General features: G+C 37.1%; 5 protein-coding genes across 13 annotated transcripts; 4 read left to right on the plus strand and 1 right to left on the minus strand.

The window, feature by feature from the left end:
- The first annotated feature begins 13,492 nt into the window (after positions 1–13,492).
- On the plus strand, positions 13,493–18,629 carry tmem106c (transmembrane protein 106C). The gene is made up of 8 exons (XM_056733170.1): positions 13,493–14,002; positions 14,488–14,732; positions 14,929–14,992; positions 15,906–16,065; positions 16,430–16,570; positions 16,646–16,695; positions 17,383–17,436; positions 17,625–18,629. The coding sequence occupies exons 2-8, from the start codon at positions 14,522–14,524 to the stop codon at positions 17,779–17,781; spliced, it is 837 nt and encodes a 278-aa protein (XP_056589148.1). The 5' UTR covers positions 13,493–14,002; positions 14,488–14,521; the 3' UTR covers positions 17,782–18,629.
- A 494-nt stretch (positions 18,630–19,123) lies between these two features.
- On the plus strand, positions 19,124–22,194 carry LOC130409611 (myoD family inhibitor domain-containing protein 2-like). Its single transcript, XM_056733658.1, has 2 exons — positions 19,124–19,445; positions 21,213–22,194. Exons 1-2 carry the CDS (start codon positions 19,250–19,252, stop codon positions 21,470–21,472), a joined length of 456 nt encoding a protein of 151 aa, XP_056589636.1. The 5' UTR covers positions 19,124–19,249; the 3' UTR covers positions 21,473–22,194.
- A 1,183-nt stretch (positions 22,195–23,377) lies between these two features.
- Positions 23,378–32,060, plus strand: LOC130409181 (2-epi-5-epi-valiolone synthase). Of its 5 annotated transcripts, none has more exons than XM_056732939.1 (6): positions 23,428–23,544; positions 23,735–23,795; positions 26,498–27,131; positions 28,935–29,174; positions 29,392–29,644; positions 31,866–32,060. In XM_056732939.1, exons 2-6 carry the CDS (start codon positions 23,776–23,778, stop codon positions 31,943–31,945), a joined length of 1,227 nt encoding a protein of 408 aa, XP_056588917.1. In that variant the 5' UTR covers positions 23,428–23,544; positions 23,735–23,775; the 3' UTR covers positions 31,946–32,060. The 5 variants fall into 5 exon arrangements, with proteins under 5 accessions (XP_056588916.1, XP_056588919.1, XP_056588917.1 ...); XM_056732942.1 differs by having other exon boundaries at positions 23,735–23,777; XM_056732940.1 differs by having other exon boundaries at positions 23,440–23,548.
- Positions 32,061–32,064: 4 nt separating this feature from the next.
- Positions 32,065–62,962, minus strand: mitfb (melanocyte inducing transcription factor b). 3 transcript variants are annotated; one of them, XM_056732934.1, is made up of 10 exons: positions 62,749–62,962; positions 48,078–48,321; positions 41,172–41,405; positions 40,184–40,282; positions 38,137–38,248; positions 37,841–37,933; positions 37,564–37,620; positions 37,408–37,483; positions 37,132–37,279; positions 32,065–35,847 (listed from the first exon to the last, which is right to left on the minus strand). In XM_056732934.1, exons 1-10 carry the CDS (start codon positions 62,850–62,852, stop codon positions 35,434–35,436), a joined length of 1,581 nt encoding a protein of 526 aa, XP_056588912.1. In that variant the 5' UTR covers positions 62,853–62,962; the 3' UTR covers positions 32,065–35,433. The 3 variants fall into 3 exon arrangements, with proteins under 3 accessions (XP_056588912.1, XP_056588914.1, XP_056588915.1); XM_056732936.1 differs by lacking the exon at positions 62,749–62,962 and adding an exon at positions 53,337–53,437; XM_056732937.1 differs by lacking the exon at positions 37,841–37,933.
- A 162-nt stretch (positions 62,963–63,124) lies between these two features.
- On the plus strand, positions 63,125–110,009 carry frmd4bb (FERM domain containing 4Bb). 3 transcript variants are annotated; one of them, XM_056733961.1, is made up of 25 exons: positions 63,125–63,185; positions 66,140–66,299; positions 87,174–87,239; positions 87,352–87,446; positions 88,407–88,499; positions 88,741–88,825; positions 90,161–90,217; positions 90,300–90,322; positions 91,799–91,882; positions 93,602–93,667; positions 93,832–93,889; positions 95,250–95,336; positions 97,133–97,209; positions 99,414–99,552; positions 100,743–100,881; positions 101,164–101,297; positions 102,259–102,375; positions 103,392–103,620; positions 103,888–103,944; positions 104,341–104,482; positions 105,060–105,224; positions 105,304–106,079; positions 107,146–107,278; positions 107,645–107,743; positions 108,929–110,009. In XM_056733961.1, exons 3-24 carry the CDS (start codon positions 87,174–87,176, stop codon positions 107,724–107,726), a joined length of 2,904 nt encoding a protein of 967 aa, XP_056589939.1. In that variant the 5' UTR covers positions 63,125–63,185; positions 66,140–66,299; the 3' UTR covers positions 107,727–107,743; positions 108,929–110,009. The 3 variants fall into 3 exon arrangements, with proteins under 3 accessions (XP_056589939.1, XP_056589938.1, XP_056589937.1); XM_056733960.1 differs by lacking the exons at positions 63,125–63,185; positions 66,140–66,299 and adding an exon at positions 85,210–85,417 and having other exon boundaries at positions 107,648–107,743; XM_056733959.1 differs by lacking the exons at positions 63,125–63,185; positions 66,140–66,299 and adding an exon at positions 85,213–85,417.
- The last annotated feature ends 591 nt before the right edge of the window (positions 110,010–110,600 follow it).

The following is a 110,600-nucleotide window of genomic DNA, read 5'->3' on the forward strand; positions in this document are numbered from 1 at the left end:
AGGTTTTAAGGAACATACAGAGAAGGAACAAAGAACAGGTTTAATACTGCTTTCCAATTTACCAATGTGATCAAATTCATAATACACAACATAATTTTGGTAAAATACCATGGTAAACCCGTTAAAATAAGTTACAAACAAATCAACAGTTTATGTAACAAAGATAGCCATGTTGAGTATATATTTGAAATATTCTAGTTTAAAAATACTGAATATATTTAATTAAATCATTCATTTATACCGTTTATAGTTTTATTGTTTTACCCTAACCTTAATTGACAAAGTAAAAATATTATTTAATTTCTAAATTATTTAGAATTTACCATAACACAGTACAAAGTATTTTTTTTTTTAACTAAAAAAATGGCAATTTTATCTTATCTCAAGGCTCTAATTCAGTGGTTCTCTTGCCCGCGAGATCCATTTTCCTGCCGAGTTTAGCCCAAGCTCTGATATCAAACACCTGAACAAGCTAATCAGCATCTTTAGGACTAGATGCGTTCAACTTAATGCGGTGCTGCAAATCTATGACATTTAAGTACCGTGATAGCGACTCAAGTGCAGATTTCTCGGTACACATTTAAATCGCTCTCGTGATAATATAATGCGATATGCCAAACTATCTGCACAGCTCAACATTAAGTTAAATGTGTCTGTTCCTGAAGTCACTGATTAGCCTCTTCAGGTGTTTTATCAGAGTTGGGGCTAAACTCGGCAGGAAAGTGTATCTTGCGAGCCAGAACTGAGAACCATTGCTCTAATTCTACACTTTTTTCTAATTCAAACACCATTTGTAATTTACATTTAATTAAATAATTTTGCATAATTGACATGCGTTTACTTTCTTGTGGGGGGCACTTTCATGAAGTTTAAAATCATTGGTGTACCCCTAAGCAAACACATAACGTTTGTTTATGACGTATGTTACGCGCCGGCTCAGTTGCCTCGAACTTCCGCTGTACACACAGGAATACGGCGAAAGCAAAACCATAGAGCGAAAAAAACGGAATACATATTCGCACCCAACTGTCAAAGTTAGGATTAGTTCTGTCAAACACAGCTCTTCGTTCATTTCGATTCTGTCGGAAATGCTGCAATTTAATTGCAGGATTACAGCATGACATGGCAATATTCAAGGACAAGAAAGGAGACAATGACCTGTCAAAACGATGCCAGTTTGAGCTCGATAAATAAAAGAGACCCATATACACCCTCTAAAACGCCAAGGAACATAAAAAAGCAGAGGAAATCTCCTCTATTCAAAATGTGAACTTCTTGTTGGGTCTTCAGTTGGCAAATGCCAGGAATATTCTCCACAACAGAGCAAAAAGCATCCTGTGTCTCCATGTCCTCTGTCGTTTGTGATTTCCCTTACCTAAACTACAATCTTAAATTCACTGCTTGGCATCTACGTCACAGCTCTCAGCCCGCCATCCGTTCGTTGGTTGGATGGCTGGTGCGGAGCCTGAGATAATTTGGGAGCTGGTTTGCTATATCAGACTGAGTACAGAAGCGAACAGAATATAGGACTGGGTGGTGCTGGCAACATGATCCGTGAAATTAAGCTGATCATCGATCACCACTCCAAGGTTTTTGGCCATTCTGGAAGTAGCAGCCTTAAGCCTCTAATGCTAACTTTCAAAGCCATCACACATACTGCCTTACCGGAACCCTGACAGAAGCAAATGAGCACCTAGTATGGCACAAGATCAATCTCTTGCTCGTTCTCATTCACTATTCTGCGCAAATAGTTGATCGATCTTCACAATTCAATCCGATCAGCTACATCCCTTGTTTCCTTCAAGAAACAACTAAACAAAACCTCTTAATTGTAATGGCAGTTCTTCTATTGTTACCTCTACAATTTACTGCTTAGTTTTTTCCTTGCCTCTTGAATTTAGGTGCCTGTAAGTTATTTCATATTACTAGTTTTTTTTTGTACAGTGATAAGTTGTACCGTCTGGAGCACCAGGAGTTATCCCCGGTCGACTGCTTATTCGAGCTGCATCCGGACCGCAATCACAAAACATACAAGGGATAATCAAACGTTCAGACAATATGCCCATTATAAACAATGTAAATCTTGCTTCACTACTTACTAGTTGTTGTCCGTAATGTTTGCTAGTGTCCTTGTGAAGTGATCTTGCTCTTAGTACTCCTGGCAGAGCTCTCGTTCTTTAAAGGGTTGATATTACACAGCTGAAACGAATATAGTGGTTTGTTTTAAATTTAATTCAATGTGTATACACGATTTATGGTTAAAAAACGCTGTATTTTCCACATACCGTGCATGTTTCTATCTCCTCTTTGCCTGCCTCTCTGAAACGCGCAGATTTTTTACAAAGCTAATCGCTCCCAATCAAGTCCCCCGTGGCTTCGCGCCCCCGAGCGTCACCCAGGACCAAGTCTGTTCCCCCCTGCCCCAACCCCTATGGACTTCCTCCCGGGAACTTTGTTTTCTTGGTCTTGGGGCAGATTCATGATGACGTTGTTCTATGTGAGAGAGAGATTTTGACCCCTCCGGTCTTCCATATACTCTTTCTCTGGGTCCTGTCTCTGTTCCCGCCATCTCGTAGCCTTGTTAGCTTTCCTTGAGTGTTTGATTCCCCATATCTGTCCCTTTTTAATTATTCTTTGTTAGTCACCCTTTAAAATGCCCTTGTGTCTATTGTCTTGTGCGCGTTCGTTTTGCTTTGTATGGTGTCAATGTTTTTCGTGTTCGCCTTACTTGATCTTGTGGATACCCTTGCCTCAGATTACCTTGCCTTGTGTTGACATGCCTAGTGTCATCCGTATCATGTCTCATCCTGCCCTGCCTTTGTTTTTGACATTGTCTTGTTCCTTGTATTTGTCCTGCGGTTTTTTACCCCCACGTGGGAAGTATTTGGTTTCTGTTTTGAGTTATATATTTAGGTCTGTCTGTTTTTGTTTCTTAATTTATTAAAGTCTTTTTGTTACCCGTTCACTGCTGCCTGCATTTAGGCGTAGGATGGCGGCGCGTGAACATCGCGAGGCTCAGCGTCTCTCCAGTTTTAGCAATTATATAGTGTTTTTCTTGCTCATCTCGGGCCTGTTCGTTCAGAACAGTTGTGCATTCACATCGTACACCCGGCATGAACTTTTGGATATCGGTTTGCGCATTCCCGGAAGTTATATCACACACATTCAACTCGTTCCTGAGATCGCCAAAACACCCGATGCTACGCACCCCACACGGCCGGGCGGAAGTTGTCGCCGGCGGCGTCGAGATCGTAAACAAAGGCGGGGAAAACGCGAAGGGCTAAGAGCTAGGCTAAAGCTAACACCACACCGGCTCTCTTTACCCAGCATTTTCCTTGCTAATGTACCATCATTAGTGAACAAAATGGATGAGATTCGACTTTGTATCATCAACAATAAAAGACTTTTGAACTGCAATGTCATAATCTTCACGGAATCATGGCTACACAGCGGCATACCGGACAACGCTATTGAGTTAGCGGGCTACAACACACACCGGGCAGATAGAACGGCAGAGGAATCCGGTAAGACAAGAGGAGGTGGATTGTGCATTTATGTCAATAAAGCTTGGGGCACGAACTCTGTTATTGTCGGGAGACACTGCTCGGCTAACCTTGAGTTTCTCGCGGTTAAATGTAGACCGTTTTATCTGCCACTGGAATTCACTTCCACCATTATAACGGGAGCTTATATTCCAACGGATGCTGATGCCAAGCTTGCTATGAAAGAACTTCATGCGGCCATCAGTAAACCACAGACTGCTCACCCGGAGGCTGCATTTATTGTTGCAGGAGATTTTAATCACTCTAACTTAAAGACAGTGCTCCCTAAATTTCACCAGCATGTTTCCTGCCACACAAGAGGAAACAAAACTTTGGATCATGTCTATACAAACATGGCTGAAGCTTACACCGCGACCCCCCTCCCCCATCTGGGTCAATCTGATCACCTTTCTTTGTTCCTCACCCCAAAGTATTCACCTCTCATTAATCGTGTGAAGCCATCAGTGAAGACCATCAAGGTGTGGCCTGCGGGGGCAGACTTAACACTCCAGGAAAGGTTTCTACACACAGACTGGAGTATGTTTGCAGGATCAAAAGCAGATCGCCATATACCCGAATCAGAAGCCATGGATGAACAAGGAAGTGCGCCTCCTGTTGAAAGCACGCAACACCGCCTTCAGATCAGGTGATGCACAGGCCTATAGTACTTCCAGGGCAAATCTGAAGAGGGGCAAGCACTGCTACAAGTTGAAGTTAGAGGAGCATTTTACCAATTCTGACCCTCGACGCATATGGCAGGGCATCCAGGCCATTAGTGACTACAAACCCAACCACTCCATCCCCATAGCCACAGATGCTGCCTTTCTGAACGAGCTTAATGACTTTTATGCACGCTTTGAGAGAGACAATAAGGAACCCGCCACCAGGCTCACACCTTCTATCGACCACCCAATCATCACACTAAACTCCACGGATGTTTACACTGCACTAAGCCGGATAAACGCACGCAAGGCTGCTGGTCCTGATGGCATCCCTGGTCGCGTACTCCGGGCATGTGCGGAGCAGCTCGTGGGGGTCTTCACGGATATCTTCAACCTGTCCCTCGCCCAAGCAGTGGTTCCAGCATGTTTCAAATCCACCTCCATTGTGCCCATTCCAAAACATTCCAGCCCGACATGCCTGAATGACTACCGCCTGTAGCACTCACACCCATTGTTATGAAGTGCTTTGAGCGGCTGGTCCTGTCACAACTAAAAGACTCTTTACCATCCACACTGGACCCATACCAATTTGCCTACCGTAGCAACAGGAGCACAGATGATGCGGTGTCCATGACGCTGCACTCGGTGCTCACACATCTGGATAATAAGGACACTTATGCACGCATGCTGTTTGTAGACTTCAGCTCTGCATTCAATACCGTCATCCCTTCCAAGCTAATCATCAAACTTGGAAACCTAGGCATTAACAATTCAACCTGCAACTGGTTTATGGACTTCCTGACGAACAGGCCTCAGCTTGTTAGGTTAGGCCACATCTGCTCCACCACCATCACCCTCAACACTGGTGTACCACAGGGCTGCGTACTGAGCCCCTTTCTCTACTCCCGTTTCACACTCGACTGCAGACCTGTGAATGGACCTAACTCCTTCATCAAGTTCACAGACGATACAACAGTGATTGGTCTCATCAGCAACAACGATGAGACTGCTTACAGGGAGGAAGTACGGCACCTGGCCACATGGTGCTCAAACAACAACCTGCTCCTTAACACCTCCAAGACAAAGGAGATCATTGTGGACTTCAGGAAGGCGAAAGGAGGCACACACGACCCTATCCACATTAACGGGACGGCTGTTGAACGTGTTTCCAGTTTTAAGTTCCTGGGGACCCATATTTCAGAGGACCTGTCCTAGATCACCAACACCTCATGCCTGGTCAAGAAGGCTCGCCAGCGTCTCTTCTTTCTGAGGACACTGAAGAAGAACCAACTGTCTTCAACTATCCTGGTGAACTTCTATCGCTGCACGATAGAGAGCATCCTGACCAACTGTGTCACAGTCTGGTACGGGAACTGTTCTGTTGCTGAGCGCAAGGCACTGCAGCAGGTGGTGAAAACAGCCCAGCGCATCATAGGGACTACACTCCCTTCCATTGAGAACATCCAAAAGAAACGCTGTCTGCGTCGAGCTCGCAGCATTCTCAAGGACTCCTCTCACCCCGCTCATAGACTATTTACTCTCCTGCTTTCCGGTAGGCGCTTCAGGTGCCTCCGGACAAGAACCAGCATACTAGGAAACAGCTTTTTTCCCAGAGCTGTTTCATTATTGAACGCTGTCCCCCACTGATTCCACTACCCCTCATAACTTTAACTGTAATGCTGCTATTACATTGCTTACATTGCACTACAGGGCTGCCATGCATGACTGAACTGTACACACCAGTACTTCATGTATCTGCTCTATCGGACTGTTTACACACACATAGCATCATTTGTACTGTATACTGCTCACTTGCACACCAGGAATATTACACTGAATGCTCATTTGCACTAATGGACTACTCTTATAACTGCATTACCTCATCTACTGCACTGTAACTTTCATAACTGCATTACCTCATCTACTGCACTGTAACTTCAATAACTGCATTAACTCATCTACTGCACTGTAACTTCAATAACTGCACTAACTCATCTACTGCACTGTAAATGTATAACTGCATCTACTCATGTAATGCACTATAACTTCAATAACTAATGTCTGTAACTAATGCACACTCAAGTCACTTGCACTATTGTATAGTCTATTGTTATCTGTTCATAACCACCTGTACATTAATGTTCACAGTATATAGCCTTCTGTTTATATTGTTCATTGTACATACCCATTGTATAGTATTTTCCTAATATTGTATTCTGTATTTATTCACACTGTATATCCTGCACTTGCTAATTGCACTTCTGGTTAGACCTAAACTACATTTCGTTACACTATACTTGTATATGTGTAATGAGAATAAAGTTGAATCTAATCTAATCTAATTTGGGTTCTTCTCCCCTGCATTTCGTGAGACATATGGTATCTGTAATACGGTAAAAACTTTAATAGGTACATTTTCAGAATGTGTTAGGTTTTCACAGATCGCATCGCATATGGTACAAACAACTTTATGATCATGTTATTATTGTTTTATAATAAAACATTTTTTAAATTGTAGATAGTGTTGTTATAACATGCATTTCTGTAAAGCTGTGAATTAAAATGAGAAGTGTAAGATTAATTTAGTCATATAAATTCGTATATTGAGTTCCTGTGACATTCTCTTCATTGTGAGTTGTTTAATCTGATTCGTTTTATTATCTTGAACTGTTTGCAGATTAAGCAAGCACAATTTAAAAATATAATTTAACAGAATTTATTGCTGTTTGTTTCAACATAAATTGCTGATAAATTGCAACACACTATTTACATTTTGGTTAATACTCAGATGTTTATGAATTTGAATGTTTATGAAAAACAATTATAACAGTATGAAATAATAACTGAATTGCGATAAAGCAGTCCCAGTGAATGTAATCAAAATACCTGCGACAACAAACACACAAACTGATATTGTTCATCAAATAATGATTCCCTTAATTACTAATGGAAACTATATTGAACAAACCTGTCTAAAAAGAAATCTGTCTATCTGCGAAACAAAATCTTGAGTGTTTATTGTACCTACTTTCTACTGATAAGTCACTGGCATGATTATTTGGAACACAGTGTATAAATAGTTGAATTGCCAATTAGGACATTTCCACGCCTTATGCAGGGGGAAGTAGTCAAGAATATGAATAGAGGAAAGGAGGTCTGAGGTTTCACTGGTTCGTCGGGTAGGCATCCTCTGTGTTTGGGCATAAATTATTATAGAATTACATAGCATACTTACCTTTCCTTTCACTTATCAGAGAGACATCTCAGGAGTTGTGTGTCCCAATTTCATCACATTATCCTGAGTGAAAGATGCCTTTTGGTGAGGTGCTGCTGTTAACGCCTTTTGTATGGTTCCCATCAATGCGACACATCATCAGTTGTGCACCTCAGCCTCATTATGTGTTTCAGCCCTTTATCACAAGACACCCTCAGCCAAGGGAGACCCACCGCAGGTTAATCAGACCTGGGTGTGTGTCGCATTGTTATAATGTCATCTGGTAGAAGCAGTGGGCAGCTATCACTACAGCTCAAAGGCAGCAAAGTAGTTACCCGCCAGCCCTGAGAATCGAACGGGCATCCTTCTGGTCACGAGTCCGACTCTCTAACCATTAGGCCACGCCTACCCACACCGTTAATGCATGCTCAGTGCCCCCGGATCCGTATAGCATAGCATTACAACACATTACCAAAGTCAACACAACCATACGCGACAACCAGTTGGCTTTGGCTGTTATGGCCCAACTGGCTCCTTCAATGCAAGCTCAGTGCCCCCGGTCCCGAATGGCATAACAATACAACACACAACACCATTTTATTACGTGGTCCCTTGGCAGCCCATATTGCGTGATTTTCACCACCCATTTTTCAAACGCTTTCCTCCAGCCACCCAACGCGATGCCCAGATGATTATTTCCATTGTGAAAAGCCAGTGGTGAAATTGTGCAACCTGCCATTATGCCAACCTCCAGCTGTTGCCACGCGGTGGTACTATTCTGTGTGGCAATACTCAATTGAAGATCGTGAAAATATGCCTCAATCAGCTTTGTTACATGTCAACAACAGCTCATGTGGCACTGATCAAAAAGCATTGCAAAGATCTAGAAAAAACACATGCAGGTTTTTTTTCTCCTTTTTTGCCATTTGCAACTGGTCCCAGATGATGTTAGCATGTTCCAAACCTCAGAGAAACCCCCTTTGCCTGCCTTCTGCACTGACGTGTCGATGAAGTTGTTTCTCTTCAGAAATCCTGAGAGTCTTTTGGCCACAATGCTGAAGAAAATCATACCTTCCACATTCAATTGGCAAATTTGGCGAAACTGGTCAATAATTTAGGAGTTTTTCTCCTAAATAAGTATACCTCCTGCCCTTATCCAGACCTTTGGTATCGCCTGCTTTTTCCATGCCACAGCCTGTCATGGCAGACAAGGGGAGACTCAAGTGTGGGGCAAAAACAAGGCTTTATTGACAGGTAAATAACACACCACAGACGACCCCCTGCGGGCCACTGGGAAGAATCTGTAGAGAACTGGGTCCGGGGAGGCAGGTCGACCCGGAGCTCGCTCGGCCAGAGAATCTGTAGAGAACTGGGTCCGGGTAGGAAGCTCGACACGGAGCTCGCTTGGTGAGAGAATCTGTAGAGAACTGGGTCCGGGGAGGAAGCTCGACCCGGAGCTCGCTTGGCGAGAGAATCTGTAGTGCCTGGTAACAGGTGGAATCCAGGAGCAATGGTGGAGCCTGGTGAAGCAGGAAATCGCAGTCCGGAACGCCAACGGGATCTGTTGTAGGTGCAGCGGGAAAGGTTACAAGGCAGGGCAGCAGGAAAAAACAGAGCAGTAGGGTTGTTGTCTCAACGGGGCTAAGGCTAGGACTAGACAAGGCTAAGGCAAAGGCTAAAGCTAAGGCTAAGGACGTGTAGTACATGCTAGAACGTAGGCAGTCTGAGCTAGCAAAAACACGCAACGGTCAGACAAGGAACGAGGGAAAACAGAGGGGTTATAAAGGTAATTCAAAGGGGAGGTAATTGAAGGCAGGTGAATGCGATAATAACAATAACAATAAAAAGTCACCGGTGAGGGGAAAGCCCTGACGGGGAAAACACGAGGGCACGGTAAATGACGTAGACACCGAGCGCGTGCTAGCCGCTAAACACGGATCGCACGTGCTCGACAAAACAAACATAACACCTCCCAAGCCAGACAACACAAAGACAAGAACGGGATCATGACACAGCCATTTATCTCCAAAGGTACCTCAACACTCAAGGGGCTTTCTTGTAGAGCCTGTATGGTATAATGTTGGGTCCAGAAGCTGAAGCTGATCTTGCCAGTTTTACTGTACACTCAATTTCGCTCCATTTAGGGGGCCTTGTGTCCATCTGGTGTTCTGGTAGCTGAATCGGTGGCATGTCCTCTGGAATGGAGATTGGCTCATGCCTATGATTTTTGGAATACATTTTCCGCCGGTCTTCCTCAATATCTGTTATAGGTACTTTAAGGGTCCCAGTCTTCTTGCTAAAGATGTTACTGATAAACTTGTAAGGATCTTTGTAGAAAGCTGTCCTAGTTTGGTCCTTCTTCTTATGTTGCTCTGACCAAAACCAAGCAAATCACTCCAATCCTCAGGTCCTTACACTGGTTACCAGTTACTTTTAGAATAAACTTCAAAGTATTATTAACTGTCTATAAATCACTCAATGGTCTAGGACCTAAATACATTTCAGAAATGCTTATTGAATATAAACCAAACAGACTTCTCAGATCATCAGGATCAAGTCTGTTAGAGATAACAAGGGTTCAATCAAAACAGGGTGAGTCAGCGTTTAGCCATTACGCCACCTGTAGCTGGAATCTGCTTCCAGAAGACATCAGACGTTCACCAACAGCAGCTACTTTTAAATCCATATTAAAAACACACTCGTTTAGCCGTGCATTCACAACCTGAACACTGTGCTGGTTTACATCAACTGCACTTCTATTTCTAATTTATATTTTTTATTCTTTTTATATATACACTCACATTTTGAATCAATTTTATTGTTGTTTTATTGTTTCTTAAAATCGAAAGTATTTGTGATCTTAAATCATTTGCATTTTAAAGATACGTCTTATTTCTCTGTCAATCATTTTATGTAAAGCACCTTGAATTGCCCTTGTGTATGAAATGTGCTATAGAAATAAACTTGCCTTGCTTTCTCAAGCTCTCTGCTCTTCGCCAACGAAGCCAGGCGACTTTTTAAAATCGCCTTTTAGTGCCTCTAGGCCCTTCTTTTCCTTTCTTCTTCTGTGGCTCTTTATTTTGTGACAGATCACATAAATGACAGAATTAGTCTTTTCAAATTACTCAAATATAAGGGTTGAACATAAAAAAGGCACTCTTGGAAGTTAAAATGCTTTTATTGCAGCTTGATAGTTTGTCCTCATGAGGAGAAAGAATAACAGAGCTTCATTCAACACAATACTGTAAGTTCACTTTGTGGTATTCACAGATATATCTTTGATCTTTCACTTTGTAATGAAGGAAAAGTATGGAACTAAAATTGTGACAAATGTGCTTGAAGCAAAGAGAAACTGAAAAAAAATGCATTGCATCAACAGTGCTTGCATTTTAAGGTTCTGCAATTCAATATGGTTGTACATTAAAGCTGTGAATATTTCAAATTGAAACATTTTACACTCTAAACACTAAAAATTAAATAATCAAAATTCACCTTTTAAATTTCATTAAAAAAATTAAACTTGTTTTAAATAAAACCTTAAATATTCGACGGATAGTTTTCAGTCTATATTATTTCGATTTAAAAATTCGCTTCAACAAATTCAGGGGTTCAAATTCGGCTTGAAATTCAAAGTTTCAAATCCGGGAATCCCAGGAAAAGCAATAGAGTGCCGATTCTACAAATGCATGATCTCTTCCTGCTGCCTGGCTGCTTCACTTGCTTGGTGGTGCAAGTCGGTTCAGACGAAGATCAAAGCAAAAATGCAGGTGATCCTTATATGTTTGCCACACAGTTCACTATCTGCTCGATCAAGTGAATTTAGTTGTCCTCATAGATAGCTTCATACGCATCATCAAGAAAAAAATGTATTGACATTACGTTTGTACGGGAGCTTAGCTCACCACTATAAGTCCTGGAACGGACATGGAGCACGGGGACAATTCCAGAAAAAAAATGGATATAAACAGTGCTTTACTGAACCATACTATGTATTGAGTTTTAAAATAAAATAAGTTAATTTCATGAAACTATTTGAATGACACATGCGATGGTATATGATTAAATGTGCCAGAAAACAATACAGCAAGATTTTAAAGCATTACATTAGGTTCATAACACGATCACAATAACTTAACGATTAAAATGCAACATTTTATTTTGGTATAAAACTAAATAGGAAAAAAGCAATAAATATCCACTTAAAACTGACTACAGTATAAAATGAAAAAGTAGTGCAAACAGATATAAGAACAATCCATGAACTATTTTTATCAGAACGTAAATTAATCTACAACATAAATAAAATAAGTATTTTCTTAAAAACGTAATTGAAAAATATTTTGTGATTTAGGATATAAATGCTTAAACTTAAACAAACCAATTACCGCTTAAAAGAGAAATATCAATGGAAATAATTATGCCTAATTTTCATCTGAAATCTCTCAGGTCAGAACTAAAAATGAAGCCAATTATAGCCTATAAGGTTAAATGAACGAATGAATAAAAAACAATGAAATACCGTAATAATAAAGACACCTAACAAACTCGCGTCATTGTTTTTCCTCTGGACATCCTAAAATTCTTATTGTGTCTTTTTGTGCTTTTTGTGTTCATATTCAGGGCTCTTTCGCAGTTCTGTATAGCCTACGCTTTATTAAAAAGGTGTAGGCTATACTAATTTTGGTCCTCTGGTCTGAAGATAAAGCAACATTAAGCATTTTAGCAAGGTACACCGGTAGTGATGGCGTATAGTCCGTGCACGCTAAACGAATAGAGTAGGCTACAAGCACTTAGCAGACCTTACAAGCTTATAACGTTTTTGTTCCACCATGCCACCATGCATGTTGCGGATATTCAGCGAAATGTTCGCATCTCATTCAGTCAGCATAAGTTTAAAGAGGGTAAATTTGATAATTTAACTGAACTGTACACATACATTTTAGACACCTTGCGTTGAGGTGTACAGGTATGTATGTTAGAGGTCCTTATGGGTCCCAGCGGCTGCGGGTCTAAAACGTCGAAAAAAGATCTTGTCCGATCGGGTCTCTGGTCATTTAAAATGAATTTGCTTTTACCGAATCGACTCGAAAGACACAAATTAAGTCAGTTTAATTGTTATGTTATATAAACAACAAATATTTGTTACACCAAACTTTGCGAAACATAATTAGGTTAATACCGTGAGTGATTGACATTTTTGCATTTCATTGACAGACAGCAACTGAAGCAGTTTGTGGCACATTTTGGCAAACGAACGCAGAATGCAACAAAAGTTTGTATCTTTGCGCTCAAAAACCATCTTTCAGCTGTTAGATCCATATCGCCGTGAGGTATCTTGCTTGTATTGACTGCACAATACATTTCGGGTCTAGTCTGGCTCTAAAGAAATTGCTGCCTATTTGTATCTGGTCAGTTTTATCTGGCCTGCTAAAAAAGTTCGCTTGGCTAATAGATCAGTTTTTCTATTTTGTATTATCAAAATAAAAACGACGAACATTTCCACAATTCCACAACATCCAACATTTTCGCAAATTAAAACAAGATCATGTAAGGAAAATAAAAAGAAAGTCTGTAGAGATTGCTGCTATGTCTTATAAACACAAGCACATACTGGGAGAGTTGCTTACGTGTTAAAATCGGAGCGGTTATCAATAAGATGCTGGTTGAGATCTCAGTATTTGACCGCTATAAACACAATAAATGTCCTGTAAATGCTGATGATGCATAATATTTACGTGAACATGATGTGTTGAAGTCAAGAAAAATCTAATTCCTTCAAGCCAGAGCAGGAGGGCTGTCAAAGTCTGAGCATATAGGCCTGAGTGTGTCTGTGCAGACTACTGGCAGTGCAAGCATCAGTTAAATTTCAGAAAATGTCGATGATGCATAAGAAGCTATCTATGAGGGCAACTAAATTCACTTAATCGAGCAGATAGTGGACTGCATGTTTTGCTTTGATCTTTGTCAGAACCGACTTGCACCACCTGCTGGTGAAGCGGTCAGGCAGCAGGAAGAGATCATGCATTTGTCGAATCGGCGCTCTATTGCTTTTCCTGGGATTCCCGGATGTGAAACCTTGAATTTCAAGCCGAATTTGAACCCCTGAATTTGTGGAAGCGAATTTTTAAAACGAGATAATATAGACTGAAAATGACCTGTCAAATTTTAAAGGTTGTATTTAAAAACAAGTTTTTTTAATGAAATTTAAAAGGTGATTTATTTTTATTTTTAGTCGGTGAAACTCAGTGTGAAATGTTTCAATTGGAAATATTCACAGCTTAAATGTACAACCATATTGAATCGCAGAACCTTAAAATGCAAGCACTGTCAATACAATGCATTTTTTTTCAGTTAGTGCTATTCAGCACGTCTCTTTGCTTCCAGCACATTTGATTTTACTTCCATATATCTGACTGGTAAGCGGTCGTGTCAGAACGCAGGACACTTCCACAACTGCAGGTGGCAGTATAAAAACAAAAGAACGATCACGTGAACACAATCCACAGCGGCGAGAGAGAGCAGAGACATTCACAACATACAGGCGAACAGCAGCTTTTGTATATCTCTGTGTTTTCAGTTTAAACGTAAGTGTCAAACTTAAAGTATAAACGAGTCGAAGTTTCTCCCGATTAAATTCACCCTTTCATATCTAGACGCGTGTATGCCGGAAGTCATTTTAACTGCAGTTTTGCTTTCAAATTCGTCAGTGACATTCTAAAAGGTGGAAAACGCTTAACGTACCTTAAGAGCGATCAGTGAAACCCATATTTCTGTCAAACCTTCGTTGTAATGAAACTAGCTGCTGTCAAAAGAACGATCCCTTATTTTACAGATAAAGTGAATAATTGCACGTTAAGCGTTTTCTTCCCCATGGAAGACCATTATAAGCAAACAGCTTGACGTGACTGAATGCATCAAGAAGTGATGTTAATGGAAAACATTTTCTACACAACTTATAAATAAGGCATCCTATGATCAGGCCAACATTTGAGCCAATGAAAATGAACCATGGCTTTATTATAGTAAACAGTGTAGTAAACATTTTGCCTATTTATGTATGTGTTGATAGTTGTGTCTCAGGCTGGAGTTTGTGTGGGTCGCTCATGGGTGCGTCTGTTTGCGGGCATGGGCGCTCGCTCCTGTCTGCCCTGAATAATGGCAGGACCGGACAGAAGGACACTCTGTTGGGTGGCGATGACTCTCTGGACGGGCTGGACAGACAGGAGGACATTGCCCAGTTCCCATATGTGGAGTTCACAGGTCGTGACAGCATCACCTGCCCTACCTGCCAGGGCTCTGGACGCATTCCATCAGGTAGAATCAATCATCTACAATATAGCATAAGACTGGATATCTTCATATGTTGAACGTGAGGCTTCTCTAGATTCGCACGCAAATTCTGACAACATCTAGCATGGTTGTGTAATAATGTTATCAGTCACTAGGCATTCTTTGCTATCAGTTGAGATTGGGGTCATAGAGGATATCGGCCTTTCTTGTTTTCTTTCAGGGCAAGTGAATGAGCTGGTTGCTCTCATCCCCTACAGCGATCAAAGGTTACAGCCGAGGAGAACGTGAGTGTTAATGCTGATGTAATCATCTTGTTTTAAGATACAGTTGGCAATGTGTCATAACATGTGAATTTTGATTAGGCTGTTGTTAAGAAAGGAGCATGCCTACAAGTTTTGTGTGTTTTTTTCAAAACATCAAAACAGCATAGTGAGCGCTTTTCCATCATCGTGCTTAAGAGTTCTCGTTGTTTTATCGTTCCGTGCCGATCCAGGCCAACCGGTACATAAATGGTTCATTTTCCACCGGATGGCTGTCTTAAGGATGTAAACACTAACGCGTCACACGTTGCCTTCGTAACACAAGAGACTGACCTATAACGTCTCTGCACGCATTCTTTTAGCATGATTAAAAATTACGAGCCGAGAACAGTTTGTTATCATGCCATGCCGAGCCAGGCTTACGTGGAAACATAACTGTAACCGTTCACGACTGTGCTTAGAACGGATCAGCGCTCAATGTTAAAGAGATGGTTCACCCAAAAATACAGATTTCTGTATTCGAGTTCTTCTAAACCTGTATACATTTCTTTGTGTGGTTGAACACAAAGATATTTGGATGAATTTTACCTACTGAGATTTCTGGGGCACCATTAACTACTATAGTATTCTGTTGAAAACAAAATAAGATATTTTGAGGAATTTAGGACAACAAACAATTTTGGGGCACCTTTGACTAGCACTTTTTGACTACCCTAGAAATCTCAGCTGCTAACATTCTTCTAAATGTTGTGTTCACCAAAACGGAGACATTTTTACAGAATTTAGAACATCCTGAGGGTGAGTAAATGACGACAGAGTTCATTGCTGGGTAGACTTTCCCTTTAATAAAATGTAATTTTATTTGATTAATTGTGTGTATTTTTATCATACTTTACCATACATCAGAATGTTAATAAAGGTTCAATGCTGTTTGCAGGAAGTCGTATGTGGTACTGTCAGTGATTCTGTGCCTCCTGGCATCTTCACTGGTGGCCTTCTTCATGTTTCCTCGTCCTGTGCTGGTCGTCGACGATGGCATTCGCTCCGTGACCGTGCACTTTGACCGAAACAACAGCAAAGTGATCATCAACATGACGGTGATCTGCTTTGTCACTTATATGAGTTCTTTTAAAACCTTGTTGTTCATAGTCTTTCATACGAATACATTACATTCTCAGCTTCTATAAAAACATTTCTCTAATCACGTATCCGAGGCTGTTTGGGTGGAGAAAAATATGATATAAAACTTTATATAAATATAATATTGTTCTATTAAAAAGTCCTGAAACATAACTTGATATATAAAAATGAGTAACCTATAATTTACTTCAGACATAGCGATAGTGATGCAGGCCAAAGTGATGCGGCTTTGATAACACAAAATGAATCCTAATTGCTTTTGCCTTGATTTTATAAAATCTCAGATGCTTAATATGGTCTGTCCTTACTGTGATTTAACAGAGCTCTCTAAACTTCACCAACTCAAACTTCTTCACGATGTGGGTGGACAGCGTCACCTGTCAGGTGCTTTATATGAAGACCGTCATTGGATCTCATCAGCTTGACAATGTCATCCACATTCAGCCTCTCAGCCAGAGACGGGTATGATCGCTCACCATCCAGTGTAGATTCCATCCTTTGGTATACGTCAGTTTTGTAACGTGTTTTTAAACGCAGGTCAACTTCACTGTTAGCATGGAAATTGGTGGAAGCCTGTCGTATGTTTAGTGAGTATCACTTTGTTCAGAATGTGCTCTTGTTTTGAAAGCAATGACACTGTTTTTGCTGTTTAAAGGGGTCATATGGCTGAATACGTGTTTTTTCTGTGTCTTTGGTGAGTTATAAGTTGCCCATGCATGTACAGTATAAAACACGTAAAATTGCAAAAATGAAAGTGTCGGAACAAAAGATCTATAAGCTAATGCTCACCCAGACCTGCCTGAGACGCCTCATGTAACCACACCCCTACAAATCTACATCAGTTTGTGGTATGATTTGATCAAGACCATCCAAATGTAAACGGAAGAAAGGTGGGTGTACCTGTCAGAAAATACAGCGTTTTTTAACCTGAAATCAAGTATACACATTGCATTACATCCAATACAAACGAGAATATTCGCTGTAGCTGTGTCATATTACCCCTTTAAGCATGAATTTCTAGTGCATTCAATGAATCATATTTCACCATTTGGACACTTAAAACACTTGAAATGTATTATTATATAATTCGCATTAGACAGTAAATGAAAGAAAAAGTTGATATCTTAAATACATCAGATCAAAGATATCACAAGCACACTTTTAATAAAACCAAGATGGCACTTTGGCTTATATTTACTGTCTAATGTCTTGCAGTAAAATAAATTTAAGGGCATCTGTGTTTCATCCATTTACACTTTTGTTTGTTTTTCCAGTGCCTTCTGCACAATGGCCAGCATCAAGGTCCACAACATTGTGGTTTTCATGCAGTAAGTTTGACCTTTTAGTCCCCTTCCATTACTACCCTTTCACTTCCTTTGTGTTCTGTTGTAATCCGAAACCGTAAAGTATTGAAAAGACCTGAAACCTTAGGACAGTATGAGCAGTGGTTGTGAAACAGTACATTCAGCGAAATGGCTTTAAACTTCTCTCTGACTGTCCTTCTCATCTACCACAGGACCTCAGTGAAAACCTCGTACATGGTGCGGAGCGCGCAGAACACACTGGAAGCTTACCGCTACATTGACTGCGGAGCCAACACCACCGTCCACCAGCCCTCAGGAATAACGTGGTCTAAACCTCAACTCCCTCACAATGAAAAACTGATCCGCTGAAACGTCAGCCCACGGATGCTTGGGTTGTTCACGATGGCACTACTTAGCATCACTTTTGAGAGATCTGCTGTGGTAGTTATCTATTAAGGGAATTATTAAATGTTGCAGTTTCAGCGTGAAAGTAATGTAGGTTTTTTTAATGCCAGGTGTACTTTTCTAGACATCTGAATATGTATCGGGTGTAAGAAATCAGTTTTGAAGAAAGCTACTTAAAAATGTTAATTGGGTCCTATGCAAATTCACCCAATTGTGTTTTGTTTGTGGATTTGTTTACTTTAATGGCAAAGATGTCTTATTTTTATAAGTGCATTCTGTGATAGTGTTTCATTCAGCTCAGTCAATACTTGAATCTATCATTGAAAAAAGTACATAAAATAAGTGTATTTATTTATAATATCGAGGTTGAAAAACGTAGACCTGTTCTGAGTGTTTCTGCTTAAAAAAGTACAAAAGATTTCAGTCAGACGGTTAACACTGTGCATAAGGTGACTGTTGCAATCGAGCAAATATTATTTTGGCTCTGTGATGCCATGAGAACTAAAACAAGGGCATTAAATTAATAACTGATTATGTGCAATATGTGTTCAGAGTTGAATTAGGACCATAATGTACCAAGTTCAAGCTCTTTTAATGTAATGAAAATGACACATTTGAATCCTTCGCAAACATAAGCATTTTGTATCATGTGGGCTTTGGTGTTTTAAAAAGGACTTTTGTTCCAAACATGATTTGCACATTTGGTTAAAAGATTATTTTTATATTAAAGAAAACTGAGAGAAATAAGTTAAGTTTTACGCATGACGTTTGTAGAGATCATTAAAATAAAAACATTTTTGTCATTAAAATTAGTCATTTTGTAATGTCTTTTTTCAATTGCTTATCCATCTCTTGTAATGCAGAAAAGTGCCCAAGCTCCACCCATTGTACAAGATGCAGACATGGCAAGAATTTCAGCACGCAAATGCATCTTTAGGAAAATCTGCAACTACCACCAAACAATGTATCTGCAATGTCATGACTGTACATATAAAGATGTAAATCACTTCAAAATTTGACCCCGTTCACAGAAATTGTGACTCCTACATGGAAAGACAATGGGAGCAAATTTTGAAGTGAACTACTCCTTTAATGTAAACATATTTGACCTATGAATTCATCCCCCTCTCACTCAAAAGCTGAAGCAACGGAAGATCTCTAGGGTCTCATTATTTCCTCGTATTGCATATGCCTAGTGTTCTTAATAATTTACTCCATACACAGGTTATTTACGCCTGAAGATACTTTGTGCTGAATGCTGTTGGAATCAGTATCGTTTCAGGAGGCAGGGCTTCTGAACCAGTCGCAGAATAGTTTCCCTTTTTTCGCCCCAAATGGTACGCAGTGTCTTTTTCTCCACATGATTTAGCTCAGGAGTGAATAATAGTTCTTTCATGTTTGGGGGTGAATTTTGCCTGTTGCTGGATGCAAAATGAGTGAAGTTGTGGTGAGTGGGGTGAGAAGGTTGAGCACTATCTCAGAGAAGGATGTGGACCCTGGAGATGAGCTCCAGTTTTCAGGAGAGAGTGAATGGAGAGGATCGCTCGCTTCGCTCTGCTCGCGTGGAAAGCCCAGTGTGGACAGCAGCACGCTCGCATCATTTGAGTCCTATCAGCCTGATGGTGCAGGTACTGCACTTTATTCATATAGTCATATAGTATACTTTTGTTGCAGTATTAGTAGTTGTGGCTGCTAAAGATATCTCATGCTATATGTGTTTTATTTGGGGGTTGGTAAAACATTAAGAAATTAAGAAAACTTCTCATTCATTAACAGTTTTTGCCAACATAGACTAACAATGAACAACAGATGTTAACAGTGTTTATTTATCTTTGTTAATGTTAGTTCACATTAATACAGCTGTTCATTGTTTGTTCATGTTAGTTGACTGTGCTTTAGCAAATACAGCAAGATATTATTAGTTAATATTTGAGATTAATCGATATTCAGTTACTTGACAGTTATTCAGAGTGATATCTGTAGGATACCGATTCTGGAGATTAAATTATTGTTGCTTTTCTTTCTGAATGTTATTCATTCATATAATGACTGTATCAATATTGAACATCAAACTGGTGATGTTTCTTAACATTTTCCAATCGGCCCATAGCTGATATTGTTAAGCAGTATAGCAGTGCTTATCGATAGATACCGATTATCGGCCGATGTATCGGTACATCTTTAGTAAATATGAATAATATCATAGATCAAAAGGCTATTTTTCAGTGCGGTTGAATATTCTTAATTCTTAGTTCATCTTATGGTTGTTACCTGTTAAAATGTAAACTTATCGGAAAGTGTTACTACAAAAATAAAATCATGAAGTAAAAAGCCATCTTTTCAGAAGTGGGAGGACAGAGGTGTCAAGTGCGCTATAAAGTACATGCCCCCTCGCATGTTCTACAACTTCCCTATAATATTGTACAATGAAGTAAAAATTATTTCAGAAGGTACAGCTACACTGTAATAACCAAAAATCGGTTGCTGTTTAAAAGTTTATTACATTTAATTTCTGTTGTCCAGGCGCAGATATCATTGTAAACGCATTTTGTGTGCTTTTAAGAGCACTTACTGTACATCAACACTTTATGCTAAGACGCATTCCCTGAGTGACCGAACGGCTAACAGATCACCATGTTTTTCTGGCGATATACTGAAGACTTGTGCTCATTCCACACTGAAGCTATATTTGGTCAGCTGTTTCTATGCATATTGAATTAGTTCACCGGGGGAATACAAATATTGAGTTAATGTCTGCAGGTCCCCTTTTATTTCTGCCCATATCTCGAACACAGCCCTACAAAAAAACACTAATGTCATTACACGCCTAGAGAGATTTCCTGGCCATATGTGACATTAGTTCTGTAATGCTCTGCTAAGTGGCGAGATGGCCTCGTGTGTGTTTTGCCAAACTCGATATTATAATTCTAGGGAATTGTGTGGCAATTAAAGGCTGAGATGTTTGTCGCTTTGGAACGTTTGGATGATTTGGGCCATTTTCACTGGGATTAGAGCAGCCAAGAACATCATAAGGTTGCCTGCACTTAAACGGGTGCACGGAAGTCTGCAAAACTAAATAATGTATGTGAGAAACGTTCAGATGAGTGATGTTCTGATGGCAGTAACACTTCACTCGCACTTTCACGCATTAATTCACATCGATCGACCACTAGAATGGGATTTTCCGCTACTCTGTTTGATGTGTTATGAGTGCAATTACATTTAAGTTCTTGAATTTCACAGAACATAGTGGTTACTGTTCTATCACAAATAGGTAACACCCAGAGATTACCCTGCTATAAAATATTTCTGTGACATCACGTTTATTGCATCATTGAAGTCGGAATATTGCACTGTGTCTGAACTGGCTGTTTTTTGTTTTTTTACTCATGCAGATGATTGTGCAACCCTGCTCCTGGCGTGTCTCTACTGCCGCTTCTGTGACATCATGACCCTGCTGCCGGATGCCTGTGAGAGGGGCTTTAACCGTTGCTTCCCTTCTTACAAGTATTTCAACACCGCCAACGAGCAGAATAAAGCCAAAGACTGCTGCAGCTGTAATGTGGATTTTGACTGCGGTCTGATGAACTCCTGCCACGAGACCAGCGAGTTACTCGAGCTGGCTATGGAGATATCAGAAGTCTGTTACCGCTAACAGTCTGAACTCTCTGAGATTGTCCAGTGTTTGATTCCTAAACAGTTTAAGCCTTATCTGAGCTTAAAGTGCAGGTGCAGGAGGCCAAGAAATGTACTTAAAGATCAGATTTAGTAAAAGGTGAACTGTCATCTGAGTGTTTTTAAACAACAAACGCATGCAACGTCAAACGTGATTTGCTTGTTGTCATATGTTTAGAAGCAGATGAATGCAGCCAAATACACTCTTAAAAATAATTTTTGTCTACACTCTTAATAAAAGGTGCTTCAAAAGGTTCTTTGATGCCATAAAATAACCTTTAACATCTGAAGAACCTTTCTGTTTCAAAATAGGTTTTTAGGATTATAAAAGAGATGGTTCTCTAAAGAAGTTTGTCTGAACCAAAAAAAAAATATTTTAGGACATCACTGTGAAGAACCTTTTGAGCACCTTTACGTTTAAGAGTGTAAATGGTTTCATTAAGAACCTTTAACATCCGAAGAACCTTTTTGTCTAACAAAAGGTGCTTTGTGGCAAAAAAGGTTCTTCAGATTATTAAATGTGAGAAAGAGATGGTTCTTTAAAGAACCTTTGACTGAATAGTTCTTTAGGAAACCAAAAATGGTTCTTCTTTGGCATTGCTGTGAAGAACCTTTTGAGCACCTTTATTTTTAAGAGTGTAATATTTGTTGATATGTCTTACAACATCAAGTTTGGAAAACAATAAAGTCATATTCAAGCTATTTCAGAATGGAATGGACTTGTTTGTACTACAGGTTTTTATCACCCCCATCTGGAGGAAAATCATGGTATGGATAAAACCGGCACAGTGCCAAAGCTTGACAGACTCATTACATCAAACTTTAAGTTGTGCTTGATATTAATGTATTGTTTTATAATAATATGTTTCCCACAGTGGTCTTTTATGTAAAACCATAAGGGATAATATCTCTAGCCAGTTGTAACTGTAGAAGAAACTTAGACAGGGTGATCAAGACTGGATGTGGAACAGAGGGGTCTTGGATCACTCCGAAAGGTTATATTTTGCTGTATTATCACATGAATTATGCAGTTATAATTGCCATACGAGATAATAATTGGACAGGAAAATGTATTTGATCTTATTTGTAACAAATACAATCCTCACAAGATATAGAATAATCATTCGTAAATATAAACTGAAGTTGGCATTTCCAGAACCAAAGGTTATGACCATACTTATTGGTCAGATATTAATATTTGGTGTTTTAAATTCCATGTTATTTATTTTTACGTTTTTAAAGCATTATTTATGTTTTTCAAGCATAGTCTTCCATAGTCAGGTAAGTGAATTGTCACATTCATAACATTATATTTCTTATAAAAGATTTTTTTTTTTGTGCCATCCATATTATTGGTTCATACATTTTGTACACAGAAATCATACAAAGTACGTTGTCTCTCAAAAACAGCCATGTTTTTTTTGTCACATCCCTGACACATATATATATCCCTCTATTAAAATAGGATTCCCGTGCATGGATTAATATTTATCTGATGTCTGGACTCCATGATCGAGGGCTAAGTTAAATATAAACAGAAGATTCAATATATTATTAATAAAAACTTTCTCTGGGTGTTCATATTTCAAGTTTCAAGAACCTGGATGAGTGCTGTGTTACCTTTTCTGGATGTTATCATGGGATTACGTTGGAATGTCACGACTGACCAATCAGCATCAAGTATTCCTACATTAATATGTTTTATGTCAACTTTACATGTTAAACAATCCCATGGTCTAGTAGGCTTGCCTCATATTTTTCTATTCTTTACTCATAGCACTCCATTAATATGTACCCGACCTATTTATAGTTTGCCTAAAGTTCCCTCCTCCTCTGACACTTCAATAGTGTCTTTAGTTACTTTTATAGGACACAAATACAGTAGGCAAGTGGCCAACTTTCCTGGTTGAACTTTATCATGTCCCACGCTGAAGGAATCAGTCATGTCTCCGATCATGAAACAGAATTTAGATTAATACATGCAGATGACACATGGAGCAGACAGACTACAGACTGTGAAGATGTGAAAGGACAACTCTCAGACGCCAAACTGTGAGTACGTACATGAATTACAGCAAACACTGATATCACTTCAAACTCACTGTTAGACTTTATTTATTTATTACATAAAGAAGAAAAAACACATTCGAAATATGCTCCGCGAGGTTGTCGATGTTTGATCTTTTTGAAGTTGTGATTACAGTATTTGTGAGGTGTTTGCTGAAATGCTTTTCTATTTTAGGAGTCGACCTTACAGCATGAAAGCACGGACAAGCGTACAGCATGTGTGTACCATGGGGCGGGTGGGTGCTTTTTTCTTAAGCTTCTGTCATGGCATATGTAACGGCATATGTACCCTTAATATTGTATGAAAATACCAAATGACTAAAGAGAGACTGGGGCTTGTTGTAACACTGTTTACTTGACTTATTTAAACAATATAATATTTTAACAATACTTTTTATAGTTTTCTACACTGTTCTTCACTGTGGTCACTCTCTTTGCTACACGGTCAATTGCTGTCTACAGCAAGATCAGTTTCCTTAGAAATACATCAGAATATACAACTAGCCACTCAGTATTACTGTAACGGCATCTACAGTCTGGATAAAAACTACTTTTATACGTATATATTTATTAAAACTACTATGTATGACCCAGTGCTTATTAGACCTCTATAACAGTGCAACCTTATTATAACTTTAATATAATGCACAACAGATAACATAATCATGTTCTATACAGGTACATCTCAAAAAAAAATATTGTGAAGAAGGTCAATATGTATTGTCACTCATTTCAGAAAGTGAAACCCATATATTATATACATTCATTACACATAGAGTGAAATATTTCAAACCTTTACCAGGAAATTCTGGAGCACTTCATGCTTCCTTCTGCTGACAAGCTTTTTGGAGATGCTGATTTCATTTTCCAGCAAGACTTGGCACCTGCCCATCGTGCCAAAGGTACCAAAAGCTCGGTCAATGACCATGGTGGTACTGTGTTTGATTGGCCAGCAAACCTGCCTAACCTGAACACCATAGAGAATCTATGGGGTATTGTCGAGAGGAAGATGAGAGACACCAGACCCAACAATGCAGATGACCTGAAGGTCGCTATCAAAGTAACCTGGGCTTCCATTACACCTGAGCAGTGCCACAGGCTGATTGCCTCCATGCCACGCCGCATTGATGCAGTAATTCATGCAAAATGAAGCCCAACCAAATATTGAGTGCATTGAAATGAACTTACTTTCAGAAGCCTGACATTTTTGTTCAAAATATCGTTTTTTTTATCTTATGTAATATTCTAATTTTCTGAGACACTGATTTTTGGGTTTTCATTATCTGTAAGCCATGATCATCAAAATTTCAAGAAATAAAGGTCTGAAATATTTCACTCTATGTGTAATGAATCTATATAATATACAGGTTTCACTTTCTGAAATTAACTTTTTTTTCCCTTTTCACAATATTGTAATTTTTTGAGATGCATCTGCAAGCCTCATCACCTGTGACCCTACTCTGTCTCTCCCCCTGGGCTACAGCTTGGCTACACCTGTTCTGCCATCTAATAAATGACACAAGTGGTGGTGCATGGCATCTGAACAATTCAAAAGCTCTCATTTAAATCGCACACTAAGAAACTATACTGTAGATCAGTGTTTCCCAACCCAGTCCTACGGGGCACCCCTGACAGAATGTTTATAACTCATGATATACTGTAACTCATCAGCTACCCTCAGAATGTTTGAAATGTCTCTCTAATGAACACACTAACAGGCTGATGAGTTAAATCAGGTGTTTCATATTGGGAGAGATCGAAAACATTCTGTCAGGGGTGCCACGTAGGATTGGGTTGGGAAACAATGCTGTAGATTGTCAACCTAACATTTGTCACAATACTGATTTTCATAACTAACATACTACTATGTCATTGTTTGACATCATCTGCGCCTCTCCACAACACGAGAGGCCAGCTTTTGTTACCTGACCTGACAAAATAATGTATTAATGCATTCCTTATTTAAGCATTAATGCATTAGACATTGATTGCTTACTATAATTATAAAAAATCCCATAAACAAAAGCAATCCACTTAAAGTATAAGTGGCTTACTTTGGTTTGTTCTACATTTATATCTTGGTAATGATATATATTTTATATAGCCTAAAATCCCTCACACAGCTGAACTAATCACTAACAGTTAGACGGATACATCATTTGTTTTGTAACTTGGAAGAAAAATGCTTATTAAAGCGAAACATTTTTAGCTAATAAAGGGATATAAAAGAGTCGATGGTCATGATATTCAACTATTTGTAGTTATCATCATAGCTGTAACCCTCAAGTTTGCAACTCATCCGGTTAATAGGGGATTTTAGTGCATTGCAAAAACACGGTTCCTACATTAATATGTTACGCAACTTGTCCAATATTTATGGTCAATAAACTCTTGGTAAAAATGTTTTCTTACCAGTAGCCTGCATGCTCATGGCATCTTGTTGTCGACACAGACACAGCTTTGCTTTTGCACTTACTTTGTACAACCGAATCAGCTGCAGCCTTACGTTGGCGAGAGAAGGCAAAGCTAATCATAAGGTGACGTGAGCCATGGGGGCAGAAAACGTAACCATTTGTGCACCACAGTCTGCGCTATTTTTACAGAACGCGGGATTGAATATTTTTTATTTTCAATTAAATGATTTCTGGATAAATAAATGTAGATTAAAATAAGTATTAAGTGAAAACACACAAGACGCAGACGGACATCACAGTTTATACTTTATATGTGTAGATTAATTGGTCGAAGTTATTGGTAGGGACAATTTTATGCTCTCTTGATTTTGCGACGCCCTTGCACACCACTTACTATTTTGAATTTTTACTTTTAAAAGTCGTTCCCTGTCCAATAAATAATCCACTTTAAATTTGTAAATTAAATTTAATTGGCAACTTTATTCTACAATTGTAAATTACCTATATATGCTTTGGCCCCACAGCTATGAGTCAACTACAGAACATGGAGTTACCTGGATGGTGGTCAGTCCCATCATCTTCACCTATCGAGTCATGCAATGTGAAAGATTACTGGATGCAAGCAATGATACCTTACTTTTTGGCCACATCTTTAATCCTACAGAGCTTCAAGCTCTTAAAACCAACATCAATGGAATAAAACGGTTCATCGTTATCGATGATACAGTTAACCAACTTTACGGCTCCCAGGTTGCAGCATACTTTGAAGCAAGAAATGTGATTTACAAGATCCTGCCTTTGCCAACAACTGAAGAAAACAAATCTATGCTACTTGTGACCAAAATCTTGGAGGAGGTCCATAAATTCGGTATTGATCGTCGTACAGAGCCAATCATCGCTATTGGGGGCGGGGTGTGTCTTGATATTGTGGGTCTGGCGGCTTCTCTATATCGGAGACGTACTCCATATATTCGTGTTCCTACTACTCTTTTGGCGTATGTTGATGCCAGTGTGGGGGCCAAAAATGGAGTCAACTTTGCCAACTGTAAAAACAAGCTGGGGTCATACGTGCCCCCTGTGGCAACGTTCCTGGACAGGACTTTTCTGCGCACTCTACCACACCGCCATATTTCTAATGGGATGGCCGAGATGTTGAAGGTACATTTACTGCACAAATGAGAGTTTCAATTAGGGTCAGTTTCACAAAAGATATGTACTGTATTCAAAACTTATCATAAACTTATTATACCACAGTACATGTTAAATCGCAGCATAAAATTACTATGCATTTCTTGTCGTTTATTTATCTGAAATCTTAAGTATACACTACTTGAAATTTCAAGTATTCTATACTTGATTTGTAGTTGTGTTCACTCTGTTGATTGAGTAACCTATTGAATACTTTTTCACAGTTTAACTCACAGTCTCAGACAAATGTTGGAAAATCCTAAATGGTTTCTAGAATCCTAGGCCAAAATCTCTAGTCTTTGATCACTAGTTTGACAGGTTTGGCAACAAAACCGATTAATTATCACTGTGATCAAATTTGTCCTCCGATAAAATTCTGGCAGAATCTCCTAGCAGGAGAGATAGCGCTGGAAATACCAGTGCCAGGTAAACAGCTACTTTGTCCTAAAATACGAGATTTTAGTGATATAGTTTATACACTCCGGACGAATCCTGCCATGTCCGTTTTTCGGTCTCTACTGTCAGACAATCTGTCATTAATGATAAGTGAGATCTGACTTTGCGACATGGCTTATATCTGGGATAATGTTTGTACAGTGTGACAAGCAACGATTATTACGGATTATTTGAAATCGCACAGTGTGCATCTGCCTTAAGAGTAGTATTGCATACTTCGTTTATTCGAATAGTATTTAGTTTGATCAAATTTATAAAAGACAGATACAGCTGTCTGATTATTTCCGAAAACAGGCGAGCCTCTGTTGCCTTGCCGGGGGGCGGAACTACAGTCCAAGCACACAATACGTCATTGCATAATCCCTGCATAAATGTTTCAATCACAGCCATACTATGTGATACGTCCTCTCTATTTTTAACAAGTTGACCATGTTAAGCATATAAAGCTTTAACATTGTAAAGAAGTGAGAATATATAAAACATTGTTGCACCACCCCTTTAAATTTGGACGTATTACAACATATAAAACGTAAAAATTGTTACGTAGTTTTAGCTACAAAACTAAAAATATTTTCAAAGCTTTTATATCATTAAGACATTTGTATCAGTGTGTTTTTATTATTGTATTGATAAGCGATTTATATTTTTAGACCAGTTCACCTACTCCCAAACCTACCTAACCATTTTATAGAGAATATATCTGGGATAATGTTTGTACAGTGTGTCAAGCAACAGTTGTTACGTATTATTTGAAATTGCACGGTGAACACTAAACTACCTACAAGTATACTTGCAAACTACTTAAGTGCAAATACTAACTAGAGTAGTATAAGTGAATGCTTCAAAGTGTACTACAAGTGTGCTACAAATATTGAACGAATAAACTAACAGTGTACATGAAACTTCACTGGTAGTTTAGTTTCTCTACATACAAAAAAATGCAGATGTAAACTTGTTGTATGCAAAGTTTGCTTATAAGTGTTTGTTTATAGCAGTATACTTAAAAGTATAAATAAAAAGTGTGTCAATTTAGTCCCGTGCAGTATTGAAATACACACTTATAATAGTACTTATATTATTACAAGTAAACTACTACTACAATGTTAGAATACTTACTGCATCAAGTTTACTTAGAATTATACTTGAACTTGAGTATCCTTCATAGGAAGCAAATCTTTAAGTATACTTATTTAATTATACTTAATTATTTTTAATTAAGGAATTAAGGAAACTTAATTTTTAATAACCGAAATGAAATGTATGTTGTTAAATGAGTATTTTCATCTATGTGTCACCAATGCCAGTGATCTTTCACAGATGGCACTGATGAAACACAAAGGACTGTTTGAGCTTTTGGAGAACGATGGCAAACATTTGTTGGACACCAGTTTCCAAGAATCAGAAGAACGTACAGAAAACATGAATAAAGATGCAGCGAGAGTATCAACTAGACTGGCCATAGAGACCATGATGGAGGAACTCGCCCCAAACCTGTGGGAGGATGACCTCGACAGACTTGTGGACTTTGGGCACATCATCAGTCCAGAACTTGAAATGGTTTGATTTATTAGGCCTCGTTAAAACTGTTCTTCACCAGTTAACTTTTTAAAAGTACAAAGAAGTACTTTTCGTGATACAGAGATACTGCCCATAGATTTAAACTTCAATCATGCAATGACCCTTTTAACCCCAGAGACACACATAATTTCTTGTATATCATGTCAAAGGCCTGAATAAGTTCAAAACTGTTTGTAAAATTCTTTCTTGAATACAGAAAACACTTCCAGCGCTGCTTCATGGAGAAGCTGTGAACATAGATATGGCTTTCATGATTTATTTAGCTCATGAAACGGGCTTGCTGACGGCAGAGGAAAAAAGTCATATCTTAGTGTGTATGAGGGGTCTAGAGCTCCCTCTGTGGCATGTGGATTGCACCATGGACCTCATTCAGAAATCACTTGCTGAACGACTCAAACACTCTGCTGGACGTCTGAGGATGCCTCTACCTACAGGACTTGGCCAAGCAAGTATGTGGGAAATAAAAAAAAAATGGCACAGGAATTAATACTGGTAAATGAATAAGAGTGATAAAGAGAGCTTTGAGGTTATAGTAGTACACCTGAGTGCTGTATTTCAGCCTTGTCTCAATGTTTATACGTATGTATTTGTAGGTAAAGTTTACAAGCACAAAACATAATTTTTTGTAAATTTTTACTGATACTGAAACGTTAAAGCGGAGGTGACACACACAGTTTCTGCCAATCCCATATTCATTTGAGCAACTATAGAGTAGTTTTGCATACTTCGTATCTTCAAAGAGTATTTAGTTTGATCAAATTTATAAAAGATGGATACAGCTGTTTCATTTTTTCCGAAAACAGGCGAGCATCAGAAGGCTTGCGGGGGTGGGCCGAACTGCAACAAGAGCACACAATACGTCATCTCATAATCCCCGCATAACTGTTGATTCATAATAAATTTGTTTTGTTTACCTCATGCACGTACGTGCTGATTGCCAACAAAACACAGACATTTGATGCAGTTTCACTTACCCGGCATCTTTTAGCGCTGGGCCCAGCTATCTATCAGTTCCAATGATATCCAAATCCAGTGTTATATCCAACGTTTATATAACATTTCTCACCAAAATGCAGTGGACAAACAAACACAGCTTCAACAAATGAAGTGCATTGATGGGCCTGCTCTTTGACCCGATCTCGCTGGTTGACGCGTGGGCGTGTTTTTCCAGGAGAATTGTCCAATAAAGGACTAAGAAAAGTTGTTACGTAAAGGCATTTCATGTTTGAAAAAAACTTTCTTTTTCTAAAATTTTTTTTGACCCAGTTACCCTACCCCCAAACCTACCTAACCATTTTATAGAGAATATAAAGAAGATATAAAATGTAAAAGTCCATAATATGCTGAAAAATTACCATTTTAGTAACAATGTAGCATTAAAAACTGTGAAAGCGCGCATTTCTCCTTCAAACACACCTCACCAGAAACAATGCATAACGCAATCTGTGATGAAGCAGCCGAGAGCCAATGAGCTTTTTTTTCCTGCTGTAAAACCCGTCATAAAGCTTAATGGTCAACAACTGCAGAAATCTTATTCATTTTAAGAGCTTAAAGTTTTATTTCTTCTAAACGATTTGGCAGCAGATATCACACAGAATGAAATGTCATTTCATAAACAAGTAAACTTTAATAAATGCAATTGAAAACATAATGCCGCAATATGAAAAATAATTACAATGTAATAAAATGTCAATGCCACAATTCGGATATTCATAAAGATTTATTTGTAAGTATGTAAAGTTATTCATCTATGTAAATAATTTGTTTTATGTGTCGTCAATACTTTAGTATTGTGCGTTTAGATGCTGTAAATACATCAGTATTTTGCGTATTTGTGTTTGTGCAAATATAAATAAATGTACATTTTGTAGAACCACATTTGATGCAAAATACACACGAAGTCTCATAGTATAAAACAGTACAATTTGTTTCCTTTGCATTATAAAGTTCTATCTGCATTCTGAGCAGTTATGAGATAATAAGCTTAAAATGTTTTGGATTCCATTTGACTTTGAAGATGAAACATTTTTGCTTTTTAAAAATGTAGAGAAAAAAAATCACAATGTAAATAAGCTGTCACATTATAAAAATATGTGAATCAGTTTTGACAAAAAATGTCAGATAGAAGATACAAGAAGAATCTGCTTAATACACAGATACAATATAGATATGGTGGAGTTGGGGATGGAGGGGGAGTTAAATTCAGAGTGCTGCTTAAGGCTTTACTGAAGTGGCCTGCCTTAACTAACTCCATGATTGATAATTACAAGGTGACGCATTCTCATTGTATACAAAAATGAATATGGATAGAATATCTCTGACCATTTAAATGTTTGAGTCCATATTGAAATCTTAAGCTTTTGATGCAAATTTAGTTGTAAGAAATCTAAACAAAGTTGGAGACATGGGTAAAACAGACACTGAGTAGATTACTGGGATAATTTGAGTTGTCTCCATGGCATATCTCATTACTAAGCCTCTTTTGTTCTTTTTACGGGGGAATAGCTTTAATTAAAACTTGAGTCTTGATGTTCATTATGGATTTGAGATATTGCTTCTTGGGCATTATAACATGCAGCAAGTTAAATGGTGTCTGTTGAACATGTTTTGTCGTGACATACTGTAATTTACGAATACAGTTTTACAGTTTCTGTCTTTTACACCCCACAGGAATCTTCAATGACATAGAAGACAGCATCTTATGCCGTGCATTCAAGAAATGGTGTGATGAACAAAGAGTGGACCAATAAACATCAAGTAACAGTATTACAGCACCTGAAATGTTGAATCTTAACATATTGTTATAAAAATAAGAAATATTTAAGGGAATACACGAATAACTGTGAATAAAAACAAAGGAAACTGTAAAAACCATTGAATATTATTTTAATGGACACTTCCATTCGCAATACAACTGTCACGTTTAACCCCAACACTGACACGGCCACATCTGTGACCATCAACCTTCATCATGAAGCTTCCAGTTGAAGTTTTATAAAAATCTTTTGACTGAAAGGAGTGATTTCCCCAATAGGTGAAAAGTGGGCTGACTTCCGTTATAAATTCGCAAGCAATTAATAAGGAAATTGAACAACAACAAAAAACATTAAACACTATTTTAAGTCTCTTAATAACATTCTCTTAAATAACATTTGGTTAAGCTTCAAAAACATAATACAAAAGTATAACAAAACAAAAATCCGAAAAACTTTCATAAAAGACAAACCAATATGTATTTTCTTTAAAAAAACGTTTGGTTGAAGTTTGAATGGAAGCCATGCAGAGTTTTAAAGGCACCTCACCTCTCTTGTGCTTTACCTGTTACCTGATTGTCTGAATTATTGCTCAGAAAAAATTGCAGCCATTTTGCTACAAATCCACAATACAATACGTAACAGCTTCCTATTCATAACTGCATATATAGACACTTTCACATGGAATTTGGCAACGTTTAGTAGTCAACACTGTATAGTATTACATTCAAAGACAAGTCAACTTTCAGTAGTTTCTTTCAAGCAAGCATAGACATAATACACACTAGTCTTGAAAGTGCTTCAAGACAACCCCTCACTGTAAAAACTGTAATTTTACAGAATTTTACTTTTTACAGAAATTTGACAAATTTTTGAAATATGGTAAAAATATCTAATTACAGAAATAGACTGCATATTTACACAATGGGTTTAAAAATGTGATTTTTCAGGCGCCCCAGCTGCCTGAATATTCCTGCTTTTTTACAGGTATTTTTTACAGTGTACTTTACGCAGGAATATACGTTTAGTCAGGCCAAGTTTTGAGTCACACCCTGTTTCTGTGTTCTCGTTGAAGATCACTATGCAAGATTCTTTTAATTCCCTTGAGGATCGAACCCTTAAGCCAGTTGCAGTACGTACCACAGTCTAAGACTAAAGTCTAAAATCACATAAATAGTAAAAACAACATTTATAGAGACAGTTCACCGTCCGAAATTCAAAATCTTTCATCGCTCATTCACTCTCATATAATTTCAGACTAATATGACTTCATCCCGCAGAAAAGAAGATATTTTGAGAAATGTCTCAGTGGTTTTGTGTCCATACAAGAAGCCAACGAGGTCCCAGTGTTGTTTGGTTACCAACATTCTTTGAAATATATTCTTTTGTGTTCTGCAGAAGAAAAAAGTCATACAAGTTTGACATGACACAAGGGCAAGTAAGTGACGAAATCATTTTCATTTTTGGGTGAACTGTCAGAAGGAACAGTTCTGACTGTCGTCATATACTCACCTTCATATGCTGTAATAAATATGCAGATATCTTAATATTTGAGGTTGAATACTTTCAACAAATAACAACAGTTATATCAAGACAAATTTCAATTGGGTTTCCAAAGATTTGGAATATAGCGCATGGATATATTTAGGAACTTGACAGCTCTAGTCCCCGTCCACTTTCATTTAAAATTTTTGCCATTGTGCTCTGTGAAACTCACAATTTGGGACACATGGGGGTGAGTATATGACAACTAAATATTCATTTTTGGCTGACCTGTTTCTTTAAGTACAAGGTTTGTAATGTAAGGCACTTTACAATGTTCTGTTTCGGCCTTCACTACGTACATTACATCTTCAATCTTTCAATGAAACACATGTTGATTTCTAAACTCAAAGTAACCTTTGCATAGTTCTATAAAACAACAGATACAGTAATAGTTGCACTTATATGATCATTACAGTGGCACACACGGATGCTTCTCAAAAGGCAAATAGCAGTACCTTCACTACAGCAGAAATATACAGTAACAATACAGCTTATTATTATACACATACACAGGCAGTCATTTTACATTATTCAAGCATAGAAAAAAAACAAGTGTTAGAATATATAAACATTGTTATGCCATTCTTTTCTTCCAATTTTTATCATTTTAAGGTATGAGCATTTTTTTCTCAATTTTAAATGATTAAAAATTCTTTGTTCTGTAAGAACAATGATTTGAAATGAAGTTTGCTACAGGTATATTATTGTTATTCTTTCAGTGTTCATGAATTCACATTCCTGTGGATGTTTTCAGTGCTATATTCTGTGAGAAGCACTGAATTCACAGGTTTCCTCTAGATACGTAATATTCAAAAAATATATTAAATAGAAAACCGAAGAACTTTTGCGTAAGAACCAAGGCACTGCGCATAATCACGGCCTGACCATGAGAGTTTTTAAAAATATGCTTCAATGACACAAATAGCAACTAACAATAACAGACCATAAAACCCACAATATGCTGTCCAGTGGTTTTCTTCTAAAATGATTCACTGCTGGTATAAAGCTGAGTATTGCTAAAGGATTTTGGCACAGGACGATGAATATTGCTCATGCATTAGTGAAACCATCGAATGTGCATTTCTTGCATGTGCATTACGGACATGTAGCTTTAGGGAATACATGTTATTATTGCAGCAGAATAACCAGTGACATGAAATGATCCTCATCAGACCAAATAAAATAAAATAAAAAATAACACTGAATACTGAATATAGAAAAAATATTGGCCTCTATATTTGACAAATGATTTAGGTTCAACTGTTGAACCTAAGACTTTTACATTAGATAAAGTCAAAATTATTTGTGATTCCTTATTTATGGATGTTTATGATTTATGTTAAAGATGCAATCCGTAACATTTTGGTACATAGTAACAAGTACACTATCCGTGTTTCAAATTTTACCACGATTTTTGAGCTGTCTGCTACAATTTTATGGGAAATGTCGGTTTGACGACTTTATTTAAGGTTGAGTAAATAACCATTTTTAAATGCTCCATTTTAACAGCGTAATGCTAATGTTTAGTGAAGTTGTCACTTGAAATCTTCATAAGTTAAATTGCGACTATTATCCTTCATTCCGTTCCAAGTATATACATGAGATTTTTTTTTTAAGCTCTGCGCAAATTTGCTACTATACAACCAGAAAAAAACACCATTCAAGTGCACTTTTATACAATCCCAAATTTGACTAAATGATATTCTAAACAGAGATGCAAATTTAATCAATCTACAGTATGAAACTGATCATGATTTGATATTATGCACAGATAACGTATTACAACAACATAAAAACGTCAGGAGGGATAAGGTTGAAACACAGTAACATGAGTGTAAACAAAAATAATATAACTTTGCGCTTGACAAAGGCAGTTCTTCTTCTTCCCCGTTCAAAGTGTCAATCTCAACAGAACCGCCAAAACAAAAGTTTTTATTGCGCTAACAAACATGTTCGTTTTCTTCCATGCTCATGCTGTTCTTACGGCTGCTTTCTGTCGAGACGGAGGGGAGGAGCGGGTCGCTCGTTGCTACGGGTGACAATGTGTCGTCCATCAGGATGTCGTCGAGTTTAGCTCCGCGTGCTTTCGGGACGAGACCATATGCCCGCGCATCAGCGGACAGGTTAGGGCCTGAACGGTGGCCGTCGTTAAAGGTGATTGTACCGTCATTAAGGTCTAGGGTGCTCGTTCGGCCCATGTCCGGGCAGGAAGACGGGTGTGCGTGGGGGTACATATCCTGGGTGCAGTCTCCGAGGGCTGCCTCTCGTTTTATAGCCCGGGCCGCCAGCTCGGACGGACAGAGCGCAGAAGAGGCGATGGCAAGTCCATGTGCTCGAGCTTGCATTTCTAACTCCTGGATCAGTGAAGAGTATTACATAAAGAAAGATGGCTCATGTCAATGGCTGGCGAGAGTAAAGCAGTAACTATTTTGGTTAAGTCCAGTGATTTTAATGATCAGTGGTACAGTTGTGGCCAAAAGTGATGTCCTTGAGCCAATAAGATGCAGAGAAACAATTTAACAGTAATTTTACACTCCAAAGTGTTAGATCGATGCAATACACAGTAATATTCTTGAAAGTGAGAGCTTTCATTTGATACATGTCTTATCCATGTTTTGTAAGTTTGTGTATTATAAATTTGAAATCGAACATTATTCTTATGATTTTCGCAAGGGGAGAGGGTTGGAAAGACAAATTCAGACGTTATCATGTTCTTTTATGTAACATAAATGCAAAATTGGTGCAACTGAGGTGTCTCACAACCTATAGATTTGATGATGCAATATATTGGACCCAATATATATGGGGGCGGAGCTTATCGTACTTAAAAGCAATCTTTGTGTTTTTTGCCAAGCCTTCTAAATTCTTCCCAACGCTAAGATTCAGTTTACGAGGACAACCATGCAATATGAATACATCGTTTTCAATTTTCAATTGAATAAAGGCTAAATGTGTCAATTTCCCAAAATTAAACATCACTTTTAGTTACCAATGAATGTATGATATCATACAATGATATTTACTGATATCATATAAAATGCCTCAATATTAAGAATTATTTTATATTTGATGAGTTCAATTTAATGATTTAACATTTATTTCATTATTAAAATATTATGTAAAATTATTTGAGTGGAACCTGAAAATAGATAATGTTCATACTGTCATCTGTTTATCAGATTGTGAAGCAGTTCTCAGCCATTATTATAATGTTATGATTAATAATATAATGCTGTCAAAAATAAAGGAAGCTGGTGCTGTATCTTAATCCGCAAACTGACAACAACCTTGTTCCTGGAACGACGTCTGTTTATGTTTAACGTGTTATGAACATGACATAAACTACACAAAATCCTATCCGAGCAGTCAGACCGAAGCAGACTTCCAGATATGTCCTTTGAATATGATTTCATATCAAATATGAACGTCGTTAGAAAGAGTTTGTGTTTTTTTCATCACACTTGCTAAATTCCAATCAGATTTGATCAAATTTGGATTTGGGCAGATTTTGAAGTGTGAACATACAGTAACTCTCAATCCTTCACATTACTGTATTTCTCATTGTCTTCTATACTATTTGATGACAACACAAGGGTATTCCTTTCCTTAAATGAAGAGAGTTCACAGTCCTGACTCACCTGTATCCTGAGCATCAGATGACGGTTGGCATGTTCGAGCTTCTTCTGACGGTTCTCCAGTTCTTTGGCACGTTGCTGCTCTCTCTGAAGTTTTCTGATATAGTCCACAGAAGCTTTAAGAATGGTGCCCTTGTTCCAGCGCATGTCCCTGAAGAACACACACAAACCACAAGCAAACCCTCAGCTGACGTTAGCACATATAACAAGTATTACAGTCCGGTGTGATAAAATCGTCTGTTCATTTAGTTCAATTCAGTTGAACACTTTGATCCTTACGGGTCGTTTGATTTCGGGATCATAGTCCCCAGTTCTTTGATTCGATCGTTGATGTTGAACCTTCGTCTTCTCTCAACTAGAAAAGATGCAGAAAAACAAATGACACACCACAAAAACGACTGACTCAAGACACTATTCAACATAACCTCAACTCACTCAGATTATGGTTGTTCTTTTTTTGCCTTTCCTTTGCGAGAGCGCGAACTTCTGCCTCTATAAAAAGATAAAAAAATGTGAAAGGAGAAACTGAAGGCAGGACAGAGGGTTTTACTGTCACATTTTGCAAAAGTAGTAGAGTCCTGCTTCAGTTTATTTATATGTATTTTTTTCATCACCTACCACTAGTTCCTATAAAACATAATTGGTTTTAACAAATCATTTTCTTTTAGAGAAACACAGACATGCAGACGATGGAGAAGATCATATGACGTACCCACAGGAAACCCTTCAGGCCTTTGATAGTTTTCAAACTTGCCGCAGGAGCTGGGCTTCTCCATCATGTGCATCATGGCTGGAGATGGAATAACTATGCAGCACATGATGACATTTTTACATTTCTTTAGGCGTACTGTTATCTTCTGTATTAAATGGCTTGAGGTAAAACACATTACAATACAAACACACATTTGTTTTAAAGGCCTGAAGGGTCTTTGCCGTATAAACTTCGCTGTCTGAAAAAGCAGCTTTAATGATTTTTATTTAGAGTCAGTGTGGATAAATGTGACTTACCAGAGTATTCCCTTTTAATATTGGATAGGTTAGCAGGGCAGGAGTTACTGATAGAAATTACAGGAGGATGAATGCTGGGGTACATGTCCATGAGATTGGCCGTCACAGGAATCTACAACATAATAAAATGTTTAAAACTCAACTGACTGTACTCAAAGTCCGTTAAGGGAAGTCGTGCCACTCGGCGGCCATGTTTGCAATGCGCCTCCACGCAGTTAGGGCAGGTATTACACATTTCAAACAGGACGTGAATGGGAAATAGTGATATTTCTACATTTGCCGGCTAAAATCCCAATTAAATGACCTATTTAAAAACAACATTTAAAAATAACGTAAACTGTACCATAACATTTGTTTCCTATGATCCAATTGTGCTTAAAAAACATAATTTTTAATGTTGCCTTAGATACTACGCAAGCGAAAAGCTTCGCTAGGACGGCCGTATTGAGCATTGTGTTCCGCTCCATTAATTTCAATGGCAGTGACGCATCTTGTTAATATTAATATCTTTGCTGTACTCAGCTCCACCTTGATTCCACAGAAGAAAGACATAAAAAGGTCAAAAACAATAGACAGTAAAAGATTGACTTTTGGTAAACCGTTCCTTACACCGCAGCTGAGAAAACGGCAGTTGCTGAGAGACAGATCAGGTAAAGAAAGCTCTGGCTTCTTTTGAGACCGAATAATGAGTTTATTGTCACCAATAACTCAACACAAATATATCAAAATATAAAGGTATGCAGCTTCACACAATCCTGATAATAGTTGGATATAATAGTTTGGTTACCATATTTGCACTTACAGGGCTGTGCGTTAAGCCTTTTTGCACATAGCACTGATGCTAGAGGTGTAATATTTACTATAATAAACTGCAGTAAAACTCCTAGACACTATAGGGTTTTGAACCTTCCTATAGTATACTACAGTTTTGACTACAGTTCATCAATTTACAACAAGGGTACTACAATTTTCTATAGAAAATACTTTAGTACACTACAGATTTTTTTTCATCCGAGTGTTCAGGTTAACGGGACTTTTATTTTAACGGGTTGTTGCCAAGAGGCTTAAGTTACAGCAAGTTTGACTCAATCAGTGAAATGCTTTGTGAAATAAGATTTCAGAGCAACTCTGGAGATAAAGTTCATGTGTTCATATCCTCATACAGTGCAGATGCAGACAAATCTACGAGTGTCATGTGAGGAATAAGTTAAACTGTGCAGCTCATTCACGCAGAACAGCCAGATAATATATCTATATGACATGATTCCATGTCCGCGAGTCTGAATCTACTTATTTGGACTCAATGCAGCTGGAAAACGAGTTTCAATCGCAAAATGGACTAAAACTAAGTAAAATAGCAGTGTGCCATTATTTAACATCACATACAAACACTGAGAATTTTTTTCGTAGCATACAGTATGCGACATATATGATGCACTGTACAGCCCTGATTTGTATGATTCAATGAATTTGGAAAACTTTATGTATCTCATTTCCCATGCGATTTTACTAATTCACATATTTGTATGGACAGTTTCATAGAATGCACGCGCTTGGTCCTAAGTTATCAGTCTGGTTTGTGCCCAGTAATATAACAATTTGTTTTATATTTAATTTGTATGAATATTAATTTATATTCATATTTTATTGTGTATTAATTGTATTATATTAAATGAAAACAACTGAACGTTTATTCGTTCTTTACATAGGTCTACAGGAAGTTGACAGTGCTGTCTCCACTATTATTGGTAACCTTGTAATATGGAATTTCGTCGATTTTTTTGATAATAGATCAAAATGAGAAACAATGCAAATTATTTTTACAGCCTTCTTTGCTCATATTTACCATGTGTGCCAATAATAGTGGAGGGCACTGTAAGTTTGGGCCACATAACATTTATTTTTTTCCAATGAAACCGTCATGGAACACACTTTAAAACCCATTTTGCCTTTGCGATTTCAGATCAAATAAACAGCCGAACCAGTTGAAAATGATGTTGTCTCATTGGTCCCCACAGTTAAAGTAGAGGGAAAAAGTAAGATGTACCGTGTTGACCATCTGAAGCGCAGGGTCCAAGGAGAGTCCCATTATATCATCATTGTAGCTTGATTCCAAACTAATTATGTCATCAATGACATCATCCATCTGAGAAAATTAAAAAGAAAGCTGTCAGAGGATAATAAATCAAGTGTAATCTCCATGCTGGAATACTGCAACAGCTCAAATCAATAATTTCCTTTGTCAAAAAGTTGTTTTATTCCTTCAACTCTGTAATCTATTAACACTCATTTTAGCACTGAACTCTCTATATCACACTGTTAGTGATGACGCGATACACAGCAGCTGTTCACAGACATGTTAACAGTAGGGCGGATCGCTCTGCTACTTCACTGCTTGAGGCAGATCTTTAGTTTGCTTTGCATCAGCATGTGAAGTCATCTTATTTGACATCAAAAAATGTGAAACATTTGTCATTGAATTTGTCAATTTGTCTTGTTTTAGTGTAAATTATTGTATTAATGTAAGGGTCTTTAAAGTGTGACTATTGATTTCTTTTTTTATTGATTTTATTTTTATTTATTGAGTATTTCCTATATTGTCGATTGTAATACAGCAATAAGAAATTGTTGTCTAGATATTGTGTTTTATTATCAGTAGGTTAATTCAATACAACAAATAAATAATCAAGTAATTTTTTACATTATGATAATAATCTGGGGAAATTATTTGTTTAATTGTTACAAAAAAAAACACAATGCAAAAAATATTGCTGGTACAAATACAGACTTCGTCTACTTTATAAAAAATAGAATTTATATATGCTTTGTAGATATTTTGATTCTTTTAACATTGAATTTGTGCTTAAGAGTAGTCTAAATCTCATTTGTATTGTACACATTATAACATCAAAACAGTAAAGATTTGATATAAAATCTGGAGTTGTTATTCTGGTGTAGAAACAATGCCTGCATACTATTACATGAATATAGTTGAAATATTCAGATTTTTTTCACAGTTTTCACAGGTTCAGTACCTCTTTCTCGCAGTTGGAGTTCAGTGTCAGTAAGGCCATGGGACTGTTTGGGGCGCTGTTGCCCGGCCCCGGAGGCATTCCCCCGTGATCTGTGGCCTGGCTGGGGCACGGCAAACTCAACGCCTGCGATCCAAGCTTTCCTCCCAGAGTAGTGGTAGACAGATAAGCTTTCACCTGCTGCCTCTGAGCCTGCTGGATGTGATACTTGGTGGGATTTTCAAGATGGGTTTGAACCTACAGAGAAAGAGAGAGACAAAGAGAGGAGAAATTTCAAGTCACAAGCCGTATGATAGCTGATGGATGATCACAGGATGATCTATAGCTAATACAATGAAAAAGATTGTCAAATTAAGTCATTTTTTTCATGTAAAGTAATGTTTTAATTTTATATAAATGTTTTTTTTTTCTATGACTCTCGAGCATCTCCCCTTGCTCTTACAAACATTCTGTTACATTAAGGCATTTGGTATACTTACATAGCATTGTTCTACACACTTGTTTCTGACTATGTGCTATTCCCTGGCATTGAACCCATGACCTTGGCGTTGCTAGCGCTATTCTCTAACTACTGAGATCTGAGATACATCAACCTGAATAGAGTAAAAATTCCAAAACAACCTCACCTAAAAATAAAAAACAAATATCAAACCAGCAAAGGCTTCACAAACACTGTGATTTTACAACATCTGTAACTTTCAGTTTCTTTTTAGGAACTTTCCAGTCTTTTAACAATAAAATCTTTCTCAAACCACAAGCTATTAAACACCAGGTCACATTTCTAATAGCATATTATTTGTAAAATTAGTAATATTAACAGTAATTTTCCAAACTTTACTCCCATCCGAATCATAGCACTTTTATTCATCCCTTAACTGCCTTTACTGTATGTTCCTCCTCCCTGTGAGGCATTTAAATAAAATGACCTTTATACTCATACTTTCTGACCTGTCATGACTCAAAGCACATTTTAAAACATGACGCACATGACCACAGAGATAGTAGTTTCGTAATTGTTATTTTATCATTACACCATAAAAAGTATGTGAATAAAATAAAATAAAATGTTATAAATATATAATAAATAGTTTTACCCAATTTTTTAAATGGCATGAAGATGTATAAATGATGACAGAATTTTGTATTTTTAGATGAATGATCCCTTTAAAAAAACAGAATGACCTTTATATTGTTAAAAATACACATACTAAGATCCTCCAAACTTGATCCTCCAAACTTGTAAACTCATAACGATGACATTCAAGCATATTTAAACGCTTGTAAATAAACCACTGACACAAACCATTTGACCTACTAAAAACTACTTTCCATGAAATTGACTTGACCGCATAGGAAGGCAGCTGGTTGTGCCTAAAACACTGTGAAACTGATCAGTTTTGTCTTTTAACCAATAAGGCCAAGACACAACAAACACTATTGATGTTGTGCTGTTTTCTGTCAAATATGACTGTGAGCATTTGCGGAGCAATGTTTGACGTCAGCCTAATGTTAAAACAATGAAGTCTCTCACTCCAGCAACTCAAAATTCTCCCACCTCCATCCTATTTACAGAAGAGAGTTTCTGCCCCCGAACACAGTTTTCAGCACATGAGAAAGACTGATGTGTGATCGCAGACTGCAAGATCGTCACTGAACCCCTCAACAGTTCTTGGAGGAAAGCAAAAAAAAAGATGAACCAGTTAAAGCAGAAAATAAATAAGGTTATAATTTTTGAATGTATTTATTTCTAAGAGGAAAATGTAGGGCTGATACACGATTAATCGCATCCAGAATAAAAGTGTTTACATGATATATGTCTAATGTATGTCTATAAAACCTGACTTTCCCTGCTATGGGCCAAGTGTGGATCTAAGTTTGGATTGAGGAGAAGCACCTGCCTGGAGTGGTCGTGTATGAAGGAATTGTCTTGGATCTCTTGTGAGATGTTCACAAAACTCATACTTTAAAAAGCTGTTATCTTGACCAAAAGAAGGTTGCAAAAAGTATAGAATAAAGGGGTAAGATTAATTATGAGACATGTGTATTAGAGAAAAACATTTATTTTATGATGAGATTCTCTAAAATCTTTATTCTCTGAATAATGTAAGGAATTGAAGCTCAGAAAGTATGTATCAAAATTTTGTAGATGTGGTGCTTCATTAACACGTTACACGTTTACAGTTCTCTCAATGCTTCTGATTATAACACAACATTACTTTATAACATAATTGATTTTAGCATAAAATGAAACTGTTATGATCTCAAACTAGGTAAATGTGCTACTGCCTCTAAATAAATGGTGTTAAACATATTTAATGAATGTCAACCGTGAATTCCATATCTTGCAGCTTTAGGCTGTAGATGATCTCAACATTGAAAAAGTATATATCAGCATTCATGCAATCGTGTGAAAAAAATGGGAAAGTTATGATGTATAATGACAATATGGGAAGACTTTACAAGTTTTGATTTTGTTACAATGGCGGCAGTGAAAAGTTGTGTATTAACTGCGTCAACCCCGTCTCAAAGACTAGAACAAGCTCCACATTAAGCATCTTTCTTTTAGCGGGAATGCCAAAAGTCAATTCCATAAGCCGTTGTGCCGCCGAACTTTGTTTGTCTGTTTTGTTTGTTTTCGTTTGTAATATTTTGCGTGAACAGCCAATAGGGAAACTGATCCTCTAAATACATTCCTACATCAGTGTTTTCATCCTATTTTCCTTCTTCCCAATGTTAAATATGCCGCGGAATGAAACGGGCGCTGCTAATTAAAGGCATTCTTGCGTGAATTAGCCTTCGGTGAGTGCTAAGACTGTTCTTGCCTTTGTCTCCCTCCTTAACCTGATCCTGTACTTAATTTCTAAAAAGATCAAGGGTCACTTGGTTAATGAGGGGGGGATCGGTCTTTAGACAAACTCATCTGAGCTTGAATGTTTTCACTTTAAGCTCCACAGGTTCAGCCTGGTACACCTAAGCTAATTTCGTGTAGATTTGGGAAGGGGGCTGCTAAGCTAGTCAGTGACGGACAGCCTCAAACATTTTTGTTCTTTCTTTCTTTTGATCGTTTGGTCATTTTAATTCTGTTAAAAAAAAGGAAAAAGCGTTCGCCCTCTCATGTATAATGGTAATGTGATGTTTAAGATCAGATCGGTCATTTGTAGACTTAAAGGGATAGTTCTCCCAAAAATGTACTTATCATTAAATGGTTCAAAACCTGTATGAATGTCATTGTTCTGTTGAACATAAAGATGGATATTGGGAAGAATGTAAGCAACTGACATTTCTGGGACACCATTGACTACCAAAAAATGATTTTATAATTTTTTGGGGGTCTTTTGAACACAAAAGAGGATATTTTGAAGAATTAAGGAAAGCAAAGAGTTCTAATATTTTAATTTTTCCTACTAAGGATAATGGTGTCCCAGAAATCTCAGTTGCTAACATTCATCCCAATATCCAAAGACATTTATACAGGTTTGGAACAATTGGGCGGGTTATTAATTCATGACAGAATTTTCATATTTGTGTGAACCATCCTTTTAAGCGAGTAATGTTTCTAAAGCTTAAATTATAACAAAACCAAAGAAAAATTCTCTGTTCAAGGTAGTTTCAACCACTTTTCATTATTTTTCAAATACGCTACCAATAACACATTTGTGGAGAACACTTGCTTGTCATTGGTATTTTAACTGTAAAATAGCACAAATTCATGTATGAAGTTATGGTGTGACTAATAATTCTTAATATAATTAATTATTTGTACCAGACTTTAGCTCTGGCCACCTGTTCAGGGTGTTTCCCTGTCTGTGGCCGGAGATATTGGGACAGATTCCAGCCCTCCCAATGACCCTACATAAGATAACCGATAATGAAAAAAAGGTTATGGGTCACATTTATTTAACTGAACATAAATAAGAACTAGGGACAATGAAATGTTAGTCTTTATTTCCCAATCTATATCTATAATGTATCAATTTTGCAATTAAATACTTCAATAAGTAGAGAAAACTCAAATGAACATTTACTCTATAACTGTACTGTAGTTTTTTGCTCATTAATCTATTTCTCTGCATGTTCTGCACTTGTTTGTTTTATAAATATTGTTGCTAAACCCACATCGCGTGTGTTTGTTTTACAATAAAACCTGCATGTGTTACAATAGAAGGCAGTGTGTGTTAACAGTCGACCGGCGTTTGGTGGGTTGAAGGACCGGCATATCATCAGCTTAGCATAAGTAACGACTGACTGAACATCAATACTACGGTAGATTATGTAGTACATGCCCTTTTACTCATTTCATATAAGAAATCTGGACCAGACATCGAAGGATCATCTTTTGTCCAACAGATATTCCGTTGCATCGTTTAAAGGGCTAGTTCACCCGAAAATTAAAATTCTGTCATCATTTATCATTTTTAAACCTTTAAGACTTTCTTTTTCCTTCAGAACATAAAAGAAGATATCTTAAAGAATGTTGGTAATCCAAAAACTCATAGAGTACGTACAAAACCAGTGGAAGTCAATGGGGACCAACAATTTTCTTTTACCTACATTTTTTCTAACTCTATATCTCCTATATTTTTTCCATCTGTTTTTGTTCATTTTACAATCAATGTAAACTGAGCTTCGGACATCAGTTTTATTTTTGCAATATTAGCAAGAGATAAATTATAGAAGGCCTACAGCCTAAAATTCTCTTTTGTTTTGCATTCATTCAATAGGATTTGGTTAAAACTGACTCTGGCGTGTTGGGTGGTCTTGTAATGTGTGATCAGCTTCTGTTAACAAGGGGCACAACATTTAAATAAAGTATAATTCACACATATACTGAAAACTGTTGTTTGACAAGAACATAAACGCCTTCATAAAATCCCCTGAGGTGTTTCAGCAAAAGTGTGCAAAAGCAACTTGGAAAAAAATATATACAAATATATTCACAACAAACTTTAAATTGCTTTAAATGTAATAAAAAATACTAATGATTAGACATGTTAAAAAGTTAATAGTTTATAAAACAATGAATAACTAATATTTATAAAATTAACCTGACAATATTGAATGAAACAATAAATAAAATAAAAAACTGAGCGCTTAGAAAATAAGAGGGGAAAAAACGTTTATAAACTGCACTTGAAAATAATATTTTTTAACAGTTTCAAGTTAACAAGCCAAGATTATAACATAGCAAGAAACATAACACTTACTGTAAACTAAGTACGACAAATTAAAACAGAGACATTATATCATCATTCGCAAAACATTGTCACAGAATTAAACTTTTCTCAATGCAAACAGCTGTTTCTAATGCCACCATAACTCATCACAGTGACAGTGCGGCGATCACTTTTTACAGAATAGAAGAAACTCAACATAGCAGCTCTTACCATCTCCGTTGGGACGACTCAGATTTCTACGCAATTATCACAGTCTGTTCGCAAAAGCACGGAGAATCAGTAACAGTCCACAGTTCTGCGGACTAACAAGGAATCAAAGCTATGAAAAGATTTTGAACGTAGCTGAGCAAATAGGATTAAAGATGGCTAATTCCAAGAGGCTGGAAACACAGCATGCATTAAAGAGGAATTCTCTAGGGAAAGATAATCCCCGTATGCGTTTTAACACACTTCACTGTCCCCTGCCCACCCCGTCCTCGCCCCTCCTGTGCGGACAGTATCATAATCAGACACGCTTGAGCTGATAAAGACTCCAGTTCAACTTTTAGTGAGCGGTCAACGCTGAAGAACAAATGCATTATGTGGTAATGTCATCTCCAAAAAGACTGTTTGAAATGCTTCGATAGAAAATAAGAAATATGACCTACAAATTATGATGTAGCGATCACTCATTTCTGATACGAAACTTCAAAATGTGCATAAAACCAGGGTAGAAACCTGGCTACATCCTTTTCTGGGCCGCTTTAAAAATGGGGGCATAAACTAACAGTACACCCACTTCTCCAGGCACCACTACACCACTGGTTGAAATGTTTACTGTTAGCATTAGCAATGAGAAAAATGAAGAGAAAATGAAAACTTTTGGCGAAATCTCACAAATGTCTCCATTAGAGTTTCAGAACAGTAATCAAAAGTCAATCAAAGATTTATCATCAAACAATCCCAAATCCAGATTATTTTACCTCTATAATCTACCTTGGCGCCAGAAATATACCGTCAAACAAATTATCTTCCTGTAAAATTACATGTTTTCTTGTAAATTGTGATCTTTTTTTTGTAATTTTAAATAGTTTACCGTATTTCAAAAATGAACAAAAATCCTGTAAAAAAATAACATTTCCTACAGCTGGGCTGCCACAAATATACCATAATTGTTTCCCCATAAAAGAACATGTTGTTCCATGTTTTTCTTGTAAATGTGTAGTCTTTTTTGATATTTGACCTTTTTTTAACTTAAAACAAAAAGAGACTGTATAAAAAAAACCTGTAACAATTTTTTTACAGCAGCTGGGGCACCAGAATTATACCATGAAAATAATTAAATTCCCGATAAAATTATGTGTTTCCTTGTAAATTTGCAATTTATTTTTTAATTTGACGTTTTTGACCGTATTTAAAAAATCATTAAAAAGTTTTGTAAAATTACTGTTTTTGGACATTAAATGTGAAGATTTTGTAAAATTATGGGTTTTTGAACCTCCATACTTTGTTTGTATTTGAACAATTGTCTCATTTGTTTCTGATTTTATATCTTCTAATTTCTTGGGAGAAACATCAGACTAGGCTGATACCTAAAACACACCTGAGAGCTCATCAAATCCCCTCAACTATGAAACAGCAACTTCAGAACAATACATTTTTTAATATGATTAAAATTAAAAAATACAGTACGACTTCCTACAAGCAAAGCCATTCAATCTTAGAGATTTAGATCCAGCTGATGTTCTGTGGTTACCTTCAAGACTTCCATGGGCACCTGGGTGGCACTGGACAGAGCGGAGGGTGCGGTGACGTTGATGGCAGGGGTCTGGGTGACGGAGTGCTGACCGTAAGATGCGCTCTGGCGTCTCTGCTGCTCGCGGCGCTCTTGCTCTTGGAGCTGCTCGCGCATCAGCTGCTGGCGGAGCAGGATACGAGAGGTCATGGCCGAGGAACCCAGCGGGGGCTTCGAGGAGCCATGCTGCTGCTCAGATGGATTACTGCAGACAGACAGACAGGGAGAAAAGAGAGACAGTCGACTAAGGTAAAAAACAGAGGCGGTGTCAATGGAAAGTGGTGCATGATATCCTGGATAACTGAACAAATTTAAAACATCTGAGATTAATGAAGAGTCTAAAGATTTAACAAGAATACAGATGGATTGAAAATGTAGAAGCTATTACGACAAGATAGGTGGAGAAAGGACATCGGTAATCAAACAACACCCCATTGGATTCTATTGTATGGACACAAAACCACTGAGACATTTCTCAAAATATCTTATTATGTGTTTCACAGAAGAAAGAGTCGGATACAGATTTTGACTGACATGAGGGTGAATAAATCATGAAACTTTTTCGGGGGGGTGAACAATCCCTTTAAGTTTTTTAAGGTTTATCTTTTTATGTAAACTTAAGTCTAAGTTTAACATGTCTCAAATTCACCGTCATTGTTGATAAGCAGTGTGTAGTTGATGTGTGTTGTTCATAAAACAGGCCAAATACCTTTTGATACTGATTCAATGTGACAAATCGTAACGCAGATTCTCAGCTGGCTTTTCACAAAAGAATCTGAAGGTGAAGACCCAAACTATGAGTTTACTGACACTATTCTCAATTAAATGCTAGACTTTACTTCCTCCACATCAGCTGATGTTTTGATCACTGCGGCTGTTTACAATGTCTTTCTCACACAGCTTTAGAAAAACGTTGCTCCCCATATTTCGACATCCGTTTCCGTCCGGAGTGCCGCAAAGACCCGTATCCCTTGTTCTACTTCCAGCTGACGAAGGCAGAGGAAGTTACACAACACTCCCTCATCCACTTTCAGTTCTCTTCATCAATCAATCAAAGCGGAACTGCTGTTACCAAACAGTGACCAATAACTCCGGGGATGTGCCGGTGCAGAAGCTGTGGAGATGAAGTTTTTAGAGCCCTTGATCCTCCACAGAGCAGCCGGCCCAAACCAGCTGTGCAGTAATCGCTCTAATTAGCCTGTCTGGCCCTGTCAAACACAAACCTTACGGTTTAAACACGTGTAATCTCCACTGCTTTCCATTTCTTTGTCCGTCTGAAATATTAAGACTCCATTGCTCATCCATTTTTAGTGTTTGTATTTTAATCAAGTCAAGAGGCTAAAACAATGTAAAAAAATACCCATACAAAATGGTAACATAACATTTTTTGTAAAGTAATAGTAGTACATGTTTCGTGATAATTTAGACCGTGCTTGTAAATTTGCAGTCTACTTCTGTAATTTCACATTTTTATTGAGTTTCAAATATATGTGAAAATTCTGTAAAAGAAAACAGTAAAATTCAGCGAAATTACGTTTTGCAGTGTAGGAAATAAGGAAATAGCGTTTCTCTTTTCTTAAAGCTGTAAACTATAACTTTTTTAAAGTAAAAAGCTTAATGAGTTATTGAGTAAGCACATTAAAATAATCTGTATTCAAATGTCAGTTTATTGTCATTTGACTTCAACACTTGTATAAGACAAGTATGTAATGTAAGCTGCAATTTCCAGTTTTAAACAGGGATGGCGATAGAGAGTCAAATGTTACAGATTGTAGCTATAAGCCGTGTTTCCACCGAGGCGTTTACGCCTGCGGCCGGCGTGTTTTTTCAATTGTTTTCAACGGTAACGCCGCGCTTTTAAAAAAAGCCATCAGTTGTCAGGTTTTTTCCGCTCAGCGCTAGTGCTATGTGTTTTCCCACGATCGGCACCAGTGTTCGACCGAGCGCCCAGAGTTGAGAAATGCTCAACTTTGAGCAGAACGCTGCGCCTGCAGAGGCGTTTTCAGCCGAGCTCCTACCATTTTCAGATGTGTAAATGCCCCTTGGTGGACACAGCCCCTCTACTTATTAACTATAGACAGTTTTAGCGGCAACAACATAAACAAACGTTATGTCGCCTAAATTTAACTTCTGGTAGACCTCAGCAAGAAATTTTTATGCAATTTAATAAATTTTCCTGTGGCTCAGTGGTTAGAGCATGGCACTAGCGATGCCAAGGTAATGGGTTCGATCCCAGGCGATTGCACGTAGAAATAAAAATAATGTATAATGCAATGCAATGTAAGTCACTTTGGATAAAAGCGTCTGCCAAATGTAAATGTAATAAAATAATAATTTAAATTGATATCAAATTAATTAAATACAAAATATATAGTTATTATAACAAAACACAGACCAAACTTAACAGGCCATGTGTGTGTGCCTTAATGAAACCGTCTATACGGCTGGGTGGTAAGAAAAGCAAGTATAACGTATTGATTATAAATGACTAAAGTATTGACTCAGTTATAAAAAATTACAATCGACGCATAATTATTTAACATAACAATAAGTTGAATTGGCTGATATCACAATATTGTTGCTATTCATATTGTGTATACTGTGATAAATAACTTTTCCATTATATAAACAAATTCATTCAGATAAGATTTTGGTCATATCCGCCCCCATTGTTTACAAATGGCAATATGAAACTTTCTGTGCTGTGACTACAATTGTTTTAATGACAATTTTGCTGTTCTATTCGGTGTACCAATGTCTGTATTGCATGCAAATATTAGGGAAGAAAAAGAAGTCAAGAGAGCAGAGATAGAAGAAATGCAGACGCATTGATTCTGGGTCAGCAGTGGCCAGCTTGCACGTCTTTGATGCATCATGCTTCCTCTTTTTATAAACTGATCATGATGCATCTGGCACTACTGAATCATAACTTTGACAGTCCTTGAATAACCAAAACAGGACAAAATGTAATGTCCTTCATTACTTATTGTCCTTCAATAGCTGTGTTGATTTATTTGCATAACGTACAACTGACAATCTGTAAAGATCATGTTCCATGAAGATATTTTGTACATTTTATAAAAACTTTATTTTTTGTCGTGGATGCACAGCAAATATGGCGGGAAACATGGCTACAAACTTCACTCACTGCTGCCCGCTGTTTGAGAATTACCCACTCAAGTTTGGTGTCCCTGCGTCCGAAATTGCCTACTTCCATACTACATAGTAGGCATTTATAGTATCCGAAACCTCAGTTTGCAATAAACAGTAGACGAGAAATAGGCGGATGGTCTACTACTTCCGCCAAAATTTGTGAGAATGGAACACATTCTCAATCCCATGATGCAACGGGAGCTGAGCAACGGTCAAATTACAAAAGTAAATCAAATAAATATAGTGGAAAACTTTAAACTTTTTAAACTTAAACTTTGGTCTGTTTTTAATGTAAGTGCCAATAAATTAATTTCTTGTGACTAAATTTTGTTTTTATAATACGCTCACGTTTAGGTTGTTGTTAATACATCATAGGTCACATGACCATAAAACATGGCGGACCGAAATGTATTCATATTACTCCCACTCATACTATATAGAACGTACTGTTTTAATGGTTGATAGGTATGTACTTATTCAAATTCTGTCATACTGTCACAGTATGTGATTTCGGACGCAGCATAGGTTAAGCTTAGAATCTCTGCTTTCGGGTTCATCTACTCTTCACAACGTCATTACAGTGGTAAACCTATAGAGGGCATTAAAACAAAACCATTTCTAGTTACAGCTTGCTTAAGCGCCCCTGATGGACAACTTTAAACCATAATTTAAACCTAACAAACCATACATCAAAGCTTATTTATTCAGTTTACAGATGATGTATAAATCTCAATTTTGAAAAAATTGACCCATCGGTTTTGTTGTGCAGGGTCACATATTGGTATAATGTCCGGACACTGAATTTTTCAGTTCCTAAAGACATTTAATCACCAAAAAAGCAATGCTTCGACCATTAGTTATTTTTCAGACATTAGGCTTGAGCACAAATAGGGTTTTGGAAATGCATTATCATCCTTCGGTTTGCATCCATCAAGAAAATAATAAAAGTACCTGATTTCTAGTATATAGTTCACAACTTAATGCATACATTTAATATGACATGAAATTACAAACTACTTCTACAGAAGTTACAATATTAGACAAACTGTACAACATGGTGTATGCTCTATCATCAATAAACAATTCTTAACAAAAAGTAGTTTATTCAGGTATATTAATATATTAGTTTTTATTGTAGTCTTCTTTTAAAAGTATGCTTTAGTCAAATATACTAAGTCTACTTTATGTTTACTCAGAAATACATAACTGTAGACTACTTGTGTACTTTAAGTGTACTTTTACTACGATTGAACTATGCTTAAAAGAACAGTTCTATATAGAAAAAAAGTGGGCTGTTTTTTACGAGTGCAGTACAATTACATGTAAATTATTTTTAAGTATAAAATATTTTCTTGTAAGGGAAGGCCATTTAACAAAGTAAATTTACAAACAAAACCAAATCCAATAGCAGTTCTACAAAAAATCCTTTCCATGAAGTAAATCTTTTCTGTTGAATTACCCACTCCAAGCACATTTTCTACTGTCATTATAGAAACAATGTGTGTATGTGTAATGCTCGGGGTAATTTTCCATTTTCGTGTGTGTGGTATGCATAGGCCATCTCTGCTGCGACGTGTGTATGTGTGTCAGGAAAAAACAATGAGTACACAGTCCTGCGTGGCCACGCCCCTAACCCGTACAGAGGCCTGACCAATCAGAGCGCTGTGTCAGACCTCCTTCACTCACCTCAGAGCAGTGCTGTATATCCTATGTGTACTGCAGACTTCAGATCAGTTGTTTTAAGACAGTGTAAACTTACATTTAATAGCAATGAAAAAAGACAAGTTTTACACCAATGCATTCTTGTTGAGTAAATGAAACAAAAGAATTGTAATAACAAAAACAACACAAACCTAATATCGATACATTAAAATGCCATCGAGGACACTTCGACACTCACCTCACACTGATTCTACTAATAGCCTAAAGTTACCAGACACAGTGATATGAATAGTCACGGCAGGTTTTGTTATTTATAGCTCACCCAAATAAACATTTCATACCTCCCTCACTCCGTCACACAAACACAAACTCAACACACACAATCACTCCTTCACAGGTACTCACAAGCGGCTGAAATGAAATAAGCCGGGTCTGTGGACAATCAGAGGCTCCATCTTTATTTCCCGTGCTGAAGGTGCACTGTGCGCCCTTGGATGGCTGCGGGAGTCACGCTGGTCCGGCAGCATTGGGTGTGTGTCAAAAAGGGAGGCACCACAGGCAGAGGGCAGACAGGAGAGACGCACACGAGCTCACCGGGGTAAACACACAACACCGCTGCACGTGTCAGTCGTGCGCATAACTAAAACTACAGCGGGTATAATGCTGGAGGAGTTAAAGTGTGTCTCTCACTAAACCTCTTAAGTAAAGGTCCTGTCATGTTTTACCTCTCTCTCTCGATCTCTCTCTCTAAAGTAGATGTTGAGTACCCTCATGAGGATAAACTCATGTCCAGCTTCATTAGAAGCAATAAGTACACAACACTTCCTTGATAAAAAAAAGTTAGTTTGGTTTTTAAGACAGTTTTTGGGCATTCTCTAGGTTTTATAGATTCTATAGATTTTTTACTACTATGGTAGTCAATAGTGCCCCAGAAGTGTGTTTCCTACGTTTCTTTTTAATTTTGTGTTTAAAAGAGCAGACATTTTGAAACAGGTTTGAAACAACTCCAGGGTGAGTAAATGATGACAGAATTTTTATTTTTTGAGTGAACTGTCGCATTAATGCAATTCTTCTACTTGAATAAGTAGAAAAGGCATTTCTTGGGATATAACAATTCACCGATTATTATTCACGATTATAATATGTGACGATTCAAGCGATAAAAAGGTACTCTGCTTTAAGAGTAAATATTCCTTGATTTTTAAGGTCCTACTTTGGTTAATTTAGTGTCCAACAACAAGTTTACATCCATCCAAGGTATAAAAACACTATTATTTTGTTATATTTTTCTTACCATACTTCTCGCCACCCTCCTCTGCTCAGATTGGTCAGATGGTCTAGTGTGCTGTGATTGGTTAACCGCAAATGAGGCTCAAGAGCTACAGTGTTTGGGGGAGAATTAAGTTTGCCGGCAGTTCCGGCAGAACATAGTCAGGGACTATAGTGACATAAAATCCGTGGCGGTTTCGACTCCCTTTTTTGAAGTCAACACCTTCGTCTTTATAACTTGGCAGACTGCTTACATTCACACACGGGAACATAACACATGGCATAAAATGTTATTTACTTGATCTCATAATATCTACTCTTCAAATGTAAAAAAAAAGCAGGGACAAAGTCTTAGTTTATTTTAAAGAACCTTTTGTATTATTCATATTATTATATTTGATGTAGAATTTGTTTTAGATTTTGATTTAGTTGTGTTAAAAACGTTGATTTAGTTGTGTTATTTGACAAAAAAGCATTTGAAAAATAATCAAAGGGCAGTTGTTCATTTCTAATTTGTCTCAACTAATTTTGTATAATTGTGAATGAATCGTATCCTGAGATCAGTATCGTGAATCGCATCAGGAGCTGGGTGAATCGTTACATCCCTAGCAATTTCTGTAGTTCATGTTAACTACGCTATATTTGTACTAGTTTTAGTACAATGCTGCATTAATCTGAATTGTTAAATAATATATAATAAAACCATAATATGAGTATTTTTTGTTTGTTAAGTAAAATAAAATAAATTAATTTAAGAGAACGGAAGATTGATTCGATTTTTTTCTCAATATACTGCACAGCTTTTCCGTTGTCAGTACAATGGATTGATTTTAATAACATTAATGTACTTGAAGTGTGCACCCCTCAAGTGAGCACTATTAAAATACATTGACTAGGTAGCTAATCAATATAAAATGGACTCTGATCATGGCACATCTCTATATTTGACTATATACTAGAGGGCGCTCTTTTCTGTGGCTTAATGTCTCACCTTCACAGTCACCCTCTCTTATACAGGAAGGTCATTACAGGTGGTTTGGGAGAGAAACAGGTGCAGTCGCTGATTTCCTGCAAACTTTCTCTCTCTCTCACCCTCCTGCTCACTTTCCTTTCATCCAGCATTGTGTTAATTATAACAAAGCATGCTTGATAGCACACTTTCCTTTCACAGCTCGACAGGCCTGCCGCTCCGCACATACACAGAGTGAGGAGCACAAACAATTAGAGCGCTTGACTGCGTCCATACTAGTGTGCTGCCTACTGAACACCACACAGTTATTAATGCCAACAATTTTATTTATACTTTAGATTTACGCTTATTTATATTTTTAGCAGTACGCAAGACTGAAAAGCAAACAGCTGAAACTGCCACAAAACCTCACAACATTAAATGTTTAAAGGGGTCAGTGTCGCTTATTTCCTTTAGGAAAACTGCATTTTTATTCCAATTTTGTTTAAAACTGTGTAATTGAATCAGGAAATATATCTGTGTAGATATTAACTGTAGGTGTATCACTAGTATTCGTTTATCACACAAAAAATAAAAAGTTGAGTGGGGAGCATTGCATTGTGGTATTATGAGGTATTATGAAAAATGTATGTCTACAATATAAAAAATCTGAAAATTATGCACAGTATATATACTATACACTTCAGAAATAGTAAGCATAATGTGTTATTACGCTATTGCAAACAAAAAACGTTGACTCAAAACCACAGTGACAAGTAATCTGTCCTAGACAAAAAATGCCAAAAGGTGATATTGAACGAGGAAGATTATTTCATGTTTACAGTCATCAATGACTGTGTGTTCTAGTATTTACAGTATGTGTGGAAATAACTTCAATTTTACCTTGCCTCCTTTTTCCGTAATCAACTTTTTTTCATTATCTCTTTGTTTAGGTAACTGAGCTCTAACTGAACATCACACAAGCTGAGAAGTCCCATTTCAACTGTGTAAAGTGTGAGGAGACATCACAGAGACAACCTTTAGCCTATTGTTTGTTTATCCTTCATAACCTTGTTTTTGTTTACGACAAATTCAATATGCCAAATGGTGTATACCATACTCAGATTAAAATCTAGGGCACATATTTCAGAAACTGTATCTAAAGCAGTGGTTATTAAAATGGGGCTCCAAGATGGATCCAGGGGAGCAACAGATTTTGTGGCATTATATGAAATATAGAAGTTTAGGATACATTTTATTCAAATTAAACATCAGAAAAAATGGACAACCAACCAGAAGTATTGATGTTCCAGCATTGTGTAACAGAATTGGTGACTTAAGGCGGGAAACATCAGAGGCTCAATATGGCTTGGTGTATGGGTGGGATTTAGAGACAGAGATACTCATATAGCAGCTATCTCCCATCATTCATCATACATTATGGAAATTCACACAGGGCTTGAAATGAAGCAGAATGCAGAAAGACAGATTATCACCTCAAAATTCGGAGGATTTTTATCTTTTATCCATCAAATGGCCTCCAAAGGCTATAAATATAGTGCCTTTTTCTGCATCTACGGCTTACAAATGTAAAATATGTCCTCAACTAGAGTTTTCCAGCACTGAATTCAGTTTGATTAGATGTTGATTTCAACAATTACACCAAACTAAAAAATCCCAAATTTACAAGGAAGAAGTCAAATTACAAGGAAGAAGTAACATAACATTAAATTAACAATTCCCACGAAACCGTACCTGGCAGCTCAACTTATAAATTACTATAATAAACGTACTTTCATAAATGTACTATTTTTTTACTATTATGTATTATTGTTAACCAAAAAAGGTTATGGAATGCAGTTTTCCTCAACCGAATGTCATAGCATTTTCTATAACATCTTTGCAATTTTTTTCTTCTATTTTAAAGGTTTGCAAAGAGCATTGAATTCAAATCTAAGTTACATCACCATAACAAATGTTACTGTTAAGCATTGAAACAGCGATGATATTTGCTCTGATTTTAAAATCTTCAATATATAAAAAGATGAAACTCCTACCTCTTGACTTGTGTCATTGACTTTAGATCTTTATTCCAGTAATTGACTGTTGTAATGTTCACACTGAGCACATTTAACACTGCATTTATGCTAGACTGATGAGTCAATCATTTAATTTGCATTTTTTCTCTTCTTTTCTTCACTTGTTTGAAACTCAACTTTATTCATCCCTCCTGGAAACACTGACGCACTCACAGTTCACAGAAAGAGGTGTTAAGGCGGAAACATTTCGGGAGAGTGAATGAAACTGCAGGGTTTAAAACGTTGCTCCGCACTTATTCATCGTCTCTTTCACATTCTTGCTATTGAGTATAAATTACTTATTTATATAATAACCGCTTTATAAATAAAGTCACTAGCAAAACAAGTCTTTAGACCATTAAATGGCTGATGTACCTGATCACATTTTATGACTTGTTACAAGTACCACTTAAAATGTTTGTTTTCGGTCTGAATTTGTAATCGTGATTGGTTTGGGATTTACGGTCTACCAGCAGGATTGAATGTGTTCTGATTTTACATGAATTAAATGAATAATGATTAATATATATTGTAATAATAACAGCTAACAATCAGATAAAAGCAACAATTCTCGTAGACAAACTGGCAACTAGGCCTATTTCTAATGTGCATAAAAGGATTTTGTTTTCGTTATGTTAGAGGATCTAGCTCAAGTTTCCCAACATTGGCAAAAGGTCACAGATGTTCTCTATGTCTCATAATCCACATGATACAACACTGATTTCACAACTGTTCTTTTAAGAACTGTTGTGTTTTTAGTGGGGATGCACGATACATGATCGGCTATATCGGTACCGGGCAATAAATGGTCATTTTCAATATTATCGGTATTGGCCCATGACTAAATGTAATGTAAATGTAAATTTTAGGCCGATATATTTTAGCTGATAAATTATGAATCATTTCCTCTGGTTGAACCACTTCAGCTGCATGCTGCTCACAGTTACAACCCACCACAGTGCAGTTTTTCTGCCATGATCATTCACTTACTGCTATTAGCAAAACATTGTTGATGTAGTATGTAGATATTTATGAATGTGTAAATTATAGGAACAAAAGCATATTGTTTGATACCGGCTGCTGTCTGAATGCTTCCTGTCTTGAGACCTGATAGATTTGTGGGTATTGAGAACACCTTTCTGAGTTGCTCTGGAAGAACATATTCAATTTGTTTATTAAAGGTCCGGTGTGTAATTTTTGGGATGATCTATTGATAGAAATGCAATATAACATACATAGCTATGCCTTCAGGTGTATAAAGAGTTTATACAGAGAAGCGTATGTTTTATTACCTTAGAATGAGTTATTTCTATCACATAGTACCCCTTGCATGTAATACTCCATATTCTGTCAGCCATAGTTTTTCGAACGGGAGGGGTGGAGTGAACAGTTGGTTGCAATTCGCAACCTTGCCGCTAAATTTCACTGACTGGACCTGTAAATAAACATTATACCAGTTTAAAAGAAGAATTGAAGAATCTTAAATTGGTTTAACGTAGGCTTGGAACATGATTTTCAGTCTCAGAAAATGTTATATTATTTAGAGAGTATATTGGTCAATATATCGGTTATCGGATTCAAATGCTCAAGAAATAACAGTTAATCGTTATTGACCGAAAGTTACATATCGGTGCATACCTACAATAAATCCTGACAGCGTTGGTAAAATATAATATAGCTGCAAGCTGCAATTATGGGGTCAAGCCCTAAAAGGGGACAAAGGGAAGCATATTTGTTCCTTTCTGATTGCTACTGCACTAAAATAAACTAATATTAAAGTGTTATTATCTTTGATTTGCTTTTAAGGAAACTGCCTCAGAAATAATACAAATTGCACCACAGAGGTTGAGAACGCCCGTTTGAAGAGTCACGTCTGAATCTAATTTGGGGAATTTTGGAAGGAGCAACAGAAAAAAGACAGGAACTTTTGAAGTCTGACTCAGGAGTTATGCCGATGACCACCTAAAAATACACTCCACAATTCCTGTGTCTTGCGTCAAATACCCAACCACAATGGCCTTGAAATTGACAAAGCAATGAAAAATCAAACCACATCTCTTTTCAGTTGTGAATCAACCACAAGCACAGTCACCACCCCAGAGTTACAAACACCTTAACCATCTTCAAATAAAACAGTTCATGAATTAAAACAATGGTTTTAAGGAAAAAGAGAAGCAAGAAGTGTTGGACATGGTCTAGTGAATGTGTCTAAGATGTGATGATGTTCCTTTTGCCAGCCACTGTGTTACTAGACTGCAACATCTGCCAGGTGCGATTTTCATATCAGACACACTAAACTGTCAAGTCGACTGGCAATGGCAGTGTCACCGTTGACAGTCTTTAACTCTTTCCCTGCTATTGACAAGATATCTTGTCATCAATCAACCATTTCCTGCCAATGACTAGTTATTACGGCAATCAGTTTTTGTACTGTTGTACAGCAGGTTACACACCTTTGGATAAAGTACAGGGTCTCTGAACCCATAACATATATATTTGAGCTGTTTTTGTTCCTTGTGTGATCTGGGCCGAGTCTTTCACAATTTTTTTATGTCAGCTGTTTAATCAAAGTGATGCATTTTGTGAAGAAACCTACCCACATCTAAGGGGGGGTAAAAAAAGAACATATAAGAAAGAGGAATACGGTTTCTTTTCTTTAAAAGCAGAGTCTTTCATTTGATATATTGTTTGTCCATAAATTAGTTTTAGAAAATGTACCATCAAAGTTGAGTGAAATTGCTAAAAAAAGCTGGCGGTGGCTGGCAACTTTTCTTTTAAAGGCTGATGGGGAAAGAGTAAAGAGTTAATGATTTTTTTGTCATCATTTACTCACCCTCAGGTTGTTTCAAACATGAATAAATGTCTGTGGTGAGGAAGGCGTGACGAGAGCCGTGAGGCGGGGCCGGTGGTGTGAGTGATCTCATGGAGAAAATCGGGATACCCCCAGGCGGACATGAGGCGGGGCCGGTGTTGGAAATATAGTAGGAATCAGCTGTGCCCACACCGGTCCCGCATATCTCACGGAGGAAATCGGGAGCATAAGAGGACTAGCGACGGGACTGCTGACGAGAGAGGAACGGGCCCGGACATATTTTTTAAGTTTGTATGTATGTTCTTTTGGCTTTTTACCTCCATGTTTTTGTTGGTTTATTTTATTAAAACTTTATTTCAATGTTCGCCGGTTCCCGCCTCTTTCCTTCCCTACTTTGAACTGTGTAACAATGTCTTTGTTCTGATAAACACTAAGAAAGATATGTAGAAGAATGGTAGCAGTTCTGGGACATCATTCACTACCATAGTCGACAAACAGTATTGTACATTTTTTGGTTCTGTTGAACACAAAATTAGATATTTTGTAGAATTTAGGCAAACAAACAGTTCTGGGGCCCTTTTTACTACCATTTTAATTGTTCCTACTATGGTAGTCAATGATGTCCCAGAACTGAAAATTCCCAACATTCTTCCAAATATCTCTCTCTGTGTTCATTAAAACAAGTCATTTACAAGGGTTTGAAATTATCTAAGGATGAGTAAATGATGACAGAATTTGTATTTAGACTACATCTACTTAGACTAAGTGCAGCATAAAAGCATAAAACACATCAATTGTACATCACGATGCTGCTAAATTTTCAGAATAAGCAGGCAACAATTTGTTATGCGACCCTGCAGACAACACTGTTGAATGTTTGTACCATGGATCTTCTCTCATAACATGTATTTTATTTGCCAGAAAAAACTGGATCATATAAAACTGGGTTGCATAAACTGCTAGACTCGTATTTGGGGATTTTCAGCACAGGTCAATCTGTGACGTAATGGAATTTCAATGGGTGTCTCAGGCCAAAGTTCGCGGCACCTTTAAAACAAAAACTATGAACAGAACAACATTAGTGGAAACAGTAATATTGTTTGGAGGGCATCATAAGGTTTTTTGCAAGGATGCAAGAAATATGAAATAAAGATGAACAACCATAAAGCAGTATCGGATAGATTTATATTTTTGAATGTAGCCTCTTCTATTAATATAAGTCAGTACTCAGTAAGAACGTTTTTATATTTATAAAAACTATATTCGATAGCACATTTAAGGAGTCCAATTCTTAAAAAATAGAGAGTCAAAAGAATAAACAGTTCGACCTGAATTAATTGCAGAAGTGTGTAAACATATATTCTTAACATAAAGATTTTATACAGTAGATTAAATGTTCGAAATGAATAGAGTGCTTGTCAGGGACAGAAAATAATCATAAACTCAGAAAAGGCGAATTACAGTATGGACCGGTATCTGTGACAACTTTCACCTATGCATGGCATGTCAAAATCTTTAGTCATTATGTTAAAAACATCAACCAAACGTTAAACCTCCACACAAAAGCGTAAAAAACCGAAAAATCATATTCTAAATTAACTTCATTTGGAATCCTGCTGTGCTTCAACACCTCTATTTATTTACACTCATATCTCAGACACGACCTAAAATAGCCCCCAAAATTTACCCACAGCATCTGAGGTATTAGCCCGCGCTTCTAAATTTATGTTGTTAATTTTCACCTCATGGCGGCCAGAGCTGTCTGTCTCATCTAAATTAGGATCTCTCCATCTGCCAATGCAGCTTAACAGAAGGAAAATTAATTTAGTGCTGATGGAAACTGTTTCAAATCATTTGGTTTGGCATAAAATGTACATTCTGCCAGAAAGTCTGAGATAAAGAGAGAGATAAACTCAATGGATCCATATATTAAATACATTTTATGCATTTAGACATCAAACCATACTCTTATGTGCTCATATATATGACAAAGCTTGTCAACCTAAGACAACCAATAATAAAAGTGTATGGCCTGTAATGTCTAGTACAGTTTTAGAGACAAATATGTATTTAATATATCATTTCCTCCCTAAATTATGATACAAGATCCTCTATTTACTTATTTCTGTGGATTTTGTTCACCTGGTACAGTAACATGGCTGCACCTATATCTGATATACCCCATTCAATGTAATTATTAATATTATAATTAATATAATTATATTTTCATATGAACAATCTGTTCAGCAATGTCCAATTGCATTTAATTAGTATTCATGAAAGTTATAAAGTCTCGCCAAAGTTTATTAAACTTCTTAAACAGTTTTCATTATGAGTTTGATAATTTAACAGACATATACATGAGTGAGTAAATATTTGAGGATGATGTTGTATCCCAAGGCGTTGTCTAACTCTAACACCCATCTAGGCTGCAAGCAACGCGACGCGACCAACTTGAGCGCGTTTAGTATAATGAACGAGCAATCTACACTGCAAGCGGCCGCTACCCGCTGGTTCAAATAAAAGCTGTGTTCGCGTCGCAAAAAAAGAACAAACCAGTAGAATAACAAATACAAATCAAAGAAATATGATAAAAATCACAAGTTCTGATCTTTATCAACTTTATAGCGCATGCAATATAGAAAAGGCAGTTCACATCACAGCTGTCAAAAGCAGAAATAAGAGACGCGCTCCGCGTAATTCACCGACCTGTTTTTCAGCGGCTGACTCTTCAACTCGTAATACGTTTTAGGCTCTTCGTGAAATTCCTCGCCGACTTCAAAGTCGGGCACGATCCCCGATTCTGACTGCATTTTCCAAGTTGTCAACTTTCGTCAGCTCCCAGGTGGAAAAGATGATACGTCAGTCCAAAGCTGTACTTTCAGACGCACGAAGTGCCAGCCACCGTGATGTCAAGCTTTCAGTTCTCGTGCCCTCCAGTAGTGTGCTGCTGTCGTTTTGTAGTCCGTTAAGGGGCATTTTAAGTTAATGCCAGTTGAGATAAATGACTTATGAAACTACAAACCCCAGAGCCACTATAGTCATGCGTCAGCAACATTTCATTGGCCGTCACTGAAAGAGGGCTTCAGGATTCAGGCTTTATCCGTCGCAAACTTTATCGGCTGTTAAAATAACGTGAAGTAGAGGTAAGATTTTTATTTGTTTAATGATTAAAAAAGCGTGTATATGTCTTTCACCGAGGATAAATATTCACTTGTTTTGGAGTACACGAAAGAATTATGTAATTAAATTATCGATACAATTTTGTAAACAGTGCAATTAGTGGCCACGCGGTGGCAGTGTAATCAAATCAATAAAATATCCCGCGTCAGTTTTTAATCTAATGCCTCATAAATGGTCAAATATTGTATTGGATTGTAACGTATGGTTTTGCTGGTTTATTAATTATAATATACACTGAGCAGAGCTATTCATAATTTACTAGTAAATAAGGTTTCAGTTTTTCCTGGTGAAAGTAAATGAGAGGTACTCAATGAATAGTTCTCAATGAAAGTTCTCAATTTTTTTGTTCAATTAAAATTTATAAAGTATTCTAGAGCTTTACATTACTAGAAAGATGTATACTGGTGTATACTGATTTCTAGGAAGATGTCAAATATAACCAAACATGAAAAAATTTCTTGATTTTTAGGTGCAAAAGGATACTTGTAAAATGAAAATTCTGTCATCATTTCCTCACCTTCGAGCTGTTCCAAATCTGTATACATTTCTTTTTTTCTGATGAACACAGAGACAGATATTTGGAAGAACAAATATTTTCTCCACCATTGACTCCTATAGTTGGAAAAAATAAACAAAAGAAGACATTTTGAAGAATGTAGGACAGTTCTGGGGCACTTTTGAATGCCATTGTATTTTTCCTACTATAGTAGTCAATGGGGGAGCAAAATATGTTTGGTTATAAGCATCCTTCCAATTATCTTTCTCTGTGTTCATCAGAACAAAGAAATGCATACATATTTGGAACAACTTGAAGGTTAGTAATTTATGACCTAATTTAATTTTGTTGGTTGAAGTATCCCTTTAAATGCTTCACATACTGTCAACACACTTTTAGTACTTAATGTTTAATATTTGAATACTGGCATGTTTGTGTTCTCCTTTAGATCAAACCTGAATTACTTTGTCCATTTTTTTAAATGATTTTATGTTTATTTATTTATTTATTTTGCCTAGTGCACTTACAAAATCATTCAAGTGTGCATCGTAAGAGTCTAGACAATCAGGAAGGAAACGAAGACATAGGAAGTTTAGCTTCAATATTAGGTAATGGAAAGTAAGCAATAAATTACTGCAATGACTCTAATCGTGAAACAGTTATCGTGTTCATATTGTACATCATTATTGTAAGAGTCTGTAAGAGTCTATATGGTTTGACTAGTGATTTTAGTCCTACGGCATCCTCGATGATGCAAAACAACAAAACTGTATGTAAGATAAGCAACAACTTTGAACTGTGTAATTAAAAGATAGCAGAGTCATTTAAAAGAGCTTTGAAAGGCTAAAACATTCAGATTTATTGATAGTCATTTATCAAGAGCATCTCCACTAATCCTCAATAACACATCCAGCCAAGTGATTTGCTTGCCCATGCAGAGTAGATTCTTCACAATCTTTAATTAAACTTTAACAGGGCTTTGATTGGCTAACTCCCAGCTGGACATTGAGCCGCTCATTCACTGCAGATGGTGTGCGTGTGTTGGGGAGAAAGGAGGGTCCCATGGGCATTTGCAGTGGGCAGGGAGAAGATGGTACTAAAGGAGACCCGTTGTTGATAAATATTTATTTTTATTTTAACAAACTCAAAAATATCAGCTCAGTTTGATCCGGTTTTGCGGTACATGTAAGCCTTTAAAGACAAAACCCTTTTAGCACTCTGCACTGTCTAATCTATATAAAGAGTAATGACTTTAAAGGACAGAAGACATCAGATCTGTATGGAGGCGCCTCAGCCCTGGCTACAGGTTCAATAATGTTAATGTATTCTCACACAGTGCATTGCCTGAGCCCTGGGCTTTATTTAATTATCCCACAAGAAACAAGACTTTGTAATTTACCACTCACGCTCACTCATTTTGTCAAGTTACTAAACTGATCAATCGAGAAGTTTTTGAAAGATATTATTTTTACAATTTATTTGTGTTCATGGTACTGATTATTGTAATAAATCATTACAGTGCATATAGACAATTTTGTAAACGAAAAGCACTTCCTTTTTTAGTTTTTCAAAGCTACGCAAGAGATACAACCAATGCTTAAAATGAAATAAAAAATGCTAAACAAATATATTTAAGACTTAATTATGTAATCCTACTGTATGATTCAGTTCAATTGTATATCTATAGTGCTTTCTCCTATTTTGCATTGTTGCAAAGGGGGTTTGCAGAAAAAAAACATTTTAGAAGAAACACAACCCTGCTGCAAAAACAATCGAAACCATCATAGAAATGTTATTGGTTCTGTTTAAATCCCTTTATGAACCATTCGCTTTTTTCATTAAAAACATACCAAAATTCCTTTTTATTGTGTGTTTAGGGCATTATTCCAATAGGATTATTCTGTCAGAGAACACCCCACCATCAAACCAGTCAACACCATTTTAGTTTCCTTTAAAACCAATACGATTCCTATTATAACCATTAAATCCATTACATTATTGTGTTTTGGGTATGGTTCTATTGTTTTTTCAACAATGAAAGGAATTATTAAGAATAATGACATCATAGACAACACGAAAATGGTGATAGACTGTAGAATATGTTATTATTGCTTTTTCATGTGTAGTACTGTACCGTAATAATAGTTTTCAGTTAGATTAAAATGAACCTTTAATCGTGTTCTTTTACGTTCAAGTAAAAATGTATAAATATTATTTTATCAATTTTGTATAGACTTGATATGCGTGTAAAGTATTATAAGTTATTTATCCCCACCTCACATCATCTGCTCTTTCTATATTTTAATCAAACAATCATTAATCGAACGTATATGGGACATCGAGACATATTTCCCAGCTTCGCCGGTGGATGGGCAGTAACAGCGGTGTGTGTTGAGTTGTGTGTGTGTGTTGTGTGTGTAGATAACGGCATGGCCCCAGTCTCTTTGTAGCCGGTAAAGGGAAGGCGTGGTGAGTGACTGTAGAGCTCGGAATGAAATGATGCTGAGGGAATAAGGCAGATGTGCGGCGGTATATCACACAGAGACCATCTGAATTACAAGGAAACGCCCTTATAGAAAAGGTAAGATTTATTCACGTATGCATTCACCAAATGAGTCGCTTTTGTATTATTATCCTTTATCTCGCAATTCGGCTTGACAACAGGCTGTACGTGAATAAAAAAATAAGCGGAGGTTTGCGTACGATCACAGTTCGTGTGCATATAGCGTGAATTCGACAAATGGGTTTGTTATTTTCGCTTTAAGGGAAATTGAGTAAAGATAGGATCTGTCATTATCAGATCATCCGCGCTGGAGGGAAGATTCATTCATTCATTAAGTCTTCAATAGATCATTTTGTGTTGTATTAAAGCAACGTGTTTGAAGCGCATCTGTCAGGTAGCCTTACAGTAGATCGAATGCTTTATAATGGCAAAATGCTTTCTAGGTAGACAGCTCGCTAGGTTTTAAGACACAGCCAATGTGTCTAGCTCTTCTTTGGTTATCAGTTGTAAAGGTAGACTGGATTGTGTAAGGTGGTTTGTGAAATGAACCTTTCCTGTTTGATGAGGACACAGGAAATTACAAACACAACTGATGTCATATTTAGCCCCTAATCTGTCCTGTTCGTAAATAAGTGAATGAATGAAAAGAGAGATGCAAATCTGCAAAAAAGTGCAAATTGTGTGGTGTTTTCAGCATGGCTTTGTGGTTTTAGTGGCTTAACAGCTTGAACTCCAAATTGCTGTTGGTAACATGCATTTTTTTATTCTGGTTGACTGGATGCAAATTTTAAAGCAAATATGAAACCGTATGTTAAGCATCTTGTAGTGTAGTCAATGTACTGTAGTCATTTATCTTCCCTTTCTATCCATTTAACTGCTGCATTTGTTCCTCAACTTCTTTCTTTTTTGAGGACAAGACAGACACTCTCGATTTTCATTTCACGTTTTTCGTTATTTTTTGACACATTACCTGAGTTAAAAGAGTTCAGGAGGATGAAGGAAAATTTGCATCCCTTTATTTGCATGCCATGCTGTAGGTTCTCTAGAGTGTTGCTTTCCCCAAAATAGTGAAACCGTCATAAATTCCCAAAACACTGAATGGAGCTGCAACACAAGCTGCACGGATTCAAAACTAACCGAATTACTATGACTCTGGACCCGTTTGTTGTTTTTTGTTTCTTTGTTTTTATCGAACTTCTCTGGAAAAGACAGTGAATTTGACGTACGTCTGCTGTGTAAACAGGAACTTAGCTATAGAGGAATCTTTGAGGGTGGAAATGAGCTTCCACCATCATTTCTGTGAGAAACAACTGCAGGAATTGTACGGGAAGTCCTGTCAAAAACAGACAACGACTATTTTAAACTCTATATCGGAGAAGATAACTCCTTGTTTGCGTGTCAGCTGTTCCTCTGAAAACGTGTGGAAGTGACAGGGTTTTTCTGCATCCTCTAGGACATCTCTCTTTGAAAAGTTCAAGTTTTACACATCTCACCATCAAAGTGCTGTTTTTGTACAGATTTAGTTAAAAGCAGGTAAACCAAACATATTTTTAGTTTATGGTAATTTCTCTTTTCCCTATTGTACGCTTGGTTTCAGCACATAGTTGGCAGGTATCTCAATGGGACACGGTCCCCTGATAATTCACAATAAAGGCAAAAACAGAACAAGGAGTAGGAAACATTTGAGAGAAAGTCAAGAAAGTTACGCGTTATATTTAGCTTCAAGATCATCATCCTCATCACAAATCTGAAGGACTTTCTTTCTTCTGCCGAACACAAAAGCTGATAACTTAACAACACTGACCCCATCGACTTGCATTGTAGGGACACAAAACAGAGACATTTCTCAAAATATCTTATTTTGTGTTCCACAGAACAAAGAGTTTTATAGAGGATTGGAGGGTAAATAAATAAAGACAAAATTAATATTTTTAAATGAACCGTTTCTTTAAAGTTCAAGCTCAAAGCATAAACATCAAGACTGGCTGTCAGAGCGAAAAAAAGAGTATGAACATTTTTCATCTGTTCATGTCTGTTACATCTTCCAACTTAAAATGCATCCAATAGAATATAGTAATTCTGTGTCCAAATTCTCTGATATTTCATTGTTCATCACGTGGAAGCTGCGAAAAGATCGCAATTCAGAGGAAAGAGTGAGAGGAAATGAGTGCATTCGAACACAGCATTAGATAAACACTTTATATTGTGTTACATACGCATCACATCCCAAATGACTAAATAATTGCTTGAAATCTGATCTGACAGTTCACACCAAGACGGAATCTTAAATAAAAGCATTTGAAAGCCACTTGTAGGTTGTCAAAAAACCCAGTGCTTTGAAACCAGTTCCCACGTGAATGATAAACCGTTCTCACACATCTCTGAGAGAATTCTGTTGTTTAGTAGAAACACGCGATAATCGCATACAGTTTATCGTTCGGTTCAGTGGAGTGACACCACTGACCTTCAAAATCCCAGATATGATATATACCCAACAGCTGCTGTTTAGACTGTGAGCTGCAGGTGGGTGACAAACATACGAACATCACTCGCCCATAGGATATGAGCTGCAGACGGGACCGTGTGTGTGTGTTTATGTAAGAGGTGTGTGTAATCACTCTATAGCTGGATCCTATGTCATGATATCGACCTCTATTGTTACAGAGAGAAACCAGTGAGAGTGAACTATCGCCTTCTGTACTGTATGTGTGTGTATAGTAGAGCATCGGTGGATTGTAAACCAGATACTGTAGTAGCTTTACATACAGTGTCTTCATATGCTGATCCATTGAGTCCTGCTAAGATTTATTGTCCTTGTCAGATCTGTTTCATGAGGATAACCACACTATATGTTAAACAAACCAAATTGTACACAACAATAGGTCTCAGTAGCTCTTTTCTAACACATACAGTGCTTTAAAATATAGATTTTCATACATTTAATGTTAAGTTTATTCTTTGCACGATGTAAAATGTATTTATAGTTAAAATCAAGAAAACACAAATACTGTGCACGGGGAGGCAGAAAACCCCCAATGGCTTGTACAGAGCCTCCATCTAAACAACAAAGAGAAATAATAATAATAATAAATACAGCAATATTTATAAGAATAACAATAATAATATTTAAAACCTTGCCTCAAATTAATTACCTCTATCATAAACCTCTAAAAAATAAACACAGAAAGCAAACAAAAAACACCCAACATTTACAAAGCAGAAAGGCAATTTTACATAACATCAATATAATGATTCTTTTATAACTTGTTAAAGAACATTTTTTTTTTGCCAAATGGGATAAACCATTATTGACATTTGTCTATAGATTTTCTGTATGTTCTTTTTCTGTTAGTTTCTGAATTTTATTTCAAAGTATAGAAATCACCATTTGTGTGAAATGACATGAGTAAAAAACAGTTTTTTAGTATAAGGTTAGGACTCACGGATGTAAGTTCGCTTTTAAAATAGGAGGCAATAAGAAAGTGCTGGAGGAGCTGATGCAATTACCCCATGACGTTTATCTTGTGATGTGAAAGAAAATGGTCCTGAACAAGCGGACTTCAAAGACAGGACTGTTTGGAACAGCTATATGATGCCTTAAAATTCAACACCGAGCAGAGCTAATATTCAATGCATGCAAGAAGAAGAAGATATTTTGTAGTGTATATTTTAATGTCTAAGTTGTTTGCCGATGGCTCTTATTATGACAGGACAGTAGTGCGGGGTAGAGATAGGGGAGTGGGATTTGCAAAGGACCCTCTGAGACAGGAAAGGAACTCTGGTCGCTATTGCCGCCAACGTTTTTCCTTTTGAGTTTTTTTACCCCCTTGACAAACTGATTATTTAAATAAAAACAACAATATCAAAAAAATTATCTTAAAGCAAATCACAAAATCTTTATGGAATTGTATTGAAAAACCAGACAGAATGTGTTCATGTTTATTTCAGTTAAGTGCTGTAGGTGTTTTTCTCGGATTTGTTTCTTTCATTTCAAATTTTCCCAATATTGCCCCACTGGAATAATGAAATCTTAACTTGAGGGATGCAAGTTCAAAGAGTCTGATTGAAAAGTACATCTGTTGTGCCCTTGATTGAGCCACTTAGCCCCTGAACAGTCTCTCAAGGGAACTACGTGCCTGTAGCTACACAAAAATCTGCTTAAATAAATGGCTCTGGCCCAAAATCTAGTGAGACGACGTGCTGTCTGATGTCTACCTACCTAGACAGCATCCAAAGCATACTGATGACAGACCCTGGGGCGGATGGATATACATAATCTTTCACACATATACACCATATGGACAAAAGTATTTGGATGCCTCCTTCTAATAAACATGTTTATCTATTTCAATAATTCCAATCAAAAATATATTAATGCGAACATACAATACCACATTTGTTATTAGGGCTGTGCAATATTAAAGAAAAATGCGATAGCATGCTAAATAATGTGATACGATATTTTGGTACACTTCAGTATAGGGGGCAATTCTCACTATTTACTAGTTATTATCATGCCTATTATTGCCATATTGGCTGTTTATTAGCTCTTATAGCTCTTATAAAACACATTCTCTGCATGACCATACTTTACATCCCTAATCCTAACCAAAATCTAACAACTACCTTACTTACTATTAATAAGCAAGAAGATAATAGTTTATTGGGGAAAAAGTCGTAGTTAAGGGTTTGTTAATAGCAAGAACTGCCCCTATACTGAAGTGTTTCTTTTTCTAAAATCAATTTAAAATGTATATAACCCATAGAAAAAGGAAATTGTATTTGCTTAATAATGCAATGTGCGACTGTACAATAGTTCAAGTTAATCAAATATACTGTATATAAACTGAAAATTATATAACCAACATACAGATTTCACATTATTTCTGATTATTAATCATCTTTCTCACATCAGACACAGTCTCTCTGCTATATGGCTTTCCTGTAGCTCAGTGGAAAGAGAAGGTTGTGAGTTTGATCCCAGGGGATTGCACATACCTATGTAAATAAATGCATAGGATAATGCGATGTTAGTCGCTTTTGATAAAAGCGTATGCCAAATGCATAAATGTAAATGTATATGCATCAACTTAAAACGTGTAGACTATAGACCACTTCGCGAGATGTAAACACTGGTCCAGAAGAACTTCCTGTTTCAGTTTTATTTATTTATTTTATTGAATCTCACATACATAATTGAAACTTTAAGATATTCAAATTATATAAAGACATAATATATAAAGATATACAAATGTTCTGTGAGTTGCATTTTGTTCAACCATTGTGAAGTGTTAAAAAAACTGAAATAGGAAGTTTGGATCAGCATTGTTTACGTCATTGTTTGGTCTATACGTAATTTTTAGATTTTTTTTTATAATTCCGTTGCATATTAGCGATATTGCGATCATTTCAATATTCTGCACAGCCCTAGCTTATATCTTTCTAAATGTCAGCTTTGAAAATAGCAAATATCTCTGAAGAGAACCGCAGAGCAGATGAGTTGTGTTAGGCAGCATGTTCAGGCTTGGACTGATGTCAAACAACACACGTGTGCTGCGAGAGCTGTCTGCACAGGTTACAAACGCTCTGATTCTCAATGGGTGACAAGCCGTATCCTCAGTTCATTTGCGGCTTGAAAGGTTTTTCTTCTCCCCCTCGGTCAGGGAGAGCCCCCCTCCCGTGGGGACTGCGGTCTAAATCTGTTGCAGAGAGAACCAGTGCAGTTTCTCTCCGAGAAAGTCTGCAGTTCCTGATGGTGCTGGGGAGCAGTTCTGCTCTTATGTGACATGAACATGACGGTCAGCAGGTACTGATACCACGGCTGAGAAATAAATAGTTACTGAAACAAAGCATTAAAAGCCCGTTCACAGCAAGGACTGTAACTGTAAAGATAAATGTTCCAAATGAACATACAAAAACATTTTCTTCTGTCTTTCTTTGTATCTTATTTAAAGTGCCTGTGCTTAAGTCTTTCACACTTTTGATACCATAGTAAAAACTAATATGCTGTTTAACACACTCCCTTATCATTAAAGTTAAACACTGATAGAATTATCAAAAGTAAATATGAACATTTATATTTAATTTATTTAACCCTTTAAATCCGCATTTAACCGTAACGCTTCAACCATTTACGCTATCAAAAATTTTTGAATTGCTCCTAAAAGTAAAGAAATTGATGTATGTTTTATGGTAATCTTTTGCATTTCATAAGCTATTAGCGTCAGTTTTTGTGGTGAGCGGTAGAGGGCAGATACGAACAGAGAGTGAGAGCGTGAGACAGATTAGAGGGTTTTTGAGCAAGTAAAATAAAAATAGGCAAACGAAACATGGCAAAGAGGAAATACATCATAGGTGATTGAGATGCTTCTTGATCATGAAACTGATGGTGTGCGAGACTCTTCTGACCCGGAGTCTGCATATTCATGATATGACGTGGGTGTCGATCCAGACATGGATGGGTATAAGTAAATGATGACTCATGAGAAATGTCCGTAAAATAGGCTTAGACTTAAATACCGATATCTTTCCGCCCCGCAGAATACAAAAGAAGATATTTTGTAAAAATTAGCAACTGGCCTCCATTCTCTTGCATTGGTTTTGTCTCCATACAATAGAACTGAGTGGGATCCAGTGCTGTTTGGTTACCAACTTTCTTCAAAATTTCTTATTTTGTGTTCTGCGTTAGAAAAAAAGAATTTAAATTTTTGGGTGAACTATCACTTTAATTACACATAACACAGTTTTGCTTCTTCGGTCATTAAAGTCTGACATGAAAACATTTATGAGTCAAATTAATTCAGAAATCTCACTTAGAAGTTCCGGCTCACAGGATTTATTAATTCACAAATCACAATAAACCCTGATAATTGAAGTTCTGACCAGAATGTTACCCAAATTCACTGTCAAACGTATTGGTCAGTAGGGGCTTATGTTCTTGTGATCATAATACAGTATTTATCAGAAACAAAGTACAACAATTCCATAACAGTTGTTGAATAGTGGTTAGAGACGAATGAATTAGTGATAAAAAGCAGTTGATAGTCAGATACATTCTCACTCTGTTGGATTTCTCATCACACATTGACTTTTTTTGCATGTGTCTTGGCACACAAAGGTTTTGGTTGGACTTTGCACTGACTTTCAGCACTGAGTCTGAATCCTCTGTGAATTTGCTCAAATGGACACACCCACACACAGTTCACCACTAACTGAATTAGGCTTGAATTGAATTATGTGGAGGAATTCTTGTCGAGAGGGTCAGAGGTCATTGCAGGCATTTGAGTGTCTACAGCAGAAACAGTTGGAGAGACTGGAGATGTAGCTCAGAAGGAAGATTCTCTTCAGTATTGGAATTGAGGTAAACATATGTATGGCAAGGACGGGGTTGTTTGCGAGAGAGCATCCTGCATGGTTGAGGTTGTTTACGGGGATGTAGACTGACAGGAAGACATCGTCTGCCAGTAGGAATGTTTTGCTTTGTTGTGAGGCAGTGACTTGATAACTCTTGAGGTTGTCTGGTCAGCATGTTTGAGTTCATTGCCCGTCTCAGTCACTCTGATAGATAGCGGCCATTTCTCAATATACGTTCTTCAGTGGTCTTGTGTCCTCGTGTTCTTGCTATACGTCATCAATAACCGTGGAAGTCAGGTTCCAATACTCAAGAACACAAGAACAGAGAACCCATGGAAGTACCTGTGTGTGTTCCTGATATCGAGGATGCATGGAACCCACTTGAACTCCCACTGGGGCTTATCCATCCAAGTTCGTTCTTCCAAAGCTGCCTCACAAGACCGGTCTCCACGAGAACACAAGTCTGTTCTTTGCGTTCTTGGAATGAAGAATTAGCCAATGTTAAAGTCCCAGTAAAACTAAAACTTACAATGCCTATTTTTTCATGAAATATTGCAGCGTTAATTTTAAATAGCGGATCAATATGGTTCATTCTCTTTTTAAAATTCATATGCCCTCATAATCTTCCGTTAAAATCTGAAAATGGACTTCCACCCTCTAGTGGCAATCCTGCTCAGTTGACCTAAAATAGACGGCTTGGGTGGAGCATCCATTAACTCCTCCCTTTCAACTCCCAGTCTATTGCCTATTCCATTTTAAAATGCAAGGAGTGAAAAACGCAAGCCACGCCCAATTTGTTTTTATTCTAATTCTGTTTTACTCGGAAATGCACCCAAATACAGAAGTTAAAAAGATCGCAACTTCCAGTTCACAGGGACTTTAAAGCTGATGTGTGTCATTTCTTCAATGTTAAAATAGGTTCGCCTTTCTTGTTTAACATGTAAGTAATACAAAAGTGTTTTGAAGATCTAAAGTAATCCGACTTCTGCATGTACGTTTTGAAAGTAACACAATGCTTATGATGCAAAAAATCCAAATACCTCAAACACCATTATGATGCACAACACTACACAACACTAATGATGCTATATTCTCATTCACACAATTGACCTTCATCTTTTTGACTGGAAAATAGAAAGGATGAGTACGTTCAGTGTATAAGGAGATGAACATGTTCACAGAGTGACAGAAGGGTACGTCTCTGCTCATACACCGAGACAGACTGTGACACAAGTGGTGATAAATTATTCATCACATGGAGTAAACAGAGATAAGCTAATAACACAGACAAGGCGGAGTTTGCTTTGCAGACATGATATCCACAACAAATCTAAATGTATAGATGGGCTGGAGCCACACATCTCTGTCCCGCCGTGTTCTCGGAATCGATCTTAATGTAATAATGACGAACAGTTTTATCTTTCCATGCATTCCATCCAATAAAAATGTGGAGTCTCCTTCAGTGTGCCTTTTTGTTCAAACACGGGTGTGTCATGACAATTTAATAGTGTTTGCAGAGTGTTTCTCATGTGACCTTGTAAACAGTTGTGTCCTGTCCAGGTTCCAAGAAATTTAGATAGATGTGAACATAATATTGACATGATGAAGTCATGATTTGCTGAAGCGTGTTGAGTGTTAATTCTGTTTTGCAGAAACATTAGGAATATGTTTATCAAACAATTGTTTTGATATTTCACCTCCTAACGGCCAGGGGTGGATTTGGACAAAAAAGTGGCCCTGGATTTCCACTTTTGGCTTCTTTGCAGTTGCGGTCCATCTGCGATACAGTTTCGAGGGGGGTCCCCCTTAGTTCGCTCGCATTATGGCCCACCGAGCATCGGCCCAGCGGGAATATGTCGAATTCCAGCCCAAATGACTTAAGTGGACGCATCCTACAAATATGACCTCTAAACTTTCCAACAGCACTATTTTTGTAGCCCATAAACATTAGATACTGTGGGATGTTTTGAAACTGTGGCCCAGCTGCAATTTTCATGTTGGATCACTGAAGTTAAAGTGGACAGGTGGCTATTAGTTAAACAAAGCACAGACTCTCACAGCATTCAGCAGTGTTTTCTCGTCCTCTCCAAAAGAGGTTTCCCAGGCCTCAGTGGCTTTAATTCAGAGGTGTCAATGTTCTAGTAGTTAAACTGTTTCATTGTGTGAGCTGGTAGGTCTCAAACAATCAGTGGCGAACCCTAAGGGCCCTCAATGATGACCTAAACTATCTTAAAAATTATATAAAAAAAACGAATATATTATTCTCAATAAAAGTCGAAAGTGCTTATGTCGGGGTCTTCGATTGGCACACTGCTAACAGAGCAGTAAATCAATTTGAAAGATTAATTTCAAGTCACAGTCAAATTTACCAATCCTATGAAGAGTTTGGTTCCAAAACGCTATAATTCCATTTGGATTAATTTGAGTAAAAATGTGTTTTATTGTGGCAAGATGAAAAAGATGTAAAACGCTATTTTCTGTTTCAAAGTTTCACATAGCATCTTTAGGTTTTAGTAACATAAAAAATTCAAATACAGATTTAGATTTTAAATGATTTTGTAAATGAACTGCAATTTTTTTTTCAAAATGCAATAAAACCATTTAATCAATACTATTATTAACGTTAAAGTTATTTTTCATATTGAAACTGTTGAACATACACAACAAAGTGAGTTGATCCCCATATGACAGCCTCTGAATTCAATACAATACTAATCTTACATACAGGCACTGGACTAAAAATACATTCAATCTGTCATTCATCACCGCAGAAACCAGCACAGGCTCATCAATGCAGTCAAAGTTACTGTTTACAATGCGTGGAATGGTGTGCTGGGATTGGTTTAAGCGGATATATCGCATTCTGCAGAGAACTGAGACTGGCATATATTGCGGTTTGGAGAGAAAGGTAGAAAACAGAATAACACGGCGGAAATCTCATTTTGCGTAGGGGCTGTGCAGTGCTTCATTCTGGTTGGCTGATAAATGTTCTAAGGGTGTTCATTATTTTTAGATAATTTCCATTGTTTGATAAGAAATAACTATTCATATTTAGCGAGTGTTCTACTGCAAACAATCCACCTTTTTTTTGCCTTTGGATTATGTGAAAGCTGCTCACATAAGCAACAAACAACAAACATTGATAAACAAGCTTTGGAATATAGGATTTCAGTGCAGCACTTTTAATGAAAACCTTCTACAGTGTTTCATTTTATAAATAACTGAATGATCATCTTCATGCAGTTTTTCTTACTGAAATGTCTTTACTCAACTGTGTTCTTTTACGAAGAAGAGGCGCCCTGCTCAGGATTGCAGATTAGAGAACAAAAGATGTTTTGTTAGGGACATGGAATAATTCTGGTGGGGGGGTTGTCCTATAGTACCCTGGAATTATGTTTTTAATTTGGCCTTTAAACTTTACAAGCCCTCAGGGTCTCTCCTATACATCCTCCCCTGTGGAACTAACATTGTGACATCAAATGACATCAAATAACCTCTGAAACATAGACTGTATCAGTGTCTTGAGGGTAGGCGGACAGTTTAGACATCTGAGCAGTTAATTTAAAAACTTTTTCATTTAGAGACAGTTTCCCAGACAGGGATTGGGTTAAGGCTGGACTAATTTCTTACAATCAAGCCTTACAAAAAATTTACTTGTGTGGATTTTGAGACAGAACATTGGCACTGATGTATTTTAAGATAGGTCAGTTCAAGCTGTTTTCAGTTTTGTCAACTATTTATTTTAGTCTTAGACTTTAACCCTATGACCCCCCTTAATTTAATAACAGTTCTAAATTTATAATTCGCCCAAAAATGAAAATTCTGTCATCATTTACTGACCCTCTTGTCATTTCAAATCTTTGTGAGTATTCCAAAACGGGAATCGGGTATCAAAAGCGGAACTGTAAACATATGAAGGGAATCAGGTTCCGACTGACAACAACAACACTCGATGAAGAACTGAACCATAAGGCAGGGTATAAATAGAGTCTGGTAATGAAAGGCAGGTGTTTGTGATCAATAATTAGGGGAGTGAGAGCAGGACAGTCCGTGAGTAAGTGACGTTGTAGAGGGCGGGGCTGGTGAGGGACAAACACAGTACATTGTTACAGGGTGGGCGTCCTACCGACGTTGCTACCAACACCTGGAATCCATGGGGAGGTCTGGAGGGTGCTGGCAACACCGGAAGCCTGGAGGGTGCCGGCTGCTCAGGAGACCTGGAGGGTGACAGCCGCACTGGACACCTGGAGGGTGCCGTCCATTCAGGAGGCCTGGAGGGTGCCAGCCGCACCGGAAGCAAGACAATCGTTCTGGCCAAAGCGGCCATCACGCCTGTATGGTGCCCCCAAAACATATTTTGGGTGAGTCCCTTGCCCCAGGGCAGGCTTTGGGATGGTGCTTTTGGCAGGTTTCCTTACCGGATTCGGGGAAGGTCGGCTCGGAAACCACTGGAAGGCCGGACGTGACCTGCTCGGAGATCACATGAAGGCGGGACGGGACTGGCTCAGAGACAACTGGGAAGCTGGACAGTCCGGCTCGGAGAGCACTGGAAGGCCAGACGGGACCGGCTCGAAGACCACTGGAAGGCCGGACAGGACCGGCTCGGAGACCACTTGAAGCCTGGATGGGTCCGGCTTGGAGACCACTGGAAGGCTGGATGGGACCGGCTCCGCAACCACTGGAAGGCCGGATGGGACAGGCTCGGGAACCACTGGAAGGCAGGATGGGACAGTCTGTGAGTGAGTGACGTTGTAGAGGGTGTGGCCAGTGAGGGACAATCCAGCATTGTTACAGCAGAACACAAAAGAAGATATTTTGAAGAAAGTTTGTAACCGAACAGCATTAGCCCTCATTCACTACTATTACTATTTTTGTAATGTATAATTTTTATTCTGTGTAGTGTTATTTGTATGCACCATGATTCTGAGAGTAACGCAATTTCAATCCTCTATATGTATGTAATACACATGTGGCAGATTTGACAATATAGCAGACTATGACTTAACTTCTTTTGTATGGATACAACCTTTGCAAGTTAATGGGGTCCAGTTAACAACATTCTGCAAAAAATCTTCTTTTGTGTTCTGCTGAAGAAAGAAAGTCATACAGGTTTGAAATGACAACATTTTTGTGTGAACTATCACTTTAATACAGTCCAGCTTAAAACAAGCCTACAAAGTCAGTTTGGAAGTTAAATTTCTCAGGAAAGATTGTTGGGGTACTTTTTACAGGAATACAAGACGAATATTTATAGGAAGTCTTACAAGGCAGATAGCAGCTGATTGTACGCAGTAGTAAATAAACTTGTTGTGTTGTATGAATTTTTATACTGGTGTGTTCTCTTCTCATTGTTGGAGTTACTATACAATCTCATGATGTGATCATATTTGTTCAGGTAAATGACAAAATGTAAATTCATAGACATACGTCTAGTAAGCCAACTTTTACTCATAATACATTAACATAGGGCAATATTATTTATTAGTGCATTGAAGGTTGCCAGAGGTTTGTATAACATCATACTGTGATCAAGTGGCCAACTTAAACTTATTACAGTTTTTATTATACCTTAAATGGCATATATTTGTGTTTATTTGTAGTGTGAGCCGTATTACTGCTAAGGAAAGGCTCCAGCGGTACTTTGTGCTATGTCACTTCTTATTATATAATTAAATACTAAATATTCCTAATTAAACTATGTTTTTAAAACTTTTAAATATATTAACTTTTTTGGGGGAAAAATGAACATAGACCGGCTAGGAACTTCATTGACCTTGATTTTCAACATAAAAATGATTTTTTAAAGAATATTTTTTTCCTTTTAAGTCACAAAAGCTTAAAAGTATTACAATAACCTCCAATACCACTCCAGGGCTTGAAATTCTAAGTATTTTAATGATTGCCCTATTAAGGGTTAATGCTGCATGCCTGTTTGAACACTTTTCAGACGTATGACTTTCATTCTTGTCATTTCGGATTGGGGTAAAGTAATAGTTCACCCAAAAATGAAAATTCTGTCATCATTTATCACCCTCTTTTCATTTCAAACTTGTGACTTTCTGAATTACATATTTTGAAGAATGTTGATAAAACAGCGGTACCCATTTACTAGACACAAAATCAATGCAAATCATAACCATACCAAATTCTTTATAGACCTGTTGCTGGGCTGACTGGAATCCAAAAAATCTATAAAATAATCAATAGAATGTCCTTTATTTTTCAAATTAAATATTCAACTAAAGCAATTGTCAATCTTCTATTTACTAAACAAAACCAAATCAATTAGCATACTTAGTAATTCAGTTGTATTCACTGAAGTGAAATGCACTGAATGCACACGGTCACTATTCATGTGAAGGTTTGCTTGGTTTAAAGTAATATTCGTAATACTCATAGACAACAAGTGATGTTGAGTAAATGAAATGCACTTCCATCTGCTGGTAGCACATGCAATTACAACATGCAAAGAGACAGGAGACTCTGAGAGGATATGAGCACTTATAACCAGAGCCACTTATAAATAGCACATAACAAATGTCACAGATAAACATCTAATATCTGTCAGGGCAAATAACATCCACGCTTTTATTCGAACCTGCTGTCTTATTAAAGCGGTGAGTCATATATTCTCAAAGCTAAATCTACACAAAGCCAAAAAAGATGGAATGGCAGACAGGCGCTGCAATAGCTGAAGATTATTATACCAAAATAGATGTTGTGTTTGCTCAGAGAATATGAAATTGACAAAGATGAACATGATCCCACTTTCTCTGAAATGAGCCCCAACTGGTGACAGTCAGTGTTCTAGTGGGGTAAAGATGGTCAGGCTGAAGAATGGGGTGTTAATTGATGCAGTTATGCCGGTCACATGATTTGTGAGTGATTGGACTCTCTTATGGGAGGAGATAAATCAATTTAACCGGTCTCATGGGTATGACTGATCCTCAGTACTGACCCTTTCTGTTATGTGTCTGATGGGTCGAATCTATATGTAGAGCTGAAGATCCTAGACGTGTAAAGATGGGCTCTTTGTATTTTGTTACTATTGTACGAGGTGGCTAACTCGTATGACTTTGTACGCTGAGAATCATACAAAAATGTACAACTAGTAGAAAAAACTCAATACTGAAGCCCCACCCAAACCCCTAATAAACCTAAAGTCACTGGGGCGAAAGTAAATCATGCTAAAATGTACAAATGAAAATGTACGAAATGATTCAAGCTAGCCACCTAAAAAAATATTTTGTTGTAGATACTGAAAAGCAATACCTTAATAAATCTCTTAAAGGTGGGGTAACAAGCTATTTCATGCATTCTGACTTCTTCACAATGTTAAACGTGCTGCTTCTCAAGCTTAACATGATCAACTTTTCAAAAAACGGGTTGGACGTATGTCTTGGTGTTTTTCTGCTCAATACACTCTGCCAGGGTTCGTACAGATTTCGGAAAGTTTTTTTCGAACATGAATTCCCTTTTTATAACAAGGTTTCTTAGTCCTTTATTGAACAACTCTCCCGGAAAAGCACGCCCACTCGTCAACCAGGCAGTGTGAGAAAAAACACGGCCATCAATGTGTGTCATTACGGAGGTTTAGAGGTGTTTGTTTGTTCACTAGATTTCGGTGATGAATGTTATATGAATGGTGGATTTGGAGATCGTTTGAAACTGATGGAGCGGTCCCAGCACTTAAAGGGCTCATCAGATAGACATTTTTAACAAGTTGGCATGAACATATTTTTTTTCTTAAAAACTATTTTGTATGTCTCCTTAAAGGCTAATGAGTTACTGTACACCCCACCCCTCTTCCGTCCGGGATGTTGACACAACCCAATGATGGTCCACGGGACCAGGGATGGGCAGTATTTCAAATACATGTATTTAAAATACGTATTTGAAATACAAAATAGTATTTTGTATTTTGTATTTTAAAGCCTTTGGAAAAATCTAATGTAATTTGTATTTAAATACATTTAAGATGAGTATTTTTGTATTTTCAAAATACTCAAAATACTTTGAGCCAGTCAACCTTTTTATCAGGGTGTTTTCGTGCATCAACCAACATAATTCAGGCCAGACACGCCCTTCCCCAGCCCTAACATTCATGCACGTGAGCTTCAGCTGTAGCTACAACCCAACAATCTGTATTGATTGTGTGCATCTGTGATGACACTGATTAATGATACACCACACAAAATCTTTAGCTTTTAGTAGAAAAAAAACAACCTTTGGTTGAATAATGCCAAATTCTAATTTTAGACAAACTTTCTATTTTTGTTACTGAGTTTGAAGTTATGATGGTGATAAAACATCCATCCATCCATTTTCTACCGCTTTTCCGAACTACCTCGGGTCACGGGGCATCAAGGCAGGATACACCCTGGATGGAGTGCCAACCCATTGCAGGGCACACACACTCACTCATTCGCTCACGCACTCACACCCTACGGACAATTTTTCCAGAGATGCCAATCAACCTACCATGCATATCTTTGGACCAGGGGAGGAAACCGGAGTCCCGGAGGAAACCCCCGAGGCACAGGGAGAACATGCAAACTCCACACACACAAGTCGGAAGCGGGAATCGAACCCCCAACCCTGGAGGTGTGAGGCGAACGTGCTAACCGTTAAGCCACCGTGGGTGATAAAACATAATAAAATAAAACATTTTATAAAGTGTCTTTTTTTGTAGTTATGTATTTCCTACCAGGCAGGGGAAGGGAAGCGGTAAATAAAATGAAAACGAAAGTTTCTTAGCAGTTAAACACATCATGCTTTTTGGCATTTAGAATAGGCCCAGATAGATTTTAGCCTAATAGGGGTACCTGCACTGAATCACCAATTTCACATGTATTTTGTGTATTTTCAAAATACAAAATACTGTATTTGTATTTAAATACATTTTTCCACACAGTATTTTGTAGTTGTATTTAAATACACTTTTCCACACAGTATTTTGTATTTGTATTTTAAATACATTTACATGTATTTATGCCCATCCCTGCACGGGACACACCTCGCAGAATGTTTTAGATTCAACCTGATTCAACTCACCTGATTCAAATGATCAGTTTGTTGGTGTGTTAATTAGGGAGACATTTAAAACATTCTGTGAGGTGTGCCCTGAGTAACAGGGTTGGGAAACAATGATATAGTGCATGCTATGGTCATGCCCAGGGTGTAAATATGCAGATTATTGGGTGGTCATATTATAATAAGACCCCTTTCTATGTCACAAGAGGAGCAAAATCTGATCAGCTCGATTTTTCACATGCTGACAGAACAAGTCTCACCAAAACAGAGTTACCAGGTTCTTCTTTTTCACATTTTCTGAGTTGCTAGATACACCGGGGACCCGATTATAGCACTTAAACACAGAAAAATTTGGATTTTCATCCGATTGGCCCTTTTAAAGATGCCTGACATGAACTGCATGGGACAATGCAATGTTGTATTGTGTGCTCGTGCTTTATTTCTGCCCTCCCTGCAGGCGTTCAGGAAGTCGACTGTTTTCGGAAATAATCGCACAGCTGTATCCGTCTTTTATAACAGTGATAAAACAAAATACTGTTTAAAGATATGAAGTATGCAACACTACTGTGTAGGTACTCAAGATTAATATGAGATTGGCAGAAAATCTGTGTTACCCCTGCTTTAAAGGAATAGTTGAGTTCCTTTAGTATGGGATAAAATGGGATGAGGATACATAAATTATATGGTAATTTTCCTTTTGTGGTAAACTATGCTTTTAGGAAATGTACCGTATGTCTGGCAAATTGTTCAAGCCAGCACAGATATAGACCACTTAGCAAAATATAAACACTGGTCCAGCAGCACTTCCGGTTTCATTTTTATCTAATTTACTTTTAAAACCCAAAGGTAATAGTTTAGGATTTTGATTTAGTTATAAATATTTTGTTGGTTGTAATTTTGTTTAAATATTTGTACAGTTCTCCTAGACTAGCATTGTTTGTGTTTTCCAAAGTGGTCTATAGATCCTATATATTGTATATATTGTTGTTCGGTAACATCCCACAATTCACCTGGCTTGCTTTCTGAGGTTTGGTAAATAGTAAAATAATACAAATTGTATCTGAGAATCAATTTATGCGCTTTTCAATGCAAGTGTCAACATGGCTCTTCTGAAGTTAAACTTTATTAAAACTTTTAATGGCTTCACAAAACAATTTGACTTCGGAAATATGTGGTGAGACTGAGCTTTTTTATATGGTCGCTCCGATTATTACTTAAAATTTGATTGACCGGGAAGCAATGCAGCATCCTTCGGTTTTGGACACAGCCCTTCATTTTTCTTAGAATTGGCACTTTAACATATGGCAAACTAGCACTGTCATTACACATTAGCCCTTTAACAATGCAATAATGTTTCCATATGGGAATCTGAATGGAGAGAGCTGCCGCTGTTACTCTGGTTTTCCGCTGGTTCCTTCCTATAATAACAGCATAGAGGCGGTTTATAATTTTAACATGCCGCACTTTTCCATCTTTCTCCACCCATGATGCATTGCAGTAGGATTCCTGCATGGTCTGATACTCAGAAGGGCATCAGACGGTTGTTAATGGTGGTTTTATTAGAAGATTGATTTAATCTCACCTGTCTATTATTTTGCACAGCATACGTGTCGTAACACGTTGAGTCGGTTAAGGAATGGAATTTTTTGAAAGAAAGAAAATTTATTTGAACAGGTTCTGCACTGCAATCCTTGACATTCAAAAAATATCTGAACTCTGAACTACATGATGGTTGGGTTGGATTATACGGTAAAGAATTAATTCAATAGAAACATTGAGTGTTGAAACAAGCACTCAAAGTAAAATTCCATGTGTCTAAAATTCCTCAAAGGATATAAAACTCAACTGAGTCAGTTGTATTGTACTTGGACTTTTTGAAGACTTTTTTTCTATCCGAGCATAGTGTGAGATACTGTTGAGATCTTCTCTGCAATGGTTTGAGAGAAATGTAACCAAACCTACAATTGTGTCTCTGGGAAAAAATCTAGGATGTAGAAAATTTAAGCTTAAAAATTTGTTTTTCATTTCGTCTTCAAGAAACAACTAAAATTGATCCCACTTTAATTCCTATATTTGGAAGCTCAAACTTATAACATTCACTTATGTGTCTTTATGGTATTTTGCTTTATAAATCGTCTCAGTTATTGTCAAGCTTTAAAGTGCCATAGGAGGGACGTTTGGACCAGCTTTTGGACTGTGAACATGAGGCACGTGGACACGTGGACAGGCTGGAGATGCCCTGGAGAATGTGGCAGAGCCTGGTTTGCTTTCGAAAAAGGAGCAGACCTAAATCTAGCCATTATGTTTCCATGTGTGCTTGAAAATGGCCAGCAGGAGCTAAAATCGTGGCTGGCAAAAGAGTCCCGCAAACCTCAGCTGCCTGGCTGCCCTCCCAGAGTCTATGACTGTAACCTCAGTGCACAGACTCTCAAAAACTCCCTTTCCCTTCCTCTCACTGCAAATCCAGAGCCGAGTCTCCACGCATGTGGGGAATTTAGTCAAAACGCATGTCACCTACTTGTCGATCTCACGCTAGGGAGCAAAGATTAAGACGTGGTGAAAGAACGCTCTGTCTAGGGTTGGACTCAAACTAGGTCCGGTCACGTAAGGTGGGGGCGACCCGGGTACCAGCCGGCGGCAGTGCTGCCATGGCTTGGGGCTTAGCGTGCGGGGTGGAAACTCTGCTGGTGTGGAGCGGCGGTTTCGTATGGCAGATCGTATTGTGGATTATCAGGAGGTGTTACCTGCAAAGGATGAGGTCATGCCAACAGTGCCTACAAACCTGCTTCTACCTGGGAGAAGTCTATCAGGTACAGGAGGTCTTTTGTATTGGAATGGGGTCGAGGGTTAAAATTGATTTGGAGTTTGAAGTTCTTTTAGGTTCTTGATGTTCGTGCCATGATGAGACTGTAAATGAGGCTGTGATTTTGGTGGCTTAGTTTGAAGATTATAGTCTGGTTTGATTTGTGAGATTTTCAGATTTGTCAAGATACCAAGCTTTGCAATTAAAAGACAGATTTCAGAATAAAATTAGACTAAAATCTGAGGTATGATGTCCTGTTTTATGCTCTATATACTCTTACTTTTACTATTACCAATAAGCATAAAAGCAGTTTTGTACAAAAACTATTTAAAAGTTTAAAACCGGATGATTTATAAAGCCTGGTTTGAGATTGTTTTAAAGAACATTGTTTGTTTTTCAAAATCAAGAAAATCTAGAGAAAGAAATTAAGCTTTACACTTTTGTTAACATGGTAAATGTCATTAGTTATGTAAATATTTATGTATTTACTTATTAAGTTAATATTTTTGTTAATTAACACATATTACGAAAACTCAAAAATAAAATAATTAAAATAAAATAATTAATACTATTTATTAATTTTGTTAATATTTGTATTCATTACAAATATAATGAAAACATTAAATAAATATTGTTGTAGCACTTCAACATTTCAAAATAGGATAAATAAAAAGTTTATTTCCAAGTTTAATTAGATTTTGTTTCACTGTTGATTTCTGGCTTTCAAAAATTATGATTTACTATGAACTCTATGCACTGTATTTTTACACACAAGGATATTTTTTTCTCAGAATGCATCTCATCCTTTTGAAAATTATAGATCTGATAAAGGGCATTATAAATTCTCCCAAAAAATTGGTAACAAAATTAAAGGATTTCTAAATAACCAACTCTTTCATAGCTCAGCCTGCAAGGAATTATTTTTTCAGACCCATTATATGTTAAACAAATCAATCTTTTATTAAAAGTCTTTTTTTTCTATTCTACAACATTTGACCAAAGACTTACTCATATTGCCGAGACTTTTCCCAGAATCACGTATAAAACTTGTAAAGAGACAATTTTAGTATTGGTTTGTTTATAACACGTAGTTGTGAGTCAAGCTGAAAAACAAAGCAATTGTGCGTTTAGCCACACATAACTATGCAACATTTTTGTGGTTGTTTGACATTCTACTGGTTAAGAAATCTTTTTCAAATTGTACCAACTTCTAACATCTTGTTGTTGTTTTAGTGTTTCCAATATAAGTTTATGTTTTGTGCTGTGTACAACGTTTGTGTTCCCTTTAATAATGCATTCATGTATGTCTTGTGGTGGCACATGTGCAGTCAAGATCACAAATGATTTTTTTTTGCTAGGTCAAATATTTCTCATTGTTTTTCAAAGATTGTTTAGGGAAACACCGAAACAAAGGAACTATTTATTAAAACTAAAAAACTGAATGCACAGTAAAAATACAACAGTTTCACAAACTTGGTACATGTAACCGCACATAATTGAGGTTAATAGTCAGTTCGGAATTGTTTGTGTTTTGAATACATTGTCCTGACAGATTCTTTCTGCACTGTTTGGACTGTTCTTGCTGAGAGTCGTGATTTATCATGTAGAAGTGAAACCTTTGGATCGGTTTACTTGAACTGTTGTGTACATATCAAAAGAGTATTGCACAAAACATTTATTTTGACTCTGACATGTGAATCCAGAATTAGATTTAGCCCTGCAGTTCATTAAAGATTTGTATGATCTCATCATTGTGTCCATAGATGACAGAGGGCCGACTCTGCCAGGTGCAGCTCCTGGATGACAGGAAGTTGGAGCTGTTGGTTCAGGTACCGTTTTTGATGAATGTCTCACTTCCGATTCTAGCTCAATGTCAATACAAATATAACAGACCTTGATTAATCTCATGCATGATATTGATCGGTGGATTCTCTCTCGCAGCCAAAGCTGTTATCTCGTGAACTTTTGGATTTGGTATCGTCCCATTTTAACCTTAAAGAAAAGGAATATTTTGGCTTCACCTATTTGGACGACATGTAAGTAGTTTTAAATGGATTTTTAATGCTCTTTTAAAAAAATCATCTGGACATCAAAGGTCATGTCAAGCCTGAGTTAAGAGCAATAGCATTGTGATGTTTATTTGGATGGTTTGGTTTATTCACTATAACAATAACAATGGATGTACATTATTCCTCACAATATATGTTGTCTTGATTTTCTAATTTAACTAAAAGAAAAACAATGAAATAAATTTGATATTTGAAGCAATTTTCAACAAATTGCTTATATTATTGCTTAAATTGCAATAAATAATTTTAACTTTATCCTGCAACTAAATCCTATAGTTATTGGTATTTTTAGGGAAAACTAAGCTAGGACATTTGCCAATGCTTTAAGGCTTTATGTGAATGATTTATCACATCCAGAATAAACGTTTGTGTTTACATAATATATGTCTGTGTACTGTGCATATTTATTTTGTATTCATAAACACATGCACATAGATGTATAGTAATATATTATTTAAATCAGTGGTTTTCAAACTGGGGTCCCTGGGGGATCTCAAAATGGATCCAGGGGGCCAGAGGATCTTTTGAAAAGTTTGAGAACCGCTGATTTAAAGGATATATAAAAATGTATTCATTTTCATGTATTATATTTTTATGTATGTCTATGTGTTTATAAATACAAAATAATGAAATATTATATGTATTACATTATATATTTTGTAAATACAAACTTTTATTCCGGATGTGATTAATTGTTCAACTGTCGTATTTATTGATGTCAATAAATAAAAAATACATCCCACGTTCATGAGATTTACCCGGAATTTTACAATAAACCCAGAATATATTTTAAAGAGGGCTGGGCAGAAAGATATTTAGTAGTCTTCCTGCTGATTTCTTCCATAAGTGTTAAATGGCAGGGTTTTAACTGAGTTGGATCAGAATATTGGATCGCACATCTCAGTCAGATGAACTTTCCTATTGCAGTGGTCAGTGCAAATGGTTGCAGTTGGACCGCAAAGTGCTGGAACATGACTTCTCCAAGAAATCAGGGCCCATTGCTCTTCAGTTCCTCGTGAGGTATGTGATCGCCACCTCATGATGTCTAATGTCACATTACCACATTAACCACAGAGTTCAGCCCTTTCACATTCCTCGACTGAATCATAGTTCACTGTGGTGCTGCTTTAAATAAGCACCTTGTTTCAGATTGTAGTTCTGAGGATGGGATTTAGTGGATAAATGCTCTTTTGAAATTGCAAGTTCTGTTCATTAATAATCAGTAAATCATCATTAACTGAAAGTCCTCTCTTATTTTCAGGTTTTATATTGAAAGCATTTCACTCCTGAAGGATCCCACAACAGTGGAGTTGTTTTTCCTGAATGCTAAATCCGCTGTTTATAATGTAAGTACAGTCACTCTTCCCTCCAAAGTGATTCATTGTCTCATTTTATACCTCTGTAAACAATTACAAAATGACAGATCTCAGACGGCTAACATATCTCCATGCCAGAAATGCTGTTGTTTCCCTGGGATAGAGAGAGGATGTGAGCAAATCTTTGCCTTGTGAATCAGAGGAAACAGTGAGATGTTCACTATTGCCAGCGACACAATGATTTTTTGGCTCATCGTTCGCTCCGTAAAAATGGGATCTAAACAATAAAATGTTAAGTGACTGGTTGCATCTAAAATTTGTAACTGGACCCAGTCACTACAAATAAAATTTCCTCATTACTGAAGCAGTTTTACTGAGATATACGTCACTATACAGAAGAAAACTGCATTGCAACTTTCATTTTATGAACACCAGTATAATGTTTGTCTTTATGTGGGTTGAAATGTAGTTGATACATGCATACATGGCATCAGCTTGAATTAACGTTGCTTTGGATAAAAGTGTTTGCCAACAAATGATAGTGATTAATCATTTTTAACATATTTTAACAATTTACCTGCACCACGTTGTTAAAATATCTAATGCATTTGGGCCGATTTGTGCATCCACAGGCGTGCTGATCTGAAAACGAGGTGTGTTTAGGCACATTGTTGGCGCGTTGCTATTTTGAGGCAGCTTAAATAGACTGCGATATTGACCAACTAAAACTTGGTCTAAAGTCAATGGCGCAATACATATATTTTTATTGAAAGAGCATGTTAGTAAGATGCGCCTATAGGCAGGTGCACAGCGTGCATACACTCTTCTTAATACACACATAAGGTTCCGCCAGGGTGCAAGCACAACTGCCTCTTAAAGGGAAATGAGACACTTATTGGTTTACTTCATGTTTTGCCCAAAACACATCCATTGCTCAGTAAGAGAATAGGGACAATCCTTTTAATGAAAGTGACCTATTTGTCAGGTATGGTGACCCATACCCGAAATGTGACCTCTGCGTTTAACCCATCAAGTGTGTAGTGAACACACACAGCAAGTGGTGAACACGCGTACTCCCGGAGCAGTGGGCAGCTATTTAGACCATACATCTGGCGTGCCAACTATTTTTAAACTAGCAAAAGTGTTTTCGGACACGCCCTACCTGCACTTGAGTTATGCGCTTTACACCATGCTCTTAGTTTGTTAAAATAGGGCGCATTGATTAAGGATGTGAGTATTGTTTGTTCATGGCAGGGATACCACTTGTCTATTACAGAGTTGTCTGTCATAATAATAAATGGATTCAAAGTCATAAAGAACATCCATAGCACATAATAGTCCTTCATATTTTTTATTTGTCCACAGGGTGATATAGAGGTGGACAGTGAGCTGGTTTTCAAATTAGCTGCTCACGCATTGCAGGTAAAACTGTCAGATTTATCAAAACATTAACACTAAAAGTCAGTGTTACATCTGTGCATACTAATAAAATTTCATCTGACAGGAATCTAAAGGAGACTATACAAGGTAAGGATACAATTTTAAAACAATAATTTTGCAAACCTTTGGTTTAAGAATAAAATATAGCCATAAAACTTTACAGTAAACCTCATTTACACTTCAGACGTTTGCGGCGCATTATGGCTCTGACGCGGCAGTCGGAGCTGATCGCTGCCACTAGCAAAAGCACGTTACTGAAGCGTCCTAGAAGTGGCTCTCCGTTTCACCGCGCTAAAGATACTCTCTTAGTCTATTTTTGATGGACGCTGTGTCCAAGACGCACAGTTTTTGTCAAAACTAGATAGGAATATTTTTTGAAGAAAATGTGAGTGGTGCTTGCTGTGGCAAAACTCGGATGCTAACATCAAGTTACCATGATTAAACATGATGTTAGCATGTTTGCAAGCAAAATAAGCATGTTGTTAACATGATGCTAAGACAACTAACATGTTACTAGCATGACGTTAACAAGATTAGCATGTTGCTAGCATGTATCAGTAAAGATATCCATCTGGGCCTTTTATAATGGGAGTCTGGGGTTTTGGGTGCTAGGTTGATGCGGAGCCATGACGTGCCGCAGATATGTTATGTGTAAACACGAGGTTCTATTTGTTAACATTGGTAAATGCATTAGCTAACATGAACAAACAAAAATTTATATTTCTATAGCATTTATAATCTTAATTCTAATACTTCATTTTCATCAAAATTTGTAACTAACACGCTTCTACTCGACTAAATTAATGAAATACACCTTCACATTAATAGTAGAACCCACACAGATATGTTTTGAATTCCTTTTTACTTTGAGTAAATGTAACGAAATGTTATTTTATAATTATTATCATGATCACAACTTGAAATTCAAGAACAAATTGAAACATGTTTATGAAATAAAATTAAACAAGAATAATGGCGCCACCTTAGGTCGAAATACAGATACTTTTCTCTGATGCAGGTGCATTAAGAATCGATTTTATCTTTCAATTGAAGATCGATTAAAATCGAGACCAATAGTTTTTATCCAGACCTGTTAATAATTGCATTGACATTAAACAATATTAACAAGGATTAATAAATGCCGGAACACTATATTGCTGTTTGTTAGTTCATGTAAAGGCTGGAATACACTACAAGACTTTTGCCCAGATTTTCAGTCTGGACTTGTTGCATAAAGTCTGCGCTAGGTGGCAGATTTTATTACGTAGTGTGTGATTCCCTGTTTTTCTCTGCAAACTTTCAAAAAGACTGCAAGTGTTTGATGTCTGTTCAGATTTTAAAATTTGTATAGTGTATTCCATTCTTTAGCTAATACATTTACTAATGTTAATAAACGTATCATGTTAAACAACAAAAATCATTCTTCCGGCATTCTTAGCGTTTGTGTAAAAATGTGTCTTATTATTATTCAATGCATTACGTGTGGTAATGTAGCTCCAAACATTAATTTCATGGTACGATGAAAATGTACTGCATATGAAAGTATATTTGTTTGGATTTTAGTGATGAAAACACCAGAGCGGACCTGAAGAAACTTCCAGCACTGCCCACTAAAGTACTGCAAGAGCATCCATCACTAGCATACTGGTAAAGCACACACTTAAATATAGCAATTGGAATCAAAAACACATGCATTGACACACACATTGTTGGGATTAAAGGACGGCCCTAGGTGATTTACAACAGTAATAAAGTCTTATGAGAAAGAGACAAGCACATTTTTTGTTGTTTTTCCTTTTTTATTTATGGAATACCTGGTCTTCCAGCTGATATTCAATTGGTTTATTTAGTTAATCTACCAGCCTGATCGACTGATCAAACCCTCCTCGAACAATTCCCCCACAACTAAGCTTTATTAGTGGAAACCAGTCTGTTGGTCAGCTAAGGCCAGCAAACTCCCTCAACTGGTTTAAGCTGTTTGGTCAGCAGTGGCTCAAGAAGTGTACTGTAAATCACTTTGGATAAAAGCTTCAGATCAATAAAGAATTATAAATTACAAATGTGAGATAATCATAAGAATGAACTGATATATGGCACTTTTTTCACTGCATGGTACCGTCAGGTTTAGTACGACTTGGCTCTGTATAGCTCATTTCTCTTCGGCTCACTTTGCTTTTCCACAACAGTTTAGTACCGCTTCACAGTGAGTTAGGATGGTAACTTATCATCATGGTTCCGCCGCCTCTACTGCCGTAGCATCATTGTGAACGCGAAAAACATACGCACAACACAGGAGTAATGGAGGATATCGATGGCGGATGGCAGAAGAACAAAATACTGCTAAAATAGCATAGAGTTTGGGAAATCTTACAGCAAAGAGCAGACAACGATCATTTGGTTTGCCCGGTTGGTTTGCTAATGTTGCATGTAGCATTGCGCTAAGGGTCTCAATCTCTATATTACGGTCACCAAGCTTATAACGAAATGTCAATATTACATATTAAAATGCGTATTCGTGTTTTGCAAATCCAATGACGCTGGTAAAGATTCTCTCTCAATCAGTGATCTGTGTGTAAACACGTAACATTTTGGTGGTACCAAAAAATGTATCAGGTACAAGGCTCTGTACCCAGTGGAAAACCCCCCAAAAGGGAGCTGTACTGCGCCGTACCGTGCAGTACAATGCAGTGAAAAAGCTCCAATACAGAACTACAGTTTATTACATGGCCCCTTTGGAATGCTTGATTCTTATTGGCCAGTCGCAAATTTCCAAGGGTTGTTATTTTCACATAACAACCTCTCAAGACTAATAACACCCTGAATATAATATCCCCCTATATACTGAAGTGTGACCGTTTTTTTTCATTCTGTGAACTCCTTACAATATTTATCCCACATTTAAAATAAAAATATAGTTTCTATAAAAATTGAAAACTGGAGAAACGCATTCAGACTCGCATTCAGATTCACTTTTAAGCAATACAACAGTCATGTTTACAGTATGTATTTTGGAAAAGTTCAACAATTATTTATGAAAACCTGGATTATATAGGTACTGTTATAGTAAACTTTATATTTATCATTCTTTACAAGAACGTCTGATTCATTCAAAGTTTTTAACTGATGTTCTCCAGTCATATCTGTCATTTAAGAAAGCTTCACAGACAAGAATGAAATGTAAATGTACAGCAGATGAATCAGCGGTGCTGAAGCTGCGTTTACAGCTCTTGATGAGAGCTTTATGGTTTATGATCTGTGTTCTCGTGTCTTTATGCTGACACGCTGAGATTGGACTGGGGCGGGAGGAGGGGAGGTGAGGGAATATATCTCCGGCCCTGCAGATTTCATCAGCTTTCTCTTTTGCAGCGAGGAGCGTGTTATTGAGAACTACAAGCTGTTGAAAGGGCTCTCCAGAGGCCAGGCCATTGTGCAGTGAGTATCAGAAAAACAATCATTCGTCTCAGGGGGGCCGGCCAGCGGGAAAGACATGATTTATGATTGGCTGCTTAAATCATTTAATGCTGTGTGCTTTAAGAACATTAAGATGCTGTCAAATATCAATCTGAGGCAAACATTGATCAGTGACTTTGTTTTAGGTATTTGACCCTCGTGGAGTCCGTGCCTACGTATGGAGTGCATTACTATGAAGTAAAGGTAAAAATATCAACAGTGCATGAAGATTTCTGACATCTTACCATAAAAAAACTGTGAAAGGACTCAGACATGGCTTGTTAGGTGCAGTTTTGATCTTATTTTAATCTTTTGTTTTTATGTTACATATGGACCATCATTCGCTCAATGGCAGTTATAGTGATCGTTTTTTTTGTTTTCCAGAAAGAGAGATATAGACGGTTTCTTCGGATGCACACTCTGGCACATATGTGACCTCGGGCTGTGTTTGGTTATAACATAACAATTTATTTTATACTTCATTTATATTCAAATAACTTTCTATTAATATTTTATTTTATATGAATCATATTTTATTAAATTAAAACTACTCAGCATAGATTCTTTGCAGAGGTCTACCAGAAGTTATGTTTGGGCTGTTTGTTGCCGCTGAAATTGTCTATAGTAAGATTTGAAATGCCTTTTTCATAATCCTTGTTCATAAACCTTCTTATTTAATTTATTCCACAATAGTATTAAACAGCCATTTGAAAAACTGTAGTAAATACTGTGGTACACTTCAAAAACACTAGTGTTAGGAATTTTAATGTAAATGTTAATGTGAAAGTACAATAATTCAGTGTACGACATTACATCTATACAGAGATGCTGTTTTGAATGTGAAACTGAAACGGCCTGTAGACGGTTCGTTCAAAATTACTGAGAATAAGCGAAGTGTGTGTCTTGAACTGAACTGAAACATTGACTCATCCAAATCGTTCAAAGCACGGATTCATTTAAGGATGAAACAGCATTTTGGGTACTCAAAACGTGACGCTTTTGCAAACGTAAGTTGTTAAAATAAATGTTGATGCGCATATGCAACATTATGTATGATAGTACGATACTACAGTTTTAAAAATCAGCAGTATTTTGAAGCTTTAGTGTATACGGTACATCATGCAACCCTAGTGGAGACATCAAAATGCTATTTTATTAAAGATGCCTCTATCACCATCTCTGTTTGAAACATTAAGTTGCAGGTTAATTTACCTACTTATTACGTGTGTTGAAAAACACGTGAAACCACCCCTAAAACCTGACCCAAGAGCTCAACCTATAAATCATTATTATAAGCTTACCATTGCGAATCAGGGTAAAGTAAGGAAACAGTTTACATCACTGGAATTTGAAGTACTTAAGAAACATTTAAGAAAAATGATAAGAATGCAGTTTTGAGCAAATCCATGAAGTAATATTCTGTAATGCTATTGAAAGGCTGTATTAAACAATCAGAGCTATTTGTTTTATTATAATATACACTCTATGGACTAACTTTTTATGCAACGATTGTTTATATTTTTGATTATACCACTAAACCTAAAATGAACACTTTGCATTCTAGGATAAGCAAGGCATTCCTTGGTGGCTGGGCATCAGCTATAAAGGCATAGGACAATATGACCATCAAGACAAAGTGAAGCCTCGAAAGGTATGTTGCAGTTTTCATCTCTGGGCACTCTACAAATATTTGCCATCCAACCAGAATCTTCAGTCATTGCATCATAGTGCTCAGTATCCTCAGGTGGCTTATGTATGATCTTGCTTTCACAATTCATTTGCACTTCAGCTCATTAGCAGGAATATAGTGTGTGACATACGGTGCATCTTTATCCAGACACTATAGATCACAGCGATATAGAACCGAGATGCTATATTCAGCGAGTGCTGTCTGTACAGGTTGTTTGGGTGAAGTGTTACGCAACATCAATATGAGATCTGTGATGAGACACGCGGCTGTACACAGCGATCTCATGACTCACCCAGAGCTGACCTGACACCTGACGCTGCTGCACAACGACAACACAAACCAAACACAAACATGCTGTCAGCATGAACGCTTGAATTTTAATAAAATTTTATAAAAAATTGCAATAAATACGTGTATAGTAAATAAATAAAGCATATTTAGTAAATTATTAATATTAGAAATAAAATTGGAAATGTTGCAAGCCTGCATCACAAGCATCTAACATGTGAGCCGGCACATATTTATGTAACAAAGTTATACAACACCTATATAAAATCTCAGTTAAACTAATCATTCAGGAATCTATGCAAATAAGTTTGTCTCGCTTGGCCAGGACGGGCGGAATAGTGACCCAACCTATAAGTGAAAGGGACCCACCCTGGGCTCCCGTATAGTTTCACATGCGTGCTTTTCCTAATCTTAAAGAAACACAGAAGGGAGGGAGATGCTTAAGACCTGTGAGGAGTTGCATTGGTATTTAAGTGAGGTCATAAGCAGCGGGCTGGGCCAATACTGTGTGCCTGAAGCTTTGTAGAAACCTGAAGAGACAAGTCAGAAACAGCGAGTAGACGATAACATTATGTTCCTCAGGATTTGATTAACATCAGGATTTAACCTCCTCAACTAACGGTAAGAAGCTTTAAGAGCAACGTAATTAAATTTCACACAGGAGGTTTCCAAAGTTAAAAACTTGAGAATGTATATTGTAACACGCAGGTTTTTGCTGAAACGCTATGTTTACTGTTGGAGGAGAAAATGTGTGTTGTTTTTAGAAAAATGAGCACTTTTGCAGCTATTCATATATTATTTCTATGTAAATAGTAAATAAAACATGATGTTTTTGCATGTAAATCAGTTGATTGACGGATGTAGTTATGAATGGAAAATAAATGTTAGAATATTATTTAAATTCTTCTATGTAAACTTTACATTTAAAGTGTGTGAGCCCCATGGATTTTGATTGGCTGTCAATTTTATTTCTAATCAGCTGGAAAAATGATCTAAATCCCAACAATATTTATTAACTGTATAGCATTATTTTTATGGTTTTGGTGTGGCAATTCTCCTAAATCAAGAATGATTTTCTAAAATAAAATCTTATTGTTATCATCATTGAAATGAATGGGCTTTAACTTTAGCTGATTTTTACATTCTTTAAAGTCCCCATGAACCGGAAGTTGCGATCGTTTTTACTTCACCATTTACAATAAATGTGCAATATTTCATGAAAAAATAGGAATTGTATTTTTTTATTTTACTGGGACTATAAAATAAAAGCATCAAAATCACAACCGAATGGAATAATAATGAAGTTCTGTGTTTGTGTACTGGTTGGCACACCTTGTCGAGTTGAAAGTCAGTGAGATGATTCAGTGAGGTGTAGTCAGAGAACATCAGATGATGACTGACAGAACACTGTGAGCTGTGAACAGCTGCTGGAATGGACTGATACGTGATTTCTTCTTTTCATTCATTAGCTCTTTCAGTGGAAGCAGTTGGAGAACTTGTACTTCAGGGAGAAGAAGTTTGCTGTGGAGGTCAATGATCCTCACAGGTGAGACACTGAGCTGTTTGACACTGATCTCGGATAAGTGTGTGTAATTATTGTGTACTGTATAGTGCATTGAATACAATAATGTAAATTGCACCGTAGAGTTAGTACGTGATAGGTGTGGCAAGCTCTAAGCTAAGTAACTTTGTTAATATGGAATATCAAAAGTAATAAAAGTAATATGCATATCAAAAGTAATATGTTCGTAATTTTGAACTTGCAATTAAAAGTTTGGACACAGATGAATTAATATTTTTATTAAGATTACAGGATTTTGAATGATCTATAAAACCAGGGGCGTTGCTAGACCTAAAGGGGGGGTACAGGCCCCCATTACATTTTCTATCACCTTTTTTCGGTTTCACTTTATTTTACAGTGCCTGTGTTACAGTGTAATTATAGTAATAAAAATGAACTACATGTAGTTACTCTAGGGTTGGGTTTAGGGTTTGTTTCAGGGTTAGCTACATGTAATTATGCATAATTTATATTAAATACTATAGGAAAGACATCTAACATGTGTAACAAGATCACTTTAAATAGAAAACTGCCGTTTGCAAGAAGTATGCAACACAATGCACTATACAAACGTTTTGTTCACCGGCGGTCGGCCGTGAGGGGCCCCCAGCTTTTATTATTTCTGTTATTAAATGTTTAAATGTTTGCCGGTTCCCGCCTCCTTCCTTCCATGTCTTGAATCTTATTACAATGGCACCAATGTAGAACGTCTCAAGATATGGAAGGAAGGAGGGGGGAACCGGCAGACATTTAAATAAAGATTTAATACAAATAATAACAGTCGGCGGCCCCTCACGGATGACCGCCGGCGAACAAAACATACATACAAAACACAAGAACATAAATATAAACTTAACATATGTTCGGGCCCGGTCCTCTCTCCTCGACGGTCCGGTCGCTCGTTCCTTTTATATGCTCCCATCTCCTACGTGATTCGAGCCCGCTGTGCGCACAGCTGGCACTCATTAACAATTACTCACCGGACTCGAACCATGGTCTCGCCCCGCCTACTCTACTACAGTATACATTTATGGATTTAAACATATTTAAGTATCTTCAACATACTTAACATTATTAACATGTTTGCATGCACTGTATGGAAATAATGAAAGCAGAGAGAATTGTTTCTTGTACATCTGCATTCATTACACAATGATTACAAAGTAAATTCTTGAAAATATGTAATTATTCAATGACAATATTTCAAGAAACCAGTCGTTTTATGGCTCCAACTAATATAAAGAACATTTTTGTATCATAAAAAACACTATTTTATGGTTTCACAACCACTCCAAACAAAGTTAGTTAGTTTTACCAACTTAACTGCATTAAACTGTACTGCCTATAATAGCACATAGTTATCTCAGCCTACTGCCTACTTTTATGTAATGTCCTAAACTAGAGTTAGTCAATTCAATATTGATTTCATTTGTGAAAGAACAGAACAAAAATGTTTTCGAAGCAACAATGCAATTTTACAAACCTGATAATTGTTTTCTTGAGACATTTTTCTCTAATGTCTTAGAGCCGTCATCTGACTGCTCGGTTGATGTACAGTGATTTGTTTATCAAGACTTACCTCTTTGTTTTTTGCCTATGATCAATGTAAATGATTACACTGACAAATAAATAAAACTGTTAAAACTTAAACTTTTAAACTGAAATTTATACTGGGGCAAAGTAAACGTATACTGGGGCAAGTGCCCCAGTAAAAGGGGTCTGGCGATGTCCCTGTTAAAAGGTTTCCTGTAAAATTGTACCAGACAGTTAAAATTATAAATCATTATTATAAGCTTATTGTTGTGAATCGGGGTATGGGAAGACCACAGTTTTTCACTACTTCATAACTGATTTTACCTAAATATATTAACAGAATGGAGCTTTATTGACCACAATTTTTTTCCATTTCATTTGAATTTTTTTTAAAGGTCCAGTGTTTAGTTGTTTGGAGGATGTTTTGACAGAAATGCAATATATTAAAATATAAACCATGTGTTCAAAGGTGTATAAACACCTTATATAATGAAGCGTTATGTCTTTATCACCTTAGAATGAGCTATTTCTATCTACATACTCCGCAGGTCCTGTAGGTTCTGTAGGTGTGTCGTAATAGTTGTGTTGACAAGATTTTTTACATCTAAAATAGTAGTTTGTAACATGTGACATAAAGCATATTTTTGTGTGTACAGGAGGACAGTGACTAAACGCACTTTTGGCCAGACGGGACTGGTGATCCACACATGGTATGCCAGTCACTCACTGATCAAAACCATCTGGGCCATGGCCATCAGTCAACATCAATTCTACCTGAACAGAAAACAGAGCAAAGTAAGTCGCAAAAAACACAGTTAGTATTAAATCTAACAACAATCGTTTTTGATTGGTGTAGTTCAGTGAAATAAAAACTTTAAGGGATTAAACTAAATTAAAATTAACATTGCTGACATTACAATCATTTCTGAATAATGAACCTTCTCTTATTCTTACTCATTCAACACCCATCAACACTCATTGTCTGGTTGAATCACTGCAAAGTGTGCAAAAACACAATGGTGGGTGTCTTAACATTGATGAAACATAGTATGACGAACACTTGTAGCATTTGATTGTAGTGTGAAAATCACAAATAAGATTTTATTTAATTTAACTTAATTTAACTGTTTGTTTGGTTTAAAAGACAGTTGCTGGATTGAAATTTTTTAATTCCATTTTTATTCATTTTATTTTTTTCAACATGAACTGGACCTTGAACTATTAATATTATTAAAACAGGCTCTTGGTTTATGTAAACAATCCGTCATTTTAGATCATAAATCATTTTAGGTATACTGTCAATAGTAAGAGAGTTGATGTCAAACATTTCTCATAAAATTCACCAATATGTATTAAGAATTTTGTGAAATGAAATGTTTTTAATGAAACATATTTGAGAAAGTTGCGTAGCCAGGAATCACAATGTATTTGGTCACCAACTAATATAAACTAAAACTCTGTCAATTTTTTCTTATTTTACAGAATTTTTCTGTTCTTTTCACAGATTGCGTAAAATGTCAAAACCAAAAATTTACAGTTTTCTATTTTTACAGGAAAAACACGTTATTTTACAGTTTTTTTAACTAAATTTATTTTTTACAGTTTATTTTGGAAATACGGTCAAAATCAAATTAAAGAATAAGACAACACTTTTACAAGAAAAATGGGGAAAACTATTTAGTTTGAATCCTAGAATTTGACAGAATTTTTTTTCCTGTTTTTCCAGTTTACTGAGAATGTCCAGGTTTTTTTTACATATTTTTTTAAAGCGTAGATCTGATAAGGTTGTATGGCAAACAAGAAACAAAATTTTTTATTTTTATAGGTCAAGTTTTGTGATAATTGCAATAGAATTCACTTATTAGGCTACCCTGCGAGGCAGCTGACTCGATGGGCCTGACTGACATTTGGGTGGGCCCAGGTCCATCGGGGCCCACCCCTAGGTACACTCCTGATTAGAGTAACATTAAAATTTGTCTGCTCAGGCAAAAATCACCACAGCCCGAAGTTTAGGAGATATCGCATCTGACTTGACAGAGAACGGAACATCAAAGATGAACAAACTGAGTGCAGGAGTGAAGAATCAGCTCATCATGGCGAGTAATGGAAGTCTGGTTTCAACAGGTATAAATCAGATCTTCTTTTGCCCTCAGGAGAGTTTGTGTTTGATGGCTGCTCTAAACCGCTCCAGAAAGATTTTATTTCAAAATGTGTCGACACACATCGACAGATCTCTGTTGAATTATTTATGAGATAATTGAGGAGCTGACATGACTTCTTTATTTCTGACTAGTTTCTTATGCTTCTTTATTCTCTGAGCAAACATGATATTTTCTTTTATAACCTTTCATTTTATTCAGCGTTATTACAAACCCACACTGTGATCTTATTTTCATAACTTCATAGGTTCGGCTGACTCAGAAATGAACGACGACCAGAAAAAAGAGAAGCTCGTGGAGCTGAGAAAGAAAGAGAGAGAAATCCAGGATGAGCTCAGCCAAAAGCTCACGGAGCTGAAAGAAATATGCCTCCGAGAGGCTGTAAGTGCATAAATAAATAGTTTTAACAATTTGTAAAACACACTGTCTAGTAAATACTGTAGATCGTACTGTACTTATTAAGTGAAAATTGTGTTTTATCACATGGCTCTATGGAATACTTGATTGTGATTGGTCAGGTTTCTGTAATCCAAAATATTTTAAAGGGGTCATATGATGCAAATATGTGTTTTTCTGTGTCTTTTGTGTTATAAGTTGCCCATGCATGTGTTATGAAAATTGTAAAGTTGCAAACATTTAAGTGTCGGAACAAAAGATGCATTCTATCAAAAAGTGAATGCTCACACATACCTGCCTGAAACGCCTTGTGTAACCACACCCCCACCAATCTTTGTCAGTTTGTGGTATGATATCCCTAAGAACGCCCAAATGTATACGCAAGTCAGTACAATTGCTTTGGAACATGATGTTCCAAATATGGTAAGATGCGTTACATTTCCATCACACGCTTGCAGTATTCGACCAATCACTTCGCACTAGTTAGCTGGCCAATCATAGCACACCTTGATTTTCAGAGCGATGAGCTTATTAAAAAATCAGCTCGTTTCAGAGAGCGGTGCAAAGAGGCGATACAAACATGCACGGTATGTGGAAAATACAGCGTTTTTTAACCTCAAATCCTGTATACACATTGCATTACATCTAAAACTAATGATAATATTTGCTTTAGGTGTTTCATTTGACCCCTTTTATATAAAGGAAGTAAAATGAGTGAATTAGCTGAATTAGTAAAGTATCATAAAATAACCTAACACGACTGCCATAAGAATGATTTTGTACAGTAAATATATATATATATTTTTACCAATGTAAATTAAAACAACAAGTCAATTATTTCTTTATTTTTTGTGACTTCATCCATATGATGCTTCACTTTAAATAATGTGGCAAAATGTACATTTTGGAATAAACAAACACTTGATTTAATGATCTGCTTTATTAGGAGCTCACTGGAAAACTCCCAAAAGAGTATCCTGCCAGCAAGGGCGAGACGCCTCCTCGTGTTCGGAAAAGAATTGGGACGGCCTTCAAGCTGGACGACCTTTTTCCATATAATGAGGTTAGTGTTAGACATTCCCATAAACAACAATGTCGCCAAGAAAAGGTCTGAATAATATATTAGACACTGGAGGTTTGCATTTATCACTATGAGACTGTCCTGACCTGATGAAATGCCAACATGCAATTTTAAGCATATGTTTGTAAACATTTTGACTGATTGATCTTGAAGGGTTTGTATTTCAATTACATTTAATGAGTTGGTCTATCATCTTTGGATAAGAAAATGAATTCTGCTCATTGATTGGTGGTTTCAACCACAGGGTTTGCTATTACAGATGTCTTGCGTAATAATTTGCCATCAGAGCAAATCTGGTCATTTTAAAGTGCGTTCATGTTTACTTTTACATTAATGAGTGAACATAGACGAAGGATATATAATAATACAGGGGCCTTCGTACAGCTGGTCACTTCATGCGTTAGTCTTTTTAAACTGTTCCATTTACACTCGGCCTCATAAGCTAAACGGATATGAATCATACATTCTATTCCCATGCTAAATGCAAAAACAGTACTCAGTATTAATTCATTCTGCCGTTTACATGTCACGTCACAAGAAAACGCACGTCGCGCTGTTTTCTCCTATGTGTCGACTTGATGCGCTCCTGTGGTGTCTACCGATGAAAACCAATCACAAGCTGTAAATTTATGAAAATTGTAAACTGATTTCAAGTTATGGGAGGCCCGGTTATACTTGACTTTCCGCGTCTGATTCCGTCTCACACACAATCGCGTCCGAGTTCAACACTTGCGCAATACAAATGAGTATGTGGGTTCTACCAGACCGACAGTCATTTACAGACCTACTGCAAAATTACGGATTGATGAAGTGTTTTCCCCATTGCAAACAACCAAAAATATTATTGGTTGTTTGAAAAATGAGAAGAGGCCTTCAATATTTCTCCCTACAGTTTCTTGTTTTAATAGCAGAAAAATACTGTGCTCATCAAACCGTTTTATGGTTTCGGAATACTGAATAGAAAAAAAAAACTCATGACTGATAATCTTTAATCCCAGGATCCATATCTCAGAAATCTGGAGAGCCGCTTTGCGCTTCAGCAGAAAATCGTGGAGGCGGCCAAGAAGCTGGCGGCTGAGCCTGACATCCCTAAATTAGCGAGGAAGAAGAGGAGGAGGAACTGTCTGGATGCCATGCAGAGACTGCAGGAGATTGAGGATGAAATGAACCAGTACAGACTAAAGAAAGGACAAAAACCAACACAAAGAGCCTCCTTGCTCATAGCAGGTGCAGAAGTTAAATTTATATTTATATTTGGTAGATACTTCTATCCAAAACGACTTACAGTACCTTTAAGTCATATGTAACATAAAATGTTATGTATTAAATATTTATTTTTACTTATACAACAGTTTTGTTCCAATTAATTTCTTTGAACAAGTGGCATTTAAGATTTTCAGTACTATTGTTTGACATTCAGCAGATTCCTAACAGCACGTGAGATCAATGAACGTGTATTTTCTCAACCAAATATATTTTATTCCTCCTCCATAGATGAACTGGCTAAATCAGAGTGCAGCTCTCTCTGTGACAGTCTTCAGCTCGATGACGGTAAAAACTTATTTTTTGCTCTCACAACATTACTCCCTGCTGTAGACATACCTCAGGTGTCATAAATATTGACACAAAAATCATAGATCACTTATCGGACAAAACCAACATCGAGTTCATGTAGTTTGCCATCTTTTTAAATGAAGTTTATTTCACTACGTTTGGGACGAGCATGATCAGGTAATTCAGCCAATTTGAGAAGTCTCGGACAGTTTTTGCAGAATCCCTCCTCCACCCAAGTACTCAGGCTTTCAGCTAAAATTCTGAGTTTGGAGCCCTCTCCTTAAACAGCACGCCAAATTTGCTTCATCTAATCTGATTAAAAGTTAATGCAAACTTGTGAAATGCACACCTGATTATCTCCAAAAACGACAACATTTTCTTCTCACTCTTTAGATGATGGCAGCCAGAGGCCACGTTCTCGCTCCGTCCAGTGTTCACCATGTCTAAGTCCTCCTTTGTCTTCTTCCGGCTTGGAGTATGATCCAGATAGACGATCTCCAGCCATCGACACACGGCTTGACAGGTCTCCTAACAGGTGGGAAACTTGTGGTGATCTTCTGGGGCTAAATTGTCATTACAATTATTACATTTACATTTATTCATTTGGCGACTTACAAATGAGGGAGCATTTTGTCATTACCATAAGGCAAAAATGATGTGTTACGTACTTTATTAAAATATTTATATATGCCAGAATGGTATTATATAAAATATTTCAATTTTATAATATTTCCGTTGTTCCTGATTACTGACCATTTTTTGGTCTTTTTTCGGACTCACCTATTTCCTACAGGTGTGCGAGGGTGGTAACTAATTAATTTTATAACATTTAAAATTATTTTCATTGCTGTATGGTAATGAGAATGAGTTTCAGTATTATGCATTACGGTAATGAGAATGTGTTTTTTGGTATTACACAAAACAGTGTTGCGGTAATGAGAATGTGTTTTTCTATAACTCATTACAGTGTTGCTGTATTTAGAATTCGATTTGGCATCTGTCAACACTGTAACTCATCCAAAGAATAGGAGTAAAAATTAAGTGAGAAATATTGTATGTTGGTTATTGCCCTTGTATTTTCATTCATTCATGCTCTTTCTGTTTGACTTCAGATTAGATCATGAGCACCAAGGGCCCGGAAATTATTACACTCCCCGTGAGGTGTTTTCCGCCCAAAGCAGTCCATGTAAAACCTTAACCAGAATGCCAAAGGCCCCCCACAGCTTACCTCAAACCCCCGTTATGCCCCGTAACGCCTACAGCAGCAGCCAGCTCAGGTAACTTACCCAGCACTGATAGAAATACATTTCACAGAAATGATAAGTCCAGTAAGATGTTTTGATTTGTGCCCCACAGGTCAGAAGGTCACATCCGTGGATTCCGGCACCGCAGCGGCAGTTTGGAGTCTCAGTCTCAACTTCTCCACTCTCGCTGTTCAAAGTCGGTATATCCACTATCTACATCCCACCGTAGCAACAGCACCGAGGTGTTGGACGACTGTTCATCCTATTCCAGCATGGACTACTGTCCCCCGTGTTCAGTCACGCCTCCATACCGCACGCTGGACTCTCATTCCTACGATTACCGGTCCCACCGCAATACGACAATCTACGGCAATACGGGCAGCATGCCCAACCTGGTCCCCCAAAACTCCAGCTGTTACTCCTATCAGCAAAATCACTACGGACCACATACATACTATGTGACGGGTTACCCTGGCTTTGATTATGAGCCCTGCTCTAACGGAGCTTACGTTTACGAGAGCGAACTCGAGGGTCACTATAACCTCAACCCCTCTTACCCAACACACGGCTACCATGGGCGTAGTCGGAACAGGCACTATGGAATGGAGGGGTCGGATAAATTGTCCCAGAACCCGTACGCCACTGTGAGGCCTCCAAGAGGGCGGCAGGGGCACCTGAATGAGGTTTTGACAAAGAACATGTACAAAGCTTTGGTGGCTGAACATCTGAAGGGATGGTACAACCGCAGCGCCGGCCAGCACAGGGACCCGGGTGGATGTCACCTGGTTTATACCTACAAATATGATCGAGGCTCTCAGCATAGCCTGGGTTACCAGACCCTGCCGGCACCCTTCAGCCACTCCAGCAGAACCAACTCATTCTCTTCAGGTACTAAACTGTTCTTCACACAACATAGCTCACGGACACAATGAATCATATAGGCTAAAAAATGCCAAAAACGAGTTCAAGAATTGATTTTTTTCAAACTTGCATTGTGCATCTGTGATCAATAAGTGCAAAGTTATTGATTTGTTGTCAACTGCCAGAGCTTTTCCCTGTAAGTTTCCTTGACTAGCTATTTTAACTAGGGTGTGCTTAAAAGGAGTTACTCCTCTCATGCAAAGCACATATATTTTCCCACAGTATATATTAACTGTCAATATGTTAAATCCAATATATGGAAATGTAATATTTAACATATCGCGTTATATTTTTCAGTACATTTCCATATATTTTTGTTTAGTAAGGGTCAAGCCACTTCTAGGGACCATAATATCATGGATACCCCATCCATCGCTAAGCAACAACCTAGTAATGCACTCCAGCATGCCATGGCAAAGAACCTAGAATCTTTGTGGCGAGTATTACCTGGACAAGCATCCCTTTCCTTATAAGGGATAATTCACATAGATCCAACAAACGGCATCATTCTGAATTCTCACTGACCCAACAAACTCTAACAGGGGGTTTCACACATGTGTACATCATGTTTCACACACGTTTGTTGGATCAGGATCAATTAGCCTTAAAGGGACAGTTCACCCAAAAATGAAAATGATGTCATTAATAACTACACTCACATTGTTCCAAACCTGCATAAATGTCTTTGTTCTGTTAAACACAAAGAAAGATATTTTTGAAGAATGTTAGCAACTGAGATTTCTGGGGCACCGTTGACTACCATCGTAGAAAGGATTATTGTATTTTTGTGTTCTATTGAACACAAAAGAAGATATTTTGAGGAATGTAGGAAAAAAACATTTCAGAATTCTCAATTGCTAACATTTTTCTAAATATCTTTGTGTTCAAACATACAAAGGTTTGGAACATCTTGAGGAAGAGTAATTCATGACAGAACTATTCCTTGAATATGTAAAAATCTATGATTTTTTGGTCTGGTTAATTTTTAGTTAACGCTTCTTAACATATTACACCTCTCACGTCCCCTCACTAGTGTCATCTACTGCCAGCGGAGGGGGAAACTGGCAGAATCATTTAACCGTGGGCCTGAATGACAGTGAATTGTCAGACGCTCCCTTAGGTGCCGGGGCTTACAGTCCATCATACAGCCGCAGTCCAACACACAGGTGAGAAGAACATCACTTTAAAGACACGTTAAGAGTTTGTGGCTTTTAGTCACAAAAGAGGCCAAACTTTAACTGTTTGATTTAGAATTCAATTAAGTGTTAATTAACCTTCTTTAAATTATTTTAAGCAACACATCAGTAGATATTGTTTTATATAGATATTTTATGTTTTGTAAATATGACAATATTTTCTGTAGACCTTATTATGCACCCTTATGGCCCTAAAAGGTGGAGTTTGTTTTCAGTTTTTCTCTGGAACACTCTCATACTGTATGGTGTCTTTACAGAGAAGGTTTAACTTAGGACATACTTGACATTCATGGATTTATAGTGTTTGTTAAAGTGTTTCTTTCCTCTTGTGTGCAGCAGGTTCCCAGCAGAATCACACACATCAGAGCCTGTAGAAGTGTTCGATGACGTGGCCAGCTGTTCTGATGCAGACCATTAAAGAGCACACAAGGACAGGTCGGCTATAAAACTGCCATTTCGGATTACTTTCATTGTGTTTAGTTGAGTTTTATTGCCTTTCATTGACACGTTAGAGACTGACACAGACTGTGAGTTACAACTGCGTTCATAACCTCATAACTGAGGTTATATAATCACACAACCTCAATTCTCACAGAACAGAGAGAGGCATTTGTGATTTCCACGAAATGACATCAACATGTTATTTCATAACAGTAATAATAACATATTGAAATAATACTTGACTCTGAATGGTCTGGCACTCCATTCTGACAGTTGCCCCTGGACACACATTTCCTATATAGCTGTGCTTGCCTAAAATAAAAATGCAGGAAAGTCAAACGATCTTGATTCTGGAGCAAAATATTTCTTAGGTATTAAGATTTTAAAACAGTTGTAAAAATTATTTTAGGTCAAATTCAGGTCAGAAATGTTATTCATTCCTTACTTAGTTTTTTCCAGTACAATATAAAAAAATTGAAAGTGATATTGATATCTTATATCTCTGAAAAAATGTATTAACTCTTGTTTTCTGATTAAAAGAAACATAAAGATTAAGTTCATGCTTATGCTTAGAACAAGCAAAACAAATTTGGTACTTGAATAAAGTACTTAAACAAAAAAAGTTAAACAATTGAAGTGTGATATTTTTGCTTGTGTTCAGCATGAGCTCACGTAATTTTGAATATTTCAGGCGATTAATTCCGTTTTACGGCTTTGACAATTATGATAATTAACTATATATTAAAACTTGTTATATGAGATAACTTCACGTTTTTAAATATTAAATAATATAAAATATTAAATACATTTACAATATTTTTTTTTCTACAAATGTGAAACATTTTGTAAATAGAGTAACTAGAACAATGACTATAAACACGATCCTAGTGACCATGTGCCTAGTGTCACTTCCAAAAGTGGAAATAATCATAAAATTGCGATCAGGCGATTATGTTATAATTATAAATCTATAAGAAAATAAAAAGGAATAGCTAAATATAATACATGGTAATATTGCAAATGTTCTCGATATTTATAATAATGGAACTTCACTGAAATAAATACTAAAATAAATTTACAGTCATTACACTAATACATGCTATTTTAGTAGTAAATGTTTCTTTGGTATTCAGTGATTGCTTGTTGCCACAGCTCATTCATGTCCTTTCTGTCGCACAGCACGCGAGAATATCGCAGGAACACGACTGCTGGATTTTCCAGCTTCTGGAGGACCAAAAGACACACATGAAGCAGAAAGCCAACAGAAGCACCTTACAGACAGATGTGGACCCATGGACCCAAATCATTGTGCCTTGGAATGGGGTGTCTTTCCGTTCCATGAGTCCATCTGCGGCCGTGACTGGCTGTCTAGCTGAAAGAAAGTCTGGTAGATGCACAGACCTGTATGACGTGGAAACCTGGATAATCAGTGATTATATTCAGTACAGTAGTGAGCACAGAGCGACAAGTTTACACACGACTAATATGGTTTCAAACTGGAGTCAGGGCGGAGGTACAGAAACTTGCCATATATCACCATTAGGACTTATTTTTACAGTGTCATATACAAAACAGTGATAGCTTTGAAAATCCATTGAAACATCAAAATGTGTAAATATTATGACTGGCTGAAATAAGTTTTTATTCTTTTAATTTGTAATTTATTGAGTTGTCACTGCTTATATTGTAGAAACGCTTGCAATATGCACTCCGGTGACTAGCCCATTAGATGAAAAGCGAATCTTTTTACTGGCTTTACTGACGTTGATCATTATCCTTGCACAACCTTTGTGCTTAAGAACGACAGCACTTGACCGAAGTAAATTTTGTGAAATAAATGTAGAACGTTGAGACATCTGTGGAACCTCAGTCCAATATAAAGATCAAAGTTCTTGATAACTCTAGACGCAACTGTGGCAGATTTTAGTTATTCTACTAAAAAACTGTTATCACTGGAGAATACTGTAAGAATGACTCGAGCCTCCTTACCAAAATACCCACGTGCCATGTTGGAATAACAGATCCACGCTGAATCTGATGTACAGGTTGTGATTGTATTTTCCTATATTGTCTGTATTTGTGACTTAGACGCATGAGATGTAAAAGCACACGTTTAGCGAGCTGTTTAGTGTTTCTAGTGTATGGTTTGAATGTGAATATTGATCCTTGACGTGACCCAACATCATCGGATGACCTGTGTTTGTACCCGAGCAAGTGTCTCTCATTTTCCAACGGGATGTGAATAAAAACGAGGCGTGTATGCAAATGTTACGCCATTATTGCATCGTGACATCATACATTAAATCCATTCGGGCCATGTAACAAGCTTTACACAAAACAGTGCTAAGGACCAACAAATGAAGGATTTGCATGAGGATTCCCTTGAGGACAGGGCGGGAAAACTAAATGAGCAAACATATCTGCACTTGCTTCCATGGCACTTATACAATAATTTGCCTCGAACGCTTAATCCAGGTGCAATGTTCCTATTTATTGTGAGAAAGAACAACAAAATTTCACTTGCTTATACCTTACGATGATGCCGTGCCAATGATATCTATTTGTAGTGGATTCATTTATGGCCTGGTACATAGTCAAGTCATCTTAATAGCGAAGAATGTTCTAGTTTTATTGTGAATGATGCAGATCTGTGGCACAAGGCTCAGTTTAAACCCTAAACCCACAACTTCTCATGCAGTATGATGTGTCAGTGAGCTGTTATACAAAATAACTCTGAAGGTAAATTACTCTGAAATAGTAATGAATTACTAGTTACTAATTACATACTCAATAGTGTAATTAGATTACTGTAAATTACTCCCTCCAAAAAGTATTGAATTACTTCTTACAA

Source organism: Triplophysa dalaica, chromosome 20 (assembly GCF_015846415.1).
Source record: "Triplophysa dalaica isolate WHDGS20190420 chromosome 20, ASM1584641v1, whole genome shotgun sequence".
Taxonomy (NCBI): Eukaryota; Metazoa; Chordata; class Actinopteri; order Cypriniformes; family Nemacheilidae; genus Triplophysa; species Triplophysa dalaica.

What these genes read in the sequence shown, in the direction of transcription:
- tmem106c (XM_056733170.1), top strand. Translation starts at nt 14,522, where the DNA reads ATGGGTGCGTCTGTTTGCGGGCATGGGCGCTCGCTCCTGTCTGCCCTG. An exon ending in AGCCTCTCAGCCAGAGACGG is followed by an intron (nt 16,571 to 16,645) that starts GTATGATCGCTC and finishes TTTTAAACGCAG; the next exon opens with GTCAACTTCACTGTTAGCAT. An exon ending in GGAAGCCTGTCGTATGTTTA is followed by an intron (nt 16,696 to 17,382) that starts GTGAGTATCACT and finishes TTGTTTTTCCAG; the next exon opens with TGCCTTCTGCACAATGGCCA.
- LOC130409611 (XM_056733658.1), top strand. Translation starts at nt 19,250, where the DNA reads ATGAGTGAAGTTGTGGTGAGTGGGGTGAGAAGGTTGAGCACTATCTCA. An exon ending in CTATCAGCCTGATGGTGCAG is followed by an intron (nt 19,446 to 21,212) that starts GTACTGCACTTT and finishes TTACTCATGCAG; the next exon opens with ATGATTGTGCAACCCTGCTC.
- LOC130409181 (XM_056732938.1), top strand. Translation starts at nt 23,411, where the DNA reads ATGTCCCACGCTGAAGGAATCAGTCATGTCTCCGATCATGAAACAGAA. An exon ending in GGATGGCCGAGATGTTGAAG is followed by an intron (nt 27,132 to 28,934) that starts GTACATTTACTG and finishes GATCTTTCACAG; the next exon opens with ATGGCACTGATGAAACACAA. An exon ending in TCAGTCCAGAACTTGAAATG is followed by an intron (nt 29,175 to 29,391) that starts GTTTGATTTATT and finishes TCTTGAATACAG; the next exon opens with AAAACACTTCCAGCGCTGCT.
- mitfb (XM_056732934.1), bottom strand. Translation starts at nt 62,852, where the DNA reads ATGCAGTCAGAATCGGGGATCGTGCCCGACTTTGAAGTCGGCGAGGAA. An exon ending in AGTCAGCCGCTGAAAAACAG is followed by an intron (nt 48,322 to 62,748) that starts GTCGGTGAATTA and finishes GTCTGTCTGCAG; the next exon opens with TAATCCATCTGAGCAGCAGC. An exon ending in AAAGAACAACCATAATCTGA is followed by an intron (nt 37,484 to 37,563) that starts GTGAGTTGAGGT and finishes CATCTTTTCTAG; the next exon opens with TTGAGAGAAGACGAAGGTTC.
- frmd4bb (XM_056733959.1), top strand. Translation starts at nt 85,256, where the DNA reads ATGGCTTGGGGCTTAGCGTGCGGGGTGGAAACTCTGCTGGTGTGGAGC. An exon ending in TAGCTGCTCACGCATTGCAG is followed by an intron (nt 90,218 to 90,299) that starts GTAAAACTGTCA and finishes TTCATCTGACAG; the next exon opens with GAATCTAAAGGAGACTATAC. An exon ending in TGAACAGAAAACAGAGCAAA is followed by an intron (nt 99,553 to 100,742) that starts GTAAGTCGCAAA and finishes TTGTCTGCTCAG; the next exon opens with GCAAAAATCACCACAGCCCG.